Below are 131051 nucleotides of genomic sequence, written 5' to 3' on the forward strand. Positions count from 1 at the left end.
TTGTGTGTGTGTGTATTTGTACAGGTGTGTTGTTGCAGTGTGTCACTGCAGTAATAAAAATGTTGGTGAAGGAGAAACTTCATGCTATGGTGACATTTGAGCAAAGTCATGAAAAGAAGGCGAGGGAGTTAACCAAGCTGGAAATCACATCCAGGAGTGGAGAACAGATAAATCATAGTGGCTAAACTGGAGCCTGCTTGGTCCATGTTCCAGGAGTAGGAAGGGACCAGTGTGGCTGGAGTTGAGTGATTAAGGGAAAGACTAGTTGGAGATGAGGTCAGAGAGATGAGTGAGGTGGTATTGTCAGCCTGTAAGGTCTTGCAAGCCATTGTCTTTTACTCTGTGTGAGTGGGGTAGAAAGTAGGGGATTTTGAGCAGAAGAGTGATACACATGTTTTAAAAGGATCATTCTGGATGCTTTGTTCAGACTAATTTGTAAAGGGGCAAGGTGGAAATGGGAGAACTGTTCAGAGACTATTCCAGTAGCCAGGTGGGAGATGCTGGCTTAGACCACATGGCAGCAGAGAGGTGGTGAAAAGCACTCAGATTCTGCATAGATTTGAAAGAACAGCCAGCAAGGTTTGCGGTTGAATTACATGTGGCTGTGAAAGAAAGAGCAAAGTCAAAGAGGACTCTAGGGTTTTTCATCTGATAAATGTGGAGTTGCCATCCACTGAAATAGAGAAGGCTGAGGGTAGAGCAGGTTTTGGCAGTAAGATTAAGTATTCAGATTTGGGCATGCTGTGTTTGAGATGCTTATTTTACATCCAAGGACATACAAATCAGCAACTTCTAGTTGGATTTGTAAATTTAGAGGTCAGTAGCATATCACTGGTTCTGAAAGCCCCAATACTGCTATGATACCAAAAGAGTAATTGTAGTTACAGAAAAGAACAGGATCAAAGACTGAGCCCTGGGACACTGCAACATAAAAGAGTTAAAGGAAGAACCAGCAACGAAGATTAAAAAGGAGCAGCTGGTGATATAGGAGAGAAACAGGATAATGTGGAAGCCAAGGGAAGAAAGTGTATCAAGGAGGAGAAAGTGATCAACTGTGCCAAATGCTGCTGATAGGACAAGCAAGGGAAGGACTGGGCTATTGGATTTGGCAGCATGGTGGATATTATTCATATTGTTCACAGTGGTTTCAGTGGAGTAGTGAATCAAAAATATGATTGAACTGGTTTTAGTGGGGAAAGGCAGAAAAGAAAATACAAAAAGCAGCTGTAGATAGCTTTCTGGAGAAGTTTTTGTGCAAAAGGGAGGAGAGAAATGAAACAGCAGTTAGTGGGGCAAGTAGAATATGTAGAAATTATTCTTTGTTTGTCTTTTTTTTGAAAGATGGGAGTAATATCAACATGTTGTTTGTATTTGAATGAAAATGATCCAATAGCGAAAAATTGGTATGAGAGAAAGAGGTGAGAAATGTTGGAATAGGTGATGTCCTTGAGTAGACTATAGGGGAAGGGATTTAGTGTGATTTAGTGTACAAGAGGAGGAGTTGGCTTTGGGTAGCATCATGAATAGTAACAAATATGGAGACAGAGTATGTGGATGAAGATGCTGGTAGGTGAGTAAATATGGTGGTGGAAGTCTATGGAAGTTCTCTTCTGATTGCTTTAATTTTTTCAGTAAAGTAGGAATATGAAGACAAGAAAAAAGTTTAGGGTGTTTTAGAAGATTGAAAGTGTAAAAAAATTGTCCAGGAGAGTGGGAAAGTGAATGGTCTTGGGAAACTAAGTATGATAACCTGGTAGCATTAAGAGCACATTTTAAGATCTGTTCATAAATTGGAAGTGAGCTCATTATGCATAATTGCATATTTTTCTCCGGTAATATTCAGTTGTTTAGTGGAGGTTTGACATAGGCACAGAGTTGGATTTTAACCAGAATTTCGGTTTTCCAAGTAAGTACAATAAATCCAAAGAAGACAAATGAGGCAAAGGTATATGTATGGGAATAATCATAAAGATTGGCCATGGAATTTAAGCTTGATAAGTAGGGGAATGATAACATCAAGAAGTGAGGGACAGTGGAATGATGGTAGATCAATGGATTGGGGATCCTAGGGATTTGAAAGATAACTGGGGATAGGATAGCAGAAAGAGTAGAAAGAAAAGACTGGAAATCGTGGCCAGAGGGTACAATGCATGAAATTAACATTAATAAATGTTGCCTTTATTGCTAATGCATTTTTGCGTTTATTGCTGGGCTATGACCGTGGGATTTGAGGCTGTGGTAGAATGGTTCACATGATCAATGAAGAACAGAAATTCATGGATTTGAGAGGCCTGGGTGTGGGCATGACAGTTTACCTGTGTGTCCGTAGCCCTAGGAATTAAGACAGAATAGTATTGGTGAGTATGACCATTAACCAGAAGCCATAATCTAGAGAAATGAGGAGAATGGCAGAGTCATCACTGGTTCATGATATAATCTGATGATGTGAGATTCAAAGCTGGTATTTTGGGGCATGAGGGAGAAGGAAGGGAAGCAATGAAATGCAAGAATGACACCTAGCTATCTTCAGGCTCAAAGATCTGAGGGCTACAAAAGGAAAGGCACTCTCCAGTTTGGGAGGCTGATAATGTGTTCTTAGGGAAAAGTCAAGTTTTGATGAGAGCAAAAAGGTGAAGGGAATGTTCAGAGCACGGTTTGTGAAAATAGAGGTGTGGCAGCCAGCCACTGAGATGATACCCAATGACCCTCCTCTCCTGGTACTTAAGCCTCTTTTGGTTCCCTCCCTTATGGAATCAGAGCTGACCTGTGTGACCAATAGAATACTACAGAAGTGATGGCATGTAATTTCTGAGACAAGGTCATATTAAACTCTATAGCTTCCATCTTACTGTCTTAGATCACAGGCTCTTGGGGGAATCCAGCTAGCAGGTCATGAAAACACTCCCTCAGCCCTGTAGAGAGGTCCCAGTGGAGAGGGAGAGTTGCCTCCCCCAAAGCAATCAGCACCAATTTCCAGCATGGGAGTGAACTATGTTGGATGTGGATCCTTCATTCCCAGTCAAGCCCTCAGATGAATCCAGCTCCCTCAGACATCTGACTGCTGTCTCATGAGGGACTCCATGCCCAAATTGTCTAGCCAAGGTTTACCTAATTTTCAGTTGTGAAAACTATGTTATATAATACATGATTGTTTTTGTTTTAGGCCACTAATCTTTGGAGTAAATTTCTATGCAGCAAATCTATTGATGATACAAGGGGGCTTTGAAAATAATGGTTATGGATTTCAGAAGGCCCAATGGGTCAGCTCCAGAACCAGTGGAAGGAGGGTGGAGCTGACAGAACAGGGTATGTATAGAGATTTAAGGGGACAGAGTGTGTGAGAAGAAAGAAAGTCAGGGGTTTTTGTGGTGCCTGACATAAATAGGGATACATAAAAACATGAGGCAGTTATCAAGACAGATAATGGTGGTGAAGGAGTGTGTTTGTTGGTGAAGAGGAGGAGGTTTCTTCACTTTTGATGCTGGTAGTAGAAAACCTAGAAAGTGTGGTCTTAGTCACAGGGTCAGTTCAATCTTGGCTACTGGTCTTACGTGTGAGCTCTATGTGGATCCCTGTTGATTGTATATATTGTTTATTTCTCATTTAAACCTTTGATTTTCGTATTATTATCCTCATTTTACAAATGGGAAGACTAAGACCTAAAGAGGAGATTAAGTAACTGGTTTGAGGTCACACAGTTAGTAAAACAGGGTCAGAATTTGAATTCAGGTCCCTTGACTTAAGATTCCACCCTAACTCCACATTTTGCCTGTAACAGAGATATTTGAAACCAAAGTTCTTCAATTTTTTAAGGGTGGAATGGAAATTAGTCATCTCAGGCATATATCCATGGAATGCAATTATAGATACTCTTTTAAAAAACCTCAGCATGATACATATGCATGAAGACATGGAAAAAACCCAATATGAGAGACATTGACATCTGATCAGAGTAATACCAAGTACCTAGGAGTTGGCAGCAAACAGAAGAAAAGAAATAATCAGCAGAGGCACAATGCCGATGCAAAATTTATTGTGAATTTATTGTCTTTCTCTCCAGTTAGAATGTAAATTCTTTGAGAGGAGAACTTTGCCTAATGTTTGATACTCAATATCAGGTATCCAACACATGTAAGTATTTATTGAATGAATGAGGAAATGACATTCAACCAAAGGAAAAGTGTTTGGATGAAAATATCCTAAGCGAAATATTCAGTTTAGGGAGGGGCCACAAGTTGAGGGTGGAGCTATGAGATTGAAGAAATTTGCCTTCACGATTTCCTCCTCTACCCTGCTCTACTGATCCAAGTTCCAGGGCCTGTTCATATTTACAGGCTTTCCCCACATTCTCCTTGTTACCTTTCTCCTCCTTTAAGTCCTTTAGAGACTTTGAGAAACAAGACGTTCTCACCTGGAAACCCATTAGATCATATGGAAACTTAAAGACAAAAGGAAACAATACAAAAAAACAGTGTGTGGGTTCCCATTTTCCATAGAAACTAATTTAATTGGCTTGGGTTGGGACTCAGACACTGCTAGTCTTTTCAAAGTTTCCCAGGTAATTTTATTGTGTAGCTAGAATTGAGAAACAACTAACAACTTACTATTACCTTTGTCAGGGAAATTGGGACGTTGATAAATCTAAATTTTATAGCAAAGGAATGTGGTTCTGACTAGTGCAATTTCAGATATTACTAGGTATAGAAGTCCCCAGAAATCACCTCCACCTAGTCATAGCTTGGCACTTCAAGGTGCTTGAAGTGTTTGCTAAAGAGATGAATGAAAGCTCCTCAAACTATTCCATCTGCCCAGGCGATGCCCTTCGCTCTGTGTGTCCTAAAGTTTGGCCTCTATACCTAGAGAAGGGCTGTGAAGACTGCTCAGAAAATGGAATAGTCTGAGAAGCAAAATATCTAGATCAGTTATTTCCAACTTGTGAGTCAAGGGAGGAAGGAGATAAGGGTGGGAGGATGGTTGTGAATCCATATGTAGACGAAACATAAATATGTCTTGCATAATATACTACCTACTTTTTTTCTCAAAAGTGTGTTGATAATATCATGGTGAATAAGACACAAAATTGTCTTTTTAAACACCATATTGAATTCACAGAAGTCTTTTGTTATTCAGTATTTTCTTGTTGAACAGATATAAAAATTCCAAAAATTACAATTATTTTCATGTGAAAGGCTAGCCCCCCCTCCTTTTCTTGATTGGAAAGAAGTCTTTATATTAAAAAACATACCCTGTCATCTAGTCTGGAGGAAAGATGTTTTGGAGGAATGAGGTCATGCATGAAAGTGAGGGGGTTAATAGAGAACTGTTCAGTGTTTAGTCAATATATTTCATTTCATTTTGTACTGGAAGAAGCTGGAGTTAATATGTGCCCTGAGTGCCCAAGTCTGATGTAAAATGAAGTATCCTCATCCTAGCCTTCTCAAAGGGTGGCCCCAGATCAGTTTTAAATACACATAAAAGGAGATAGTCTTAGGGACCTGTTCGGACTTTCTGGAGTAGGTAGTTTATTCACAGCCCTTGTGACATACAGCTCTGATTCCTATAAAGAGGGACAATATCTCCCTCTTTGATGATAATTAAGCCCAAGGAGTCATCTCTTTATCAGCTCCAAAGAAGAGGAGTAAATGATAAACTACCATCCTTGCCTAAAATGAATGAATATAATGGCTAAATGCTCATCTTTATAGTGACTTGCTGCTTCAAGCTGACCTCTGAAGCGAGTATACACAGGCCACTTGTACATTCTTCATCAAATCATTAAGAAGTCAAATGAAAATGGCCAACCACTGTCTCTGACATCTATTATATATATGAAAGGCATTTAGGAGATGTAAAGACCAGGCAATTGTGAAACAACTATAAAGACGCAAGACTGAAAGCATCAAGAGTGACATTCAGCTGCTCAGTTATGCCAGCAAAATGGTGAGTGCCCTTTAGCTTGAGACTTCAATTCTAATGTAGGCTCAAGACAGGAAAAGGCCACGGTGATACATGGTGGAATGAATATTAGACTTGGAGTCATATGTCCTGGTTCTGAATCCCTGCTCTGACATTTAAAAATTGTTGATCCTGAGCAAGTCATCTAACCTTGTAGGGCCTCAATTTCTCCCACCTGTAAATAGAAATTAATACAAATTTGTGCTCCACTACCTTAGTAAGTTGTGTAGCTCAAGAGACACAAGTATTGTAAAAGTATTTCATAAGATATAAAACGTCATGCAGATATTATTATTATAATTGCACTAATCATCAATGACCTTATTCAGTTCAAAATAGTGCTGTCCAGATCATGACTTTACAACCTCTGAGTTCTGGGCTTGGAGCATCCCATATCCTAATCAACAGTAAATATTTACTGTAGGGCCCAGTAGTAGTCATGAGATTTTAGGTTAAAGGTGATTGTAAACACAGCTCTATAGATGTCCATAAAAACGAACAGCTGGGAGGAAAATAGGTGAAAACTTACCTAGAGAGAGTCAAGTCTACTACTGATGTGAAAATATTAACTATTTGGTAAGGCTGATAATAAAGAGTTTTGAAAAATTACATTAAAAAATGAGAGCTATTGGAACACCAGGAAGGTTGTCGCTGGGAGAGACAAACTGTTGAAATAGTACATGAGCAAGGACTAGCAGGGGCTCAATGTGTCAGGGCCACTAGGAGCTGCCAGGTGCTGCAAGTTGCCAACTTCATGCACAGAAGTTGTCAACAGTGTGGATGAAAGTTCCCTTTGCTTCCTGGTACAGCACGGCATAGATGATAAAAAAAAAAAAAAAAAATCCCATGAAAGGTAGCAGAAAATTAGCAAGTGTCTCAAAATGGAGGACTTTCCACCTTAGCATCATTAATTTCTTCCAGCATGCTCACAGTAGAAGTTGCATTCTTGAGGATTCACATCTCTTGTACCAGCTTTGCACTGCTCCATACATAAAGTCTTTTTGGTTCCATATTTATTAGCATTTGCATTTTGGTTTCTTGATACTTAGATCACAAACCCCATACAATACTTCCTTTGCCCTTTGGCTTCCTGAATTGCAATCATGAGCATGAAGTTTCATATCCCTGTGCTCAGTGCCAATCCACGTGCCAATCCCATGGCAATTTTCTCCAACCACCGCTGTCATGCATCTTGTATACCTGGGAAGAGAGATCACACCAGAGATATTTATGGTAATAAACGATAAACATATAAATATTCAGCTTCCTAACAACCAAAGCAAGAGAAAATTTAATGGGTTATATCATACTCGCCTGGCTTTGGAGCATTGCATGGTCACTGTGCACCTAAAACTTGTTTGTCTTTAAACTCCTTTTCATCTTTAACATCTTCCTCTTGCCCCCAATATACCTGGTCTGGGGCTGTTCCCTTGGTGAGGCTCTAGTTTTGTCTTTTCTTGTTTCCTGCACTAACTCCAATCTCTTACCCCATACAATTGTTTTCATGATGAAGGATCCTGGAAAGTAAGTGGCTGAGTAGGTAAAACTTGCAGGAAGCTCAGATTTTATCTTTGTTTTCCAAGGCTTAACAGGGCACATAAAAAGAAAAAAAATACAATCATGGTTTCTGCCACCTGTGCAGAATAGAATGAAAATAGAATTACTTCATCAAAATTTTTTTCCAGTAAAGAAACATATGGCATGACCATATTTCTCTATTTCCTAGGATTAGTAGAAGATTCTAAGTTATGGTGAATGAGTGAAGGAGATGATTGCTGGAAGAATTAAAGCTGGCTGTCTGGAAGGAATTTAGGAAGACGTAGTGGTTATATAATACTGAAATCCTAGGAAACTGGAGAGTATGTATTCTTGGCTTATCATTTATTTCTGTTTGGAAATGACGGGGCATTATGAAGCTTTCCTAGAAGTTCCTAAAGGAGAAGTCAAGCAGCAGACACATCTTCATAATGATTCAGAAGACCTTCAGCTTACAGAATGAAGCTTTACTGTGAACGGAGAGTATTATGCAGACATAGCCTGCAGAGGAACTGCTGGGCAGATTGGTGTCCATATGAATTCCTTTGGCAAGAGGTACTAAAAGTTCTGGACTTGTGAAGTTAAAATCTGGTAACAAATGAGCTTAATGAATCAGAGAGATGCAAACTTCAGCTGCATGTGTATGGGACGTGTCCTGTTAACATTGAGAATTACTCTTGGTTTATGATACTGCAAAAGTGCAGCTAAGCCAGACCATAACTCTAGTGCCTCTGATCAGGGCAAAATTAGGGTTAAATAGAACAAGGTTCTATGGTGAGTAAGATGAACCAAAAGACTCATGGTATGAGTTTTTAAAATGATTTCTCTGTTTTTTTTTTTGTTCTTGGGCTTATTTGCATTTCCATAATTCCTTAATCCCAGAATAAATTTATTTTTTAAAATATAATATTTTTAATGTAAAACATTAATTTTTAGAATTTAGATTTATGGCCTATTAACAGATTTACTTTTTCCAAACAGATGATACAGAGAAATATAATGAACTTGATTATATAGGAGTTTACTTAGGATAGAATGTGTCATTCTCATCAGTGAAACAGTTCCTGATGCCCTTTTAGTCTCTATTGAAATAAAAAAAGAATTTGTGCTAATATTTATTCAGTCATTTAATATTTTATAATGAACCTTGACAGCTTTTAAAGGACCTAGATATAGCAGCATGCGCATTTCTGTTTGTTTCGTCATGGGCTTGGGATTTTTGTGCAGATTTTTCACGGTTCTCTGCTTCTCTGGTTTTTAAATAGATTAGTGTGACACTGTAGAACATTTCTTGTTAGTGGGGAAAAATTGGAAGCCATAAGCGTCTAGCAAAAATAGGGGTATATCTCCCAAATAAAGAGTATTTTTAAAGCTTTGGCAACTGAAAGACTAGATTCTGTTTGGCCATACTGGTGCCATGAGTTTGCTGTTTTTCCTCCTTTTTTGCCTACTCTCACTTGTCACATTCCTCACTAACCCTGACATCTCACACGTACTGAAACCTAAATAGATCTCGATCTTCTTGCTTCTGTCAAATTTAAAAGAAACACAACTACATTATAAAGTGTCTTTAAAATTTCTTTATGTTTTTACTGCAGTCTTTAAGAGAAGGCAAAGGGAATTTTGTTGCAGGGAGACATGACGTTCCCTTTATTCACATGGCTACAATACTGCCCCTCCTCTCAACTTTCTATTCTCTTTCCAAGGCAGTCCATCCAAACCACACCTTCTCCCAGATTTGCCTGCCCTCCCCTGCTCCTCCTCCAGCCTTCCTGTTCTATTCCATTCCTTGGTCTGCAGCTCTCTGCCCTCTTGGCTCTTTTCTCTTTACCAAGTGCCCTGCGTGAGCATAAGGAAGGGCCTAGAAGTGAGCAGCCATCAAGCCATCTCTTGAAATTGGCAGAGAAGAAAGATGATGAATATACAATATTTTTAGCTCTGTCAAATAGACTCAAACCCAATCTAATACACATTTAGAACTCGGACTCTGCCTACAAAGAATTCGTTGCTATCAACCTTTACTCCTTTCTTACCACCTTTCCCTCAACACTTCTTGTTCTATGTGCATTGTTGTATGCAATTTCCTTGGGGAAAGTAATCGGAAGAGCTGGAGGCTACTGCAGGAGATGGGGTCCTGAATGGCTCTTCAGAAGGAGGAGGCTTAGCCTGATTCTGGAGTGGTGCGTTGGCACAGAGAGAAACTGTTTGCTGTTCCACTAAGTAGACACCTAAATTTGGGAGGGCAGTTCCCAGCCAGGTGGGGGAGGAGTAAAACAATGGAGCAGTGAAGATGTATATTGAGTTTGAGAGCAGACACAGATAAATTTGTCAATATGAAAGAAGGAAGAGAGCAAAACATAACTAGAGCGGGTGTCACAATTGAGGTCATGAGTCAGCAAAGACTAGACTGAAGGTACAAGAGATGAGGAAGACATTCAAGGGGGGAAGGGTGGGGCAATGGAATCAAACACACAGGAAGAAGGCCTTCAAATTTTATACCACCATGGTTTAGTCCTTTTAAGAAACTTTCTTATGTTGTGTTTATGGTGGATTGTGAACATGGCTTCTCTTTTCTAAGCTCCTTGAGTGTGTGTTCTGAGTTTGGTTTGACCTTGTGGAAAATGTGGTGAGTCTCACACACTCCCAGCTGTCTGCTTGTTGTCACGCAGCATACATCCAGAAGGGCATTGGGTAGTATTGAGTGAGTAGGAGGAGACAAGGAGGCCTGGCTGTTGGGTGAGCAGAGGGTGAAATACTTAATCAGGTCTTGAAAATTTTTACGAAAAGTCTAACTCCAGTATTTTTTGGAAATTTCGATGATATTGGTATCATCCAATTGGTACAATCCGAGTCTAACAAGCCTTGCTGCTGTCTGCTTGTTTAAGAATAATGTATTTAAATACGATCAAGTGTGATAATCTTAACTATCACCTTCTTTATCTCTTATCACCATGACTAAGGCTATGGTATATCACATAAGTCATATACCATAAATTAAATGAGTAAAAAATAAAGAAATACTATAATAGGAAGCTGTGTTTACTGTGGAAAAATTAGATAACACAGATGAGCAAAAAGGAAAGAAAATGTGAATAAACTATAATTCCTTTAAGACATATTGATAGCTATAGCTATAGGTATGTATTTACACATTTTAGCACCATGTAGCTTTTTGATAAATTGTTATTTTATTTAATAGCATAACACAAATATCTTTCCACATCATTAGATTTCAGTGAGATGTCAGCAAATGTGGTTTGAGAACAAGTTATGTTGGAATAAATCCATACTGTGAATCATTTATTCTGTAACTTGGAAATCAGATGTTTGGAACAAATGGTATAATTAGTGAGAAAAAGACAAAATTCTTCCTAGGAACTTGATTGAAAATAAATTATAAAGCTCTTTGCTGTAGGTGAAGCCTACAGTAGGAATGTAGGAAAAGCCATTTGGAAGGCAGGACAAGGGTATGGCTTCTTTTAAAAGCATTTTTGCTATTTTTCACAGTGGAATTTAGTAATGATTAATAAATTAATATTTGTAAAGCAATAAAAAATTCAGGTTTAAAATTATATACTATATTATACAAAAGTATCAGTTTAGGGCATGATTTTGCCTTTTATTTTTTCAACAAAGAAGAAAAATGTCTTTCAGGGTAGAAAAATATCGAATGTATTTTCTAGTTCTTAGTTTTGAACTCATATTCTACTAAAAATCTAAGATATTCTAGAAAATGATTTAAATGTCAGAATTACAATATCTGATTTATTATTCACAGCATAATTTTTTATTAAATAAACTTTCAATCCTATTATCATTTTTAAACTACTTAGCTCCAATCAAAATGAAAAGGCCCATTTCTTCATCTTTATTCATGTCTTTCTCATCTCAGTGCCCTGGAAAGAGACTTTGTCTACTTTCAAATGAAAAATTCTAGGTTGCTCATTATATCTGAAAGATAGAAGGGTATAATGGAAATGAGTGATGGAACAGCTCTACAACAGCACCTCTGTGCTTCACTGTGGTTTGCTGCCCTGGAATAATATCTGCTACTTTTGTCTTCACCAAAATCATGTGGTTCCCTCACCAGTGTCATTTACTCTCCCAAACTTTATCTTAGTGGTGGAGGTGGATTAGTCCCCTGAACGTTGAGAACATATGTTTTTTTCTTATGGATCATAATTGGGAAGTTTTTCTTCAAAATACCACTAGGCTGAAAATGAAGTTCTTTAAAAGACTTATAGAAAGGTAGCAAAAAGATGTTTTCTTTTTAATGGATGTCAATGGAAATGCAGTATATATAGTAGGTCCTGAGAAGACTTAACAGATATGTGACATGAAAATATGTTTCCTCTCAAATCCATGCTTGCCAGAACTTTATTTTTAAATAGCAGAAGCCTTGCAAGGAAATGTGGAAGGCTGGTACTATTAAAAAGGTCTGGGTTATTAAAAAAAATACATATGCATTCCTACATGAGACATATACCTTAAAGAAGGACTGCCTTCTAACACAGAATTTGTTTTTTTTTTTTACTTGGCATAACAGAGAAGTCAACACGCTGATCAATAGGTGCCATCTATTTTTGGTTGACCTTAATTTTCTGAATGGCTGCTTTCCTTCAAATATTTTAAGGCATGACTAAATTTCATTTAATAAGAAATGTTTAGGTAAGTTTGTAAACAAGAAATCAGATATTCTGAATCCAAACCTGGAATTACATTTCAATAATGCTTAATTTATTTCTCATTTTAGCAAACTGATTTATAATTGCATTAAGGCTCCCAGGATAAACTCCATGGTTAATTTGGCCCTTTAAAGGTCAACAACATATAAGGCCATACTTACTTTAATTCTACTTTATTCTGATATTTCATTAAACAATAATATATTAGTCTGTTCTCATGCTGCTGATAAAGATATACCCAAGACTGAGTAATTTATAAAAGAAAGAGATTAATTGACTCACAGTTCCACATGGCTGGGGAGGCCTCACAATCATGGAGGAAGGCAAGGAGGAGCAAAGCGACGTCTTACATGTAGGCAGGCAAGAGAGCTCACGTGCTGGGGAACTCCCTTTATAAAGCCATCAGAAATTGTGAGACTTATTCACTATTATGAGAACAGCACCAAAACGACCCACACCCGTGATTCAGTTACCTCCCACTGGGTACCTCCAACGACGTGTGGGAATTATGGAAGATACAATTCAAGATTTGGGTGAGGACACAGCCAAATCATATCAAATGGCATGAGATTTATTGTAAAGGTAAGTTCTGCCTCATTAATAATGAAAAATTGATTACACATTTAAAAAATATAACTTAAAAAAACCAGAATTTATGGTAGATTTGCATTTCAATTGATAGAGTTTACTTCATTTGTGACAAAATTAGTATATTCCAGAATTGGTCTGATAATAAACATTACTGGAATACTTGTTAAAAATATGGATTCTCAGCCCTTCTATTCTAATATAGTGGCTCTAGAGCTCAGGTTTAATAATATCCTCACGTGATTCCTAGTAGGGATAGGAAACACTAGACCAGAGCTGGTTCTCAACTCCTGGGACACATTCAATTAGTTATCTGGGGAAGTTTTCAGGTAATGTGAATGCCAAGTCCTCCTCAAAGACCAATTAACAAGGGCTCTCTGGGACCTGGGCATTGAAACATTAAAGTAAAAATTCCAGGCCGGGTGTGGTGGCTCACGCCTGTAATCCCAACACTTTGGGAGGCCGAGGCAGGCGGATCACCTGAGGTCAGGAGTTCGAGACCAGCCTGGCTAACATGGTGAAACCCCATCTCTGCTAAAAATACAAAAATTAGCTGGGTGTAGTGGCAGGTGTCTGTAATCTCAGCTACTCGGGAGGCTGAGACAGGAGAATTGCTTGAACCTGGGAGGCGGAGGTTGCAGTGAGCTGAGATCATGCCTCTGTACTCCAGCCTGGGCAACAAAGAGCGAAGTTCTGTCTCAAAGAAAAAAAAATTCCACCTCTGTAGACTATGTTATTTCACATTACACACTGATGAGAAATAGATTAAATCATTATGTGAAAGATCCTGTGAATGATAGCTGGAATTCCAGGATAGCTAGAATTCTGGCTCCCTGAGAGCAGGAAACATCTGTGTCTGGTCACCTCTGTTCCCTTAGCCCTGGGCACAGTGCCTTCCACACATATTATGGATGTGCAGTTACTATGTATTGAGAAACTGGTTTCTGTTGGCTAAAATTTTAATTGGCTTCAAATGTTGAGCTCTTGCACAAACGAACTTTAACAACTGTACGTGAAATACAGTCCAACAATGGTTAAAATTAATACATATGTGATGATAGAGATGAACGATAGCTGGTGAAGCCAGGGGGGACTTATTCCAAGTTAGTTCAGGTGAGTCAGAGGGGGCTTTCCTCAAGAAGCCCAGAATAAGTGTCCATCTGAACAACCACTACTGAGTACCTTTGATCAGCAGCACATGTAGTAATCACCTTGAGGAGCGACCATCTCCACTCCCCAGGAATTGTATGGGATTGCAGCCAGGCTTAGAGGAATAGGACAGCAGAATCCTCTACCTCCACCTCCCACGCATCCATTCTGCACCTGGTCCTTGTCAAAGCTCACACTTATTTGAGTTAATTTTGGCTCAACTCCTCCTGCCCACATGTAATTCCTCTCCTATTTGTCAGCCGTAGCCAGTATGAGTTTGGCACTCTGAGACTGTCCTTTTATTGTGTGACCACAGTAGCACCTCATACGGTGCCAACCACACAGTCATGCCCAACTAATACTTGGCAATGATGAATATAATAGACAAAGAAGATGACCGGAAAAATATCATCTTTTGATAAATAGCAAAGGAAAAGGTAGTGATAGAGGACAGAGAAATGGCAGAAAGTTTTTATGTAGTTTTCATTTCTCCCTTTTATAGAAATGGTCAGATGTGAACACTTGGCTAGAACAAGTCTCAGCTGTGAGAGGAGATTGGCAGGCCAACTAGGACAGGCAAAGAGGTAATTAAAGAGTACCTGGAACGTCTGTGTACGGTGGAACTAGCAGAGCCAGATGACTAGCCGTGTAATGCAGTGGAAAGAGAATTGGATGAATCTTCAGAACACTCAGCCTCCATCTCAACTCACCTTACTTACTAATTGAGTGACCTTGGGACAGAAAGGCCTCTGAACCTTGCCCTCAATTCTTGCAGAACAGGGATAATATTACCTCCTTCATGGGGCTGTTCTACAGAGAAAATGAAATAAATCATGAAATACTATTTGGACCTAGGGAATATTTAACAGTTGCAGATGTCACTGCACAGCTGCCAGTCTTCGGTTTTGAGAAATCATGAAGGACAATTCTCTGCAAGATAGCAAGTGGAGTATCAGCTTACACTGATACCTGGGAAGCTACCGGAAAAAATCATTAAGCAATTAATTAGCAACAATTTAAAAGGACCAAGAAGTTGGAAAGCAACCCATATGGCTTTAAGATCAAATGGTACCTTTCCAATTTTGTTGCCCTCTCTAATTGAGGAACAGCCCAAAAGATAAGGTGGAATCCTGCATGATTGTCAAACTATCAGTGCAAGTTAAGTTGTTCAAAACTCTTAAGTATCATCTATTTATTTTTGGCATGATATATGTGATTATATTCATTAACAGGTAATATACTGTATTGTGTGCCCTGTGTTAGAGAATGGTAATGGGATGAGCAATGAGTTCAGGGATTTCATAAAATGTTGATCAATTTGCCAAGATTTCATAAGAGTTGATATGACTACACCACAGACTCTGAAATGGTGTTTTTTAATAACATTATCAAGAGCAAAGGAAATCAAGCTATTCGTAATTAGTTTTCTATGACAAAGTTGGAATGGCTGTGTCATTGTTTTACAAAATGTCAAAGTGCAGCAGAAGGAGAAGAAATCTTTCCTGTCTGGTGATTATTCATAGATCTGGGTGCCCTGAGAGCAGTATTTCTCCAAAGAGTTGCCTGCTAATCACCAATAGCTGACTCATCTGTGGAACTTGTTCAAAACGCAAGCCCCTAAGCCCCTTGGCAGGCTTACTGAATGAAAGCTCTGAATGTGAATTTTATCAAACACCATGGAGACTCTAACACTCATGGAAATTTGAGATCTGCAGAGAAAAATGGCATTATTCGATATGTAATAAGCATTCTTAATATGAATATGGCACAAATGATTGAGAATATCAATACTCAGATGAGTCTAAATATGAGTGGATTAGTCTAGAAAACTTTAGTCCAGAAAACTGAAATACATATCAGTGATTCTGAAACATTTGGAAGTGAGCCATTCAAAAGCAGAATAAATTTCAGTGGTGAAAGCAAGAGATATGTGGTCTGTGTGTCATAATTAGCTATTCCCTTGGATGGGTACTTTCCAGGTTACCTCCTCAGAGGATCTTCACTGCTTCTAGTTTTGTTTTGTTTTGTTTTAGTTTGTTTGCTCCTCCAGGTAAAGAATGCCATTTTAAAAATACTGATTCCAAGGCCCATCCCAGACTAGTTTAATCAGAATTTCTGCAGGTAGAGTTTAGGCAGTGGGAATTTTTAAGGATTGAGAACCGCCATGTAGATAAGCGGAGGTCAGCTATGGGAGGTGGCAAGGAGAGAGAGATAAACATGCTTTCTTGCTCAAGTATGCTTGGTTACAAAAATGGAACTTGAAAATAAGTTTAAACAAGTAAACCTGGGTTAGCAATGTTACTAACCACTTTCAGGGGGGCCAAACTGATTTTCTATTTGCTCTATGCTTGCATACATCTGAACCCTTCCTATTCAGCTTAATTAACCTTGCCAAGTTTAAGGTTTTCTTCTTGAATGGTTACAGTTTGAGAAGTCCTGACGCTGGCTTTCCTATTTTTATATTGATTATTTGATCTGCCTGAAGTCTAAGATGTGAGGATGTTTCCTGAGTGTCAACTCATTCTCTGTCGACCTGTCAGGAGGGTTCTATGCACAGTGCAATGCATGAGTCACTAAAGCCATCAGGTCTTTTTTATGACCAAGGTTGGGACGAGCTACCTGAAGGAGTTGGCAGGTCATGTTGGAAAGTTTTGTGATCCCCAGTTTGGTCATAACTATGTCTGCAGTAACGTTGATTTTGTTTTCTTATTATCGATTGATTGATTATTTCATCATTCAGCAAATTTACACTAAACATCTGAAATATTCCAGGCATTTTACTTCATACTGAATACAGTATATCAAGATATCATATCTAGCCCTTTGTTACTTCTTTTTTTTTTCTCCCTCATTCTTCTTCCTACCTCTTTTATCCCTCCTTCTACACAAACCTGCTTCTAACATTTGTGGGGCCTCGGGCAAGAATACAATGGAGCCCTGTCTAGTTTATGTCTAAGTATTTATAAGTCATAAGACAAGCTTGCAAACTGTTAAATAAAATATGTTCCATCTCCTACATTGACAAATATACCCTTATAATAAGTCAGAGCTAGGTTCAAATTTAGCGTTCTCAGATTCCTCAGAATTTTGAACTAGAATATGGTGGTTCTGGGGGAGTCCACATCCCGTACCCCAGATTCAGTTCCTTCCTTCTTCTTTCCTTACTACTGGCTCCTCCAATTCTTAGAGGGGCCTCACACACACTCAGGGGAGGTTCCAGTCCCGGGATCTGTGTCCATGGTCATTCCTGGGCTCCTGCTAAACAGCTGCTGCCTGGCAACCCCTGGAAGAGTGTGTACCAGTTTGGCTAGACTTTGGGAAGAGAAACCCTGGGAGAAGGACTACATAGGGCCTGGAAGTGGCTCGGGTCATTCAGGCAGGGAATTTATTTTATTTTATTTTTTGAGACTGAGTCTTGCTCTATCGCCCAGGCTGGAATGCAGTGGCACGATCTCAGCTCACTGCAACCTCCACCTCCTGAGTTCAAGTGATTCTCCTGTCTCATCCTCTGAGTAGCTGGGATTACAGGTGCATGCCACCACGCCCAGCACATTTTTGTATTTTTAGTAGAGACAGGGTTTCACCATGTTGGCCAGGCTGGTCTTGAACTCCTGACCTCAAGTGATTCACCCACCTCGGCTTCCCAAAATGCTGGAGTTACAGGCATGAGCCACCGTGCCTGGCCTGGGCAAGGAATTCTAAGGTCCTGTACTCCCAGAGCATGGACAGAGTGTGTGATGGATATAGGTTCCTGGTAGACATGTCCCCTTGGCTCTAAGGGGAGGGGTGCAGCTATAGCAGAGGGGGACCCATCTTAAACATGGCATCCTATAAAGCTAGGGTTCCTCTTACCTAGGTCTAGAGGTGGTTCTTCTTTTACTTGCTAATTTTACTAATTCAACATTTATTGAGTGTCTGTTAAGTACAAGGCATAATGGATACTATGTGAGTTCGTGCGGGAAAATGTAGAACGAGGGGAAGAGGAGGAAAATTCTTCTCTCCCTCTTCTAGCCTCATTTGTTTCTCCATTGGTATCCTCGGAGACTCGGCGCATCTCTTGGGCCATGCCCCTTTGAAGGTGTGTATCTATGTCCAATCTTTGTCATGAAGATGACAGGAAAGTGGGGACAACTGCATTTCCTGTCTAGGACTTTGTGGTGCTTGAGGACATTATTGGCCAGATCCTGTCCGTGTTAGGGTGAGGGCAGAACAGGCTGAGTGAGAGTTAAGCTGTGGCACATTGCATATATTACCTGTAAATAGGAGTTAGGCTTTATGCTTAATTTTGGGATTCTTTTGCATCCGTTCACATTATTCTGTAATAAATATGAATAAATTCATCTGTGTCAAAATCCAATTTTATTTCACTTTTTCCTTGATGGTGAGTAAATGGGGTTCAGAGGCAGTTAAAACTATTGACTTCTAGGCCCGATAATAAATATGTAAATTTATGCTAAGATGAAATCCAATTTAAAATAATTCCAGTGAAATTACATAGAGAAGTTAGCTTAAATGGGCATACTTTCTACCTGTCTCTTTGTATTTGGTGCTGTGTGGAAAGTGGAGCATCAAAGCCAAGGATTGTAACTCAAATTACACTGAACACACACAGGCACCTTCCAAACAACTTGGGCTTTTGCTAGGCTCTTAGGGGAGCTGTTAAGATTATGTTGTGCTTGTCGAAGAAGAAGGATACGTGGTAGTAAACCCCTCTAGGTCAACCTGAAACAGGGAAAGATAACTAAGGAAAAATACTGGTAAGTACTCCATGAAGAAGTGTACTTTAAGAATAAGGAAAGAAGGTTGGCAGTGAAAATCCTTGAAAAATTTGCTATGGGCTTTTGAGAGAGAAAAAGCATGAAGGAAGTGGCCTTTCAGAGAGCAAATCTTGGTGTAAATTGGATAGGAGATCTCTGGGGCTCTGTGCCTTGATTGCTTAACCTGGGTAATTGTACAGAAGGAAAACTTCCTGGGTATTTGTTGTTGAATAATGTAGTTTATCCTGCCGATTGAAAAATATCCAAACCAACACAAAATTGAATTTAAATTGTTTCCATATTAAGATCAATGGGACCATTTTTTAAGTTTACTGTGGTTTCTTTTAAATACATTTCAGCTCTTTCCATAAAAATGGCTCATTTGGCAATTGAAGGTAGGTAATTTGATTAAAATGACTAACATTCAAATGATCAAGATAGTAAAAAAAATTCATGTATTTCATAAAAAGCCTCATGGTACAGTCCAATTCTTGGAAATCATTAGCTAATGTTTTGGTGATCAAATAATAAATACATAAGTGGATTAAAGAAACATAAATGCAAACTCATCTAAATTTAATTTACTTTAGCTAAAATCTACATACACGTTTGAATATTGAATATTAATGATGTAAATATTTTAGGGAGAAAGCAGGAGTTTGAGAATAAACATAATACATTAATTATAAGTTTCTAAGAAGTTGTCCCCAAGTATCTTTTATTCTTCACTCATGGCTTTTGGTGGTACATTGCATACAAAATGACACTGTAAAACTCTCTCTCTCTCTCCCTCACTTTGTTTCCCCTAAACATTTTTTTTTCCTCTGAGCAGATAAAATCAGTTTAGAATGTGTACTCATAATTGCTGAACCCTCTTCTCCTGGGTCTTGGGGAGAGAGTGTTTTGAAGGATACCCATGGATGGTTCTAGAAGCACAAATTATGAAGAAGGAAGAGAACTTTCCATGTTCCCTTTTATTCTCCATCTAGAAGACTCAGCCTTTCTAATTATATTTCAGTTTACAATTTATACCATATCTACTATAAAGTATAATTTAATAGAGGGCATATATACCCTAAGACCATGAACATAGAACTAGAAAATCAATGTGTGAAGGAGAGAAAAGGCCTACTAATAACTTGGGTTAATACCATTGCAGTGCTAATATTGAAGCATGAACTCTAGATGTTATTTTCCAATTAGGTGAATTTGTGGATCTAGGCCTGCATCTAGATTAGGTCAACAAAATGAATGTTTTATTAAAGTTTTTTGGGGGGATACAAGTAAATGAAAATAACATTTAAGGGCAAATGAATTGTTTTGTGTTTTATTTTCATTGCCTGTATTCACACAAAATTATATTGTACCTGGAAGAAAATTTATGTTTTTAATGAAAGGGCTACACTTGGCCTGGGAATGGGAATAGTTATCTTCACAGGGTACTTTCTGTCTGGTGGTAAGATTCACTTAAAAATTCAATTGACTTGAGAAGTTCCTTGATATTTAATTAGATCAGCAAGGAGTAGCTATAATGCAGTCCTTCTCAAATTCACCTAGTGAAGTGCTAGAATAGCTAATGAAAGTGAATACCCATCTCCTGCTCTCCTCACCTCTGATCTCTACATCCTGTACCAGGTGTAGGGGCAGAGATCAAACGGGCTTACTTTATGTACAGTTAAATTTTTATCATTAACATTCACTCAAAACTTACATTCTATCTCATAAGATATCTGCCATTCTCTTGATGTTGATAATATCTTTTAATTTGACATCTAGTAATATTTTAAAAGTGTACCATGTTTACTCTGGTGCTTCTCATATCTTCAGAATCACCTTCAGTTCCCCCGAGGATACTCATACCACAATTGGAGGATCATTGTCTTGAAGGATAGTTCCATCAAGCTGTGATGATTTTGTAAAATGCTCTTTTTAACCCCAGGGATGGTGCTATCCTGGGAAATAATTTTCTGGAAGTACTTCGCTATGTTGGAGACACAAGGAACCATTTATCTCCGGAATCATCCTTTTCAACACTTGTCACTGCAGTTCTTCTGATTACATCATTTTTTTCTGTTCTAGTCTCAAAACTTTACAATTACTCTACTACAGGTTTATGATTGCTTCAGGGATACAGAACTCTAGAAATTGACCTTGCTTTACTGTCTTAATCATTTTTTTCCCTTCAACAACAATAACAAAAAATTATTGAGTTTCTTGTATTTCTAGGGCACACTCCTAGGGAAACAAAGAAGTACAAGGCATAATTCCTGCTCTTAACCTGCTATAGTAGAGAAGATAGATTATATGCCTGGAAAAATAAATAATTATAATAGGTAGCAAAGCATAAATGTTATATCATTTAATTTATTGTTTAATTCAACAAATGTATTCTAAATGCCTACTCTTGGGCAGGCATTGGGCAAAGCCATGGGGGAGATCCAAAGGAGAATAAGATATTCTTACATATGAACATAATCAAGTGTGACATAATTAACATAGTAATTAATGTAGTATGACCTACTAGGGAAGCACAAGAAGGAGTGGCTAGCTCCTTTGGAGAATCTGTGGAAGTGAGAAGGTTGTCACTGTTTCTCTGGGTGCATCCATTGTATTTTGGCACCACTTTCTTTCTTTTCCACAGTCCATCACAGGAATAATTCTCTCCCCACTTTCTTGGGACTTTGCCCTCTTTGGACAGGTTCGCCTCTTTGCTTTCTTAGCTATTAGGCTTGGGCTACTGAATGGGAATTTCGCCAGTGCAAATACATGAAACCGGAACTCTGTTCTCCAATTGTCAATGCTGCCAGAAGTCCTTGAGACATCTCATATATATTCCCTCTTCTATGCTCAACAGCAGCTAGTACAAAGTTTCACAGTTTCCCTCAATTCAGCCTCAGCTCCTCCATCAGCAGATAATGTCTCCTTTTGCTTCACAAAGAAAATTTTGGAGCCATTAACATGCAATACCATCAATTTCTTGTCTTCTTTCTAAATGTTCATGCTCCCAGCTCAAAGCCTTTGAACCAGTTGTTCTCTTTACCTGGATCTCTCTTTTCCCTGATATCTGCATGGCTAACTCACCTTTCTTTTTATGTCTTTGGTTACTTGTCATCTTTTCAATGAGGCCCACCCTATTTAAAATCCCATTCCACTCTCTCCACACACACAGTCTAGCTGCCTTATCCTGTGGCAAACACCACTTTCTAATGTACTCTATAATTTGCTTATATCCTATGTCTGTTCTTTGCTGGAAAATAAATGTCATTGGGGTAGAGAACTTTGCTTCATTTGCCATTGTAACCTAAGAACATAGATAAGTATTAGGCTTATTGTATACGTTCAATAAATATTTGTTAAATGAAAGTTGCATCTCTACACATTTTAACATTCTTTTCTCCTATCTAATAAAAGAGAGATCCCTTTTTCTGTTAAGAATAATTTCTCTTACCTCTGTTCCACTTCCTATTCTCTCTAGATTTTTAGGGATGTAGGCCCACCAATTACCCAACCTCTTCACCTTTCTTGCTCCTCTCCAACAATACATACATATTTTTTCAGTCTCTCATTAAAAAAATCATCCTCTCCAGTCTACATCTTTTCTCTAGCACCCTACAATTAAACCTCTTAAAAGGAGAATCCTCACTTATTGTGGCCACAGCTTCACTTCCTGTTTACCCTTTGGCCAATTTCAATCTGACTTTACCATCTGATGGTCAGAAGAATTGTTTCTATGAGAGATATCAGTGGCCTTCTGTTAAATCAGGTCCCCTCGTGGGGGTCCTACATCACACACAGCTTCCTCCATAGTGCATTCTATTGGAATCAAGGGCTTTGTTGTCTTACCAACTGGACTTTTATTTTTTCACACATTCTTTTTTTATGTATTCCGTAAGTAACTCTTTTGAATGTTAACATGTACAGACACGAAAAGAGATCCTGAGGACCTACTGGCAAACTCATACAAAGGTTTTGCTGCATGTACTTTATAGTCTTGTGGAAGAAGCAGGCATTAAACAAATAAGCTAATAAACACTTGGAAAAATCAGAACTTTCATCACTGTTTTGAAGAAAACTTACATGGGTGCTGTAAGAGTGCTTAATCAGAGAATTGGACTTTGACAAAAGACTTGAAAGAGATTTCCCTGGGAATGGAGTGTGAGGGCTGAGAAGTAAGGCAGATCAGGAGTCTGTTAATCAAAGATTCATGCATGATGGGAGGAAAAGCACAGTAAAGAAGTCCTGAAGTTGGAGGGAGCATGGAAGGCTTGAGAACAAGGGAAAGCTAGTGTGGCTGGAGCCCAGAAGAGTAGGGGAGCAATGGCACAGGTGAGGCTAGTGACGTAGCTGGGAGGCCACATGACACCATGATTTTTAGAACAGATTGAAGATTTGGGTCTTTAATACTAAGAATATATGGATGTCTTTATGATGGTGGCTGTATCTTTCCATATCTTTACCCCAAGCCATTAGTTCAGGGCAAGAATCAGCATAGTATCTCACTATATATTTATCAAATGGAGGACATTTGAATTTTCTTTCTTTCTTTCTCTTTCTTTCTTTCTTTCTTTCTTTCTTTCTTTCTTTCTTTCTTTCTTTCTTTCTTTCTTTCTTTCTTTCTTTCCTTCTTTCTTTCATCCTCTGTCTCTCTTTATTTCTTTCTCTCTCTTTCTATCTCTTTCTTTTTCTGGAGACAAGGTCTCACTCTGTCACCCAGGCTGGAGTGAGGTGGCACGATCATAACTCACTGCAGTTATCTCCTGGGATCAGAGGATCTTCCTGCCTCAGCCTGCGGAGTAGCTGAGACTACAGGCACATGACACCAAACTCTGCTAGACACACACACATATACACACACGCACACACAAACAGAGAGAGAGAGTGAGAGAGAGAGTGAGAATGAGAGAGAGAGATTGAGAGAGAGATTGGGGTCTTTTTATGTTGCCCAGGTTGGTCTGGAACTCCTGGCTTCAAGTGATCATCCTGCTAAAGCTTTGGAATTATGGGTGTAAGCCACTGATCCCTGGCCCTGAAGTAAGTCTTAAATTGTGAATATGATTGGCCATGAAGAAGAGGTGAAGGAGATTTCTTTGCCAAGGAATCAGTGGTTAAAGAAACACAGAGGTATGAAAAATATATTTTGCATTGGACATAGAGCAAGGGGTTCAACATGATTAAATTGGTGGTGGGAGCCATGCAGAAAGAGATTAGACATGAGGGGACACAAGGGGAAAGAGAGCAAGGGTACTGAAAGAAATGTTACAGAATTCAAGGGAGGCTGAGATCACTGGGGGCCAGAGCAGTCAGGAAAATCATTTCAGAATTGTAGCATTTTCGAGGTTTGATGACGATCTAAATTTGTTTGAAAGGATAGCTAGACCTTAGACAGGCAGAGAGATATGGGAAAGCATTCTCAACATGGGAAATGAAATGAATTATGGCTCGGAGGCCAGAATATACTGGAATTCTTCCTTTTCTAGTAAAAGCTGTGTCCCTCTTTAACCTTTATGCATATTTCATCATTTTTTTCCTCCCTCTGGTCCATTTCCCATAATGAATTGTGTGGGGAAAAAAGTCTTTACCAAAAATTTGCCTAAATCTTAAAAAAAAGAAAGAAAAAACCTAAAGAGAGCATTTTACTTTTGCTAGGTATTTAGTTTGACTGAAAGTGACTTAGAAAAAAAATGGGAGAAGTGACCATTTTTGTTCATAAATGTAGACTAGCTAATATATTTCGAGCTGCATGGTATTTTGTTTATTAAGCTCACTGTCAGCCTTTTGTGTTGCCAGCTGAAGTACAGTAATATGATTTTGTTCCAAATTTTACACTTTGCCAAAGGTCTGTTTCTCAGCTGCATTTTGGGAACAGCTGTCAGCCCCAAGCAATCTGATTGCTTTTCATGAATGATAAATCACTTCCCTGTACGCTGATTTGTTTAGGTACAATAGGAGGAGACATCTTTCTGCCTAGTTTGTTAACAGAGGAAATGGTAGGATGAGGATGGAGGGGGAGAAGTGAGAAAGAATTAGTGGGCATTTCCTTAGTACTTAATGTCCAATTAATGTTCATTTCATTTTGATTGAACACTGGGAAGAAATAGTCTTTATTAGCTGTTCTGAAGGCAGCAGAAAAAACCAATGATCCTTTCTTTATTAGGAGCTGTTATTAATTTACCACTGGACTTTCTGTTTGAAAAAAAAATAGATTTTCTTGGATCAAACAGTCTTCTGTTTAAAAAATTGCCCATACAAATTGTAAGGGTTAAAAGCATGTTAGAAGTTAGGAAGAGATACCTCAAGTTTCATTAAAGTATCCAATTAGTGAGATTCAGCAGTCCATGAAAATATTTATCACATTCCCAGCTCAGCTAAGACCTTATCTGCTCCAATTTTCCTTGCACAAAAATCACAGAAATCTACATTTGCTGCTTCACATTCTAGAGAAACAGGTGAAAATGGAGGGGGAGGGAGCATCTCATTTTTCAAATGTTATGTTTGCTGCTTGAATTTTAGTTTTGGAAAAGGATTTTGAGGTGAGAAGAAAGGGAATTCAAGTCTTTCCTTTGCCTTGAAGTTCGTTCATAATGGTGTTGTCTCTGTTTCTGGTGAGCTACTGTCAACTCCTGTCTGGGAGATCCTGCCAGGTCTTTTCCTTGAATACAAGAAAATATATTATATTTCTTATATTCCTTGAATATAAGAAATACATTATATTTTCTTATATTCCTTGAATGTAAGAAAGGAAATTTGCAAATTAAAGATTTTTGCTAAGAACAGAAAGTGGCCCACAATGGCGTCATAGTATGTTTTTGGCCCTCAAATTGTAAAAGTGTTCCTCTTCTTTGGAAGCAGGCCTTACTGTGTACCCTGTTCTCTCAATTTCTGTGTGTCCCTGGCCTCTGTAGGGCTGCTTGGGGGCTGGCAGCCAGGCTGGCTCGATGCGATCAGATGACACTGAAAACCGATTGGAATCATTTCTCAGCTCGATGTCAGCAGGCCGGGCACTTAATGCAGGATGCACTTTTATTTTAATAAGTAATTTATTTAATGAGCCGACAATGGCAAAATGTCAAATGTAGAGACTTCGAGGATGAATAACACAATTACAAGGAGCAGGAAGTCTACTAGGCTTGCAATATTCGGTGACTTCAGAAAGGACACTCCTTGAGCTGGTTTCAAAATCAGTTGGCAACTGATCTGAAAAAGGATCTTTGCCGTTAGTCTTGAGAAAAGTAATGCTGCCCACATCAAGTTTTAGAGTTAGTAATATGAGAATGGCAGGTGCCAGGTGTAGACTGTGGGGTAACATGGGGGGTGGTCCTATTTTGTGAGGAGAGTGAGGCAGGAGCCATACAGCTGGCCCCACGGAACATGCTTCCACCTGCCCATCTAGTCAGTGTGCGGAAGGGAGAGAGGAGCAGAGCCCTCCACTAGGTGGCAGTGACTCGTTTCCGCTATCAATTAGGGAAGTGTCCTGGGGTGACTCATTTTAGACTCAGATATTAGTTGTCTCATGTTATACAGACAGACCTGAATTGGAAGAGATTTACCTTCCTTTTCAGATACTGAGATAGGATTTTTCCTAACATAATATCCTCTCCAGTGTACAAGTTGTGTTCATTAATTCCTCACTGCTGGCTCTGATTGGCTATGAGTTCAAATCCTACGGAAGTGATGTCAATTAACCTAAAGATAGACTATCAAGTTTTATAGTAATTCTATTGATCCAACCTTAATTTGATAATTATCTATTGAGTACCCACTAGGCAACAGGCACTATTTAAGTCAACGGACATATAGCAATGACACCACAGGGTTTTAAAAAAGTCCCTGTTATCCTAAAGCTAACTTTCTATTAGCTTATTGAAAATGATATTTTTCAATGTGAAGGCGCTAACTCACATTTGGAATGGGTGTTCCTTCTAGGAATCTGTATCAAAATTATCATTTGTACTTTTTACCTGATGGAAAGTTGTATTGTGAACTGTGCTATGGCTGATGTGTTTATCTGGTGTATTCTTCAGTTATTCCAAGTAGTTTCTATGTCCTATTTTAGAATTTAATTAAAATTCATATGGTTTTATTCTTCCCTTCTGACTCTGGAGGGCTCTGCAATATGCTTGTAATCCTTTCTAGGCCCACAGCAAGGAGGAAAACCTGTTTCTACTTGAAGCTGGGGTTCTGTGCTGAACTTGTTCTGTGTTGTCTCCCTCCTGGCAATGGTATGTAACTGTGAGATACTGATTTGCACACAGTGCTGTCTGGCTTTGCTTCTAAAAGGAACAATGTGCATGGCTGGTCTCTGATTGATGTGTGGGGGCTGCCATTTGGGGGCATAAAACACTTTAGTTTCCATCCTGCTTAGAATTCTAAGGCTCAGTGGCCAACATCTGCCATCCTTCACTTTGAAATTTTTAAATTACCTTTTAAAAAATGATTATAATGGTAATATTATTTGTTATTAAAAATTTAGCAAATATAAAAAGTATAATAAAGAAAATAAAAGTAACTCATAATCCAATGGCTGAGTTAACCATCATTAGCCTTCTATTTGCATATATTTTATAATACATGCACTTTTAGATCCTGCTTCTATTTTGTCCTCAGCAGCCTATTGTGAGAATAGTCTCAATATTATTAAAAATCTTTAAAGATCAAATTTTAATGGCTGCATAGTATTCAATCATATAGTTTTATCACAGTTTATTTAGCCAATACCTTGTTGTTGGATGTAATTTCTAATTTATTTCTCCTTAAAAATACTGTGGGTAATAGTCATATGATAGATTTCGAATCTCTCTCTAAGGAATTCCTTAAGAAAAATTTCGAGTAATAAAATTATGGGATTAAATGACATGAACTTTCTAAGGCTTTTGACACATATCACCTAATGGTTTGGAAACTGTACTCTTGCATTCACATTTCAGAAAATGCATTAACATTTTAGAAAAATCTTCGTCAATTTGTCAGGCAAAAGAAGTATCTCACTCTTGTTTTCTTTTCTAGTTGTTAGAATTCTAGTGAGATTGAACATGTATTTCATGGGTTTATTGGGCATTTATTTGTCTTTTATTCTATGTATTGTCTCTTCTTTATTTTTCTACTGATGTGTGCCAGAAAGAATATGGGCTCTCAAAGATGTCCATAATCTTGTCCCTGAACATGTGAATATATTTGCTTACATGGCAAAAGGGACTTTGCAGATGTGATTAAATTAAAGACCTTTAGATGAGGAGATTATTCTGAATTATTTAGATGGAGTCATTATTGCTGGGAGACAGGACAGTTGGAGTGAGAGCAGGAGAGTTGACAAAGGAAGCTGAGGTCACAGGAGGGTGATTTGAAATATTACGTTGCTGGCTTTGAAGATGGAAGAAGAGGCTGTAAGGCAGGAAAGGCAGGCGGCCCGCGGAAACTGGGAAAGGGAGAGAAAGGATTTTCTCCTAGAGCATGGAACAAGCTAGCCGTGTTGAAATCTTGACTTTAGCTCAGTGAGAATGCTTTCAGACTTCTGACAGCCAGGAATGTAAGAGGATAAATTTGTGTGGTGTAAGCCACTAAATTGGTGATAATTTGTTACAGCAGCAGTAGGAAAGAAAACACAGAATGTTCTTTTTTTTAAATAATATGTGAATATTTTTATATGCAGTAAAGTCATTAACTTGTCATATATATTGCAAAATTTTTTTGAAGGTTGCCATTTGCTTTTAAATAATTTTACGGTGTTTTCTGATACAGAGTTTTGTTGTTAACTTTTAAAATATCCTTGATGGTACATTAGATAAGCTTTATTTCAGTGATATACAAATTTTAAATATTATGCAGTTAAATCTATGTATCTTTTCCTTGGTGACATATTCTATTGCTTTTAAATCAGTTTTATAATCACCAGTGTTACTTCCAACATTTTTATGGTATGTGATTTTTCATTTATCATTCTTCATTAAGTTTTTATATATTTTTAGTCCTATTTTAGGACTATCTAGTCTTTCCTATTAATCTGTCAAGGCCTGTGCTATTACTACATCATCTAAATTATTGTAGTTTCATAAAAGTTTTTATGTCTAGTAGCTAAACCCTTATTCATTACTCTTTTCTTTAATTTTTTAAAAGCTGGTCTCAATGTTTTATTTTTCTAGATGAATCTTAGAATCATTAAGACAAGTTGAAAAATTTTATTGGTATTTGAATTTTAAATTTGCAATAAATCTATAAATTAATTTGGAAAGAATGGCATCTTTTTAATATCAGCTCTTACCAGGGAAGAACATGGTGTTTTTCCATTTATAAAAATTAAAGAAATATATTTCTATAAAGTTTGGTCATTTCATTGATGTAATCTCAGATGTTATTCAATAAGATCAGTTCTGGGCATTTTAGATGTTGTGTTGCTATTGGGATTAGAATGTTTTCTTCATAGAACTTGTTAACTAATTTTGGCTAATATATTGGAAGGCTTTCCACTTTTGTAAACATGTCTTGTGCTTTACTGAACTTTTGCTATTTATGTTTTCAGTATTTTTTTGATATATAAGTATATCACATGCAAGTGGTGGTGGTTTTATTTTCTACATCCTAAAGTTTACCCTTTCTTTTGATTTCAAAATTTTAAAGTACTGACTAGACCTTCCAGAACCATGTTGAACATTAACAGTAAAACAATGTGTCTTCATCGTATTTATCAGTATAGTGCTGGCTATTGTAAGATTGGCCTTATTTTTCATTTTAAGGAATTATTCTCTTCCTAGTTTAAAGCATGGATTGAAATTATTTGAGTTTTCATTTTTTTTCCAATTGGATCTGTGGAACTAATATATGAATTATTTTCTGAATGATAAACTCAATTTATATTTCTATGATAAACTTTACTTTGATTATTGGACATTCTTTGCAATACAGTATAGAATCTAGTTGGTTTGTTTTTTTAAAAAAATTAGGATTATTGAATCAATAGTTACAAATAAAACAAAACTATAGTTTTAATATTTTTTTCCATCAGATTTTATTATGGGAGAGTGTTTAGCTACCTAAAATATATTGGGTGCTTTACAGTTTTTTTGTGTTTCCTGGAGCTTACATTGGATGAGGACTTGAAAGAACTCACCCATAAAACTAGCTGCTTTGGGCCATTTTCAGAAGTTACTTTTTTTTGAAGTTATTCAATTTTTTAATGATTTCTTCTAAATATATTTCCTTTAAGTCATTTATTTATTTATTTGTTTTACAGTATTATCATTTCATTGAGATCTAGTTAAATGAGACTTCCAAAGAAAGATTATAGTGGCTATGTTTTCAATTTTCCTAAGATGGAACATAACTGCTACAATTCTAGAGGCAGAGGAGAGAAGTTGAACTGGTTGAAAAGGGCTGGTATTGAGGTGAACGTAACACTTTCTTTTCTTTTCTTTTTTTTAAGTTCAGGGGTACATGTGCAGGATGTGCAGATTTGTTACATAGGTAAACATGTGTCATGAGGGTTTGTTGTACAGATTATTTTATCACCCAGGTATTAAGCTTAGTATTTATTAGTTGCTTTTCCTAATCCTCTGCATCTTCCCACCCTCCACCCTCTGGTAGGCCCCAGTACATGTTGTTCCCCTCTATGTGTCCCTGTGTTCTCGTTATTTAGCTTCCACTTATAAGTGAGAATATGCGGTATTTGGCTTTCTGTTCTCGCATTGGTTTGCTAAGAATAATGGCCTCTAGCTCCATCCATGTTCCTACAAAGGACATGAGCTCATTCTTTTTTATGGCTGCATAGTATTCCATGGTGTATATGTACCACACTTTCTTTATCCAGTCTACAATTAATAGGCATTTAGGTTGCCTAAATGGCATGCCTAATAGGCATGCATATGTCTTTATGATAGAATGATGTATATTCCTTTGGGTATATACCCAGCAATGGGACTGCTGGGTCAAATGGTAATTTTGTCCTTAGGCCTTTGAGGAATTGTCACACTAATTTATGCTCCCACCAACAGTGTATAAGCTTTCCTTTTTCTCTGCAATCTCACAAGCCTCTGTTAGTTTTTGACTTTTTAATAATAGCTATTCTGACTGGTGTGGGATGATATCTCATTGTGGTTTTGATTTGCATTTCTGTAATGATCAGTGACGTTGAACTTTTTTTTTTATATGGTTTTTGGCCACATAAATGTAATACTTTCAAATAATTGTAAAACTCACCTTATCAATTTTTATATTCTCTATGCTTTTTACATTTACTTACATGCGGTCTAAATTTCTAAAATTGTGTTTGTTACAATTTTTTCCCAATGAATCAGCTCTTGGATTTAATTTATAATTTTAATATGATTCTGTTTACTAATTTTGTTATATTTGCTTTTATTATTTCCTTTATACTAGATGAGTTTTTTGTTGCATACTTTCTAATGGCTTGATTTTAGTATTTAACTAATTTCAAACAATAATAGGAGCACTCTGAGTTGAGTTGAATGCTTAAGGTAAAGGATGGGGGCAGGGGTAGCTAAAGATATCAGCTTGGAAGGCTAGTATATACAGGATCAAGGAGGGCCATGCATGCAAAAACAGAAGCTTTATTTTGAAAAGCCTCTGTTTTTGTAGGAATCGCTGGATGTTAGTGGTTGTACAGCTAGAATAAGTTATATACTGTATGAACAATTTTACCCTAGAGGGTGCCCAGAGTCCACTTGCCTGTAAAGACAATCTGTGCTGATGAACCCAGTCTTTGATCATAAAGTATTTGCAGAAGAGTTGCTTAAAGTGTTATGAATGGGGCATCATCCTAGGGGCAACCCAGAACATGCAAGAGGAGCTGAGAAACTTTGAGCATTTGGTGACAAAAGCCAACTAAGTATGTAGTAGCCATTCAAAGAATAAATATAGTAGAATTTGGGATAAGCAGAAAAAGCTTTCTGGAGGCAGAATTTGAGATGAGTCTGAAAGGAGGTAGAAGTTAAGAGCTCAGTAATACACGCAAAAGATTTGGAGGGCAGTGTGGAGACAGTCTAAGAGATGGGATTGTACATTGTGGATGATTAGAGAATGAGTTGAGCATAGCCGGAGCATATTAAGTTTATGGAGAACCTGAAAGTCAGTAGAGTTGGCACTGTAGTGGTAGTGCAGTCAATGGTAGGGAACCATTGAAGGTTCTTGAATGGGGAGTGATCCAATGAAAGATTCTTTTCACATGCATGTATTCAGGCTGGATTGGAGTGGGGAGACCTGACCTTGAAAATCAGATCATGCGTAAAGTGGTAAGGGTATGACCTTAGTGACCATTGGAATACAAATGAAAGGGTGATTCTGAGAGGTTCCAGATGGAAAATCAGAGAACCATGGGGGAAGATTAGACATCTCTCAGTTTTGATTCTTAAATACTTAAAATCAAATGGTTGTAAAAGGGTTCTATTTAAGATGAAATACAGTGTATTGAATTTTTAGCCTCATGAGTTTGAGGTTGTGGCTGGACATCCACTTGGGATGCCTGGAGTTGGTTGGAAACGTGAAACTAATGTGCATAGGAATAGGGGCGAAAGAGTTGGGTTTGACCAGAACCAGGACTTGGATGAGTCCATCAAAAGGATAAATGCAAATGAAGAAGATCAGAGGACACGGTCTTATGGAGATAAAACACACTTTTCGAGATGCTGGAGATTAAATTCAATATGTATAAGCTTCAATGAGGGTGGGAGTTATTACGTGGGAATTGAGGCCAGTAGATATAAAATAACATGTTGGGTTAGTTGTGCAGCAAAAGGAGAGATGTGCTGCTTGAAAGAAAGTAAAAAGGATTAAGTGAACAATAAAAACATTAATGATAACAATAATAATGATAGAAAAGGTTTTATTTAGTACAAACATCAGGTTGTATTTGAAGATATGCAAGGAAAGGCAGAAAGAAGTTATACAGAGAAAGAGATTTAAGTGCAGGAGTAAATTTTAGTCTTTCTCTGAAATATATTATCCATACTAAACTGAATACATTAATCAAATTGAACAAACTGAACTTGGTAGAAGTTAGGATAAAAAACTGGAATTAGTCTCATCTCAGAATAGTATGTTCAAGGTGGTATTAAAGGCCTATTCAATATTAGTTAGCATGTAATATCCAAAAGCAAAGGAGTTGGCTACTGATGACAAATATGGACCAAGATCACTTTAAGAAGTTGTAGGATGGTTAAAATCCAGGGTTAATCTCTTCTAAAGAATAAGGATAGTTTTATCAATATTACTGACTGGTTGGCCCTTCAGTAAATGAAATCTGTGTGTCTTTGAAGTTTTTAAATCAAAGTGACTTTGATATAAGGTTCTTTGGAATAATTGAAAAAATAATGGCTTTTTTCATTTTTTTTTCTCTTGAGTTGTTACTTGGAATTTGCATACTTCTTTCAGAGCAATAAAATTTAATCTAAAGTTCAAGGTAGCTATTTATATTTTATTAAATCCTTAAGTTTAAGATAATATTTCTTGGAGTGGTGATTTATATATAGCTGAAAATTTTACAGGGAAGAATCAGTTACATAGGACGTTTTTTCTTTTTTAATGTGGTGGTGGGGGTGGGGGGAGGTTAGAAAGCCCTGGGAGAAACAAAGTAGAAAGCCATTTTTGTTTCTAATCAGAGAAAAGAAGAATAAAAATATAGATGTCAAGGTGTGATTTCAAAAACCTTGCCCTTGCTTATGCTAAGGAGGAGGGTGAGGAGCTGGAGGACTGAAGTTAGACATAGGGTGAGGGTGCTTGGAAATCAGGTTACTTAGGAGGACACCAGTGTGAAGATCAGAGTGTGGAGATGCCTAAATGAGAACAAAGAGAGACTGACAAGGAAGAAAGAGAAGGACCCAGGAAGAGTCTGTAGGAGTCCCCTGAACTGGTCTAATAGGGCTCTTTTGTGCAGAGCCATCTCTGAAAGCCCAAGGCCTTCACAGTTACTCTCTACATCAGGGGTCACCAACCCCCAGGTCACAGACTGGTACTGGTCTGTGGCCTGTTAAGAACCAGGCCACACAGCAGGAGGTGAGCAGCCTGCAAGCAAGAGCATTACCACCTGAGCTCCACCCCTGTCAGATCAGCAGCTACATAGGAGTGTAAACTCTATTGTGAATAGTGCATGTGAAGGATCTAAGTTGCCCACTTTTTATGAGAATCTAATGCCTGATGATCTGAGGTGGAGCAGTTTCATCTGGAAACCATCCTCCCCAATACCCGCTTCCTCCATGTCCCCCACTCCTCTGTGGAAAAATTGTCTTCCACAAAACCGGTCCCTGGTGCCAAAAAGGTTGGGGACCATTACTCTACAGTGTTAAAGACCTACCATATGGAAGCCATCATCTGAGTAGCATAATATAGTCCCTATAGCTGCCAAAGAAACAGTCTTTCTTCAAGTAGAAATGTATTTTCTCTTAAACACAGCATAATATTCTTTCTCTAGAAATCTTTCTTATTAGGCTCAATTTTGCTCTCTGATATGCTTTGGCTGTGTCCCCACCCAAATCTCATCTTGAATTTCCACGTGCTGTGGGAGGGACCTGGTGGGTTGTAATTGAATCATGGGGCAGGTCTTTCCTGTGCTGTTCTTGTGATAGCGAGTAAATCTCACAAGATTGGTGGTTATTATAAGGGGAAGTTTTCCTGCACAAGCTCTCTTTGCCTGTTGAAATCCATGTAAGATGTGATTTGTTCCTCCTTGCCTTCTGCCATGATTGTGAGGCCTCTTCAGCCATATGGAACTGTAAGTCCAATTAAACCTTTTTCTTTTGTAAATTGCACAGTCTTGGGTATGTCTTTATCAGGAGCATGAAAAAGGACTAATACAGTATATTGGCACTAGTAGAGTGGTGCGCTGCTGAAAAGATACCTGAAAATGTGGAAGCAATTTTGGAACTGTGTAACAGGCAGAGGTTGGAACAGTTTGGAAGGCTCAGAAGAAGAGAGAAAAATGTGGGAAAGTTTGGAACTTCCTAGAGACTTGTTAAATGTCTTTGACCAAAAGCCTCATAGCAATATGGACAATAAAGTCCAGGCTGAGGTCGTCTCAGATGGAGATGAGGAACTTGTTGGGAACTGGAACAAAGGTGACTCTTGTTATGTTTTAGCAAAGACACTGGCAGCATTTTGCCCCTGCCCTAGAGATTTGCGGAACTTTGAACTTGAGAGAGATGATTTAGGGTATCTGGCAGAGGAAATTTCTAAGCAGCAAAGCATTCAAGAAGTGACTTGGGTGCTGTTAAAGGCATTCAGTTTTATAACGGAATCAGAGCATAAACGTTCAGAAAATTTGTAGCCTGACAATGTGATAGAAAAGAAAAACCCATTTTCTCAGGAGAAATTCAAGCTGGCTGCAGAAATTTGCATAAGTAACAAGAAGCCAAATGTTAATTGCCAAGACAATGTAGAAAATGTTTCCAGGGCATGTCAGAGGTCTTCATGGCAGCCCCTCCCATCACAGGTCCAGGGACCTAGGAGAAAATGGTTTCATGGGCCCTGCCTAGGGTCCCCATGCTGTGTGCAGTCTAAGGACTTGGTACTTTGTGTCCCAGCCACTCCAGCCATGACTAAAAGGGGCCAAGGTGCAGCTTGGGCTGTTACTTCAGAGGTAGAAGCCCTAAACCTTGGCAGCTTCCACGTGGTGTTGAGCCTGCTGGTGCACAGAAGCCAAGAGTGGAGGTTTGGGAACCTCCGCCTAGATTTCAGAAGATGTATGGAAATGCCTGGATGCCCAGGCAAAAGTTTGCTGCAGGGGTGGGGCCATCATGGAGAACCTCTGCTAGGGCAGTGCAGAAGGGAAATGTGGGGTTGGAGCCCCCATACAGGGTTCCTACTAAGGTGCTGCCTAATGGAGCTGTGAGAAGAGGGCCACTGTCCTCCAGACCCCAGAATGGTAGATCCACTGACAGGTTGCACCACGTGCCTGGAAAAGCTGCAGACACTCAATGCCAGCCCATGAAAGCAGCTGGGAGGGAGGATGTGCCCTGCAAACCCCCAGGGATGGAGCTGCTCAAGACCATGGGAACCAACCTCTAGCATCAGTGTGACCTGGATGTGAGACATGGAGTCAAAGATCATTTTGGAGCTTTAAGATTTGATGCCCCAGTGGATTTTGGACTTTCATGGGGCCTGTAACCTCTTTGTTTTGGCCAGTGTCTCCGTTTGGAATGGCTGTATTTTATCCAATGCCTGTACCCCCATTATATCTAGAAAGTAACTAACTTGCTTTTGATGTTACAGACTTATAGGCAGAAGGTACTTGCCTTGTCTCAGATGAGACTTTGGACTGTGGACTTCCAAGTTAATGCTGAAATGAGTTAAGACTTTGGGGGATTGTTGGGAAGGCATGACTGGTCTTGAAATGTGAGGACATGAGATTTGGGAGGGGCCAGGTGTGGAACGATATGGTTTGGCTCTGTCCCCACCCAAATCTCATCCTGAATTCCCATGTCTTGTGGGAAAGGCCTGGCGGGAGGTAATTGAATCAGGGGGGGCAGGTCTTTCCCATGATATTCTCATGATAGTGAGTAAGTTACATGAGATCTGATGGTTATTATATGGAGAAGTTTTCCTGCACAAGCTCTCTTTGCCTGCTGCCATCCACAGAAGATGTGACTTGCTCCTCCTTGCCTTCTGCCATGATTGTAAGGCTTCTCCAGCCACGTGGAACTGTGAGTTCTCCATTAAACCTTTTTCTTTTGTAAATTGCCCAGTCTCAGTATGTCTTTATCGTAGTGAGAAAATGGACTGATACACTCTCCAATCTGGAAATAGTCCTTACAGAAAAGAGTGATTTCATTGGGCCTGTCCAGATTCATTTTTTTTTTCTTTTTCTCAAAGGAGCCCAAATGAAAACACAAGAACCTGTCTCAATGCAGACTGATTCTTCCTATGCTGCTGGAAGTTGTTTAGAATAAGACTATGAGGAAACGTTGGGCATATATGCTATGCTGCTCCTCCGTTTGTGGGATGTTCTCAAGTGAACCAAGGTTCCTGGTTCACTGCCAGTGTAGTTCCCTAGGGTCATGTAGCAGAATAGAAAGATATTTTCTGTCATCTTTGAAATTTTGCAGTGAACTTTCTTCTATGGGTTTAGCAAATCCATTGTCTTGACTGTGAAAATACCTAGGCTTGCTTTAGGTAAATTAGATATTTTGGAAAAATTATAGAACAAACTGGAGAGGAAGGACAGTGAAATGGTTAGGGTGTGGAATCTAGAGTCAGACTAACTGGATTCACCTCCCAGAGCTACCACTAACCAGCTGGGTGACCTTGGACAAGGGCTGAACCTTTCTGTACCTCATTTCCTCATCCATTAAATGGAGATGATGATAATGTGATAATATCTATCCCATAATGTAATATATGATATTACTAAAATAATAATAAAATAGTAATAATATTTATAATTTTTTGGCTGATTAAATGAATTGGTATATGTACAAAAATCAACTCAAGATGGATCAAAGACTTAAAGGTAAAACCTAAAACTATAAAAACTCTGGAAGACAACCTAGGCAATACCATCCTGGACATAGGAATGGGCAAAGATTTCATGTCAAAGACACTAAAAGAAATTGTAACTAAAGCAAAAATTGACAAATGAGATCTAATTAAAGGACTTCTTCACAGTAAAATAAACTATCAATAGAGTAAACAGACAACCTACAGAATGGGAGAAAATTTTTGCAAACTATGCATCTGACAAAGGTTTAATATCCAGCATCTACAAGGAACTTAAATCTACAAGAAAATCCCAAACAACCCCATTGAAAAATGGGCAAAGGAAATGCACAGACAATTTTCAAAATAAGAGATAAAAAAAGAGATATGTGGCCAACAAGTGTATAAAAAAAAGCTCAACATAGTTGATCATTAGAGAAATGAAAATCAAAACCACAATGAGATACCATCTCACACTGGTCAGAATGGCTGTTATTAAAAAGTCAAAAAACAACAGATGCTGGCAAGGTTGCAGAGAAAAAGGAATGCTTATACACTGTTGGTGGAGTGTAAATTGGTTCAATCATTGTGGAAGACAGTGTGGCAATTCCTCAAAGTCCTAAAGACAGAATTACTCAAAGGAATATAGATCATTCTATTATAAAGACACATGCATATGCATGTTCATTGCAGCACTATTCACAATAGCAAAGGCATGGAATCAACATAAATGCCCATTAAAGGTAGACTGGATAAAGAAAGTGTGATACATATACACCATGGAATACTATGCAGCCATAAAAAAGTTGAACTCATGTCCTTTGCAGGGACATTGATGGAGTTAGAGGCCATTATCCCTAGCAAACTAATGCAGTAAACAGAAAACCAAATACTGCATGTTCTCACTTATAAGTGGGAGCTAAACAATGAGAATACATGAACACAGAAGATGGAGGATGGGAGGAGGGAGAGGATCAGAAGAATGAATAATGGGTACTAGTCTTAATACCTGGGTGACAACAAACTCCCATGACATGAATTTACCTATAAAACAAACCTGCTCATGCTGAACTTAAAATAAAAGTTAAAAAATAAATGAATTGGTTTATATAAAGAAGAACTTTGAACTGTGCCTGATGCATACAAAGCACTTTATAATTTAGTTGTTGTTATTATTAAATATTGAATTCAAAAGTGTCAGAGACTGATTCCATACTTGCTGTTTTCTGTAACATGTGGTTTACATGAGGTCAACATTGTCTTATAAAGTATTCCTCATTCCCCTAATATTTGCCATGTTTCTGTAGAAACCTAATTTTACTTTTTCTATTTGAAAATGACAACAATGTTGTTTACTTGCCATCTGGATATTGTGTTCCACATTTTTGTTCTTGTGCCAAGATAGAAATGAAGATCTTTGACTAACTACTTCAATATAGCTCAATTGATTTAGTCAGTAAGTTGCTCCTGGCAACATTCACGCAGGCGGCTCTGCAAGTTGTTGTTGTTGTTTATTGGCATTTCTGAGAGTCACTTGCTAATTTTTTTTTAAAAAGAATTTCTTTATTGGAGTTGGGACACAAAATTCGTTGGCTTCTAAGGCAATAAAATTATGAATAAGGTTACTAAAGTCAGTGATAGAAAAATCTGAAGGAAATCGTTTATTTTCTCTGTCTTTCAAAAAACTGGTGATGATTGAACATCTTCAATGACAATAAAGTTTAGGTACCTTTTTCATTTCTCATAGGGTTATGTCTCTAGGAGTAGAATTTATCCATCTGTTCAACTTATTTATTATGAAACCTTTACTGAATGTCTACTCTGAGTAAGGCAAACCACTGTCATACGTGCTAGGGATACAAAGATAAATGAGACAAATGGTTAAACATTTTGAGGTGGGAATAAAATGCTATATGCATAATTAAAATATATGACATAATTTACTAAATGGTACATCAAAAAGATAAGAGGAGTGCCATAAAAGCCTAGAGGAGGGAGGCAGCGAAACTAGTTTAAAGAGTTGGCAAAATTTTCATGAATTAAATGATATTTAAGTTAAGTCTTGAAGGACTGGAAGAATTTAGATAATGAGAGAAATTGGCAAAGGGAAGTTTTGGCTAACAGAGTAGCATGAGTAAATAAATGTAGAAAGATGGGAAATAGTAGGGAAATTTTTAGGGAAAAATCATATTATTCAGTTTGGTGAACAAGGTGTAGGGTGCAAACTTTAAACAATGAGCATCTATTATATGCCTGGGGCTGCTCTAGGCTCTGGAGATACAGAGCCGAACAAGCAGACTAGGCACCCAAGCCTAGCATGCATTTTAGAGAGTGGACACAGGAAATACGTAAGTACACAAATAAGATAACGGTGAGAGGTGCTATAAAATAAAAATGAAATAATGAATGAAATAAGAAGTGACAGGATTAGGAGAAGTTACCTTAGAATGGGTAGGTCAGGGACGACTTCTCTGGAGTGAAATTTGATGTGAAACCAGAAGAAGGAGAAGGATCTAGCTGTGAGATGGCCTAGGGAGAGGGAGCTGCAAGGCCATTGATAAAACAGGCTTGCTGGATGGACAGGAAGGCCAGTGTGGCAGAATAGTCACAGCCAGTGGTGAGAATGATAATAGTTGAGGGCAGAGACAGATGGAAGTAAGATCACATGGGTTCTTGAAGATTATGGCTACATTTTGGATTTTATTCTAAATGCAATGGGACACCACTGGGGGGTTTTATGCAGAGGAATGATGTTATCTACATTACATTTCAGGAAGAATACCTAGGCTGCTGTGTGGAGAAGGAACTGTTGAGTGTGGAGGGAAAATACACAAATTAGGGAGATCTCTTGGAATTTACTGCAGCTAATCAGGACTAGGGTGGTAGCAACAGAGATGGAAGTTAATTCTCGAGCGACAGCAAGTCACAGGTGAAGGGCTTTGCATTCCCTCAGTCTGAGGATTTGAAATTTATTCTGGAGGCTGAAAAGAAAGTAAAAAGTATTTACTGATTTAGATTTTTCCAGCATTCGCACTTTTTTTTCCCCTGTGAAAGATGCATTTGTTTCAACATATATTAGTAAATGATTGCTACATCACACAATAATTACTTCTGTGGTAATCCAGTGATTTGACGAAATAAGTGTGTGTTATTCAATCATTGTGGAAGACCTTGGGAAGGTCTTCAGAAAGGCAGAGTAGAGACAGGGATTTTTAAAAAAACATAATGAGTCCATATTATACTAGGAGAGGGGGTCACTAACAGTAAAGTTTTATTTGTCTCACAGATGCTCTAGTCTGAGGAATCAAAAAAGCATATATCCATCTAAAGGTGAGCTGTCGATTTTCTTGTTGAAATGTGGATGTTCTAATAAAAAAAGAAGCTGAATATTTCCTGATTTTTAAAGATGGCAACTAATTTAAAACAGTAACACACTGTGTAGGCCAATACGAAATGTATTAGTGGGCTGGTTTCAACCCTGGGGCCACCACCTTGCAACGTCTGAAATGAAGTATTCACCAGCAACCCACAGGAAGGCTTGCTTTGGCTAATCTATGGTCAAGACAGAAACAAAGTTCAATAGCGTGAAAACCGGGACTCATTGGAGATGGCATAGAGGCAGAAAAGACAGAGTTGTGGAAAAGGCTGAGCAGGAAGAGGAAGCAGAAGAATGGAAGAAGGATGTTCAGTGAGGTATGCGGTATAGGCTGATGATGATGGGCTGAAAAAAGTAGAGAAACATTCTACACACTTATCGGGACCCCATGAGTGTTTGTGGTGATCTGACAGTAAGGCCATTTTCTTTGTGGTAACAAATTGTACCTGCATCTTTCCAAACACTACAGGTAAATCTAAGGGGTTGTACAATCTGGAAGTGATATAGATATAAGTTAACTTTGAAACTTAAAAAAAAAATTTAGTTTTCCAATTGAAATCTCTTCCTCATTTAAACTGGACTTCCCATTGGTCTGCTAGCCCATGCTGCTGGATACATCAATTTATAGTGGTGCTCCCATCAGCCGAATATACAGTTTTGATTATGGATAATATTTAGAAATCAATCTGTTAGGTGCTCTTTTGTGACATGTTTGCATTATAATATTTGACAATGATGAATTAACTTCAGTTTTTTGTATATTTATTTTGTCTTCCTAAATACTGAGTAATCTTGAAGGATGAAGGCCTTAGCATATTCTTCTTGTACCTAGCAGAGTTTAGCATGAAACCCTGTAGATACCCCTAAAATGTTTCCTATTTACAAGATAACAAAACACGAAGTTGAAAAGGAAAAAGTCAAAGGTAGCCAACTCCATTGTCGAGTCCAAAAACCTATTTGATTTTTTTCCCCTACTGGATTGAGAATTGATTTTTTTTTTCAAAAACTTAATTGATGGCTATTTCGTCATTGCACAGACACAGCTTCTGTGTTATGGAGACCAAAAATACTTCTATCCAAAACAGAAGATGGTAGTAATTCGCAATCCTGAAATTAAGCCATGCCACTTGATTAGCAAGTATTTAATGAAAACTTTTTTTTTTTCCGCCAACCAATCTCTATAATTGTGGCTGTTTCGTGGCTCTGTGTCTACTATAGATAAGCATCACCATTTGGATCAAGGATCATCAGAGAGAGACATAGCCAAGGAAATATGCAGTTGCAGAGCACAGAGAAAAGAGACATCGTCTTTCTTTTTCTTCCCCACAGTACGTTACTGGCTAAAAGAGAACTGCCTTGTAATCTGGTCAGAGAAATGATTAAAAAAACCTCTAGCAGGTATTTGAAACTAAATCTTAATATGACATAGAAAACAATGATGTAGAGTTTTAAAATCTTTTAATCTTTATTAATTTAACCTAAATTAAATAAGTATAAATTAATCTATTATAGTTTAAGTTCTAGGGTACATGTGCACCACGTGCAGGTTTGTTACATATGTTAACATCTGCCATGTTGGTTTGCTGCACCCATCAACTTGACATTTACATTAGGTATTTCTCCTAATGCTATCCCTCTCCCATACCCCCACCCCCCAACAGGCCCCGGTGTGTGATGTTTCCTGCCCTGTGTCCATGTGTTCTCATTGTTCAACTCCCACCTATGAGTGAGAACATGCGGTGTTTGGTTTTTCTGTCCTTGTGATAGTTTGCTGAGAATGATGGTTTCCAGCTTCATCCATGTCCCTGCAAAGGACATGAATTCATCCTTTTTTATGGCTGCATAGTATTCCATGGTGTATATGTGCCACATTTTCTTTATCCAGTCTACCATTGATGGACATTTGGGTTGGTTCCAAGTCTTTGCTATTGTGAATAGTGCCGCAATAAACATACGTGTGCATGTGTCTTCATAGTAGAATGATTTATAATCCTTTGGGTATATACCCAGTAATGGGATTGCTGGGTCAAGTGGTGTTTCTAGTTCTAGATCCTTGAGGAATTGCCACAGTGTTTTTCCACAATGGTGGAACTAATTGACACTCCCACCAACAGTGTAAAGGCATTCCTATTTCTCTACAACAATGATGTAGAGTTTCAACAAGAATAGGCGACATACCAGGTACTACTTTGTCAAGGTCCTATTGGAAAGCATCCACTGTATATCATAAATATGTCTTGGGAATTATTTAGTCATAAGCCTCTTGGAACCATGGGAAACATAAGGAAAAAACCATGTAATCCCTACTCTTAAGGTCTTCAAAGTTTAGTAGGGGAAAAAGACTCCGCAAGTAATATAAGTAATAGTAATATAAGATGTTATGTAATATAAGTAATATAAGTAATAGTAATATAAGATGTTATGATTTCAATGACACTAAATGCACAGTGAAGAAATGAGGGGGAGGATTAATCTAGTTGGGAAAATCTAAGAATTTAAATAGAAAATTTGAGAATTTAAATAGAGAATTTAGGATTTGATCAGAGCTGGAAGAGTGAGTGCTCACAGGAAGGAGGTGGAGGGCAAAACTTCCAGATGAAGAGGACTAGATGAACAAAGGCGCAGAATAGGAAAGTGCTGTGTACCTTTAAGGAGTGCAGATTGGCCCAGATGGCTTGAGGGGAGCATTTCTGTCTGTGGTGTGCTGGGGACAAGAGGGTGGAATATAAGTGGACATTAAGGCCAAGAGTAGAAGCAGCCTCTTCTTCGTGCCACTCCATGGTGCTCTACAGAGTTTGTTATGTGTCTTCACTGAATTGTAGCATGGTGTTTGTTGATGTGTCTGCCTCCCAACTAGATGAGAACTTTTTCTGGGACAATCATATTTTATTCTTTTTCCCCCTTAATACCAATAAATGCTTAATATTCTTGGTACTTTTCGTAACCTTGGTGTTTACATGAATGCCTAGAAAATGAGGCCCTTTATAAATGTTAAATCTGATAAGCAGGGAACCCAGCTATGTACGGTTTTGTAAGCCAGGCAAGGGAGTTTGGGTTTGGTCCTGTATGCAGTGAGGAGCCTCTGAAACTTTTTAAGACGGGAAATTCTATGATCAGAGCCGTGCTTTGTGAAGATAACATAAGCAACAGCATGGAGGAGAACAAATTAGAGAGAAGAAAAGCCCAAGGCAAGGACACCTGTCAGCAGTTGTCAAGAGCATCTCAGTGAGGGGTGCAGAGCCTGGACAAAGGGGGCAGAGGCTGTGGGAGTAGAAAGAGGTATAAACTCACTTAGATCTGGCAACATTTGGATGCAGACAATATAGAAAATGAAAGCGAGGGCTTGGAGTTACAGCCTTTCAGCCAATTTGCCACTTCTATGTAATGAAATAGGCTGACTTGATTCTCTAATATCTTTCTCATTAATGAAGTCTGGCATGAAATGTGAGCCTTCAGAAAAAAAAGGTAGACAAAACCAACAGCTTGATATTATCCTCAAATTATTGTGATTAATAAAAACTTTTTTTAAACAGAGACAGGGCCTCTCTACATTGCCCAGTTTGAGGCTAGATTAAAACTCCTGGCTGAAGCAATCCTCTACCTCAGCCTTCCTTCCAGGTATCTGGGAATGCAGGCACGCGCCGCCACACCCAGCTGATGAAAACTTATGAGGAGTCTTGAATACTGGAGCCATTCGTATGAACAATGAAGGTCCCCGAAGAGAGGATTAGGGGTTAGTAAACACAGTGGCTCCTGTCAAATTTTTCAGATAAGAAATTAAAGTATCAATTATGTCTAGAAATTCTGCTTACTGGTTTGGGGTTTGTCTTCAAAATAACAAGTTCACACACCTAGATTCAATAATGTCTTTAAAGTATTTGCCTATTTGAGGTTTGTGATGATGAGGAGTCATATGCTGACTGTTTTAAAGGCATTCTATTTTTTTCTCAACTTGAAAAGTTTTGTATGAAATCAGTGAACTGTACTTCACGATAAATTGTTTTCCTTTAGTGAGGAAATATTTTGGCTGCTGTCATCAGCATCGTGCTTACGTGAACTGAAAGGGAGCATTCATAGCACGTGTATACTGTAACTTGTCAAATTGGGAATGACTTCCAAAATAATAAATATAAAGAAACTCAGGACTTTACCACGGATTTCACAGCTGTTCATAAAATGGTAAAATTTCAAGAAAGCAAATCTGGCAGCCTTTGAAGACTATCTATGTAGGATTATTCAGTACCCACAGGTGAGCTATTATTTAAAGAAATTGCCACAAATGTCAACATCCAAGGGATCAAAACAACAATATCAATTACTTATGGAGTGTCAGAATTCAGTGATGTCAGCAAAAGGGAATTATGCAATTTACCACTTACAAAGTGGTTAAAAAGGAAAATAAAAAGGATGAATTAAAATACACGTATGAGATGCATCATTGTGGACCCCTAAAATGAAATATACTGTAGCAAAGTAGCAGGCACTTTCTAACAAGTAGAGAAAAATATCTATTCCAAGTTCTAAGTGTTTGTAGCAATAAGCCTGAAACAAGGATGAGACCACTCTCTAGGACTGAATATAAAGAAGACTGTGGAGGAGGAACTGGCATAAAAATGGTAAGAATCAATATTCATTAGATAAAAGATGTTTTATTATCAGATAAGCAACAGGAATTAATTTATTCAAATGACATCTACTGAACATTTACTTTGTAAAGTATTACAATAATACACAAAAGGAATAAAACTTTCCGAGAGTCACCAGTAATAATTAAATAATTGATCGGAGGTGGGGCCCTCCTTTGGCAAAATTGGGATGAGATGGCTTTCAATGCCCTTTGTTTCCTGCTGTTTTTCTCTGCTTATTCTTCTCTTTTGGATTTCCTCTTTTTCTTGGTCTGCACCTGTCTTCTTTCTCAGACCCTTTCTGTGCTGGGGGAATGTGAGAGGAGACACTGAACCACCCTATGGCAGTGGTTCTTAACCCTGGCTGCCTGTTAATTTCAGGAGGGTGAGCAGGATGGGGGAGGATGTTGCTTCTGGAGAGTCTCACTTCATTTTTCATGAAGTCTGGGGTCTGGCCATTCATGGTTTTGATTCAGGCAAGGCTGAGAACCAAGTGGTCTTCAAACTTTCTCCCTCGCATACACTCTAATGTAATTTAGAAAAATTCTGTTTCACTTTGCACATTTTTAAGTTGACATCTAAAATGTTCCAACGTAAGTTTGAGTGGTTTCAAATAATGTAATTTTCTACATATTATATATATTGACATCTTAAAATAAAGCTAGTAAATTATTAAATAAGTGCAATGAAACCAGAGACGATGGGACTTGATACCTACCTACCATTACCTACTGAAGAAATAAACAAACTCTCTTCTAGCAGTTGGACATTTTACATTATTCCTTCTTCTTCTTGAACTCTTACTTTCATTTTATTTATTTCACATAATTTTAGATTTCTTCATTACCTTTTTATGTTTTTCTGCAACAAAAGCATGTTTATTAATTAAAATTTAACATTTTGAAAAATTTCCATAAGGCTCCAAATTAAAATGACCCTCCCCTCCGGTGGAACTACCGTTGAAAGTGTTATTGTTATTGTCATGGACTTGACATAAATATATTACAAATTTTGGTAACCATTAAACATAAACATTATAATTTTATTTGAAATGCATTTTAAAAGGAGATGTATGGGACTTTAGTTTCTTTTAATGTATAGCACTTAATGGAAAAATGGCACAGGGTTTAGCATCAATAATACTCAATTTTTCACTTTATAGATGGAAACGCTGACAAACCTTGTTCACATAAACAAAGAGACTGGCATTGGAAAGAATATTGTTATGACAATGTCACTGAATTTTTTGAACAACTTTTGAATTATATGCAAAAAATTACTCAGTGATTTTTCCTTAAAAACATTTAAAAATAAATCCTCAGTGAGAAACAAGTTTTTCCTTCAATTTTGTTGGAAGCAAAAAAACCACCTGAATGATTTGCTAAGAAATTTCTTATCCATATATTGAATGAACCATTATCTTTCTCAACACCAGCACCAAATAGATCCATTATTAGATATCACCCTAATGCTACCACAGGAATGTATCATTGTAATATCTGTGAAGGGTGAGAAATACCTCTTTTTAAAAAAGTGGCTGGAGAAATATCACAAAAGGAGAAGTGAGAACCTGACACTGGGTCAACATGTTGACTGTACTTGGTCTTGGCCAGATGAATTTTTTTTCCTTTTTTTATTTTTTATTTTTATTTTAGGAAAGGGAACAAATAAAAAACTGAGATCTTGGAAAGTCTTTTCTCGTTCCTAGTTTATGTATACTTAATATATTAGTCTTCTCATGAGTACATTTACATGTTAGGTGAAGATAGTTAGGGAAATGTGGTTAATTTAAATACGTTAACTCTTGAAGGTAATAACTTGTGGATGGAGTGTTTTCCCACCAGAATCTCTCAGATCCTACGTCATGGACACATAGACAACTGCAAATTTCACCTATATTTTTAAAAACTTGCCTGATTGGTATTTGAAAAAGGTTTCATGAATTAATTAAAGTAAATTTATAAATCAAAGATATAAACTATGGGTGCTACTTAATAGAAATGTAGTGCAAATTACACATGTAATTTAAAATGTTCTAGTAGCCACACTGAAAAGGTAAAAAGATAAAAGGTGAAATAAATTTTAATGATATAGTTTATTTAACTCAATAAATCACAATATTGTCATTTCAACATGTTATCAATATAGAAATAATTAATGATGTCTTTTATAGTCTTATTTTTGTATTATGCCTTTGAAACCCAGTATGTATTTTATACTTATAGCAAGTCTCAATTCATATTAGTTAGATTTCAAGTACTCAGTAGCCATCTGTGCCTAGTGGCTACTGTGTTGGGCAGCATAGCTATGGATGATTGGAAATTTAACTTTGTGCATTCTCTAATAATGTGTGGTAGAAGTAAAACTAATTCTTCGTCAGTAGAGTGAGACACACGATCATTAATTTGCATTTGACTAAATGACATTCTTTAGCCCATCTCATACTCACACTCTGTATGAAATCTGACACTTTACTGAAGTTCTAACTAGCTACTGATTTTTGCAATGTTCATCACTTTTTGGTAAATGTGTCATGGTATAGTATTTATCATACTCTTAAATTACATTTGAAGTAGAATAATCAAGTCTATTTTTCATTAACACTGATTTTCTCCGTACTTTATTAGTTCTATTAGCTCCCTATAATCTGCAAAACTCAGTAATTTTTTAGATGTTCCTCAAGCAACAGGCTCAGATAGAGTTAAGATCTGCTTCTAGTTCCCATTACCATGATAATTTTGGCTCCCTTGCTCCTATTTCTCTTTCTACTCTTGCTGCTCTTCTTTTTGTTTCATGGCCAGTCCTCACTGCTGCTCTCCTCTTCTCCCTTTATGGCCATCGAAAGCCCAATTTTAACTTAGGCAATAATGTGCCCAGTTCCACTGGGATGAATAATGATTGGTCCAAGCCAGTTATTATGATATGTTTCTACTTTGTCAGAGATTGGGACAGAGGCTTTCAAAACTTAGTGTGCATCAGAATCACCTGGAGAACTTGTTGCAATCCAGAATTCTAGGCCCTAACTCTGGAGTCTCTAATTCAGTATGTTTGGGTCAGATCTGATAATTTACATTTTAATCAAATTTCCAGGTGAGGATGATGCTGGTCTGGGAACTGCACTTTAACAACCATTGGTGTAGGGTATAGACATGTGATTCATTTTGGTCAATGAGTTGTGAGAGATACTTGGCAAAGTTTGTCCTTCCTGATAAGAAGGCAACTAGGTAATAAAGACATTATTTCCTTCTCTTTCTCTCCTTGCTTCCTGCTTTAGATGTTGCCATGCAAGGGCAAGGTTATTAGAGCTGCTGCAGCCATCTTGTGACAATAAAAGAGAACCAAGAGGATTTCAGAGATACCATCCCACATCCTGACATTATGTAGCTCCTGAAGCATCTATCTCCATGGATCTTGCTATGTGAGGTAATTTGAAAAATCTTTTTTTTTAATTATTATACTTTAGTTCTGGGGTACATGTGCAGAACGTGAGGTTTGTTACATAGGTATACACGTGCCATGGTGGTTTGCTGCACCCATCAACCGTCATTTACATTAGGTATTTCTCCTAATGCTATCCCTCCCCTAGCTCCTCACTCCCTGACAGGCCCTCATGTGTGATGTTCCCCTCCCTGTGTCCACGGGTTCTCATGGTTCAACTCCCACTTATGAGTGAGAACATAGTGTGTTTGGTTTTCTGTTCTTGTGTTAGTTTGCTGAGAATGATGGTTTCCAGCTTTATCCATGTCCCTGCAAAGGGCATGAACTTGTCCTTTTTTATGCATAGTATTCCATGGTGTATATGTGCCACATTTTCTTTATCCAGTCTTTCATTGGTGGGCATTTGGGTTGGTTCCAAGTGTTTGCTATTGTGAATAGTGCCGCAGTAAACATACATGTGCATGTGTCTTTATAGTAGAATGATTTGTAATCCTTTGGGTAGCCACCATATCTTACTATTTTCTGTTGTTTGCAGCCAAAGTGTTCACTACAGATACAGTGACCAACTGTCTGAAACCACCATGCCACCCTCTTGCATGATTGAAATGGTGACATAGACTTAATGTCTTCACAGAATTGTGGTACTCACATCATAATGCCTTTCCTTAAAATAATGTGAAGTATTTTTCTGATATACATGCCATATCTGTGTATGGTATACCAAGGCTAAGAAGTTACAGAAATCTGTGTAAACAGAATGCTTCTGTGGTAGGCTGAATCTCAGCAAGCTGACATAGTGTACCTAGATTGCTGTTTCATGGGCTAGAGTTAAAATATGGAGGACATGCTAATCATGTGTGCTGATGACACATAACTGGAAAGACTAGAGAATGTGTGAGGTATCCAGGATTCTCTAGTGGGAAGGAAATATTGCTTATTCCAGGTACTTCAGAGAAAAGAACTGGTACTAATGGGCAGAATTTATAAAGAGACACATTTTTGCTTTCTATAAGGAGACACATTTTCCAGCAACTAGAGCATGTGCATAAGCTTTCACCATGAAATGGTGAGCTCTGCATTACTTTACTGTTCATCGGGAAATTGAGAGCACACTTGCAGCTCTTCTGGTTTTATCTTTCAGCAAAAAGCATCACAACAAACTAAAAATTTCCCATAACATATATTAGGTTTAACCACATGAAAATGCTGCTACTCAATCATTTTTGACTTACAAAAATGGCAATTTCATGTGATTCAATCTAATGGAAATAGAATAATACCCTGGAGTAGAATATGAAATCTATTTTAGATCACTGATTGGAAGGGCAACACTTAAGCTGTTGCCATCCATCTTTATGTAGGCAGTGTGGGTTGTATAAACCACAAAGTTGTATTTTGTTCCTGGAAACTGCTAAGAAGACTTGATAAGAGAAGAGCTGCTATTCTAGGAATGAGCTTTTCTTCAAACTCGATCAGTTTATTTTTTTTTCTTTTTGGGGTTGGGGGAGGTGGCACCTCCTTCAAAAGTAAGGATATATCTCCAGAATATCTTAGTTTTTTTTTGTTTTTGTTTCTGTGTTGTTGTTTTTTGTTTGTTTGTTTTCCAGGAAGCCGCTGTTTATTTTGAATCTGTGTTACTTCATTGGGAAATTAGCTTCCTACTTTTACAATCAGGGAAGTGGCTGCACTTTCTTCTATTGGCTCTATTTACTCTTTCAAGTATCTTGGGAATCTTCTAAATTTTAGCATTTTGGGATATTTTTCTGTTTTATCCATGATGTTTATAGTTTTCTACACTATTAATATGTATATTCTTGACCTCTAGCTTTCTGGAATTTGAAAGTCCCAATCTTTTTAATTTGGTCTCTACTGTTGTCCTGATATTTTTAGTTGTCTTTCATGAGCATTTTAAGTTCTAGTTATATAGACACCACTCTATTCTCTTTACTTTCACTCTGTAGTGGCTACCCTTGCTCCTTCAGATCTAAAGAGCATCCTTGACTGCTCCTACACTAGGTTAGGCACACTTGCAATGAACTCCCAGAGCAAAATATAATTCCTAGATCATAATGCTTTCCTACTATCTGTTTTTTTTAATTTTACAAATACTTGATAGCACTTTTTTTATGTGCTGGACACTGCTTTAAGGGCATTACAGAATTAAGTTACTTGACCTTCACAACAAATATTTGAGGTAGAACCATTACTGTCTTGATGTTATCAATGAGGCTAATGAGGTACAGTGAGGTTAATCAATTTTCCTAAGGTTTCAGCTAATCAATGAGGGGGCAGGATGTGAACCAGGGTATCTGGCCCCTGATGTCCTCTTTCCCAGCCTGTTCGCCACCACATCCAGCTGGCTCTTACTTTATGCTGATTGCCTGTTTAATGGTAATGTCATAGGCCCCCTTTCTGTCTAGCCATCATGTCTGTCTCAACAACTGTATGCCTCCATGAGATGGAGGCTTTGTTCCTTGTTGAATTCTAGTACCTTCTAAGACAATGTTTAACACATAGTTGGTGGTCAAAAACCATTTTTTTGAATAAATGAACACACATATGTTTCTGTAACCAGTCAGGGATGGTAATATTTCTAAGAAGAATGAAATAACTGCAATATCTTTTAAGTGCAAGTCAAATGTGAACCAGCTCTACTGGAGGAAAAGGGAACTTACCTTGACAAGCAGTATTTTGAAAATTTCAAATGTCTGAAAAAGATTAAAGCTAAAGGGGATTTCGTGGTTGGTATCAGACAGTTCAGTATGAAGCAAAGCTGTTGCTATTCAAACTCTCACCACTTCCAGCCACAGGAAAAAGCAGACAGTTGTGAAAGCTTGCAGGCTAGAAGGAAATTCTAATTTTTTGGAATGCCCTGAAGAAGGAGGTAGAGTTGTAGACTCTGACTACTTTACTATAAGACTGATAACCCTGAAAAAATATAAAAAACACATAAAAGAGGGCATGAGCCTGATTAGAGGACCAAGTTGGAGCTGTGTTATCACAGGTCCTCAAGAAATCAGCAGGGCCAGAAATGAGGCAGGCTGCAGGCAATTACAGATTGTCATTAAAGTTAAAAACATGACCCACAGCACTGTTGCTGTATTGCTTTAGGCTACTAAAGCTCCATGCTGTCAGTTATGACACAAAGCACGGGAAAGGACAGTCAAAATTCTATGCTATTTCTGCATTTTTTAACAAAAGTAAAAATTTGTACAATTCTCTACAATTAAAAGAAGTAAGCATAGACTGATTTTTAGAGAAAGACAGGAAACAGAGAAGAGGTATTATATCTACTTGAAAAATCACATTCAAAGGCTACTTCCTCATTGTTTGGGTTTGGGTAGTAATATAATCAGCAACAAGGATGATTTTGTCCAACTGGTTCTTCTTTGACAGTTTTCTAAGTCAAGAATTCCAGAAAATAGACGATGTCGGTATTGTGTCTGATGAATTAAAAAAATGAGTGAGCATTATAACCAAGTAAATAACACTTCAAGTAGGTGTTTAAAGTAATGTGTGGAAAAAAATCACAACAATAGAAAGGCTTAGATGAAAGAAGACTGAATTCTGAATGAGGGCAGAAGGATTAAGTGAATGTCAAGAAGAACATCCCAGTATGGATCCATTCCTTGTACAACAATTGAACCCCTTACTTCACAATGTGGTAGAGCATAATTTAACTTAAGAGGGGTAAACGTGCTAAATGGAAATGATTTGATAAAGAAGGAAGGATTTTTAATGCCAAGGACAAAGCAATTTGTAATTTGATTTTTAATCTGCGGACAGTAGGTAGTATCAAGTCATCAAACAGTGCAAAGAATAGGCCACTAATTGAAACAGAACGTGGAGACATTAATGAAATTGATTAGAAGTGACAAAGCAGCTGGATTTGTCAGCATTTCAGCAGATGGAATAGCTCTGATTGATGAAATGACAAGGCTCCGAAATAAAACTGAAAATTAAATGTACAGCCAGATAGTCCTGGCACCAAAAATGTACAATTGCATAAAATTTCAGGAACAAACTATAAAGAGATCTTGAGAAATGCTCCCAAATGGTTTATGGAATACAATTACTTATCACTTGGCTCAAATCTGCAACTTCAGATGACTGGTAGAAGTTTGAGAGTTGGTGTAGCAAAATACTTGATGCCATTGCTTGGGTTAGATGGCAATATCACATGTAACAGGACTGCTTTAGAATGACTGTCACTTCATTCTAATTTTGCAACCACTACTCCATAGTCTTTGTTATATTACACGAATGCCACGTTTTCCAAACTGTGTTCCTTAAAGCACTAGGGACCCCATGAGATGCTAAAAGACTCATGGAAAGATTTTTTGGTCAAATAAGTATGTTGTAAGTATTATTCACTCTTAGAGAGTCTCAACACACATTAGCATAGCAAAGGCAAAGTCTGTGGTAAAGTGGGAATTTCCTAAGCTCCCATGCCTACTTAAATGAATTTTTAAGAAGTATCTATAGTATTTTGGAAGGACTATTGCTCTTTGGAGTGAAGTTTGGAAAATATTACCTTGGTAGCTCAAAAGCACTTACTGGCCAAGCACTTTACTTACTGCATTCTGGAAGAATGACTTCAGCCCTGAAAAGAATCCACCTTTCCATGAAACAGTTTGCATTACAGCTGAGACTTCAAATACGTTTGAATGTATTTGGAAAGATGTTGCCTTGCTCTTTCTGCTTATGTTTGTGCAGATCACAGACTCATTTTCTGTCGATGATCATAGACAGGCTGCAGTTCTGTTATGCTGAGAGTATTTGTCTAGTGCCTAGTTTCTATTTCAGGTGGAAATTCTGGGTAAGGAAAATGACTCTAGTCACAAGCGCAAGTTGTGTGGTACACAGGAGCATCTCTTTAAGTTCTCTTTTAAAAAAACGAGACATCTGATTACATCGAATGTTATTTCCTTCTTCTCTTTACACTATTATTTTTAAAGTTAAAGTACTGGTCTGAAAGGAAGCTGGGAATATTTCCCTATATTCATAGAATAAAGCCAATTTTGAATTACTTTAATTTAGAAAGTAACAACTTATGTGCCACAGGACATTTTTGGAGGGTGGGTCTTGAGGGATGAAATTAAGCAATGATTGTTTCAGACATATTTTTAAACGTTGGGAATTCAGTGAGCACTGAAACAGTTCTCAAGAGAACCATTTCAGAATTTAAAGGAATGTTCTACAACTCAGTTAAAACCACTGCATTTTCTGTCTCCTTAACTCTCTGTGATCCATTTACACGAGGCAACCCTGAAAGTCATGTTTTTGTGAAATATTTAGCTAAGGGTACATCTTTTACAACTCTTTATTTGGGCATTTTAACAATGACTGTTTACAGACCTGTGACAGTCTCATAGAAGACCGCACTGTTTGGATTCCTAGGATCTCTGTATTCTGTCTGCATCAGCCTGATTGCAGCATATCTTCTCCTATTTCATCGCAAACTCATTCACTGTCCTAGTTTTAGACATTTTATCTATAAGCAAACACTCTGTTATTGAAGTGATTACTTCTGCTGTCCTGATTTTTCCCAAGGCTTTAATCTCAACAATTAAAGTTGAGATTGAGAGTAAAGCAATCAGAAGTATACTTTTAAGAAAGAATATCTCATGAATGGGATTTAGTTAATGAAATATTTTCTTTGGTTTCAATTTTCTTATAAAAGAGAGTTTTTCCTGTAATTCTTATAATTGGGGTAAATCTTATCTTTCCGATATGACTGGATATAGTTTATAGAATGTCAGCAGTATCTTTCATTGGTGGTTTTATTTATTGATGAAGTTTTACTGGCAGAACCAGGAAGAATGCTTCACCTTGGGCTTGTTGGGACTAATTCATGGATAGCCATTTGGAGGGAATAAGAACACTGAAATTTTGGATACTTATACTACTTAAATTTGTGCTCATTTCAACTCTGTCTTCTGGGCAGGAGTGAGACAAGCACAGTTTGATCAAGTTGTTCATTTGTTTCATATTCCTTTTTTGTATAAGAGAGCAAGAAGGAAAGTGGGAGGGAGACGAAAGGCAGACATTTGAACACTAATTTACATGCATTTCCAAGATCTTTAAATTTCTAAAGTTGAGCTATGGTTTACGTATAAATCAAAGTTCAAGACATTGCTTGGCTTTAAGAAGTACAGATTGCCATTGGCTAAAATGGCAAGAAAAGCAGACCCAATTTAGGATGGAATCTGGGTTATACTCCGGTGGGCAAGTCTTCACCAGACTCTCCCCTGAGGCTTGGGGAGCAGAATTGTAGCACACTATTGGTTACTGCCTCCAGAGACTGTGAGATCCTCATTGAGACTCCAGTAACTGTAGCATGTCATTGGTTACTGCCGCCAGGAAATGTCAGATGTCCATCGTAGTGATCCTGTTGGGGACTGACCCTTTGGGGATGGTCAGTTGTTTTCATTTGCCTTGGGAAATTACACACTCTGGATGGCTTAATAAAAAAAAACCCCAAATATAAAGATCACAATAGAATATATGTCTCTACAAATACAGTTTTCCAAAACCCAGAACTGAATGACTTTAGAGTTGTAGGGCATGTCAGGACAGAGTCAGTGTCTGGTGTCCTGAGACTGCCTAAGTAGGGACATTTCTCTTGGTATGTGACAAGCTGTCACTAGAAAGTGAACCGTTCCCCTTTATTGGTTTCTAAGAGTTTGGTCCTTTAGAGAGTTTCCTTATCTAATTGAGCTTTTGGTGACATATTTTATTCTCTCAACAACTTTCACAGGATGAAATATTATCTTAACTAGGTCAGCCAGACCTTCCATGAACTAACTCTTTCTTGCTGGATACTTTTATCTTAGGGAATGACTGGAATCCTGAAACCTGATTCTGCTCTGCTGTGGAAAGAATGAGCACCTCATCTATACCATCATCACATCCTGGGCAGCGGGTTGCTAAAAACCATAGTTGTGTGCCATGTAAAAACTTGAGGCATGGTGAAGTAGAACTAGCAGTTTTGGAGTATTTTGGAAAGACTGGTTCACTTGATTTCTGTACAAGTCTTCCTCACTTTCTTTAACCATAGGAACTGCATATTTTCAGATTTGAAAGATCCTTAAATCAGCTTATATGATGAAGACTCACTGCCTGTTGGAAAATCCCTTCCCTCTTTCCTGAAGATGTACTTAAGGGTTTCTCCCCCATTCTCTTTTCTTTCAGCATTTCTTTGTTCATTATTTTTTCCCCATGCCAGCCACCTTAAATTCCTTTAGAATTAATTCTTTATAGAATTAGAATTCTTTTCTGGATTTTGACAATTGGAGTAGAAAACAGTGTTATTCAGTGGACCTTTATCCAGAGAACAGGCAAGAGAGGAGATAGATTGGGGAGCAGGGAGAAGGATATGGAAGAATCACAGGCATCTAGCCTCGACCTGGAAGAAAGGCAGGGTAACAGACCATGTAGGATAGTCTGGGAGAGGAATCATAGTTGGGAAGAGGATGATGAGCTTAGTATTGGATGTGTTGCATTGGGATTGTCAGGGGTAAACTGAAATAGAGACACAAACAGCCTAATGTCAGAAGCTCAGGTTCACAAGGCAAAATTTGTGAGTGTATTAGTTTCCTACAGCTGCTGTAAAAAAAATTATGAAAAATGTAGTGGCTTGAAACAATACACATTATCCTCTTATAGCTTTGGAGATCAGAAATCTCAAATGAGTCTCACTGAAATTAAGTTGTCAGCTGGGCTGCATTCCTTCTGGAGCCTCCAGGGAAATAATTTGTCTCTGTGTCTTTTCCAGCTTCTCCATGCCACCTGAATTCCTTGGCTTGCAGCCCCTTCGTCCACCTTCAAAACAAGTAGTTGAGTGTTTTCAAATATTTCTGATTGTTACTCTCCTGCCTCCTTCTTTCACTTATAAGGATCTTTGTGATTACATTGGTCCCACCAGGAAAATCTACACATCTGCAAAGTTCCTTTTGCCATGTAAGACAACTTATTCTCAGGTTCCAGGGGTTAGGGCATACACACCTTTGTGGGGGTGGGGAGCAGTATTCTGTCTACCACAGGAAGCATTTATATAGAGGTAATAATTAAATTTAACTTTTTATTATTCTCTATGCCCAAGAGAAAGTGGGTAAAAAGAGAAGTCCAGAGTGCTAAAGAACAGGACTTTCTCATCGTGTTTTCCTGTATCCTCTTCCTGTTTCTCTTTTCAGTATCAGGGTTAATTCTTGTCACCCACTGTATTTCACTCCCCACTCTTTTAACTGCTCTCCGGTGTCTTATCAACAAAGGCTTCAACTCTGGTGCTAAAAGAGAGTGATTTTATTTTTTTAAGTTAATTTTTACCTGTAGACTTGCAAAGCACTAGAATTTTATTTTAAATGCAAAGGGAGTCCTTATTTTTATTTTTCTAGTCTTAGTGTTATCTTTAGTCATATCCGCTTAGGTTGAGTTTCACACAATGACATTGTAGTTGCACTACTGCTAAGTCACTCACATATAGTTCATCCTTTTCCTCCACTTAAATAATGAGAAACTAATTATGTTTTCAATAGTAGGACTAAACTGCTGTGCTATTGACAAAGTCTTGATTGATTTGAAATATGAGAAAGCTGATGCCCTTCACTGAAATAATTGGCTTAGACTCTGGGGAGTCTACCTGAATTTAACTGTTGAAAATGCTTATTGAGTGCTGGCTTCCCAGTGGGTCCTGTGACCGGTGCTGCTACACACTTGATCTAAGAGGCGGTGTGCTGTAGGCTGAGATACCACTTAACCTGTGGCAGCAGGGTGTGTGAGCTTTGGAGTCTGCATCCACTCATTTGACCATTGATTTTTTTCTTCAGTAAACATTGGATTCCCTCTGATGTGCTAGGCATCATATTAAACCTGAGGGAATAGAATATTGGATAGACCATAGTCCCTAGCAATCAAGACACTTCAGTGATTGGGGTGAGTGGAAGAGACCCACAAGGAAATAGGCAACCATATTATACCATGATAAGTGCAGTGCTGTGACAGAGAGTGGTATACCTAGAGTATCATGGGGACAGATACAAGAAGAATCCAATCCAGATGTGGGGTTCCAGGGAAGGCTTCCTATAGAAGGTAATATCTAAATTAGTCCTCCAAGGCCAGTAAGAGTTATTCAAGCAAATACAAAGATGTGGAGAGGGCATTATGATCCTTCATGAGAGAAGTGCTTTCAGGTGGAAAAGATGAGGCAAGATAGCAGGTTTGAAATTCTTACTCAACTATTCTGGATCTCCTTAAGAAATTACTTAAGCTGTCCAAGATTGAGTTCCTTCATTCTGTAAAATTTAAAATGTAAAATGAGCCTAATAGTGTCTCAAGGAATTGTCAAGGACATAGTGGAGTTGGGATTTAAAATATTATCTAAGGATAATGTGTTTCTTTTTTTCTTTAATTTTTTTGTCTTTATAAAACATTTGTTATATAGTAATATACCAGTGATCCTTACTGTGTTAGCCCATTCTCATACTACTGTAAAGAACTGCCGGAGACTGAATAATTTATAAAAGACAGAGATTTAACTGACAGACAGTTCCGCATGGCTGGGAGGCCTCAGGAAACTTACAATCATGGCGGAAGCGGAAGCAAACACATCCTTCTTCACATGGCGGCAAGAAGGAGAATTGCCAAGCAAAGCTGGAAAAGCCCCTTATAAAATCATCAGATCTCATGAGACCTCACCCACTAGCATGAGAACAGCAGTACGGGGGTAACTGCCCCCATGATTCAATTACCTCCCACTGGGTCCCTCCCTCGACACATGGGGATTATGGGACCTACAAGTCAAGATGAGATTTGGATGGGGACACAGCAAAACCATATCACTTATCACTTCACAAAAGAACTAAAACACAAAATAACAAAATCCCAACCTGAATACATGCTTAACCTAGCATGAATCAGGGTTACCTGTTCTGATAGCATCAATGTAATTTAGATTATTAAATAATTAACAATAATTTTATTTCGCCAATCACAGTTGAAGAGCTTTTATCCTTAGTCCAATATATATGTATATACACACACACATATTACACACGTATATATACACATATATATGTGTGTGTGCTAAATAAAGCCTGTTGATAAAGGCTTATCATTTATTTTTCAAGACGTTTTGACAAATCAGATGAATACACACCCACATGGCTTAAAATAGACCAATCATGGGCCTAAAATATAGCATGTATTTTCTTTGATTTTTGTAATGTATTTTCATGGGAAATTTTCTTCCAGGGAAACTGTGAGTTTATTAAACTGGAGGTTCTCTTTCTGTTGTTGGTAGCATCTGGGGACAGTGGTCATGACTAAGAGGGAATGAGAAGCATTATTTTAAGTGAGGACAGTTTAATCATGCTGACTGATGAACGCATCCTGCAATTTAGAACAATTTGCCCTTTCTATGCAAGTCTGCATCATCATTTGCTGTTGCTCTTGTTATAAATGTATTAAGGACATAAGGATGCTGGGAACTACTTATTTTGGGGGAGCAGTCTTATAAAAATTATTTATTGTTTGGCATCATGGATTCATAGAAAATTGAAAAGTGGACATGGCATAGTGAGTCATAGAGTGTCAATGATAAGGTTAAGAATAAGAGCTTTAATGTCAGAGAGACCTTGCTTTGAATTTAGGCCACACTAGATAGGCCTGAAAAATTATCGTTACCTTCACGCCTCAGTTTTCTCATCTGTAAAATAGAGATATGAAGAGTACTTTCCTCAAAGGATGCTTAAAGAAATTAAATGAAATAATCCACTAGAAGTAATTATGTTTGATATAGTATTCCATGGCAGATCAATACTATTAGATATCATTATCAAAGAACGTTTTTTGTTTTTTAAGAGATGAGCTCGTTTCATGATTGAATGCCTTTTTAAAGTATAAGAGGAAGCAAAAAAAAAAATACCTATTAAGTATGTGGAAGTAATCTCTGTACTGAATGTAGAGTCAAGAGATGGGAGGGAATACATAATTCTAGAAATCTTTTCCAATGAGACCATCAAAGGAAAGCAGTCATATATGGGCCAGAGTGGGAAAGGACATGAAACCTGAGATCTCAGGTGTGAATTTTTGTAGGCTGGCTTCGTACCATGCATGCATAAGTTGTTTGAATAATTATAAAGGTAATGAGATGTCAGTAAAACGAGTCAAGAAAGGTTCAAGTTAAAGTGATATGATCTTGAAAGCAGGCCCCTAAAGATTTTTTAAATTGTTGCCTTCTGAATATGATTTTATTCTAATAAGCTAATTAAATCTAAAAGTGTAAAAACGAGCCTGAACATAGACTTATGTTTGACTCTTGTCTTTTTTTAAAAAAATAAGTGCAGTGCTTTCTATTCCTCCCTCTTAAGATATAATTCCCAGCTAGGACACTTCAGGATAGATTGGTTAGGCTACCTCCATTAGCATGGTGATTCTTCCCATTGCAGGTGTGGGCCTGATCTATACACCTCTGAATTAATGGAGCCTCTCTCCCTGTCACACAGGCAACTTGCCAAGTGGACTTCTTCTCTCCCTCAGCTCTGCAGAGGGCACTGCTGAATGCCTGTGAGTAGGCATGCTTAATTAAGTAGGGGTCCTTACTTTTAATAATATTCTATTTTTAATTCTGAAATATTCTTAATTCTAAGGACAAGTCCACTCTTAAAAGGACCTGGACTGCAGGCTAAAAATGGTTTTTGGTGAATTTATTAGCCATTATTTAGGCTGAAAATAATCTGTTTTGTAAATCAGGAGAACTTGAAAAATTACCCAGAGGTACCCTGAGCAAGTATCACATTGGGTCTGAACAGACTGCTGCTTTTTCTTTTTCTCCCCAGTGCTTCATATTACCTTTATGCCTCTAAGAGTGTGCTTAACTATAAAAGAGGCAATATAAACACGAATCTATGCGACAATATGCCGCATGACCCAGATCAAAGGCACTCTGGCTTTCCCTGAATAAAGGCTTCATGACAAGCCATTGCAAGAAATACTTCAGGGCTTTATAAGCCTAATTAGAATTTCATTAACTTAATCATAAATTATCCCTGGCTCAGGTCGGCTTGTTACCTTTTCCCTCTCAGTTCAAATTTTGACCCATGGGTTTCCTGTTTAATGTGGCAGCTGCTGAGATTCTATGTGAAGGATAGGCTTGAAATGCACGCAGTCAAGGGGCTATCTTTCTCAGTCTGTTTGAAGTGCACCTGGAAATTGCAGGCTTAGCAGGAAGAGAAAAAGCTCAAATGCCCACAGATACTGCAGCTTGAAGTGGTAAATGGACCGCACTCTAAGGGAACATGGAGATATGCTGCCGCTGCACCAAGGCTGCTTTGGTCTTAGACAAATTCAGATCTCATTTAAAAAGACTTCATGTTCCTGATTTAAGTTTTAAGATTCACTTAGAATTTAAATCAGGCAACAGATAAAAATCAAAAGTTTGAAATGTCACACATAAACTTATCAGCTTATGGAAATGGAAGAATACTGAGGAAGCTACAGCTGGACTGTTGTCCAGTAGCTGTGAGAGTTATGTGCTGCTCAAAGGCATGAATCCTGTATCACTTAAGACAATCTGCTGGCTGCTATAAGTTTGACAGTTCATGGCACATTGTAAATTCACCTGAATCTGATTTATGTGCGTGCAAACACTATAATGAGAAAAATTACTACAACTGTTAGTGGGAGATGCTATCTGAATGGGTGCCAAGATGTTGGCTAATTGTTGGTGCAATGCCAAGCTTTATATATATGTATTCTTTCAAATCACAAAATTGCTTTGCCTGAGGGGCAATTTATAAATGCCTATGGAGTATATTTTATTTAATGTAGATAGATCACTCTGCATTTTAAATTGTTCACGGTTTTAATTGGCAGTATGTGTGACATCTTATCTTGTTTGGTTTGATCTGGTTTTCTTTGCAGCCAAGGGCACAAGAGTTGACTGTCTCTGATAACAGTTATAAAAATGCCTTGATACTTATCTATACATTGCCTTAAAAAATACAATAGTATTTTTTTAAGTTGTTGGTGCAAGTAACTGAAATTCTTGAAAGATTTTTATTTCCTTTAGTGTTCATATCTTGATGACTTCAGTTGGAATTCTAATTGCACTTAATTTCTGCCTCTTCACCCATCTGGAACATATCATGGCCCTAGACCAAGAGTTCTTAAACTATTTAATTTCTCTAGCTCTTGAAGGAAAAGCCCATTTACTTTTACAATTCTCTTATGAGGTTATGGGAATGGGTTCTTTAAAAATAAAGATTTTCGAGAAAATCTTTAAACTTTTTTGAAAAAAAAATAGTTTATTTTAACTTTGGAAAACCTGAGGGAAATCTTGTTGAAATCTAGATGCATAACTCAATCCAGGATGGTGAGAACTACCTGGCCATCTCCGGAGTGTTTTCTTTTCAGAGCCAAATAAGTGCTTGCTCAAGGTAGGGGAGAGAGTCTATCACTTCTGGTCTTATGAGTCCTGAGATTACTTTTTGTAATTATCTCAAACTAGCATTATAGTTCAGCATCAGGCCATTTCTCTCTGTCCTACAATATCACCCTGATAGGTCCAGCTAAACTCAGAAGCCCGAAATGTTCCTCTTCTTCTAAGGTAAGCATGGCTGGGAAGAAGGGCAAACAATTGGGGCCTCAAACAAAGAAAAATAATAATAAGGTAACTGGCATTCCAAACCCGTTTAATGTAATCAGGCCAGAATTGATCTTTCAATCCAACATTCAAACCCCAAATTTATACTGAGTGCATACTACATTCAAGATACTATATGAGGTATTGTGTTGTTAGGAAAAATTCTGAGAGACTGAATGGGCCCAAAAAGTGGGGGAGGGTTGGGTGGGAGAGGGAGAAAGAGAATTTGCTGTGTCTAGCATGACCTTCTGGGATATCTGCTCTAAGTTGTATAAAAAAAAGGATAATAATGCAAATGATTCTTGTCCATGGAAATGTAAATTAATTGTGTCTGGTGGGAAGAAATTGATTATAGCTCAGTGAATAGATCTGTTAGGCATCTACTTGTAAATTTATTTCAGAATTCCTTAACTGATTATATGGTTGGTACTTTAAATTATCCTCTGAATGGGTTATAACATCTTACTAGTCCCCTCACTCATTATTGTACTAAATAAAATATTTGACATGTGTTCATTTTGCATTTGTATAAAGGTCATGATTATCCCTCTTTTAAACATTGTCTTTGACAATTAAAAAAATGACTCATACTTGCTCTTAAATTATTTGGTTTTTAATTGGGAAAATAAGATATATAACTACAAACAGATACACAGTTCTGAGCTCTATCAGTCAATGAGTTTGGTGTTACTATATTTTTTCAGAGGGAGGGGAGATCATCCTAATCAATAACTATTGTACTTATTATTCTTTCATTTCCTTTAACTAGTTGATTACTATTTGCAAGCAAGAAAATTCATGTGAAAAGATAAAAGAATAAAATTATAGGCTACCGTAGCCCAGAGAATGTTTTAAAAACACATTTTTGACAAGATTTTTTTATTATCAAAATAATAATATTATTTGGGAAATAATAAATCATAGAAAATAATAAAATTTGGAAACCATGGAAAAGTAGAGAAAATAAAAACAGTAACCCACAGTTTTACTAAGCAATGTGACCAACGTGGTATCTTTTCATCCAGATTTTCTATGCTTAGTTTTGTTGTTACTTGTTTTTGTTTCAGCTCAGTTTGGTTGGTTGGTTTGTTTCTCTTGCACAGTACATGTAGGCTGAATAATCCCCCTTCCCCTGCTTAGATATCCACATCCTAATCCCCAATTCATGGAATTTGTGAATATATACAATTACATGGCAAAGTAGAATTAAGGCTGCAGATGAAATAAAGGTTGCTGATCAGCTAACTTTAAAACAGGGAGAGTATACTGGATTATTCAGGTGGGCCCAATGTAGTCATAAGAAAATATGGCACATATACACTATGGAATACTCTGCAGCCATAAAAAAGGATGAGTTCGTGTCCTTTGCAGGGACACGGATGAAGCTGGAAACAATTATTCTCAGCAAACTATCACAAGGACAGAAAACCAAACACCACATGTTCTCATTCATAGGTGGGAATTGAACAATGAGATCACTTGGACACAGGGCAGGGAACATCACACACTGGGGCCTGTTGTGGGGTGGGAGCTGGGGGAGGGATAGCATTAGGAGAAATACCTAATGTAAATGATCAGTTGATGGGTGCAACAAGCCAACATGGCACATGTATACCTATGTATCAAACCTGCACGTTGTGCACATGTACCCTAGAACTTAAAGTATAATTAAAAAAAAAAAAGTGGAAGAGAGAGGCAGAAAAGGGAGAACCAGACAGATGGCAGCACAAGAAGGACTCCATCTGTTGCTAGAGAAGAGAGCCACAAGCCAAGGAATGTAGACAGCTTCTAAAAGCTGGAAGAAGCAAGGAATTTGGGTTTTCCCTAGAGCATGCAGGAGGAATGTAGTTTTGCTACATCTTGATTTTAGCTCACTGAGATGCATTTCAGACTTCTGACCTCCAGGACTGTGCAATAATAGTTCATATTGTTCAAGCCTCTGAGTTTGTGGTAGTTTTTTTACAGCAGCAGTAGGAAACTAATGCAGTGCACGTATGTAGATTTTTTATCTATAAAATTATATGCACCTACGTGTTACTTAAAACATTTTTCAAACATAATTTGTAATGATACCTAATCATTTACTTAATTGTTCTTTTATTATTCCCATTATTAAAATGATACTCCAATTCGTATCTTTGGGCATAAAGCTTTTTCTATATTTTACATTATTTTCCTAGGATAGAATTACTGTGTCAAAAGGTAGAAGTATGTTTAGAACAAAAGGGTTGTGAAGAAAAGGCAGATTAAAGGTTATAGAATTCATATTTCTGACCCATGAAGGATGTATTTTCAACTTTTACCAAACTCATTCAAAAGAATTGAGTAAATAATCCTTCCTGCCGCCTTTTCTACCCCCCTTAGTTGTCTAGTGTGTTACAATCCAAAAAGAAGATGAGGCAAATTCCAGAGATCTGGAATGATCTGGGTGAACATCCTGTAGACTCAGGTATAGAAAGCTGCAGAGTGGTGTCATTAATCTTAGAAATAAGTTAAGTGGCTAAGGTCCAGAATTTAGCAGAGCGCAATGAAGAAAAAAACATTTCCTTCAAATACATTAAGAGTGACAGTTTTATGCAATCAGGATTCATACATGACAGTGACCATCTTGGGATAGGGCCTCAGAGGCCAATGAGTACAACCTTCAGAATGCAAGGAGGTATTTTGAGAATAAACAAGTGATGCTGTATTTGGTACCATGGTTCAAGTGTTTGCTAATTTCTTACAATGAATAATTTAAGCTAAATGTTAGAACCAACTGCATTATTTTAAATATGTTATTATAATCAGCTGCAGTGTAACCCATCTGTAATTCTTACTCCATAGGGCAGGCTCAGTGATTCCCAATAAATTCTTTTATTGTCTTCCAAGGGTTATAATAATGAACCTCTACAGGTATTTTTATAGCTAGAATCTGACAGTGTTGACACGCTTGACAACTGCAGTCATAATGCCTGTATCTGGAGCGTGCAAACCAAGTAAATAATGCCTTCTGCCTCTTTCTTCTCCCATGTTCATATTAAATATTGCCTTTGTCTGGATGTGCTACACAACACCCTATCACATCTTAAGCTTTGTACTTTCAGAGGCTAATTCTTGAACAAAGACAAAACGATGCAATCAGTTTGGGGGGAAAAAGGTGAAGCACTGTGTCAATTAGCTCTTTTCTGGATTCCCTAGATAACTAGCGGAAGGGAGGTTTTGAACTTTTAAGCCAAACAGTGAAATGAAGAAGCCCTGATTTTTAGATATGCAGGAAAAAAGTGAAACTGGGGAATAGAAATGAACTCAAAGGTCCAAGCATAGTGTTAATTATTATATTTTAGTTTTTCAATTTATGTAAAATTTCTCAGCTATCACTTTATTATCTCTTTAACTTATTTTACAGGTTCTTTAATGTAATATGCTATGAGAAGGTAGATCAGGACAAGTTGGACGGTTTATTAGTGGGGTTTATGGGCTGGGAGATGATCTCATGTGAGACATTCCCCCAGGAATGATGCTTATCATTAAACAGCAAGAGGGTAGCTGGATGGAAAATGTGTCATTCCAGGATGGAGTTGAACCTTAACTCTGCTGTGAAATGGTATAAAATTAGAAAAGGAGAGCATTAAGTGTTGACCTAGAAAGACTGAAGAAAGGTTAGAACTTCATTAGAATACATTTTTTTTGAATGGGGTAAGTTCTATATGGGATTACAAGGAGGGTGGGGACTATTATAGATATTTATTTAAACTATCGGGAGTAATAAGGAAGAACAGTGAATAAAATGGCAACAATCGCCAGAAGTAGCTCTATTTATTTTCCCATGGTAAAGACATTTGCTTAGAATAAAATGGATTTCTGAATAATCACTTTCAATCTAAATGAGTCTACCTGGGAAGAAAAAGCTATTGAGTTATCAATGTACCCCCTCCTCCTTCCTCACCTAGGTATTAGAACAAAATGTTTGCAAACTAATGACCTCATTTTCAGGTAAGGATTGTAAGTTAACAACCTTGCTTATGGAACCTCAATTTGCAAACATATTTCAAATATTTACCTAAATACTTAAGTTCCTAAAATGTCAATTGTTTGAAGATGAGATTTTGAGGACCATGATGCTATATAAAGAAGTACATTATAAGGCTACTTTGGAGATGTGAATTTGCAAAAAAAAAAAAAAAAGAAGTGTCTGAATTTGCAGTTGTTTCAACATTCAATTGTGTGAATAAATTAAGTATTCTAATTTCTTGTTCTTGCTTTGCATATGTAAATATGGTATTTTGTACTTGTGGAATTATTTAGATAATTGGAGAGTTGGATGCTGAGCTCAAATATCAAATCTTTCAAAGGCACATTTGGTTGAAAAAAAGAGGCGGACAATTTTTTCTTCTTTAGTTTTTTGAGTTTTGAGAAAAAGAAAGTCCTTTTGGTCAACTTATTTTGCTACCAACCTTTCAGAGAGAGATGGCAGTTTATGTGTGGAAATTAATGAGTCAAGGAGAAAACATAATTAGTGACTTAGAAAGGGAAAGTGAGATTAATGTGGAAAAACTCAAATGCATATGTGCCACACACTCTGCCACTGGGCAGCATCAGGGAACTGTGTGCTAAGGGGAAGTCTTAGGTCAGGTGTTGATTGACCATTGATTTATTCAATAAATATTTATTGAGCACCTAATATGTAGCGGGCAGTCTGTTAAGTGCTGGTGATTCAGGAGTGAGTGAGACAGATGAAACTAGGGCCCAATGGAGAAGACCCAGAAAAATGATCATTGAAGGGTGTGGGCCCAGTATAGTGCATTGTAGTGTTGACCACGAGGTGAGCACACTTTTCATTTCTACCTCATTGGCTCCCTGTTAACTAGGGAAGTTTCTGAAAAGGTCTTATGGAACATTACATACCTCACAGTTTCCCTGGACCTTGCAAGGCAAGCGTTGGGTTGCAGACTATACTCAGAGAATGGCCCTTCTGAATACACAGCCACGTGCTGCATGATGACGTTTCTGTCAATGATAAACCACATATATGATGGTGGTTCCATAAGGTTATGATGGGGCTAAGAAATTCCTGTCATCTAGTAATGTGGTCATAGTAATGTCATAGCACAATTGCTTAATTTTAAAAATAAATCTAATGTATCCTAAGTGTACAATGTTTATAAAATCTACAGTAGTGTACAGCAGTGTCTTAGGCCTTCACATTCACTTATCACTCACTGATTGACTCACCCAGAGGGACTTCCAGTCCTGCATACTTCATTCATGCTAAATGCTGTAGACGGGCATATCATTTTTTTATCTTTTACACTGTATTTTTACTGTCTCTTTTCTATGTTTAGATATGTCTAAATACATAAATAGTTACGATGTTATAATTACCTACATTTTTCAGCACAGTAATAGGCTATACAGGTTTGTAGCCTAGGAGGAATAGGCTATGCCACCATAGAGCCTAGGTGTATAGTAGCTATCCCATCTAGGTTTCTGTAAGTACACTATATGATGTTCTCACAACAATGAAATTACTAATAATGCATTCCTCAGAATGTATCCCTGTCATTAACTGATGCATGATTACTTTGGTGAGCTAGGTTTTGTGTTTCTCAAGCAGGGTCAGACCATTCATGTTGTTAACAAAGAGTTATTTAGCTTCTTCTGGGTTCCAGGAATGGTAAGGATGCGATGGTGATGAATCATTCATAGACCCTGCTCTCATGGGTCTTCCAGGCTAGTGGGAGGGATAGATATTAATCAAATAGTCAAAGAAACAAAGATGTGATTACAAACTGAGATTTGAAGTACGAAGCTCTGCAAAAGCACAGAACGGAGTCTTTTATACCGTGCTGTGATCTGAAGGGATGGAGAGAGTTTAGTAGGGGAGCAGGAGGGAGATGCACATTCCAGAAAAAGGCCAGTTTATGACAATTCCTGGGATTGGGGAGGAATAAGGCCATTACGGCTGGACTGCAGAGAGTTTAACAAAAGAGATAAGATTATGGTCAGGGAACATAGATACAAACAGATGGAATCCTGCTGATGCTAGCTGGGTGGCTGCAGATTTCTAGCAAGCGCAGAGAAGCTCTCTGCTTCTAGTCAAGAATGGGGCTATGCGGGAACATTAGATAACTTGTTTTTTCAAAGTTAGGTTAACATTAGACAGATTTACTGAATGGGAGTATTTTGTTGTAACACTTTAAATCCAAATAGAGTATGATACTATTATGAAATACCAACATGCCATTTAGGAGTTCATCTACATCTAGTCATTTTCTCTATGTCATGGGCATTAAGTTGTGATCTGATAACATATTTCTTACAATCTAGCACAGTGCCTGCCTGGAGTATGCACTAAAACATTTTTCTGGTGGATTAAGTTTAATTTAATCACAATAACGATTACCCTGTAGTCTAAAACCTAATGAAAGCCTTTATGTAAGGGGGACAGAATAAGGAAGAAAAAAAGAGGCCATAACTAAATAATTTACATATGCATCCCAAAGGCTGAGTTGCACAAGTCCTGGAGAAAGAATTTTTTTTTTAATTACTGAAATTTTTGGACAATTCGGAGGCATTTTCTTATGTTAAATCTTGAGACTTTATGATTGTGAGAATTTTATCTGCATAATCTACCTGCAAAAAGTGCATCTTATCTGACAAAAAACTTCAAACTCATTAGAAGAGGGAGTCCTATATGTTTTCATGAGAGTTTTGTACTCTAAGCTCTGGTATCAAGACTTGTATTCTGATTTAATAAATCCACTTCTAGTTTTGGTTGGATAGAATATTTCTGCTTATCTTGTTTGCATTTATAAGGGCAATTTTTCAAACAAGAGTTCATATAAACCTGGAGGTACACAGACTTTCTAGGAGCTACAAGGTCATGGATACCTTTAAGGGAACCAATGGCCAAATCCCCAGCTTGTATGTGTGCTATGGTTTAAATGTGTCCCCTCCAAAATTCAGGTGTTGCCAATGCAACAGTGTGGAGGGTTGAGACCACTAAAAGGTGATGAGGTCATGAGGGCTTTTCCTTCATTAATGGGATAAAGGCCCTTGTGAAAGAGGCTTCAGGAAGTCCTCAGCTTGCTCTTCAGCTCTTCTGCCAGGTGAGCCCAAAGCATTCTGCCCCTCTGGAGGATGCAGCCTTGATCTTGGACCTCCCAGATTACAGAAGTGTGAGAAATACATGTCTGTTCTTGTTAAATGACCCAATCTACAATATTTTGTTGTGGTAGCACAGACTAAGACAATGTGTATGTTTTCCTAACACTAATCTTCTGGAGAGGATGGCTGTGGTGGGCCAGTTTTCCTACCCCACTTCCCCTTTTATAATCACTCTCCTCTATTCTCTATAAGAAAATTACATCTCTCACCCATCTCTAATCTTACCATGGTGTACAGTGCTGGTATTTGAGATTGCATTACTCCCATAAAAGTGAAAGCTTTGATGAGAATTACTGAAACATGATACATCTTATTTTCCTATCATTCTGGTAGCAAACTCACGTCTTTCTGTCTCAGTCTATCTAAAAATGAATTTGAATTCATAGGTAAGGAAGTACAAGATGCAATTTAGTGATGTTTCTTAAAAATAGATAAGGAAGTTAGACATTTTCTGTTAGTAAGTCTGACTTGGTGGTTATTGGTTTGACAGTGAAGACAAGGTTTGCCAATTCTATTGACATTTTCTATAAACTTAATGAATGAAATTTTCAGCCCCAAGGTTTTTGAAAAATATATATTTGATGTGTATGTTAATACGTAAATAATTGTAATCATTTAAACTTACAGTAAAAGTTTCGGAAGTCAAACTTAATGATATGAGAAGGGATACATAGTTTTTCAAAAAGTCATGGATTTGAAATATTAGCTGATAGGTAGAAGAAAAAATATGGTGGCCCAGTGAATGAAAAGGAGTATCCCAAATATCTCACCAGGAAAATGACTTTGTGTTAATTAAATAATTTACACATTAAGAAAACAGGTTTCCTGGAGAATAATTGTGTATACATTTATAAATAAGTAAATACACACACACACACACACACACATACACACACACTCTTCCCCCAGTTGTTCTGAGGGCAAGTGTTGGATTTGTAGAGTTTTTTCATTGACACTGCTCTTCTTATAGGGGAGCATAGGTTACGTTGATCAGCAAAGTTGTCTTCTAGATGTTGAGAAACAAATCTGTCATTCCAATTTTTAAACACTCTGAAGTCAGGGCCAAGATAAAATAATGTTTTGACCCTAGATTTATTACTCAAAAATCTATTTTCTCATTAGAAAAGTAATACTTGTTTCAGAAAATTTTGAAAATAGCAAAAATTGTAAGGAAAACAAAATAAAAACCAGCAATATATTATTGTTTAGTGGTATACAGATACTCGTCAATTTATGATAGGGTTATTTCTGTAAGTTGAAGAGCATTTGTTCTTGGGAAATAACCTCATTGTAAGTCGAGAATATCATATATTGAAAATGTATTTAACGTACCGAAGCTACTGAACGTTATAGCTTATCCAAAACTACCTTAAATGTGCGCAGAACACATACACTAGCCTACAGTTGGACAAAAAATCATCTAATGCAAACCCTATTTTACAATAAAGTGTTGCATATCTCATGTAAGAGTATTGTATTGCATACCATTAGCCTGAGAAAAGGTCAAAATTCCAATTTCAAGGTATGGTTTCTACTGAACACACATTGATTTTGTACCAATATAATGTCAAAAAATCGTAAGTCAAACTATTATAAATTGGGGACCATCTGTATCTTTCTGTTCATTTTTCTATGTATAGAAATTTATTTCTTTTTCATTAGAAATAAATAAAACTGTCACATTAGAACCTTACCGTAACAGTTTGTAACTACTTTTAAATTTTATCAACATATTCTGATCATTTCACCATTTCATTAAATGTTTTTTATGACATCATTCCTAATGATTGAATAGTATTCCATCAGGAGGAGCAACATAATTCATTAACTCTACATTTTTCATACTTGAGCAAATGTATGGATCCTTTTCAAAAGAAAGATAAATTGTCATTCTCCCTCCAGGCTTGATTTATGTTATTTTCATTATGTTTTTCCCCCGCTATGTAGAAATATAAAATTAGAATAAATTTTTTATGATGCTAACAACTACAAAACCAATACAAATTTATGTTTAAATTTTGATATGAAATTAATATAAGTGAAATGTCAACCGTTACTTAAAGGGATAGCTGATATTTAATAGCAGGATGATAAGTGTTTTATATTTTCTTGGCGTGCTTCATTTGATTTTGAGCCTGATGGACTATCATTTCAGTCATCTTGAATATAATCATATTTTTCTTCTATAATAAACTTATTTTAAGACAATGATTCATTGTTTTTATGGATCAATCAGTTTAACAGTGCACCTCAAAGTATAGTACCATCAAAAGTTTAAACAAAAATTCTTAACTACTAAACTTAATCTTGTTAGATTCAAAGATAGCTCCTCACAGTGTAAATATGACATTAACAGCTATTTTCTAAGTGATAATTCAGCTCTCCCACAACTGCTATGGCCTCCTTGTTCTCTAGGAGGTTTGCCTTTCCTTGGCACTATTGTGACTATAAGCACAAACACAAACTTGGCATCAAAATCATAGCAGAGCTGAGGTAGTCTACCAGATCATCCAGAATATCTTTACACTGACATTCTTTAGATTATTTTCAACACAAAGACACTAGATTAAAAAAGGAAACCTAGGCAATACCATTCAGGACATAGGCATCGGCAAAAACTTCATGAATAAAAGACCAAAAGCAATGGAAACAAAAGCCAAAATAGGCAAATGGGATCTGATTAAACTAAAGAGCTTCTGCACAGCAAGAGAAACTATTGTCAGAGTGAACAGGCAACCTACAGAATGGGAGAAAATTTTTGCAATCTATCCATCTGACAAAGGGCTAATATCCAGAATCTACAAAGAACTTAAACAAATTTACAAGAAAAAAAGAACCCCATCAAAAAGTGGGCAAAGGATATGAACAGAGACTTCTGAAAAGAAGACATTTGTGCAGCCAACAAACATGAAAAAAAGCTCATCATCACTGATCATTAGAGAAATGCAAATCAAAACCACAATGAGATACCATCTCACGCCAGTTAGAATGGCGATCATTAAAAAGTCAGGAAACAACAGATGCTGGAGAGGATGTGGAGAAATAGGAATGCTTTTACACTGTTGGTGGGACTGTAAACTGGTTCAACCATTGTGGAAGACAGTGTGGCAATTCCTCAGGGATCTAGAACTAGAAATGCCATTTGACCCAGCCATCCCATTACTGGGTATATACCCAAAGGATTATAAATCATGCTGCTATAAAGACACATGCACACATATGTTTATTGCAGCACTATTCACAATAGCAAACACTTGGAACCAACCCAAATGTCCAACAATGATAGACTGGATTGAGAAAATGTGGCACGTATACACCATGGAATACTATGCAGCCATAAAAAGGATGAATTCATGTCCTTTGTAGGGACATGGATGAAGCTGGAAACCATCATTCTCAGCAAACTAACACAACAAAAAACCAAACACCACATGTTCTCACTCATAAGTGGGAGTTGAACAATGAGAACACATGGACACAGGTAGGGGAACATCACACACCAGGGCCTGTCAGGGGTGCCGGGTTAGGGGAGGTATAGCATTAGGAGAAATACCTAAAATAGGTGATGAGTTGATGGGTGCAGCAAACCACCACATGTATACCTATGTAACAAACCTGCATGTTCTGCACGTGTACACCAGAACTTCAAGTACAAAAAAAAAAAGAATTAAAAAAATAAAAAAATTAAAAAGACCATCTTTTATGACTCAGACCCTTGAGAATAAGGCTTTTGGAGTCCTCCGTTGCTTAAAACAATACAAAATTTATTATCTTATAGTTCTAGAGGTCAGAAGTCCTAAAATCAGTGTGTCAGTATGGCCATGTTCCTTTTAGAGTCTCTAGGGGGAAAAGCCTGTTTCCTTTTCCAACTTCTAGAGCCTGCCTGCATTCCTTGGCACAGGGGCCCTTCTTCCATCTTCAAAGAGCATCACATCAAACTCTGCTTCTATAGTCCCATCATCTTCTATGACTTGGACTCATTTGCCTTCTGCTTATAAGGACTGTTGTGATTTCACTGGGCCCACCCAGGTAATTCAGCCTAATCCTTCCATCTCTAGATCCTTAGCTTAATCACATCTGCAAAGTACTTTCAACCAAGTAAGGTAACATATTCACAGGTTCCAGGGATAAGGACATGGACATCTTTGAGGAGGCCATTTTTCAGCCTACCACATCCGAATGCTAAAAACTTCTCATAAATAATGCTGTGATGTTGTATATAAATTATGTAAAAAAGCTGTGTTGTTGTATGTTGTATTCATTAGCCATGATTATTCTTTTAGGACAAAAGTCTAATGCTAGAACGTACAAACCACAAGATATATACATTAAAGGAAGACTTTTAATAAACAATGCCAAATTACCCTCTAGAAGGGTTACTTTGAATGACACTTTTGATAGTAGTGAATAGTTGCTTGACCGCATTGGTATTATTTATTAAAAATCCTTTGTTATTTGATAAGAAAAAATTCATTGTTATTTTACTTTAGAGTAATTTGCTGTTAGTTATTTTGATGATATTGAACATTTAAAAATATATTCACTGGTTATTACAAACAAAAATAATTTAGATGGAAATTTTATTCAAGGCTCTATTGCTTTATAGAGGTTTACTTTGTAATGTAGAAATCTCCTAACCTGTAAGTGGTCTGCTTCTAAAATTAAAGCATCAGGAGGAAAATGTAGAACCCCTTTGAACTAAAGTTCACATCTCAGAGTGTTTAGGAAAGTGAACTAATTGTTTAAACAGATGCAAGGATGATACTGTTCAGGATGAAATAACTGTTCAGTGTGTTTTGTGTATAGAGTTGTTATGCTCTTCAAACAGGGATAGCCTGTTCAATTACAGATGTGTGCCCAAGTTAGAGCACGTCACTTGTTTCTGCTACACTAGGCGTGGTCTTTCCAGGGAAAACATCTTATGATAAATTTACATTATTGCTAAATAAGAACTAAATATTTTATCTGAGGGCAATTATCATCTAATTCTTGTCATGAAAATATTAACAGCACGAAAATTTTCTTAATAGATAAAAATTGAAGGATTTTTATAAATTGTTTTATTACACAACCATTACATACTCATTCAATAAAGAATTTTCATTGCAGATAATCAGAAGAAACAAAAAGAAGCTGTGGTGAAGAAGGAACGTTTTCTAAAGCCTCTTTTACATCCAGGATGGTTGAGAAGTCAGAGGCCTGCAATGCTAGGAAGAGAGGGTCTAAAATGGTAAGACTGAACACAAATATAAAATGGGTAGGGATGTATAGGTGGCTATATTTTATTTGCTTATACTCGATCTTTTCTCCCTCCAAAGCATCACTTGTTGCTGAGTTAGGGAATCCAGAAACAATGCAAGGCAAGCCTTGATAAAAATCATGCAAAATATTGCTTTCAGAGTTTGGAGAGGCAACAATATCCTTTCTTTCTTTGCTCAGTCCCGCTGGGGCTTTGCTTTCCTTGAAGAAGATGCGTCAGTGGTTTTCTTTCTTTAAGATATCTAGGAGGAGGCTGTTTTTAGCTGAGAGCTGCTGCTTTGCCTATCACTGCAGTGTCGTGTAGGATGCCTGGTAGAGAAGGCAGCTGGAGAGGAGGAAGTCGGAAAGTGAATGCCTGTAAAGAAAGAGCTCAGGAATAAAAAGAGAATATGCTAGGCTGTGTGCACCCAGCAGGTGCAGCTTTCAGGCGTGGCAGAACAGGGTGGGTGCCTTTGGCAATCTCTAGTCTCTTGGGATCTTTTATTTGTTTGGTATTCTAAGAAGATAGATTTATTTGTACCATTTCAATGATATTGTGAGGTTAATGTGTTTCCTGGTGCATAGTAATTAACATCAGGCTCTGCAGAATGGAATATTCCAGGACTTAGAGAATGCTGGACATTTTATGGGCTGCAGCCAGCAGATGGTGATAGCGTACCACAAAAAAGCCAATGAAGCGGGCTTGGTGAAGCTGGGAGGTTCAGTTTTGTTTTGCTTTGTTATTTAAGCTTGACAATACCCATCTATATATCCTGTGGGCGCACATTGTTTGAGCCCAGTCTGATCTTAAACTTGTTTTATGATGATATCATTATTTTTTACTGCTACAAATTAACTGTCGGTTTCAATCTACCCCATGTTTCAGCTGCCTTCAGGGATCATCTTGTCAGTTATGCAGCTTTCCAATTTTATGGCTGAGATCAAGAATGATTCCTTAAAGGCACATGGGAAACAACAGTGAAATGTGGGAGAGTGGATGTGAGCTCTGCTACATGGCCGATATTATAGGTGCACAGGAAAGATAGATAAGGGCAAACCACTAAGGCCCCAATTCAGTTTGAAATTTGACTGTCTTGACATTTACTTAGGTGCAATCATTTATCTAGATATTGATGGTGACCTACTATCACTGGAATAAAATGGAGCTAGAGGAGTTCCAGCATTATTTTACAGAGTTATGTTCAAACATATGAGAATGTAAGGACTTGTGGGCACACCAATATTTTCAGGTCCACAGGAAATTCTTTCACTAGGACATGAAGTCATTCATTCATTCTTCCTTATATCCAATGCTTCTTGAGTGCTTATTGGGTGCTTATCCTTGTTCCACATGCTAGGAAGTCCTTGCAGACTTACCTCACAGGAACTCCTAGTTGCTGCCTATCTTTTCTTGAAGTGTAAAGGCAAAAGGAGGTTAGGATCCCCTTTATAGAAAGCTGGCAGAGCACCACTGATTGATGATAAACTTGAAGGAGAAAAGGGTCATATTCTAATTTGCTCCAGTCAAAGATTTCCACCAGCAATAGACTGTTGTAAATCTGCTGCTGAATTCTGCTACTGGCCAGCATACTGTCCAAAGATGTACTGAGAGACATTGGGAAATCCCAAAAGTCAGTTAAAAAGGTCAGGTTATTCTTCAAATGTTAGACGGACAAAGTAAGCATGGGTTCAAGCCCCCGTCAAATCATCTGCAGTCTACAAATAGCTTATTTTACCAGCTTCCTAACTAATGTGGTATCTTCTTCTAGAACTTGGCAAGTTTTATCAGTATTAAGTAACGATGGTTCCTCTATAGCCTGCCCATTATAAGCCAGGTCCTTTCCAGGTATTATTTTGATCTTGATGACACTCATTCAAGCTGGGCATTATTATACTGTTTTGATATATAAGATAACTGAAGCTTAAAGAAGTTGATTAATTTGCCAAGTATGTAGCCAAGTTGGGAATTAAACCAAGGTCTGTCCATGCCCCTCCAACTATGCCATACTCCCTCTCTTTTGAAGAACTGTTTGCTATAACATTGTTTCATTGGCCAGACTAAGTATGGAAGGGAAATAAAGGAAGAAGTCCCAGGATTTGTGCTGAGAGAGGCTGACATCTATAAGGGGATCAGGCTGACATCTATAAGGGGATCAGGCAGAAGACATGATATACAGGAACCCAGAAGCATCCCATCATTTGGTCTGCAGGGCTTTGGAATATTGGGAAACAAAATCATCAGAATTTTCTGGGAGATGGGTGGTTAGCCTGCAGAAATAGGGTGTCTTGTTCCAAACAGAGGCTTCAGAGCATCAGACAGACTGTGGAGTTAAAAGGCAAGAAGAAAAGTGCAATTAGAACTGCCATACCAGGAAAACCTTTGCTTGAATGCAGGCTATAAAAGATGGATAGCGATGCATTGGTCTTTTCAGCTCTACTCTCAGGCAGGGATAACAACATGACTGGCAGCAGCATTTTGAAACACAGACAGCCACTACCACTGATATTTATTTATAGAGAGAAAGTGCACGAGGTGGGATAAATGCACAGAAACACTTTGAACACTAAGCGCAGTGCAAATGGGCTCACTATTGATTCTTAGTGGAAATGTTCATGTCTGCCTCATAAACAAATATTACTCCTGAGACCATCTTCAACAAAATATTTAGTCTGACCTCTCCAGACTGCATTTACAAACTCATTTCTCTTTTCGTTATGTTTTAGTCCTTTTCACTGTGATGTAAGTAGGCTCTCCAGCAGTCCCAGAAGACTTTCACAAGAAGAGTTTCAGACAATAGAAAATAAGCCTAAGTGATTGTGTGGTAGGTTCCATCAAAAGGTATCGTGGAAGTACTATAGAAGAAGAATGAGAAATTATAGGAAGTTAACATAAAGGGACACAAGGGCACATCAGGGTGTAACATCAGCTGGTGTGGCAGATCTTGGAATGCCAGGAAGCAAAATTGTCAGACACTGTCTGTGGGGTTTTTCATCCCCATCGTTGCTCCATTTCCACATGGGTATCATTAAGTCCATTGTGACGGGACACAGCCAAGTGTGGAGAACTACTTAGGAAAGTTCAAGAATCCATTAGAATCATTAGATCTCTTCTGAGCTAGCCAGAATAATTAAATCTATGTCCAATTGGAGACTAGTGTAGCTGCCGATTTTACTTACCTTTCAAAAGAATTGAGAGGAAATTCTTATGCAAGAGTCACTCACAGATGCCTCCTAATGCATCTTTAAAACATTCTACTCATCTCCAATCAAAAATGGCTTCTTATTTATGTTGCTGAAGGGCATTTTTCAAAACGTACTATGACTTTATTTTAGTAGTCTGTGAACTAAGGTTACCCATAGAATGGTTGGAAATTAAGCAGTTTGTGACTATAAGTGATGTAAAAAAAATCAAACTGGATATTTATTTGATTGCTCAAAGTTCTGAGTGCATTATCTAGATAGCTTGTCCGTTTTTGTCTGGGTTAATGTCAGAAGTTTTCAATTTCAAATCCCTCCAGAGCAGGACTGATGCCATCTCCATCAGTTTAAGAGCCCCAGGTTCCTCATCCAATAAGCATGAGTTCCTCATCCAATAAGCATTGAGTGCCTATGATGAGACACAAGTTCTTGACCGGCACAGGGTGCTCGTGTCTGGAGATGGCAGTGAAGACATTTTTCTTCCTGCATAAATATGTGCAGGAAATCGAAGTTTTTTTTCTTGCAAACTTACCTTTCCCCTCTCCTGATCCTGTAGAAAGGGAAAATGAGGCCTTTTTTTTTAATTATTATTTTTTAATTTTGAGCATTCAATTCAAAGCTAAAGTTGAGGTACATATAAATGATAAATGGCTCTATGCTAAGGGGCTTGCCATTGTGTATATATGGCTGTGTAGCAGACATTTGGCGTGTTTGTTTTTTTTTCCCTTTTGCTTTAATCCCTTCATAGAAAACAAACATAGACTGGGCGCGGTGGCTCACGCCTATAATCCCAGCACTTTGGGAGGCCGAGGCTGGTGGATCACCTGAGGTCGAGAGTTCGAGACCAGCCTGACCAACATGGTGAAACCCTGTCTCTACTAAAAATACAAAATTATCCGGGCATGGTGGTGCATGTCTGTAGTCCCAGCTACTTGGGAGGCTGAGGCAGGAAAATTGTTTGAACCCAGGAGGCGGAAGTTGCAGTGAGCTGAGATCGCGCCATTGCACTCCAGCCTGGGCAACAAGAGCGAAACTCTGTCTCAAAACAAACAAACAAACAAAATCAAACAAACACCATAATGCAGTCTTCCAGTTACTACACTTTCTGTACCATTGCTTCCCTTTTAACCTTTTAATTCTCCCACCAACAGCTGAGAGGCACTTTTGGCCATCCAGCAGCCTGAAGCCTGCAAACCCCATAGTATTTGCAGTCTATCTAGGGCAACAGGGTAGAACCCAAGGCCATCTATCAGTCTTGGGAGCCTCATATGTTCACAGATTTTCTCCATGGAAATGTTGTGGTGTTTTTTTGTTTTTTTTTTTAGATGGAGTCTTGCTCTATCACCCAGGCTGGAGTGCAATGGTGCAATCTTGGCTCACTGCAACCTCTGCCTCCTTGGTTCAAGCGATTTTCCTGCCTCAGCCTCCCGAGTAGTTGGGACTACAGGCATGCGCCACCACGCTGGGCTAATTTTTGGATTTTTAGTAGAGACAGGGTTTCAGGAAATGTTCTTGGTTCACCTATATGGAATCTGAAGTATTCGCCTCTTGATACAAATTATTTATATTTATAGAAAATTCATAGTATTTCTATACCCTCTAATCACCTGTTCTGGAAAATGTTTCCAAAGATAGAGAATGAAGTGTAGGAAAAAGCCCAGGGGACTAGAGATAAGACGCTACTTCAAAACTTTAGGGCTGGAGCAAGTCACTTTTATAAGTCTCAGAATTCCCACCAGTTAAAGTGGGAGTAATAATACCTTTCTTAGCTTTGCTTAATAGAAGACAAGTACAAAGCATTTAAAATTCCAAAGTACATTGCAAGTGTATGGTTAGAAGGAAAAAAATAAAAACATTTATTAGGTTTCTTCTATATGTAACAAGCCATGCTAAGATCATACTATTTTATAAGGAGAGAGCCTTATCTAAATATTCCTTACTGTGATTTTTGTACATAAACAGATCACCACAACCACAAGCCACAAGGCAATATTGGTTTCACAGTTAAAACACTGGGTTTTAGGACGGGCAGACATGGGTCCAAATTCCAGCTCTGCCATTTTGTGACCTTGTTATTCAGCCTCTCTATTTTCTCATTCATAAAACAAAGCTAATAATTTCTACTTCATGGAGTTTCAATAGAGATGAAATGAGACATGGTATGACATAATATTGGGCACAACATGAGGATAAAATGATTAGTTAGGGACATGTGTACCCTTCTACCACTAAAGGTAATTTCTCTTTGCTTTAAGTGAAATATTATGCCCTCACAAAAGCTGTAAATTCATAAGTTTTTTTTAAATTTCATAATCATGCCTTAATTTCACATGAGAGAAATCTAGTTTTAGCCTAGAAACTTTCCCACATCGAGTCTTTTCATGGAGAAATGAGGGTCTTCCTTCCCACTGTCTTCAAATTTGTGGCACATCAGCCTTTGTGGTAGCTACTAATTCTTAGACTCACGGTCTGCCACAAGCTGTTGGCCAAAAGGAACCCATGGGCGTCTGATTGCTGTGCTGCTTCTGCCACATCAGGTAGGGCTGAGTCCAATCACACTGAGTCCTTGGGGATGTGCTTGCCAGGGAGGTGTTAAGGTTTACCACAAAAGCACATGGACTTTGAGCTAGACCACCTGCATTCAAATCTCAGCTTTGCCCATTTTTCCCTGCGTGACCTTGAACAAATTCCCCTTTTAAACCTCCACTTTTTCATTTAATAAGTGGATAATAGTAATAACCAACATTTATGTAAGCTCTTTCCCTGCGCCAGGTTCTGTGATGGTGTTTTACATGCACTAACTGATTTAACTTTATAGCATCTTGTGAAGTAGGGATTTAGTATTTTTCAGTTTTCAAAAAAAAATTATAGTAAAAAAATTTTAAATGAGATCTACCTCCTTAATACATTTTTAAGTGTACAACACATTATTGTTAACAATAGGCACAACAATGGAGGGCAGGTCTCTAGAATTGATTCATTTTGCGTAACTAAAACTCTACACCCATTGAACAATAATTCCTCATTTCTCCCTCCGTGAAGCTTTGGCAACCACTGTTCTTCTCTCTGTTTCTAGTCTGAATGTGACTATTCTAGATACTTTATGTAAGTCAAATAATATAATGTTTCTCTTTCTATGACTAGTTTATTTCACTTAGGATAATGTCCTCAAGATTCATCCATGTTATCAGAAGCAGCAGGATTTCCTGCTTTTTTTTTTTTTTAAAGGCTGAATACTGTTTTGATTGCATGTATATACCACATTTTAAAAAACCATTTATCCACCTATAGATGTTTAGGTTGTGTCTACATTTTGGCTTTGTGAATAATGCTGTAATGAAGTTGAGAATGTGGATATCTGTTCACGATCTTAAATTGAAATGAGGTGAGGATTATTTCTAACACCAATTTTACAGTTGAAAAAAAAACAACCAGAAGCATAGAGAGGTTAAATATATTTTTGCAGGGCACACAGCTAGCAATTGTTACAGCTGGGCTTCAGTCCCACTGACTAGTGTAGAGATTCTGTTCTGGAAGTGATAACACTTCACCCTAGCATTGGACTCTTAACAGTACCTGACACCTGCAAATACAAAATAAATGTCAGCTAATTTTATTAGCAAGGAGGATGTGCCTCTGGCTTTAGTGCTTTTGCCCACCTAGCTTGCATTTTTTAAAAATGATATTTCTGAAGAGCTGAAACTCTTTGTTATGAGACTGAACTTAGGCTCATTAAAGAGGTAAGTTTGTATTAATGTTAACTTAGAAAGTCAGTTCTAACCTTAGACTTCTATAAATTCTGGCAAAATTCTAGTGGGAAGTTTTCCCCCACTTTTCATTTTCTACACCTTCTCTCTCCTTCTAACTGCCATTTCATAAGTGTATTTACTGACCCCCACACCTAAATTCAAACATTAAAAGCAAAGCCTTACTCTCTTGTACCAAAAATAAAACCAAAAGCTACCATTCACTCTTTCAAACTAGAATTCTAATCCTAGAGATGATGTATTAACTCTATCCAAACATGAACGAAACTGTCCTGACCCTCAGTATCCTCTCTGGAGAAGGTCAGAACACAGTTGTGGCCACAAAAATCGCCACTGAGCCCCGATATAAATAGCAGTGAATTGGCCATGCAAAAACGGAGAGACTGAAGGGTCAATGAAGCTAATTATAACTTCAGGGTCTTGCCTGGATTGTGGGAGGGCAGGGTCAGAAGCCTTGCAAAGCTGACATTTTACTCCCAGATGAGTCTACTTTTGGGAAACTATTTCTTTATGGATGTGCATAGAGCCTAGGAATTAGAGGCGGATGCCAGAGGGAGCCTTGTAAGAGCTTACGGCTGTCCTGTAACCGGAAGTTAATCTGCCATTCTCCTCTTATCCTCTGGTTCCTGGTTTGTGATTTTTCACTGCAGCAAGTATTCTGCTTCTTCCCCGTCACAGAAAGTGTGGCTTTTCTTATCTGTAAGGTGTCTCAATTTAGTGGAAAATAGAATTGAGTCCACTGCCCACTCCCTGTTCCAGGACTGTTTTTTCTCAAAATAGGAAATATATAATGTGTAGGCTGGGTGGCTAGAATTAGGTTGAATCAGTACGAAACAGGGAGATTTGTTTGCTTCAGAAGAAAATCTCCCACTGCCTTGGCTGGCTGCAGAATCCAGGACAAATATCAAGACTTGGAGCTATAGAAATCAAATCATCCTGAGTGGATTATTATAATGATGAACCTCTCCATGGATTCCTACATGCCCTTTTAACAAAGCCTTTTGTGGCCAAACTGGCATTTCTAGTTAAGATTTTGAAACCATTATATTTAATGCCTTCTCATTGATTAAGTCAAAAAAGAAAGAAATCGACTTTCCTATGGAGATAGGCAAATCTTTTCTTTCTTTTTCTGTTTTTATAATGAACTGAAATATAAAGCCATCTTGTTCTAGATACCCGGAGGAAATTAATCACCTCAAAATAGAGAAGGAGAAAGTTGGAAGTACAAAATGACATGTCTGAGTTTTTTTGTGGCTTCAAAATACCCACCTGGGTAAAGATACCACCAGATTTATTGTTATCCAGCCTTGGGTTCTTATTTCTGATCTACCTATTGGGTAATAAAAGATTCAATTTATTTTGATTGTTTCAGAATATCACAGAGCAACAGAGAAAATGTGGATCACTCCAACTCTAGCACAAGGTCAGGGAGGAAAAAAAATCAGAGAGTTTGGAATTTCTAAGTGCTCGTGTTTGAGAAATGGGGAGCATCACAAACTAACAGCATAGGTGGACATTTTTTATAGGGTAAAGGATTCCCACGGAACAGCACTCGTCAAATGCAAATAAAAATTGTACAAAGAAGGTAACTTTTTTCTCTGTCCCCACATCTCTCCTTCTGAAACTTCATTCTTCCATTAAAAAGGAATTGTGCTTTGTGATGTATAAAGTCTGTTTCTTTCTCTTCAAGTTGAATGTTAACGTTCTGCTTTGTGCCCTTAACTTAATGGATATTCTCAAAACTGGCAGCTTTTTCTTCATGCGGGAAGAAGAAATAATTCTGAATTAAGAACACCAAAATAGGTTAAGGATACATTATGTCAGAGGCTGTAGATTGTTAACAAGCCAAGGAAGCACAAAGCATGGAGTATAATACAATTAAGGGCACCCGGGTAAGATTGCCAGCCATTTCATCCCAATGACTTCACCTGTTGATGCCAGAGGTGACCCTTTCCAGTCTGTCTAACATTTTACAGAGCCCAGGTGGTTTTCTAATTGCTGAGTGATCTGCAATTAGCAAGTGTAGTAGATGCTGTGGTGCCCTGCCTGGATCCCTTACCCGGCCCGTCACTCCCTTCTCCAATTGCTGTGAGTGTAGACTTCTAATGACCCACAGCTGCCCCTTTTTTTTAGAGAATTGCGAATGGCAGCAGCATCTCTCAGGAGGTCATGTTCCTCGCCCCAACTAAAGGCAGCCAATGACTGATGAATGTAGGGCTACAAATGGCCCCCTTACATCGAAGGAGAGGGCCATAATTAATTTTGTGGTGTGATCCCATGGATCAGGTCAAGACTGGCCTTTGTACAGGACCACATCCTTGCTGAGCTCTTTCGTCTCTCCTCTCCCGCTTTGCACCCCACTCTGCTGGCTTTCTCTGAAGAGCACGGCTTCACTAAACCTTATGCACCAGAACTACCGTCTGAGGCTCTGATTCTAGTGTGCCCAGAACTAAGAGAGTGAGTTTGCTCATATATCTTTCTTAATGGATTCAATAACATAATATCATTGTTAACTAGAATTCTCTTGAAAAATAATAGACTATTCTCTCTGAATTTCTGAAGTCTTTTCTTCAATAAGAAAAGTTCTTTCAGTTCAGCAATGTTCTCTGTGTAGCCTTTATCCATCAGCTTATGTGGAAAAATCATGGTTGGCAAAGGATCAAAGTCACAAAGGTTGAAAATTTGAACCCTATGACTGATTCCTACTTGCCTCTTTCTCATTTTGTTAGTTTGTCTAGTGTTCAACTCTATTTACAGAACTCCTCTTAAAAGCTTGGCTTTTCAAGTTAGAACAATGTTCTGCCACAATAGGAATAATTATGATGGCCTTAGTATATGGTAGTCATCTGGGTGACAAAATAAAAGATTTTTGCTTGGAATCAAATAGTCCATTCAAGTCTGAAATGATATGTATTTTCTGGGCCCTCTGTAATTAGAAATGTGATTGTATAAATGTCTGAAAATCTGTTCTGGTTTTAAAGAAATTGGCCTACAGCCTGTTCTAATCCGGACACAAAATTCGCAGAATTTGAAGGTCTCCTTGTATCACTACCAGCTAGTGGTATGAGGGTGGGCTGATTCAGCAATTGGAAGAACGGTGATTCCAGCTGACAGGTGCAGTCCTTCAGGAAATGCCAGGTTGACCCTGCTGCTTAGAAAAGCAGAACAGAGAGGTGATGGCAAAGGATACAGGGAATGGAAGTATTTGAAAGGCATTATTATTTCTGTTGGGTGGGGCAAGGATACATGATTGCACAGTGGAAGAGTTGGAATCCTTCACCCACTTCACAACTGTGCTTTGTATCAAACATAATGTCCAAACAAGTTGACTGATGCACTGAATTGGATGTTACTGATTCTCAATACTATATTTTGCTCTAAAAAAATTGGCTTTTTGTTTCTACCATGTTATTGCTTACTTATAATCAACATCTTCTATCCTAAAACATTCCTAAAGCAAGCAGGTTCTTGCTGTTTTCTATTTAGACATTTGATATTCATGTGGGTCCAATGTCTTCATGTTTACAAGTGATTTTTGCTGGATTTGTAGGATGTAAAGTTTTTGCCATTTGATCTGTGACTGGGATGCATCCATTAGAAGGTCAGTGCTGAAAAGCCAGGAAATTGCTTTTAATTTTATATAATTTATGGTTTATTTGTAAAATTCACAGAATTTCACAACCTAAGATTATTTTCCCGGGATTCTGTTTCAAAAAGTCCACTGGATCTTAAGGAAAGATGAACTCATTTTGTTATTGTTGTTGAATTTCCAAACAAAAAGGCTTAAGGCTTGGAATTTGCCATTTATTACTGAGAAAGTAGAGGTAACTATTCTAGTTGCTAATGTCCTTGTTCAATAAATATCCTTTCCCTGCCTGCCACAGGACTGTTATCCCACTTTAAAGGGTTAGATCACAGAAGAGGCGTCTCTCAAAGTTAGGTACTTCCTATCCCTCTTTGATAGGAGGAAAGCAATACTTGGTGAGTTAAAAGAAAAATACATCAGAAAATCTGAATTGTTCTATTCTCTTTCCCAGGACCATAATGCATTTTATAACTGTCTTTATCGAAATGGAAACATATGTCGAATTTTTAAAAACAAGAATGGTGGCACTGACAGTATGCTTTTCTTTAAGCTTTCTTACCAAGCAGTAACTGGAAATACAAAAATTAACTTCAGATTTTATATTTCAATATACTATGTTATTGGAATGTTTTGTTCTCTAACATGTATTTGTAAGACTTATTGAAAAGAAATTCAATGGTATTTGAAATTTTAAAATCCTGTGGGAGTTAAAATTTTGACCTTGATTAGCTTAAGCATCTCTAGTAGTAGTTTCTACAATTAGAATCTGGCAAGGAGAAAAAAAATCAGTGGATAAGAGGACGGACTCAGCCTTTGCGAGGCTGAGGCGGGCGGATCACGAGGTCAGGAGATCGAGACCATCCTGGCTAACACGGTGAAACCCCGTCTCCACTAAAAAATACAAAAAAAAATTAGCCGGGCTCGGTGGCGGGCGCCTGTAGTCCCAGCTACTCGGGAGACTGAGGCAGGAGAATGGCGTGAACCCGGGAGGTGGAGCTTGCAGTGAGCCAGGATGGCGCCACCGCAGTCCAGCCTGAGAGACAGAGCGAGACTCCGTCTCAAAAAAAACAAAACAAAAACAAAAACAAAAAAAAAGAGGAAGGACACAAGGATATTTTCATATGCTTATAAATTGGCTATGTCACCGCTTTAAGTTGGTTTAATATGTTGGTTTAAAATTCAGTCTTCTTCTCTTTCTAATTATTTCTTGCCTACCTCTAGAAATAAGCCAAGATTCCTTGAACTAGAACTGAAACTAGAAGTTCGTTATTAGCCTCTCTTAGTTGTTTGGCTAGTAATTGCATGATTAGACTAATAGTTTAAGTCATCAAGGCAGATTAATCACTTGTGAATAAGTAATTATTTTTGTAGATACGACTGTGGGAAAAACAGACCATTGGTAAAATGGAATCCTTAAAATATAGTTAATCCTTAATTATCCATGTTCATAAAAAAGGAAAAGATCCAAGAGATATTTCAGCAATAACCTGTATATGTTATTAACATGCATTTATATGTTTTTAGAGCAGGTTTTCTTCTATAATTAAAATATTTAAGGCTAACCTGAAAATTACTTTACATTCTCTGAGTTTTTACCAATTAATGACAGTGATGTCATCTAAAAATACTCTGGGTGTTGAAGGTCAATCTAGAAAGAACTCTTTTACTGGAGTTGATTGACTAAGTAAGTAAGCAAGCCGCATCTGAACACTTGAGAACCCTATTCAAGCAGGAAAAAATGCAACAGAACAACAGCTACCAAAAAAAAAAAAAAAAGTGCAAAAGTCCCGACTGTGTCAGAGGGTCTTTGTATCACAGAGTGGTAATTATTTCGTTGCATATGTAAAATATTTGTTGCATTAAGTCATAAAGATTCCCAGACCATGTAATATGAAATCTATATTGAGAAAGGATGAAACTGTATGTTGGAAGGTTAGCTGCTTCCTTTCCCCAAGAGTTTTCCTCAGGGTCATCCCAAAAATGTGTAGGGCCTCAGGTAAATATTTTTTGTGGGTCCTCTGTCTGTATAAACAATTTGATTTAAAAAGTGTTACAAAGTTTATTCTTCAGAAAATGGGTAAAGTGGAGCTACTTACACACTCGTTTATTGTCCAATCATTGCTTGTAATGATTCCTCATATCAGCCGGTAGATTGGCATTGTATCTTCTGGTTCTTTATTGTCAAATGTGTGGTTCCTGGCTAATTTCATATCTTCCACCATGTGAGAAACAGGTAGAAATGCTGTTATTATTCACAATGCAATGGCTCTTTAGGTTCTGTTTGTACTGAAACAGTATAGACCTTCTTGCCTCTGCAGTTCTCTAATACCATTTATTTAATGCTAGTTGCATCATTACTCATGAGGCTGCATCATTCATCATGTCACCCATGACAACTGGTTTCTCATGACTGTATCAAAGGCTATTACTGCGCTTTGTTGATGATGACCACAAATGCAAATCTTATCCAGCATATGCAGAAAAATGTGAATGATAAATTGTTTTCTGGCCATGTAAAATTTACTGTATAGAATTTTACAGCATGTAAACTTAGAATACTGTATTTTCCAGTATGTCTTCTCCTGAATGCTTTAGGCAGTGGCCACTGTATTCCTACAATGTGATCTCTTTTAGTGCTGGCTGTACGTTTGCCTTCCACCACTTCTACCAGTGGGGAAAATAAGTGAGGGACCTACAGAGGATAAGAAGAGTGGTCCCATTTGCATAAGAAATGTCCATCCCTTGTCTAGCATGGCTCAAGACCAGCCTGGCACAGTACAACATCAACACATGATGTAAGGCAAGAGAGAAAATGGATCTGAAGAGTCACAGGGTAAAGGAGAGCAAAGATCTTGAAAGCTCTTGGTGCAGATGGGCAAGGCCACCCCAAAGCCTGACCCATGGTGTAGAGCCTGTGGAGGAAGTAGAATGACAGCTCTAGGTAGAGGATAACTTGTGCCATCCTGGTTCCTCCATACACTGGAGCTGGCACAGCAGCCTAAAGAGCTATTATACCAGCTCACATGTGTGGCTCAAGCCCAGGGATCGGCAGAGTCCTGAATTGTTCTGTGTCCTTCCAAAGTCAGCGTCACTGTCACCCTAAGACAGCATGTCAGCACCATTCCAGAGGCCCAATTTTATCCAATCTTTCACGGTCTCATATAAAAACTATTATCCTGGACAGCAGTGCTTTCCTCCTAGAGGTTCTTTGGGGAATTTGGTTTACCTCATGCATGAGGCAGAGAATAATTTAATTTTTTTTTTAAGTGACAGGGTCTTTGTCATCCAGGCTGGAATGCAGTGGCATAAACATAGCTCACTATAGTCTCGAACTCTTGGGCTTAAACAATCGTCCTGACTCAGCCCTGAGAAGCTAGGACTACAGGCACATGCCACCATACCCAGCTAATTTTTTAATTTTTTGTAGAGAGGGGACCTTGCTATGTTTTCCAGTCTGGTCTCGAACTCCTGGCCTCAAGTGATCCTCCTGCTTTAGTCTCCTGAAGTGCTGGGATTATAGGCATGAACTACCACAGCTGGCCTGGGTAGAGGCTTAGTGAGTGCTCTGTAGAGGAGAAATGGAGACATAGGTCCTGATCTAGTCTGAGACTTCCTGACCAAATAGCAGAGGGGCTGGTCCCAGGCACCAGATGGGGACTTAGAACATTTCTTGGGAGGTGCTTTAAGGCATGGTGCTCCCTGAGGTGCAGGCCCAGGTCAGGGTTCCTGCTTACCTGGATCAAAGGATGGTACTGGATCTCCTCTCAGCTTCTTTGTTTTGCTTCATCACTAACAATTGCCTCATACAATCTTGAGGTTTGTTCTTAAATTGCTGCCCAGTTACTACTAAGTGCTCTCCTTGATGTCCCGGTAGGTAATCTTCAGAGATGTGCTTTTAGGGTCTCTCTGCAGCAGAAGTGAGGAAGTTTAAGATTTTGAGAGCAAATTACCACATTCTTCAAGAACTAACATAAATTCATATGCATTAGCATTATATATAACAGTTCATCTCCATTTCAGAACAGTGGACTGATCTCTGAAGAGAAACTTTCAGCTCATGGACTCTTCACACAGAGAAACAGCTCACGGAAATGGGGCCATTATTATTGCTTACTGTGTTTTCATTTAAATTGATGAAAGCAGAGTAACTTGTCACTTCAGTAGAAAAAAATAGAATATATGAGTTTTGTGGACGCTTCAGGAGTCACAAGTTATGACTAGCGATGTAAATCTATTTTTTAGTGTCTAGTCCCATTCAAAGAACAATGAAAGGTAGTGGAAGTCTATCTTTTTGTGCTTAGAAGAAATAGATACGAAAAATTGGTATTCTAAAGTCGTAGATCAAACATTGTAGTTTAAGAATATTAGAATGACAATAATTAGAAAGAAATACATCTTTTATGGAAAAAGTAATACTTCTTATTTCTTTGGTGTTGCTGGGGAGAAAAGATGTGGTAATGTTCAGAGGGTAGAACTTTCTTCCTGCTCTGAAGCATAGATGAACTCCAGACTTCAGTTTTAACTTTAATCTAATCCCTTCTGCTCTTCCATTTTCTTTTTCTTATTCTTTATCTTCTTCTTTATGGTGCCATTTCTTCACGGGTAAGGACATACTGTTAAAAGCCTTTTGTGTGTAAAGGATCACTTCCTTCAGAAGTTGTTATTTAAATTTGCCTTAGCAGAAAATTAGTTGACTCTATTCCAAAATAGAGACTCTTGGAGGACTCATCAGTTCCAAGAGAAGGAGGTGTTTCAGGTAGAACAATGGGTCTGATGCAAACTCTGTCCATAAATTAAAAAGGGAAATAATAAATAATGTGTCTCTGTTTTAGGGATGATTCATTGCTGATCTCTTTGCTTATTCTTATGTAACTATTAAAGAAATAAAAAGCTACTCTTATGTGTAATGAATAATGCTGATCCACATTTGTCACTAAGGAAGGAGCTCCAAGCAAGATTAAAAGAGAAAAGCAATTTGATTCCTTTTATTTAAATTCAAAGAGGAGATACAGAGACACATTTGCATTTTATATATATATATATATATATATATATTTTCCTGGAAAGATGTGTAAGAAAACTGTTGACCATGGTTATCACTGTGGTGTGGGGTTGGGAGAAGTGGGATAGGAGTAGCTTGTTTATATCCTGTTTAATACCTTTTTGCTGTATTTCAGTTTCCTTACTATGTTTCTTTATGTAGTAGGCAAAATTCTCAAATGGCTCCCAAGATTTCCTACCTCCTCAGTGGACATGCCCTGTGTAATCCCCAGGTCTGTGACTATGATGGGTTTTACTCTTGTGATTTAATGATGTTGTGTGGCACCATTTACTTTAAGAGGGATGATCCAAGTGGGCCTGACCCAATCACAGGAGCCCTTTAATGGCAGAGAGTTTTCTCTAGCTGGTAGAAGCAGATGATGAGGAAGTCAGACATTTGAAGCATGAGATGGACTGGACTTGCCATTGCTTGTTTGAAGATGGAGGGCACTACATGGTGGGGAATATGGGCAGCCTCTAGGAGTTGAGAGCAGTCTCCAGCTGACAGCCAGCGAGGCAATGGCGACCCATTCCTATTACTGCTGGGAACTGAATTCTGCCAACAAGAATGAGCTTGGAAGTGAATTTTCCCAGATCCTCCAGACAAGAACTCAGTCCAACTGACACCTTGATTTCAGCCTTTAGCTACTCTGAGCAGAGAACTCAGATTGGGAAATTTATTATTTTCCAGTTATTTCTTATTTCCCACACTGGATTTCTGTCCTGCCAAACTGTGGGCTAAAAAATGAGTGCTGTTTAATGTCACTACATTTGTGGTAATTTGTTACACAACAGTAGAAAACTACTATTACACTTTGGGAGGCTGAGGCAGGCAGATCACCTGAGGTAAGCAGTTCAAGACCAGCCTGACCAATATGGAGAAACCTGGTCTCTACTAAAAATACAAAATTAGCCGGGTGTGGTGGGCATGCCTGTAATCCCAGCTACCCAGGAGGCTGAGGCAGGAGAATCACTTGAACCCAGAGGTTGTGGAAGCTTCAGAAGTCACAAGTTACGACTAGTAATGTAAATCTATTTTTTTGGATGTTGCAGTGAGCTGAGATTGCGCCATTGCACTCCAGCCTGGGCAATAAGAGCAAAACTCTGTCTCAAAAAAAAAAAAAAAAAAAAAAAAGAAAAAGAAGAAAGAAAACTACTATTAGTTTTCCATAATATTTTAATGTAAGAAAATAAATACTTACAGTAGGAATTATCTGGACAGTGAGATTGTGGGTCATTTTTTCCCTACTTAATATTTTTTAAAATAAATAAAAAACCTTAATAAATATAATTAAAAAAACTAAGGATGAGTTGTTATTGTAAGGACAATATGCCCTCTTTCAAAGTTGGATATAAAGTTACTATACCTAAAGGGAGCCATATTTTCTTATTGATTTCCATTTTATGTTTTCATTTATACATTCCTACCTCGTCCTATAACATTATAAATTAGCAATGTGACTTCATGAGAGAAAATTTCCTTAAAACCAAAAAGCAAACCAATTTGAAAACTTTCATCAAGAGAGTGATTAAGCAAGCAGTTTATTGAGGGACATTAGGACTATAGGATGGAAAAGGCATGTCTGTTTGCTTTTCCCAGTAAACCCAGCCCCTCTCACAGGTCTTGGCATACTGTCTGCTTCAACACTTATTTGTCAATTAAAACGAATGAATGTGCTTGTTGTCAATGTTTCATTTTAAAGACTTTATCAGGTTCCTTCCACTCAGGGCTTCTCTTCCACCATTTTGTTTCCTGCTTTAGAGGCAGAAACTCCTATTCCTGTGTGACTGTATCATTAAATCCAAACAACTTAGCTTCCACAGCTAAGTCACAGCTTAGCTTCCTGGCAGCTCTATCCTGGACATTTATGGTATCTGCTATGGTCTGAACGTTTACGTCCTCCCCTACTCCCTGCCAAATCCATTTGTTGACAACAAATCCCCAGTATGATGGTATTAGGATGGGTGGTCTTTGAGAGGTGATTAGATCATGGGGGCTCAGTCCTCCTAAACAGGATTCGTGCCTTTATAAAAGATGCCCTAGAGAGCTGCCTTGTCCTTTCTACCATGTGAAGATGCAGTGAGAAAGTACCCTCTTTGATCCAGAAATTGGTGCTGTCACCAGACACTGAATCTGCTGGTGCCTTGATCTTGGAATTCCCAGTCTCCAGAATTGTGAGAAATACATTTCTGTTGTTTATAATCCATCCAGTTTATAGTATTTTTATTATAGCAGCTTGAAAGGACTAAGACAATAACTTACAAAGCTAAGCTACAGTATCTCCATTTAACCATCTTGGGTGACTGTTTTACAAATTAATTGTTTCCTATTGCTTTGCTACTATAAGTTTAAATTCTCTATATACAGGATTCTCAGCACTTTCACCTTCCTCAAAGATGGGGAATTTATAGATGGCAAACACTATTCTTATTCCTCTATTTTATCTACATACCCAGCACAGGGCCTGGCACATATAGCTGCCCAATAAATGTAATAAATGTTAATAAAACAAAATGGATATCTGTATTGGGAAAATGTTTTTTGAAGATAAAAATACCCTGCAGTTACTGGAAAATTTAGGCCAACTTCTTTTATTTAATCATTTAAAAGTCTAGCTATGAGATAGTTGGGAAGGACATTTTAGTCTCATAATAAAAAGAGTGATGGCAGAAAGAAAAAAGAAAACACTAAAGATTGTAGTGAAATTACAGCCAATGGGCATCAGTTTCCCTTTCTCTGGTTGATTTCAGGGGCAATTTCACAAGCTAAGAAACTGCTTTTCTCCATCCATCCTGGCAGGGAGGCCTTCCTTTTATTATGTAGGTATGTAAAATTATTGATTTAAAGTCCCCAGGAAATTTGACTTTTCAAATACGGGCACATTCACTGGAATATGCTGCCTTTCCCTGCATGCCGTTAGGGTCATAGACACAATTAACATGCAGTGGGCCTAAGAGAACACAGCTAATCCTCGTGCTTCCTTAGATCTTCGAGTGGTTGCCAACATAAAAAGTTTCTCCTTAACAGAGGACATCTTGACCCTTGTGCTAAATCTGTATCAGTTTTTTTTTTTTTTTCCCAACTCTGAGCTCTGAAGGCTCAATTTAGCATCCAAAGAAATTGAGCTGTGTCCTTTCTCTTTTGTACGTCATTACCAACAACAAAGAGTTGAAGAAGAACCAGAGTGTTGGCCGGCAATTTTGTGATGATATATGACAGAGCAGAATACAGCCTTGCTTTTTGTCATCTATAGGGCCTCAGGTTATTGACAAGAGTAGGTATTTTTCAACTGGAACACAGAAATGGGATGGTAACTTCATATGCTCAGCTTACCAAGAACATCAATCCCTTTGACACCCAGGGGCTGTGCAGGTGGCTAGCAATGTTCATAACAAGGGGTGGTGCTTTTCCGTTAGAGACCGTACAACCACCCTCCAATGTGATTGACTACTTCTCCTTACACAGCATTAACAGCAATCTTTTCATAAATTCGGGAAGTGGCAAGAGGGAAACTTCTTGTAAGTACCGGCAAGGGTGTTTTTGCATTTTATATCCCCCTAAGAAGGCTTCTGTGTTTTTCCCTAAGGAAAATCCAATCCTGTCACTAACTTTCTCTTATTGTGTTTATGCCTCCAGGAGGGGAAGAAGCATCCAAGAGCCTTCATCTCTGTAGACCAGGAGTCCGAAATGGATGGTCTATGCCTGGGCCACATCCAGCCAGCAGGCATTTACGTTTGGCTTGCATAACGTTTAAAATGATTTGAATCAGTTGCCAAAAACTAAAAGCCAGGAGATTTTCATGTAAAAAGAAATCTAAATTTTGGCTCTTCTTAAAAGAGGCCTATGTTTTGGACCGGGAAGTCATTGGACCCCATTTCTCACACAGCAAGTGGAACTGGGTAGTGATTGCCAGTTTACCATACGCAGGTGGCTCCTAGAACATACCTTCCCTGTGTGGGAATTAGAAAGAAGCACTGCCTCTGCACAGGTGGATTATAAGGGTGACCCGTTGGGCAGGACATGGCGCATGTGTAATAGCTTTGCCACAATTACCACCATCTCCTTGAGCCAGTTTACTCATGTCTGAGCTTTCAGGCATTTGATTTTGTGACCCCTGCCAAAGCCTTTGGAGGAAGTAGCTGCCTGCAGTATACATCTTGATGAAAGAGGGCTGGCCTAGAGGGCTTTCTTTGATTGCACACAGAGATGGAGACACCAGCATTTGTTTGACTTAGCTCCTGTGTTTTTCTGAGAACACAGCTGGATAATTTTGCAGGAATTATATTCATAGGCTAGGTCTCTGTATCCTCATGATTCACCCTACTTCCTGAACCTCCACAATCCCCCACCCCTGGCCGCATGCTGATTTGCCATTTGTTCCTTTTTTCAGCTTATGAGAGGAAGTGTCCAAGGAGAATATAGCAAGTTCTCTCCTATGACACAGGGATATAACTCCTTTAGCTTAAAGAGTTTGAGGCAGACTTCATGAACCATTTTTGAATGAGCTGATTCTAGTATCTCTCTCTGTTGACAGCTTGCTCTTATTATACCCTTCCCCAAAGTGAACCCCGCAGCTACTGACAATGGATGAGGCCAAGGAGCTAAGGAGCCCCTCTGTGGCCTCAGCATACCTGAATAATAGTCTCTCTGTGGCTCTCCAAGAACAGTGAGTTTTTTTTTAATTTTTTTTTTAGCACTGGAATGACAATCATCAAAATCATTTACAAAGTGCAGTGTAAGTGATGCTGTATAAGGAGTGGTAAAATGAAGTTAATATTATACCATTTGAGAGCTTATAAACTGACTTATAATTAAGCAGAGTTGTAGGATAATTAAGTGTCTGTTTTGGCAGTAGCATGGATATCAGATTGAAATTGAACACTGGCCTTGACACTAGTTATTTGAACTGGACTAATCATTCGATTCTGTGACCCTTAATAGAAAAGTAGTTAAATTATAACATGAAGGGTGAGACCTTAGAGTAGTTAAGAACTCAGGAGTCCTTTCTCCATTCCATCTTAGTAGTTGGATTCAGTAAACTTCAAAATTCTCTACTCTTAAAATAGAGGTAAAAATCATACCTTCCAAATAGGATTTTATATGATTAAATGAGATAATGTTTGTATCTAACATGTGATAGGTACACAGTATTGCTGGCATTGGAGCGCTCAGCTGGTATAAAGTAGGTTGTCAAAAATATTGGTTTCCTCCCTCTTTCTTGGGTCTCACTGCTTTGGTGCTAAAAATTTTAGCAAATAGGAGGAACTAAAGATTGCTTTGCTCAATAAATATTTAATAAATTGCTTTTTACAGTGAAAAGTGTATATATGTATGAAAATCAGGCTGCTTAGTTTAAAGGTGTGACTTCTTAACTAGGGCAGTTTATGTGGAGAGTTAAAAATAATCTTAGAGTTTCAAATACTGCAGGATAATGTAATGGTTAAAACAAAAATAAGAAAATATCTTTAATAATGCAAGTTACTGCCTGTTCCCTTTAGGAAAGAGTTCCTGGCTACAGAAGTCTTTATCTAGACACCCAGATCAAGCAGAATACAAAGGTCACAATGCCAATTTCATCTGAAACTTGTTTTGCAGTGCTTGAGTCTTGGTTTTTAGGAAAAGACTTGTGGTTGCTATGGAACTGTTAATAATGATTGCTGCCTGTACCTCAATTCTTCATACTCCCAATCTTCAATATAAAATCACTTAGATTTGGGCTCCAGGGCAGTAAACAAACTTTTGAGCAGGAATTAACTGGACTTGGGCATTAGTGTCTTAATGTAGGAAATGACTTTCATTATAACCTTTACTTATATTGGCAGTTGGGCTATGTTGAGGTTTCCTAACAGTGGGCTTAATCGCATGAGTGTCAAAGTTTGCTCTTCTGGGTGAGCACTGCTAAAAGCAGAAACAGACAATGAATATCAGAAGTCCTTGTTTTGTACAGAACTACTCTTAGTGAGGGTCTTTTGTTTTCACATATAAAAAGAACCAGTAATTCAGCCACATACTGGATTCCTAAGCAGAAAGAAGAAAATATTCCTGTTGAAATACATATCTATTTACTTTTAAAAGAAATCTTACAGAAAAATGACTTCTTTTTTGCTATATTTCTGTGAGATTTGTGACCCATGTAACAGATGCTTCTTACTCCTGAATTATATTTGTAAGATATGGATCTCAGTCCTTATTAATGTATAACCGATCTTTGGGGAAAACTAATCCAGTTCTTGAGCTCCAGGCATAGAAAGTTAGGAATGGGTTGTTGGATGGGTGGGGAGAAGACATATCTAATTTGGGGACATTGCTGCCTCACCAGTTTACAAATAACTCAAGAATAATACAGAATAAATTGCTTCAATTTCTACAACTGTTTTTCTCTCTAATCCCTACAGTGTGTGATTTTCAACAATTATCTGGCCTTATTCTCTGTTTTATTTCTTAGGATTTTAATGCTTCAAATGTGGAACATAGAATAAATGTGATTTCCAGTGAAACTTTAAAAAAATGCTCAAGTGCAGTTTTCAGCTGACATACAGCTAGTTTATAGGAACAAATGAAAAACACATTTTGAAAAGGAAATGTAAACATTACATTAGGTCTGGGTCCCCCAACTTCTCAGCTGCAAGAAGTAACAACAACTCCGTAAAGGTTAAACAGGCTTGCTTTGGGCCCAGAGTAAAATGAAGTCTTCTACCAACTCTATGGCACTGCAGAAGACAAAGGATTATCTCTGCGAATAAACTGAATTTACAGGTCAGTACATTCATGTTTGCAGGACTATTTAAGGTATTAGAAGTTCTGATACAATACAAGAAAAATGCAGATGTAACTATCAAACTCATCAAGCTGCTGCAATAAATTCAGATACTCTCCAGGGCTGGCAAGGTGATGTCAAAAACGTTAAACTTGAAGAGTTAGACTTAGATTTCTAAATGAGATTGGTTGAGGGAAGCAGAGTTAATAGGGGAAATCAAGACCGAAACAATCAACATTACTGCTACGTTTGGAGGAGAGTTTAAAAATCAATTCTTTCTGCTTGTTCTAAAACTGTTCTGCCAAAAAAACTGACATTGTTACATGCTTTTTATTTTTTGGTTTATTTAATCTTCTTTAACACAGCCATTGTTGGTTCAACAATCCAATATTTGAGGTTATATTATTGCAAAAATGAGGACATAGCTGAATAGGTTGTGCCATCAATACATTTGTTAATCCTTTCCCTTTTATTGAAGACAAAGCATAGTTTGTTAATATTGTCTTGGATTAACTCTATTTGTAAGGTTACTTATAGTGGTGCATACTAAAGGCAGGGGATTTGCTCCCTGGGCCAATTGTCTTTAAACTATAATTTAAGAAATCATTAGCATTTTGTAATTAAAAACAGATAAAGCAATATTTTAGTACAATGTTAGGCAGCAGTTAAAATTACCCTGTCTGAATATACGTGTACATATACATAAAACACTAGCATGCTTTAAGAAGTTAAAAAACATTAATATTCTGTGAAATTAATATATAAATGAAATACAATCTGGAATGAAATTCCCATTATGTACAAAAAAGAAAAAATAGAATCTTTCACTTCCAAAACCTATAGATTTTAGCATTTTATAAGCCTACATCACATCATATGGAATGTAAGGGTTAGTTTAAATTTGAAGAGCATTAAAGAACAGTATGAGCTAAGTTTCCACAAAACAGTATATATTAATTGTATTTTGAAGATTTATGTTCATTCCAATGTTAAGAAGACAACATCCTTTTGAACTTCCTTAAAGAAATATTTGTAATGTCTTTTATTTATTAAGAAAAATACAGCTTTAACACTATAAAATGTTTATTATTTAAAAACATTAGAAAATAAAAATATTTTGAAGATGACATGTTATTCCAGGATATATGAACTTCTTTAGTATTGTTATTTAAAGAGCGAAATAGTTAAGCTACTATTGTAAATATTTTACTTTCAAGCACATACATTTTTTCTCTGTTTTCATTCTTTTCGGCATTCTTTGTTTCCTGTTTCTCATTTTCCAAATTTTCTTTCTTACTTTTTGAATAGTCCTGACTTTACTACGTATCTTACTTCATTAGCTGACTTTTATAATCTCTTCATTTTTCTTTCATTTGAAATAAAACAATGGTTTCTATTAAGTAAACAACCGAGCATCTCTTTTTACCTTTCATAGATGTTTTCTTCTTAAAACATATAGTTACATGTTTAGCTTACATATTTATGTATATTACATAACAACACTTAAAGAATAATAATTAGATTCACAGAGTACGGTGGAAATACAATATATTACTGGTACACTATTCAGCAAGCTTATGGAATGACAAAAAAGAATGAATCATTTTTCATGACTAGTATCTTAATTGTCCTCTGTTTTTTTCTGACTAAGTCAAATAGATTAGCATTTTTCAACTGCTCAGTTTCTTCTTCAATCTTGGAGACATTCTACAGAGATAGAACCTAAGAGCAAATTAAAAGTGGAGTCCGTGACAGGTCGCTTTCATGGTAAAGCCTGGTCTCGTGTGTCTTACTATGACTATGTGGTCAATGATTACTGCCTGGACAGGAACGCAGGAGTGGGTGGGTCGTGCTGGAGATGTGCAGGAGTTTGTTCTTCAGCCCTGGCTGCCCGCTTGAGCACAGCACAGGATGGCACAGTGGCTCTAAGTTCAGGAGGTCTGGTGCACCTGGAGCACGGCGGGCTGCACAGGGTCCTCATCGGAGCGCTCCGCCTCCTCGGATGTTAGCGCATAGCCACCCTCATAGCGCACCTTCTGTGCCTGTTCTAGGGCCACTGACTCCTCCTCTTCATCTTCCACAATAGTCAAGTCGATGTTGCTGTCCATTCCCGAGTTACTCCCCCTGGAGGTCGCCTTCTCAGCAGCCTCCTCTGCAATTTCCCCCTCCACCAGGGCGCTGGCGAGGGACGCTTCGGAATGACCCTCTGCAAAGGACTCCTCTTCCTGGTCATTTGGCATCTGCTCACTGCTAGGCAGGTCTTCTGACTTGGTCTCATTTTCTGCATGGCTTTCTCCCTCTCGGACTTTCTTCCGCCCGAAAGTGAGGGGAGAAACCTTGAAGGGGGAGCTTTTTCCTGAGGATGTTTTCTGGTGATTTGACGTGAGAGATTTCTTAATCTTCTCTCTCCTCTCTACAGATACGATCTTTGTCCCCAGCTTGTTCATCTTTTTCTCGATGTTCTGGCGAGAAAATGCTTTCTTGAGGCTATCCACTTTCTTGAGGCTGGATCTTTTTATTTTCTCTGCCCTACTTTCTTCCACCTTTTCCTCGGCGCTGTCTTCCAGGGCCTCCTCATCGTGGGGCAAATCATCATCTGACGAGAGGTCCACGGTGTGCAGGGTTTCCTCCAGGGATTTGTTTTCATCCGGAAGCTCCTCCTTCCCTTCCACGGCGCCGGAAACGGGCTCTTTCACAAACACACTGGCAGGGATCTCATTTTCCTCCTGAAAAGACGGACAATGTAGGTTTCATGTTAATAACATATTTCACAAATAGTCCTGAGCTGCTGTAATATGTGTGTCTGTTTTGGGGACATGGTGATGATAAAAAACAAATGTTTGTGGCTTGAGTTTTCTAGAGTAGGAAGAGTTAATTCTAAACTCGTCAAGTCATTCTCTTTAGGCTGGATAAGGCCAAGGGCAGCCTGTTGGGAATATCAGGAGGACAACCGGCAGAAACTCTATCAGCGACAGGCAGAGGGAAGTGGGCAGTGACTGAGATAGACCAGGAAGCTGCCTAGATAACGGAGCTAAAGAACGTTACTGTGCTGTGAACCCAGAGGCCCTCTCTCTCCTATCGTCTTTTGAGGTCAGAGGGCTTGGGCCTGCCAAAATCCCACTGCAGAAGAGCCTGAAGATCAAGTTGGCAGATAAAAGACGGGCAAGGGTGAGAACGGAGAAGTCTTCAAGTACCAGACACACATAAAGCCTTGACTGGGTTCCCTCTCCAACTAGGAGTCAGAAGTAAAGGTAGGACCAGCCTTAGTATCTGTTCAAAGGTGCACACTAATTTTGCTGAGGACATCATTTTAGAGTGAGAGAAGCAAGGACTAGGCTTCCTGGGGGTGCACTCAGGAAGCCTTCTGGTTTAGAATATCCTTTAAGGAGTTAATAAGGGGAGGTGAGGTCTTAGTGTTATTTTTAGAGTAGTGAGGGGAAATTATGCTGCCAGCCATAGTTTATCAATTCTCTAGTGTTACGCAGAGCTTCTTTGGGAAAGAATACTTTGGCTCTCACTTCCAGCGAAGAGTGAGGAGAGAAGCACAGAAAGCTGCCCCCTTCACCGTTGCCAGCACTCTCCTCCAGCTGCCGGGCACACAGGCAAAGCTGGCTCCTCTTGGCTCTCAAGGAGCAGCACCTGAACACTCAACTCTAGAGTGGAAGGGGGATGGTGTCACAATATTGCTCACTGGGGAGTTTTGAATGCAGACAGACTCAGGTTACACAGCTAAAGAACTCTTGATTTTTAAATATTTTTCTTTGAATACTGGAAAAGGAGAGCCAGTCAGCAAGATGTCTTCACATCTTTTTTGAAAGAAATGGCACAGTAGTGAATGTGTGGCCAGAGGCCTGAGTCTCAGTCTTTGCTGTACTACTGAATAGCAGGACAGCTTTCAGCAAATAACTTAAATCTCCTTGGGTCTCAGTTTCTTCCAGATATGAACAAGAGATTTGACCTAGATTAGCAGCTTTCATACTGCACTCCCAGGGGCACCAGGGGTTCTGCTGGAATGCCAGAGTGGGGCAAGGCTCCAGACCCCCCTGCCACCTCTCCTGCAACCAGAGCCTCAGGATTGCCTGATTATATCTAAGGCTGTTCAGTAAACTTTCAGTTTGAAAAATAACTGGATTTAGTGGATTTTAAAGTCTACTTGGGACTTAAACGTCATGCAAAGTTTATGTTAATGGCAAGAACTTCCATTCTTGTTTTGTAATTTTGATTGAAAAGATGAAAACATGCTTTAAGAGTGTCACTTTATATTTGATACAAAGACTAAATAAAGTTTAGATATTATACAGAAACTTAAAAAAACCCTCTCCTTGTTAACAACTGAATGGTAGGATTATGATATTCCTTGAAAAATACAACCCCGTGTCTCCCCTTTTATACACTATACAGAGTCCTTTCCATAAATTGGTTAGAAACAAAGGATAATGTCTTGTGTCAAGGCAAAAAGCAGAAAAGTCCAATTAAATAGAATTCTTGTTAGAGTGACGATATCATATATTGTGTTTCCCAAAACTCTCTCCACACTCTGCCAGTTTGAATGTCATGGAAAGTGTCCAGGCCATAGTAAAAGACAGAGTAAAAAAATAAATAAAAGGAGCATGGGACTGCCACAAGTTATTTATAACATGGCCTTTTACAAGCACTGCTTTCCTGTGTTTCAAGTTGAGGTTGCCTCTAGTTCCCTGGAGTGTACTCCCCATGAGGGCAGGGATTTTTGTCTCTTGTCCATGCTGTGTCCCAGCACCTAGAGCTCAACAGCTGCTTGTTAAATGAGTGCATGCTGGGTGAGGTGGCTTTCTAAGAAAGCCTTGAGAGTGGCTGGAATGGAGATTGCCCCTCTTTTGGGCAGCCTTGAGGGCTATAAAAGAACAAGTTTAGCTCTGTGTCTAGAAGAAAGTTTGCTGACTGCTGGTGCCATTGGGAAATCAAGAGAACCTAAGTCCCAATGGGGGCAATGATCTCCATTTTTAAGGAAGGATTTTCTTCGCAGTGGATGGGTGTTACTAAAAGAGGGTTAGACAACTGAAATAGCTAAGGCTTGGATGCTTAGTCTAGAAGCAAAATTACTTCTGGGGTTTGACAAGAGGGTTGAGAAGTTTTGACAGGAGTTGCTTACAGGAAAGGAAGAAACCAAGAGATCAGTGAAATGTCATTAAAAGTCCTCAGTGAGGAAAGCAGAAATTCAGGCAGAAAACTGTAAAAATAATCCTTGGCTACCAGAGAAGAGGTACATTTTGTATAGTATAATCTCTCAGGGTAATCAAAGGTAGTAAGCTGTGTAACTTCCCTTTCTTTAATCCCAACAAAAGGTAGGCATATTAACTGAACTTCTAAAGGAATTAAACTAATAATATTATAGTTTTTCCTTAAATATACATTTTATTATTACAAAAGCATAGTTGCTGTTGAGTTTTAGACTCTTTTGATGCTTTTATCATGTATCTTTTGAGGACAGCTTTGAGGAAAGTTATTATAAGGTGAATCATATATGATCTGTGGTAGATACACACTGTGTATATGAATGGGTATTGAGGGAATGTAGGAAACCCAATTGAACTCTTTTGTAAAATGCCAGGGAAATTATATGAGACCTTTTTTGATGCCAGCTATAAAAATAAACCCAGCAGGAACAGAGATAATCCAGAATGAGTTGGATGTGTCTTTACGCAACTGGAAACAAGTGAGATATGTCTTCTTGGCTAACTGCTATGCTTCTGCTGTCATTTTAATTACACAAACAGGATTTAGTGTTCTGTATATTGAACAGTGTTTATTTTGTGGCTTCTGATGGCATCTACTCTGAAGGTAAGCCCTTTCTTTTCACACAAAAATCTGTGAATGTCCAAGCACATGTAGCTCTTACCTTTCCATAATGTTTGTTTGGAAGCAGAGAAATACTGATACTTTTCAAAATTTCTATTCTACAGTAAAACATGTGAGTGGTGTTTGACAGTGAAGTAACTCTTATGATGGTGGAAACTCAGTCTAAACTTCAGATAATGGATGCTGGATAACTGCCCTCTCCTGAGGTGCCTAATCTCACCTGCACATGTGCCCTGTGCTCAAGCTCCCCCACACACTTTGTGGAAACACTTGCTATTTCATATGCCCATAAGCAAGGTGACACTTCTGCCTTCAGCCTCCTGTTGTAATGTTTCTGATTTGCTTTCTCTTACAGGTTGCAAGACTGATGACGGTTTCCAGAGAGAAGATCAAGTACCTATCCTCAATTCTGTCACTGGTTCCCTGCCCTAGTTACTTATAGGTCTACTTAGGGTTTGTAGCTCCTGAAAATGGCACCAGGAATCCCTTGCGGGCTGCACTGCTTCCTTCGGTAGTTCTGCGCAGTAGAGGCCCCCAGGAGAGCTGATTATTTACCCTTTGTTTTCAAAAAGGTCCTCAGCTCCCCTGATGCAGGTGTTCCCAGTTCTGACCTTTCACAAGAACCCTTAGGAGTTTTTCAAAGGAAGGGGAATAAAACAGCACACTTCAAACATATATGACTGATACGCTCACAGCATAAAAATGAATGGAAATAACTGAAAAAGTAGCATTTCTCCTTGTACTTCAGCTTGTTTGCTGCTCATATCGATCCTGGTGAACTAATAGTCCTATTTGTATCAACACAGACAAACTTGCTAACATGCTGGACACTTCTTGGTTTGAAGCTCATGAAATCAAATCTTCTGTGTACATATCTAAATACCTAGATATGCACACCTTAACAGAAAAGAAGACTCTATGACTCTCCTTAGAAAGGAAATCATGGTAAGTCATTTAAAATCTTGAATAAGGAGAGAAAAAACAACAGTTTGCTTTCCTGTCACTAACTCATCATTCCTGTTGGTAGAAGAGAATAACAAAGGATGTCATATTCCCACTGGGATGCGGTAGCATCCTGGAGGGATATGAAGTCCATAAATTTGTGTCCATGGAATGTTTTATCCAATAATCTCTAAATACTAGTTATTAAAATGAAACTGTGCCCACCTGACATTCTGATTTATAGGTCTCTTTTACACATTGATGGTTTTCTCCGATTTGTGTTTCTGAGGTATGGATTGCCAAGTGGATACAGTCATTGATTAGAACTGCACCCCTAAGGCAGCTGTCGGTGGAATCAGCAAGTCATAAGAATAAAATGCATTAGTTATAATCCCTGAGCAGTCTTTCACATTCTGGAGGATTTAAAAGTTTCATTATTTTTCAGTGTTATCAAGGGTTCAATTCTTTAAGACACACTGGTTAGGTGTTCTTTGTTACAAATAAAAAACACAAAACAAAACCAAACAAAAAAACCAAATCACACTGAATTATTTAAAAGCTGATGTAGAAAACCCAGTAAACATGAACTTTACCAAGGTGGGATTATAGTGTTTGTTTTTACTCATTTTGCAATTCAATTCTATAATCTCTATTATTAATAATAAAATGAAACCTTGCTAGTCACTGTTTTTCAGGGCCTCTGTTTCTTTGACACAAAATGAAGTTAAACTGAACGATTATTAAGGTGCTTTCCAGCTCTAACACATTTGATTCTGTGATGTTAACATAAACCCCACAAAAAGAATTAACAAATTACAGAGTTGATTCCATAGTGTACTGATACCAAATGTGTTTTGTTTTATGTAAGAATCAAAACTATAGGACCTGAGTTGCATTGGAGAACATTTTTCATTCATTCAATTCAAACAGATATAGATTACAAAGCAGTGGAAGGGGCAGCATTTACTTGGAAGGGCTGCATCTGAAAGAGTCTAGTTTTTTTTACATGAGAGTATGCAATGATTCTTTCTAAAAAATACCAACAATAATCAGTTATTCACTTAAAGTGCCTGGGGCAGTGCTCACATTCAATAAGTGTAAATAATAACAATAAGAACTAATATTTTGTTTATCTCATAAAGTAAAAGGGCACTGGATAAGTTAACACATCAAAACTAATATCCCATATGGGAACATTGTAGCGTGATAGAAACGTGGCGAGTTGTCATATAAAGGCGTCTTTTATTACCTATATCCTCATTTCTTCCAGGTCTGTACTAATGTAACAGTCTTCAAAGCAGTGACTTTGGATAAAGTACAGGCTTTTTAAAAATCAATTTAAAAATGGTCTGAAGATGTTATACTTTTAGCGTCTTTCTAAAATTCTGACCTTATCAAAGGAACCCAAAGGATGAAGATTTGAACACATTTATAGGCCCCATTCTCTAGAAATGTATCCACTGCAAATAGCTAACCTTTCTACTTTTTTCACCCAATTTCCCAATTTTATGTGGATGAAAGTGTAAGCTGTCCAAGAGTACTCTCATTTTGTTCCCTGGATTTGAAATCATCTCCCAACTGCTTTTTCAAATAATCATTACTAGAACCTTAAGAGGACGTAAGAGGCTACTGCATCCTCAAAGCCAGTTACCTGTGAAATTCTAGTCTCTTAAATCAAAAGAGAAAATTTCCTCATAAGTGTAGAGTCACTGATTTTCTGTACAAATTCTATTTTTTCTTTTAGTAAATGATCGCTGTGCTTAGAAGCAAAGTCTCAGTCTTTCTTTAGCATTTGCTTTTTGATCAGCAATGCCTATAAGTCTTATTTTATTTATGCTGGGTCATGTCACAGTATTTTGAATTCAAATATTGATCTGAAGCTATTACAAAAAAGTTTAAAAGAGAAAACTGCTGAATTTAACTAGGATTTTAAAATTTATTTTATTGCTGAAAGAGAGATGTTTCTTCAGTTTTAGACACTACTGGTTATAATTTAAAGTAATTGCTAAGAAATTAGATGCTTAACAGCTACAACAATGTTGTAACACTCAGTACAGACTTAAATAAATAATGACATGTTTTAAGTAGGACAAATTAAGGACAAAGTTTGGAATGTAAAAAATACAATTATGACCAGGCATAGTGGCTCACGCCTGTAATCCCAGCACTTTGGGAGACTGAGGCGGATGGATCACCTGATGTCAGGAGTTCAAGACCAGCCTGACCAACATGGCGAAACCCCGTCTCTGTTAAAAATACAAAAATGAGCTGGGCGTGGTGGCGGGGGCCTGTAATCCCAGCTACTTGGGAGGCTGAGGCAGGAGAATCGCTTGAACCCAGGAGGTGGAGGTTGTAGTGAGCTGAGATTCCACCATTGCACTCCAGCCTGGGCAACAGAGCGAGACTCCGTCTCAAAAAAAAAAATGTGTAAGTATCTTCAACTACTAACCAAAACAGACCTGTAGATTTCGGTGGGCTCGACAGGACTCCACAAACTGAAAATGTACTCTTCTCAACAGTACCGTACCAAATATGCTCAGGTCATGGGATAGATTTTCCTTTCTCACTCTCTTATTTTTACATAATTTTTTGTCTTAAGCTAGAAACAGTAGATTTAATAAGGGGAAGTCTGGCACAGGGTTCGGATGGGCTAAAAATGATAAATTACCTAAAGACACTGAGTAACACCTGGTACATATTTGCCCTCCACATTCTCCACAGGTCTAGGAAACAGTCCCCTTATGCTCCACTGTGAAGATTATGCTGTGACTGGAGGGTTCGTTGAGTAGATCTTTTGGGAAGAGACCTTTGCTTTCATGGAGATGAGATATAATGTTGATTTCAACACGGCGATAGTTATACAATACATGGTTCTCTGTGTGTAGCGGAGCTGTTTTAAGATCCTGGGCAAGGTGAGGTCAGTTTTTACCCAAGGACCATATTTCTAACCAAGCAAAAGTGTAGCCTTCTTTCTGAGCAAATGAATTTCAGATCCACTCAGTAATCTATTCATTGAGCACTTATACCATGCCAGTCCCTGCTAACTATTTTAAATGTTATTTCTTTCATTCCTCACTCTATGAGAGAGATAGGAGGCAAGAAGCATTAGTGTTCAAGAGTACATGCTTTGAAATCAATTAAACATGAGTTTGAATCCCGGTTTCACCACTTGCTTACTAACTAGCTTCAGACAAGCCATAAACATTTTCGAATCTCAACATCCTCATCTGTAAATTTGGGATAAATCAGATAAGATGCTTACCAATGTATGCTGGGTGTATTACGTGCTTGATTTTTTTGCTCTTATTAATATCATCAGTGTATAGATAAGGAAACAGGTTTGGAGAAGCTACAAACTGTGTCCAATATCACATATTTAGCAAGTGGTAGAACTAGGATTTGAATTACTGTTTGTGTGACTCCAAAATTTATCTTCTGAACTACTATACTGGACTACTCTCTAATACAAATTATTATTTTATCCATTGGCATAATTACTACTCTGGGGAAACTGCTACTTTTAGAAGGAACGAGAGAGTCCACTGAGGGACTGTGCTTGCATCTGTTTTTTACAAAACAATCATCTTGCGATGCCTTGAGAGTTGAGAATTCTAATATCCTTTAGGCTAATAAAGGATCTTACACAGCTTAAGAAAGGTCCGGTCACTTGCCTCTAGTTTCCTTCCTCCTAAAATGCTCTTTAAAGGTGTCCTTGGGGATTGTTTTCTAAAGGGCCCAGAATGGAGTCCGAGCACATTGCTGTGGATATTCTTATCTTCCAGTTTGGTCTTCAGCACCCCTATTTCAGCTTTTACTCACTATATGGAGAATTTCTACCATTTCTGGCTGCAATTTCACACCTGTCAATTCAATGTGACAAAACAGGAGACCATGTCAGACCCTCACAACAGCATACGCCTTTAAGTTCCCAAGCAGTTTTTTTTTAATGTCAGATTTATAATTCTCCTGAATTTCTACTAGTATATCCTCTCCATCCCTCTCCCCAACATCTGCAGAACATCCGTGACAAAACAAAACAAAACCCAATCCTGACAAATTGTTGACTTTCCTCTACAAGATAAATACTTTTTTCCTCCTCCTTGACTGAGGGATGGGACAAGAGATAATTTGCCTGATTCATACTGGAAGCAGGAAAATTTCCTTTGGTGTCTCAGACTTAAACAGGTCTGTACATGTTTGGTTTTGTTTGGAGATCAGTATTTAATTTAGAAATGCCTTGAGAGCTGAGATTTCTAATATCTCTTAGGCTAATAAAGTAAGGATCTCATATGGCTTAAGAAAGGCCCAGTTACGGTATCTCTTTTCAATTCATCTGGTGCATGAAAAGCTACTGCATTTGCATTAAAAGCTGAAAAGTTTTCAGCTGCAAAAGCCTGCAAGGTAGAGGAGGACATAGGCTCCCTAAACCTTTACAATACTCAAATGCAATTTGAGGAGGACAAAAAAGCAGCGAGATGAGTCTTTCCTTTTATGGGGGTAGGAAGGCTTAGGTTCTAACTTGGCAGAGCAGATTCATTTTAAAAAAGAAGGCTCCCTCGGTTTAAATTCCAATTTCTAAATCTCTCTTGGGAGATGAAGGCTTTCCCTGTGTGCCTTTCACAATCAAACTGTTGGTTATAGCCTCTCCCCTCCATGGCTTTGAAATCCTCTCCTATTCATATGGTCACAACGAGACAGCCCTGGAGCGAGGATGGCAATCGCTTCCTGGGCTCTGTGCTGGCTGGATTCCACTGGGCGGAAGGGCTTCCAGCATTAGGCAGGGCTGCGCTGGGATTCACAAATGCCCACCACTTGGCGGAACAACAGCCCCACGCAATCTCCCTGTCCCCAGATAGCCTCTTGCTAACATTAATTGCATCATTGATGCATTAAAAAAATTAAGTGGCCTTTTTATTCTAAGGCAACCGTTTGAGGGAGAAACATTTAAGACTAGCCTTTGTGACTATAACTGATAACACTCCTTTTATTTTACTTAACAGTTGTGGTGTCTCTGAACAAGGAGAGGCATATTTAGTGTGTTTGTACTCTCTTTTTCTAGTGCATTTGCTAGAAAAGAACTCCACAAGATTGCTTTGCCCAAAAAATGTCTTAAAAGAACAAGGCTAACTCTAATGGAATCAATCCTCTATTTGATTGATCCCCAAAACGTTGGTAGCCTTTGTATAAAGGGATAGTTTGACTTTTTGGTTAAAAAAACAACAAAATACCTCACATGATCACTTCATTTCCACAAAGAGTTAATGAACAACCACTGAATTAATTGTCCAGCTAACAGCTGCAGCCAGAGCCCTAAGCTCCTAATGCAAAGAGACAAATGAATTTGACTAGGGTGCACGCACCTGCACATCTTCCCAACCTGTACAGAGTGCATCCAGGTGCTCTCTGACAAATGACCCAGGGCCTACTAAGCCCGCGGACATCTTCTTTGGATTAGTCTGCAGTAACCTGGGAAATTCCCACCCCTGTGTGCAGATTTCATATTTGCTTGCTGCAGGCAGACAGAGGACAGTGCCTTGTATGTGTGATCCTTGACAGGCAGGACAAATGTAAAAATGGCTGTGAGAGCCAGGATGAGTGAGATCAAGAATGATGAGGAGTTCCAGCCCGCCTGTAAGGAGGCATAGGGGACACTGACCTGGAAGATGAGCACTTTGAAATGGTTGCGTCGGAGGAGCTGGGCGTGGTTGTTCTCCAGCCGCTTCACCTGTGCGCACTGCCTGTCCATGCGCTCTTTGACCGCGCGCGTGTGGGCGCTGACCTTGCGGGACTTCTCCAGCAGCTTGCTCACCGTGTTGCTGGTGGAGGCCTGGTATTTGGAGAGCTTGGTGAGGTCATTCTGGATGCCCTTCACGGAGCCCTCCAAACTGATCTGTCGCTGCTCCATCTTGTGCTGGTTCTCCTGCACGGCGTCTAGCATGTTCACCAGCTTGTCCAGGAGCGTGAGCACCGTGACGGCGTTCACCTGTGAGTTGTCCCGGATGGCCTCCTCCGTGTTCCCCAGGTTCAGGCTGGGGCTTGGTGTGGAGGAAGGCATCGGGCTGGGGCTCGAGGGCTTTTCCTGCCGCATGTCAGACCCAGGGTGCTGGAACTTTTCGGCCTGTGCAGCGTCCTCTCCCATGGCTAGGCAGGTGGGAACGTTCTTTCTCTCTGGGAGCTGCTTCTTGCTCGGGTGAGAAGTTGCGGTGGTGAGGGTGTAGGATGAGGCCCGCTGGTTGGAGCTAAGAGCACCACTCTCTAGGACTGGCAGAGGTTCAGACAGGCAACAACTGGCTACGCTGATCAGGGGAACTGCATTCCAGCTGCTCTTAAAGGCCCTACTCCACCCAGTGGGAGGAGAAGTTTACAGAACTGAGAACCACTCAGGGTTCAGAAGTATGCACACACTTCCTAACCGCGTTCTGGGCACAGGACACTTTGTTGCAGGTTTAGCTTTCTTTCCTGTTCCCCTTCCCTTTCAATGTCATATTTCAATCATGACTTCATCTAGAGGCGGAGAAAAACATGCTAACTTGGCCCAGCTCCACAGCTTCCAATTGGCTAAAGCTGGTAAACTTTTCTCTGGCTGCTATGCTACAGATGCAACAGGGTGCCTGTTTCTTTTTCCTGGATACAAGTTATTGTAACGGAAAGTATTGTTTGCATTTGCCCTAGAATTGACTGATGGGTTGCAGAACACTGGGTGTCCTACTGGGAGGCATAGAGTTTAAAGGGTACTGTAGCCAAGTTTGTATTATTAGTTTCTCATTTGCAAAGGAATGGGACTAACTCTGATAATAGCTCAGTTCTTATTACTTTTGTAGTTGCGGATACAAAATAAGTTAAAAGAGATTGAACTTCAGGGATATTTAAAAAAAGTAATGCTGCTGTTATGACTGTTAGGTAATATATGGAAACTTTTTGAATGACCACATTTAAAAAAATGATTGTTTTTTTCAAGAAGTGAGATTGAGAGAGGAAAAATAAAATGTGGCCTTTTTAAGAACCTACCATGATGATTCGTTTTAACTAACTTCGAGTTGGTGAGGAGAGACTTTCTCAAATACCCATCTCTGCAAGGCATTTATTGGCATGTGCCCAGAAGTGTCTGTTGGCAGACTGAGTTGGAGTTTCTCAAGTGGTTCTAATGTTTGACATTTTAAAATTCCTGCTCAGTGAAGTGACACACCTGTTCTCAAATGTGACCCTCCTCAGCTGAACTCTTGGGATGTGGGGCTTATTTTCTAAAATGGCTTTACATGCTTGAGTTGATTTTAAACGTATCCAGCCTTTGAAAGTGCTTTCAGCAGGAAGTTTGTAATAGGCCTTCTATGAACAATTTTGAGAAGAACAAATGCCAGCTCATACCAGGTCAGGGATTGATAATGGAACAATGCCATTCTTCAATAGTAACACCTACATGTAAGCCAATCAATCAGCAGGCAATTGGTTATCACATTGGTTGAATCTCTGCCTTCTGCTATATGCATGAAGCACTATCCAGAAGACATTGGCAAAGCATGACCGAGACCCTGCTCTCAATGACTATAGCTGCCAGTTAGGAAGATGAACTAAAGATATTTACAGAGGCTTTCAATTTCTTCAGATAATTGGTACCACCAAAACCCACTTAAAGCAAATGCTTTAAAAATAGAGACCAAAAAAGGTGAAAAGAAGGTTTGGTTGAGATGTTATCTTTTAAAAAAGTAAGAACATTATTAAAATTAATTTACCTTATATTTAATAAAATTTAGTGGGTCAAAAATGTGTTAAATATTAGAATAAAGGATGAATCAAGTGTTGATTTTAAGAAGCATAATTTTCTAACAAAATTATATGGTATCATGACACGATGTCCTTTTACATTTGACTTTTGTGGGCAAATCATAGAGTGTCACTATTTCAAAAATATTTGAGGGCTTCATCAATTTTCCAAGAGCCTCTCTTAAATTTTGACATTCAAATCATTTCTTTTTGAAGCACTTATTGTGCCATCATCCATATAGATTTGTTCTTCTTCAAATGTTAATGTTAACTATTCCAGCTGCAGATTCTCATTTGTCAGAGGAGTTGCCCATGATTCAAGGGCTTCTCTAACATTACCTTCATCAACTTCATGATTTCCTGCATATTTTGCAAAATTTGCGATTTCACATTATAATCACTTCACCCTGATTTTGCATTGATTTGCGCTGATTTTGCATTGCATTGTTGGATATTGTATAATCAGCTAGATGAATAGAGACATTAAAGAGATGGGGTGTGAGGTGGGAAAAGGAAAGAGGCTAGTTGTTAAATAGAAAGAAAGGTTTGCATGTGGGCTTGTTTATTTTTAAAATATATATTTTGAATAACACAAGTAATATCAGTCATCTATTGCTGTGTAACATACCAGCATGAAACTCAGTGACTTAAAATAATATTTTATTTACTCTTGATTCTGTGGTTGGCTAGTCAGGGCTCAACTAGAATGGATTATTTCTGCTAGGCATATGCATTCATCTGTAGTTTGAGCTGAGGAATCTGAGATGGACTCATTCACGTGTCTGCCTCCTCAGCTGGGGCAACTAGGATATTGGGATTTCTCTCTTTTCCATTTTTCAGCCTCTGGGGCTTCTCCATCTGATCTCTCTAGTAGGGAAGTCAAACTTTTTTTACATGGTACTTCAGGGTTCTAAGAGAGTAGAAGCAAAGCTGCAGGGTGCCTTAAGGCTGCAGGGTATCTCTGGAACTCTCCCTTTGTCACTTCTACATGCTGTGGTCCAAGTAGGTCACAGACCACGATCAGATTCAAGGGGTGGAAGTAGACTCCACCTCTTTAAGAGAGAGAAGCAGTAATGTCCCATGACAAAAGGGTGAGCTGCTTGGGAGAGACTGTTGTAGTCATCTTTGAAAACAATCATCACGTGAATAGATTGTTCTTTTAAAAGGCTATCACAGATAAAGTGGAGCCCCTTTTGATCACCATTTCCATTTTATTCCCTTCCCTCTCCTGTCAGGTAATCATTTTAATGAATTTGGCATATATCCTTTAAAAATTATATTTAAAAGTGATCAATTCATTAGTGAATAGTTTCATGCTGTGATGCAATTTGTTTTGTTGGACAACCTTACAATCATGGGAGCTAGAAGGAGCTATGTAATGGGAACATACAAGATGGCCTGAAACTAAGTAATCGACTGATACAGACTGTAAGGGCAGCAACGGTTCGTATAAAGGAAAAGCAAAGACAACTAAAGAAAGCACTGTTGATGAGTTAGAAATGGAGGTAACCCTGAGCAGCCAAACTTACCATTTACTTGTCCTAAATTAAGTCTTCTTTCTTTCTGAGATAAATCAGTGAATTTCAGTAGTCAGTTCTTAAAAGAAATGCTTAAAAAAATTAATTCTACCTACTACATATTATGAAGTTTCTTGGAAATTACGTAGTGGAGTTTAGACTTGATACAGTGACAGATAGGCTCTGGAGGTTTTTGAACACATGAAGGTGATGTGTTTAAGAAGAATCTGTACAGCAATAAGATGTAGAGAGGGGTCACTTGGCTGGTGGAAAATAAGTGCTAGGCACTGCGGATGCAAAGATGAATGAGGCGTATTTGTTACCCTTTAAAATCTCCCACCTTAGGAGGATAGGTAGGTAGACAAATCCTAGGGATAGATGTACAGATGTGGGCATAGAGAGGGAATGATTAGCTCTGCTGGAGTCTAGGAGCATGAAGGCTTTAGTCATGACAGGGTATGGTTAGGACTCGGAATCCTCCAGCTGATCACCAGCTCCCCTGAACAACAGTTAACCTCAGAGGTTTAAGTCACAGAAGCACAGAAGTCATTCCAGGAAAATACCTACTTTATTATCAGTTAAGGAATTGGTCCCAATTTCTATGTGGTTTCCTATTCTGAACCACTAGCCCTTAATTCCTAGACCAGAGGCAGCTCAGTGGTCTCTTTTGTTGACCTTTTCCATGTAGGTCCATAAAGTAATCTGGGCACTCTTGGTCTGACAACAATAGGAGACTTGGAATGAGGATCCCACAGAAAAGAAAGCCCTTTTCCCCAGTGGCTACAGAAACAAAGAAAGCTAAGCAGGCTACTCCATATATCTTTTCCCCTGTCCTCTATGTTGGAGTTCAAAAGCCTTTCAAAGGCTGGGTTTCCTCTTGAACAGGAGGCAGTCCTAGGGTTGTATATTCACCATATGGAAAGAAAGAAAAACCACGCGATGACACATCCACGTGTTTTATGTCATCGAGTTTTGGGGTGATTTTTTAATGCAACAGTAGATAACTGGGAACTGTAGTTTGCAATGAAAATGTAATTTTAAAATAATTATTGTTAATAGTCTAGGTTTGTTCCTAGAACCCCTCTATCTAATATGTTTTATGCATACTACTGTTTCCAAAACTTAACTGCTAAGGTAGTGTTATAAAGCAAAATAAAGGACTTTGTGTGATTATTCTCACCTTAAGAAAAACTTAACACTGGGCTTAATACCAAAAGTGGTAGGAAAAAAGCATATTACCAGGATAAAATGAATTATGCAGAAAGGAAGGTGGAGTTGAAAGATCATCTGACCCTATCTGGGCGAACTCTATATCGAGTCATTGAATCCTGCAGCGGGTATGGATAGAAAGTGAGGGTGCAGTTTGCAGAATGCCTGAATGTCTTGCCTTATCTTTTTCTAAGGCAATGAAGAGGAATCAAGTGTTTACTTTCACTAGAAATATGAATGATGAAAAGCACATGATTATATGATTCGAATCTCTTCCAACCAAAGTCCTTGTGTATCAATGATGTCAGTAAGAAGTAGAGAAATGTATAAGGAAATCCTATATAAATCAGTGATGAAGCATAAATAATGTATGTGTTCACATATAAGGTAAATTTTACCCACTTCCCATGTACTGTCTTTTAGGAACTCCAAGATTTTAGGAAACTCTAGAGGAGCTTACATTCTCAAGGCCTTCTCTGGCTCTTGGGTTTAAATAAGTGTTTCTCTATGTGCCATATCTGTACTTCTTCGTAACTGCCCAGTTGTAAACTCCAACCCCTTCTTTATGTATCATACAATCCACTCACATAAAGTATTTATAAGTGTAGTAGATGTTAATGAAGTTTTAGGGTCACAGTTAGGAAGATTTCTGACATCTTGCTGGTTTTTCTCCTCCTAGTTTTCTTTCTTCTGTTTTCTCCTTACCTCCATCCACTCTCTATATCATGAAAAGAAATATTACTCAAACACTGGACATTAGGTTTTATCTTCTACCCCAAGAAGATATGTTATTATTATCATGAAAGAAAGTTTTATCCCTTTCTAAGAAGAATTCTGGTGCTCTGGTGCCAGTTAACTCTTTTTTCCTTTTTTTTTTTTGTTTTTGTCAAGAACACAGGCAGGAAGACACATTAGAACATTGTTCCTTCATAATTCATTCATTTAACAAATACTATTGAGTAACTATTAAGTGCTGGGAATACAGCAGTGAACAAAAGACAAAGCCCCTGTTCTTATGGAGCATATATTTTTGGCAGGGGGAGGGGTGTGAGATTGGAAACAGATAATAAATAAAAGACAATGTAATATCAGATAATGATAAACACTAGGAAGAAAACTAAAGCAGAGTAAGGGGCCTGAGAGTGATGAAGATGCTATCTTAGGGTGGTCAAGGAAGTCCTCTTTGAACCAGGACCATTTAAGCAGAGATATGTTGCAGGAATCTGGATGAGAGGAAAGGGCTTTCTTCTGTAGCAATTTGTCATTTTTAACATGGTGATATAGTTTTAGTTGGGCACATGGGCATCCAGCTAAAGACAACACTTCCCAACCTCTCTTTGAGCTGGGTGTGGACATTTTACTGAATTCCGTTCAATAGATGTTAAAAGTGATATGGGCCCCTTCCAAATGCTGCCCTTCAAATAATTAGTTTTGTGCCCTGTTGATTCTTACCTTCTTTCCCCTGTATTTCTTTTCTTTCTTTTTTTTTTTAAGGAGATGTCAAAAGCTGACTCTCGACACAGAAATAGAAACCATTGACTTAATGATTGAAGATGGCAGCTCTTCCTGCTCTCTCACTCTTGTCCCCTCACCTCTGTCTCCCGCCACCTTTTCTCATTGCTCTTGGTAAACAGAGTAACAGTTAAGAGCATGGACTCTCAAACCAGATTTCCCAGTTTCTGATTCCAGCAAGGTTGTATGACCTTGGGCAAATTGCTTTTCCTTTGTAGGCCCCAGGTTCTTATTATAAAATGAGGATAATAATAATTCTTACTATTATGGGTTGTTACAGAGATTAAATGAGTTAATATTTGTGAAATATTTGGACCAGTGCCTGGAACAGGTAAGCAGCACATGTGTTAAATACATAAATTAAATAAAAACCCTTACTAATATAACTATTTAGTTCAGCCTCATGGCTTTGAAGGTGTGACTTTATTTCTTTTCAAAAATATGTTGGTATCTTGTATTGCATATGCCATAGTAAAAATTAATGCCTCTTCTGCTGTCTCTGTCTGCCCTGTACATTCACACAGTACTGTGTGGCGTACCTTGGGGAAATATATGGGAGTGCCTTGGCCTTTCTTACACATAAGTTAATCAACTGCATTAAGTGAGTTGCTATATGCTTAGCACAGACTTAGACTTTCAGACAATATGAAATAAATATAAATCAACATCTTCATCCTGGAGAGGTTCAGAGTCTTACAGGAAGAGGAATATTTACGCACAAGAAACAATTAGAAGACAATACAAGGCAATACCTAATGAAGTGTTGAATTTGTCCTTTTTTAGTTTCAGGAAACACTTAATATCACAATAACCCTTAGTTTTTGTTTTTCATTGCAGACTCCTAAAGCAAACAGGAATTGAGGCAAAGAGCTTTAAATTAAAAGGATAATTTAGTAATAATGCTTTTCTTATAATACAGCATTTTTCATGTATGATGTCTTGAGATACTGTAAAACCTTGGAAAATAATGCTTGAAGGAAATGGGCCGGTATCTATTGTTTTTCCATGACCAAATTTATGCTTAGGGGAAGTCTAGGGCTCTGCAAAGAACAGCAAGATGAGCAGATAGATATAATATGCTCTTCCTTCCCCGGCTAGAGGCAGCATTTCCACCCTTTTTCTCAGTTTTCCTTTCCCTGTCTCGTGACACCTAACTGCTGTTTATTGAATCTTAAATCTCTCCTATGAAGGAGACTTTAGAGATTCCTTTGGTCACATGTTTCAGCATTTAATAAGCCTTATTTTGAAATTGTTAATTTTTAGGTCTATCTTGTGAATTTGTTCTTTGAAGTTTCATGATAGATGGATGTCAAGAAGTCATACAATTCTGTCCTCTATTAAAGCAAACAAACAAGCCCATAAAAGCCAAGGACAACAACGGAAATGTGTTACCCTGTCTGAAAAGAAAGTTATATTAATTTGAAAGCTTTAGAGAAGGAAATTCTAAAACCATTTTGCTAACCAAATCTGTTATATGTCAGGAAGTTCTTCATAGATAATTTAAATCCTTATCATAGCAATATAAAACCATTTCCTCTCATTCTGCTGTTTTTTGAGTTAATGAATAGTCATATAATGTATTTTTATGAATTACCTATTGTCATTTTTCTGTAATTACTACATATTCATATTAAAATTTAGGATTCCTGGTTAAATCAAGGCTATCTGGATAGAACCCACTGCTTATAAATAACTTTGTATCAAAAATATTTTGGCAATGCAACTTGATTCAGCAATAAAATATTTTTGTAGGTGAATAATGGTGGCAGCTAGAAGCATTTGCCTGGTGGTTTACACTTAGGAAGTACTTGAACTATCTTGAATTATCTCTGAATGCTAAAAATGTGTGATTCCAAATTCCTTTCCCTCTGGGCTCACATTTGTTGGCTTCAAAGAACTATTGTCTTAGTGGAAGCTATGGCTCTATTCCAATTGAAAAAATAAATAAATATTGAGTGAGCCAGAAATCCAGGTAACAAGCAGAGGTGACAAGAGCAGAGGGAATAAGGGTTTGGCTGACTGTCCTCATGTGTCTGACTGCTTTATTAAAACATATTTTCAGTATCTCCTCCTAAAACAATTATGGGCTGTTGCACAGGCACAGTCATCATATCAGGGCTGATTAACACAAAACATGATGGAATTTATTATAATGCGAAAGGAATTTCGTGTCTTTAGGGCTTACTTTCCTCATTTGTAAAACTGGCCTCTGATTTCGGAGGCCTTTTCCAGTGATATTATTTTATAATTTAATGAATACTTTAACACATTTTTTTGCAGAGTAATTTTGTTAGTATTGTCTCACATTCTCAACTTTAAAAACAGAAACAATACAGCATTTTTTGGTCACTAGATTTCACCTCTTCTCACAGTCGAGGTATTTTGGCAAAGTGTAGTGTTTCAGTGGACTCAGAAATCAAAAGACCTGAATTAGATTTTTGGCTCTGACACTAACTGGATGACATTGAACACTCAACCTTGTGGGCACTCGCTTTCCTTATTTGTAATATGAAAGGTTTCACTGCATGATCTAATTCAATTCAACAAACAGTTATTAATTGTTTCCTGTGTTTAAGACCCTTGAATAGGACACGAGGGTGAAGTTGGGGAAAATACAAATTAAAGGCATGGAGAAGCTGTTAATGAAATATACAGCCAGTGAGAGAAAAGGACAGAGTTAAGCATTACAATAGAAAAAAACCACAGTTCTAGGAGCACAAAGGAGGCAATGAATAAATTTCGAAGTTTTCAAGTACTATGAAAGATAATGTTAACCTATAATGGAAGAGCCCTTCAGAGAAAGATGTATTTGGCCTGCATTTGGGACACTGTAGCTAGCGGATATAGTTCATTGCAGCAGCTACTTAGAGCCACAATCTACTATGGTGATTAGGCATGTCCATCTCTCGCTGCTAATTTCACTCCTCTGCAGGGTGTAAGAGAAATGAAAATGTGGGAAGATCGAGTTTTTCCAGTTCAGGGATTGACCTTTAAAAGAATCAGGGCAGAGAGAGGGTAATGTCAGTAGAGTAAACGAGGGTAAATATCCCTGACATAAGATTGAATTAATTAAGTTTAAATGGGAGGGAGCCTGATCTAAATTAGAGAAAAATATTTTCTGAATTATAGGATCTTTGTTTCAAAAAATACAATGTAATTATATTATTTTCAAGTATATGTGGTAAGTTGAACTAATTGCTAGAAAAGCATTTCTAAGTTTAAGTGCTACTGGAATCTTCTTTTAATGAATAGATAAATTTGGATTCATGAGGACTATCCTTTGGAATGCATATAATTTATGTGTTAATATGTTTGAAACAAAATGGCTAATCAAGCTCTTTAAATTTTGTTCATGCTGCTAATTTGTTTAGTGACCCCCTTTATATAAATAGTTCAGAGGTAAACTCAAGTCCAATATGGTTCTAATTTTCAAAAGTTTGTTACAAATTAGTGGAGTCGGAATGAATGCTGTCTCACTCAGGTTCTTATGTGCTATAAATGGTGCAACTTGTTGACAATCAGATCTGGAACTGTTATCCCTAAAAAGTTGTTGATAAAATCAAATCATAAAGGGAGACCAGCTAACTGCTTTAGGCTGTCATATACCATGACATAGTAAGGGACATGACTGATGAGGTTCTGGAGGCTCTTTTTGGACACAAATATATTGATAGCAGTTGGAAGATGGAAGTAAAACAAAGTGGTCAGGAGAGTTCCTCACAGTGTCTGTTCAAGCTTAGCTATTGTTCAGGTAGGAAGGAGGTCAGATCCAGGCAAGAATTAAGGAGAAGCCGAGATGACAAAAGTTTAAAAGAAATCCTGAAAGAGGAAGCAGTCTGGATGCAGGAGCAGGCAGGAGAAAGGAGATACCAGGTGGTTTTCTTGAAGAGCATTCGAAACATAGGAAACACCATGTGAAATTCTGGGGTCAGCTTTTTGAGCTAATCACACTGGTATTCATAATGGCAGGAACTGTTGTGAGCTGATCTTTGACTCTGCCTCCCAGAGTCACATGGTCTAAAATACCCAAATCTCCAGTATGTAGGTCCAGAAATGTAATCTTATCCACTCACTCTTAGATAATATTTGGGGAAAATTAACTCACTCTACTGAAACTCACAGGAGAGAAATATATGAATCCAAGTATCTGTGTATTAATTAATAAAGAGAGAGTTACTTGATATAACAAACCACAGTGGCCATTTTGAAAGCCTAGTAAATGCTGAGATGGCATAAAAGAAGATTGATATTCCTGAGAAATGTTTTATTCAGGTACGGGTAACTATATGTACTGATCTTTCATATTTTGGGTACATTATGCCTTGCCATGGGAGGTTTCATGAATCTGTAGAGAAATGAAAAAAATAAGGGCAATACAGTGGACTTACCATAAAACTAAATGTATTTAATTTAGAAGAATGTGCTTTATTTTTGATTATGTCATTGTTATTATTGATGTCAAAATGTTGATTTTAAGACATTATAGTACAATTTTTTAAAATTACTTTTAACTTTACAGAATAAGAATACTGGCGACCCTATCAGGTCCCAATTTTTCCTTTTTTGTAGTGTGATTTATGGTTTCATGAAATGCCAAAGTCTGAGAACCCCTGGCTTAGAAAACTTAAATAAGATTTGTCTACCAATGGTTTTCCTTTATTCATCCACAGAGAGGAATGCATTATCATATCAAAAAGTACATGTACACCCAGACATACATGAATATGTAAATATTTATAATAGAAACAGAAGTTTCACAAAACAATACTTAATCTTACCTCATTCAGTGTACTCTGATCTATTTCATTTTACTTGTTAAAAATGTCAGTTGTTATCCAATAATTTGATTTCATGACCTACTAATGAGTCACAACCCACAATTTGAAAAACACTGGTGTAGACTCAGAGTCCTCTCTTCCCAGGACGTGGCTGAATAAACACTGACAGGTGTTTCCTTTTTGGATCTCCTTTTCTAGATTCCACACAGACCATATCCCTTCTGGTGCACATTTGTTGCCCTGGATAGGTTACAATACAATTGATTAAATACAAACTTTCTATATGTTAGCTGTAATTCCGTCCTTAGGATACACCCTTGTCACCTTGTTTAGTTTGAGAAATATTCTCTACTTTGTTTGGATTTAGAAGTCACTTTGGTCTTATTTTTACAAAGCAAGAAAGTCCCCTGGTCTTATTAGCCCCACTTTTACAAAATACTTATTACAATAGGTTATAATGTAGACAAGCAATTTGCACTCATTTTAATTAATTTTTTTTAGCCTCAATGGCAGAGCATAACATTTTAGTTACTAATCAAATTTGAGATTTGGGTAGGGACAGGAGAGAACATCTTACTCCAGCCCTGGCCACTGGCCAAGCAATGGAAGATAACTAGACAGTCCAGAGGAAAAGAAAAAAGGCAACTAAAATGAATTATATTAATGATGACATTAAAATGTCCAAATGTATGTTACATAGTTTAGCTATGTAAACTTGACACCAGAGTAATGAGGAACAGAATATATGCTATGTATGTTTTGGAGTAAGTATTATTTTATTTTGGATCATAGGTTTGATACCAGTGCAGCCGTGTCATGTGCTGGTTGAGTGTGGGCTGTGGTGCCAGACTGTCCGGGAAAAGGTCCATGTATTGAGGCCCCATTTTAGGATAAAGGTACTAAGCCTTACAAAGGTTAACTGACCTTGTGTAAGTCTCTTAACCTCTCTGAGATTTAGCTATAAAATGAGTTGTAAAATGAGAAACATTAAGAGTACCTACCTCCTGGGGTTGGTCTGAGGGTTAAACTAGTTCTACATGTAATGTGCTTGGTCTAATGCCTTCCATGTGGTTAAAAACTCAATGCATTTTAGTCGTCATTGCAATCGTCTTACAGCTAGTGGCTCACAGGCTGGGATTTAGAGTCAGTTACCTAGATTCAAGTTACAGCTTATTATTCTAGTTGTATAATATTGAGAAAATTACTTAATCTTTTGAAGCCTCACTTTTCTTATTAAATAAGACTGTGCTAATAATAATACTTATTGTGGTGTTAATGTTTTGTGGATTTAATGACACCATACAGTGCCTATTACCTACAGCTCAATAAATACTAGTCAGCTAGCCAAAATTACCTATGCTACCTCATTTTGCATGTATTCACTTCATATAGTCTTTCTACTGTATATTTCATCATTGAGATCTTGACTTATACATCAGAGGTCTTGGATAGAGTACAGTTTAATTGCTCTTCATCTTTATGTCTTCCTAACAGGAGACAACATTCTACCCTAAAAGAATCAAACAAACATGAAACTTTAAATAAAGTTGCAGCATTCATTTCAATTCAATAACTGTCTTTTTGAATTTCCATTATGTGCTAAGTGTGTGTCCTATAAGGCACATTTCCACCTGGCAAAGGTTGAAGAAAAGCCAAATTTAAAAGGCTACTATAATTAGAACTTTTGCTAACGGCACTTAAACTGATTAATGTCCAATGGGACCCACTCTACTGAAACATATTTTTAAGGCAGTTATACATTTATATTAAATTAAACATTCGGTGAATAAATGAGCTTATGTATCAGTGTCTCCATGTGGTTCTTGGAGTTAATTTTGTAATGATATAGCCAGTGCCGCTGAGGGCATCTCCCTTGCTGTTTTCTCTGCCTGGAGTTCTTCTTAATCACTCTCACATGGCTGACTTTTTTTTCCCTCTCATTATTCAGCTAGTCTTCCCTGACCATCCTACCTTGTAGGGGTGCCATCCTGTCTTTCTGTCCCTGAGCACCCTGTTGCATATTCTTCACATACCACTGTGTAATTGAAATAATACTGTTCGTGAGCTGCTCTTTGCCTGTGTCACTCACTAGATCTAAAGCTCCAGGAAGGCAGGGACTTTGTCTATATTTTTCATGGTTTGTATTATGTTTCTATTATTTGTAACAAATTACCATAAACTTAGCAGTTTAAAACAACACGCATTTATTGTCTCACACTTTCTGTGATCAGGAGTCCAGGGTTAGATTTGCTGGGTTTCACTAGGGTTAGCTCAAAATTTCACCAGGCAGATATCAAGGTATTGGCTAGGCTGCAGTCTCATCTAAGACCTGGAGTCCTCTTTTGAGGTCATTCAGGATGTTGGCACATTTCAACTTCTTGTGGCTGTAGAACTAATATCCTCTTTTTCTTGCTGGCTGTAAACCAGGGTGAGGGGGAGTGCTCTCAGTTCCTAGAGACTACCCAAGGGTCTAGACATGAGACATTCTTACAACATGGCAGTTTATTTCTTCAAGGCCAGCAGGAGAGTCTCCTATCTCTAGACCTTCTTTTAGGGGTTTGCCTAATTAGGCCAAACACACCCAGGATAATCTCCTTGTCATTAACTCAGAGTCAACTGATTAGAGACCTTAATTACATCTGCAAAATATCTTCACCTTTGCTACTTAATGTAACGTAATCAGAGGAGTGATGTCTCATCATATTCACAGGTGTCACCATACTCGAGGGGTGAGGATTGTACGGGGCAGGTAGACCAGCGGTGGGGATCCTGGAGGCCACCTTATAATTCTGCCTACCCACTGCTGTAGCCCATTTAAATGACAGTAGGTATTTAAACACATATTTGTGAATGAATGAGTGAATGAATGAGTAAATGTCAATTAAATAAATAAGAACTGAGGAATCAGTGAGAAATGTAAATAAACTATTGGTTGTGTTCAGATATATGTTTAGTATCCTATATTGAGTTCAAAACAATCTTGTGATTGGATTGTCCACTTAATTCACTTTTCTTATTGAGGGACTTGTGACTATTACACAGTGTAAAGAGGAATCAAGTAGTATTTTTTGTATTACATTAGCAAAGTTTCAGTTGTATAGTCTTGATTAATATTTCTAACCAACAGTCTTATGCAGATGAAGTTGTTAAACCTGAGGATACTAGAATGGCTTGCACATGAAAGCCTAGTTTATCATTAGCAAATCAGGATTAATTGATATTAGAACTTGGACTTTTGCTGTCTGTCATTGGAAATTTAATATTCCACTGTTTCCTCAAAACCAGAGAGAAGGAAGGCATTTTAATTTCTAGGAGAAATAATACAAAGTTAGGTTCAGAAAAATGTTTTCCTGACTGTAGCTAAGATACTACTTTGTGGGATGACCCTGTAAAGGAAATGTAGGCACTCCTATTATTTGAGATATAGGAAACTACAGGGATGGGGCAGGCATAGGATAGTGTATTAGGCTACTCTAGCTGCCATAACAAAATACTACACGCTGGGTGGCTTAAAAACAGATATTTATTTTCTCACAGTTCTGGAGGCTAGAAGTCCATGATCAAGGCGCCAGCAAATCCTGTTTCCAGTGAAGGTCTCTTCCTGACTTTTAGATGGCTTCCTTCTCACTCTGTCCTCTTGCGGCCTTTCCTTGGTGCACACACAGGGAGAAAGCTATGCTCTTTCTTCCTCTTCTTATAAGGACATCAATCCTATTAGAATAGGACTCCACTTAAGGTTAAATGATTAGGACCTTGTTCAGCCTTATTATCATTGTAGGCCCAGTCTCCAAATACAGTCACATTGGGGGTTAAGGCTTCAACGTGTGAAGTTAGAGAGGACATAGTTGAGTCCACAATAGATAGCTTAGAGAGCTATGAGGAACAAAGGAAACTTTGAAAGGGAGCAAGTTCAGTAGAGGGAGTAGGATTTCAGGCTTTCGCATTGGATCACTTGCATTTGAATTCCAGCTTCATCTCTTGCTTGCATTAGGGGCAAATCCAATTTTTATGGGGCCTAGGACTTAGACAATTTTAGAAACCCTCTTTAAGATAGAGAATATAAAGTTAGGTACAGAGTCTTGGAAGGGGGCTTATGCAAATAACAGCCTCAGAAGCTTAAACTTTATTAATTTCTCAGTAAGTTCTCCTCTATTTGCCATTGAGCTAAGGAAATTACTATATCTGAGCCTGTTTTCTCAACTATACAATGGAGAAAATTATTTTAAATCACAGGGATGTTGAAAGGATTAAATGATCACTACCAAGCTCTCCTACCTGTCTATTATTATTGCTACATTTATTATTATTGTCACCATCGTTATTATTCAGCCCTTTCATTTTACAGATAATGAAACAGGCAAAAAACTGTTATATGACTTGCCCTACATCATACAACCAGTGAGCTGGGAGGTTGGGCCAGAGTCACCCCTCCTGCCTCCTGGTCTACACTCTTTCCATGGCCACAGAGATAGCTTTTTGTACCCCCTTTCCCAGTGTTCACATCCCTGAAGAAGATGTTGGCATAGTGTCATAATCTTCACCTGTAATATTTACTCTGTAGCTACTAAAAAATGAAAGAGGTCTAAAAAGCAGAATTAATTTGGTGGAATTCAAGCTTCTTTTTTATTTTTATATACATTGAATGGGGATAAGCTCAATGAAATATAAGGCCATAATCATTAAATACACATTCTCATCATTTGTGGAAATTTCCAACTGGAAAGCTTAGCTTCCATCTTCATTTGGAAGAAGTGATGACTTGGAAACAAAGATGTTTCTATGTTATCTCATTGCGAGTGATTCCCAAGGTCCCATTTGTGAATTCTGTTAGGGACATTAGAAGACTTTCCTGGGAAAGGTCTGAGGAGTCAGTCCCAGGAGCTCTAGTCGGCCCCTTGGAAATATGCACCAGATGACAGAACTTGGCTCTTCGCTTCTCTCGTGGCTCCAAGTACATGAAAATCTTTTCATGTTATCTTGGCTCTGGGAAAACCTGTGTCTCAGAGCTGGTTTTTAACACTTTTAAAGTACAGTTAATGTTGATTCCAATGTACCTAAACATTTTTTTCCCTATGACCCACCACATATATTTTGGCTTGCTCATCAGGGCTTGGCAATCCAAATATGACTGGTATTAGACCCAAAGATGCTAGTCCTTGAAATTAGTACAGTGGAGAATAAATAATATTTGACTCAGGCTTTAAATCTTTGGCCTGAGTCTGAAGGAAAAAAATACAACCCTGTAATAAACATTTTTCTAATTTCTTTCATTTTCAAATATGGCACCACTATAGAATTTTTGTGAAACCATTAAAACAAACCATGTAGCTATCTAATAGAATCTATACGTGTGTATGGCATAGACCAGCATGGGGTTTTCTGACTCTGCTATTGACAACAATAAGCATGGGTAAATTATTTAACTTGTAATTCTTACTTATGTACAAATAATAACATGAAGTTTTTGAAGTTTCTAGAGGAAAAAATGTCACTTATCAACAAGATGGTTAGGAATACTTTATGGTTATTGTTATTATTGTTATTAATATACCTATCAGAAATAATGTTGTGTGGCTAGAAAACCAGTACTAATGTTTGCCTGCAGGATCTTCATGCAGACACTCCTGGTTCATACATCTACCAGATCTGCTAATTGTTAAACAGGCATGAACATATAATAAAACAGAACAATTAGTAGAACTAAGGGGACAGCCAAGCACATTTGTCAAGGAGCCTGTCCAATCTCTTTTTCATCCTTCAAGGTGGGCAATGGAGAGGCTGGTGGGTTGTTCCTCTGAGCTCTGCCCCTTTGCCTGGCCTCCTGACTGCAGGCCCTCTGCTCTGCTGGTTTCTGGCAACCACACTTTTACCCTGCAGTTTCAGTCTCACATCTCTATTGGCACTGAGTCCTCCACATTCCAGTTTTTCAATCTTACTAGAGATGTCTATTGGCATCAGGGCTCAACTCATCTGTCCTATTGTTTTAATACCTTGCAATAGCTTGAGTTAAGAGAGTTATAAAAGTTATAAAAGTTTAAATTCCTAGTAGACATGAAGATGAAAACACCCGATTGTGAGGAACTACCAGTCTTTTCTTCATAAACTTGTTCGTATAACATCAAAAGACATGAAAAACGATTTCTTGGTCAGTAAAACATCAATGCAACTTTTTATATGTACATGGATCCAAATATTATCTTCTACGGAGGCTCCTCATTTAACGTCCATCACCATGTTAGTCTGTATGCTGATATTTGCTAGCAAATGATTGTTTACTTCTTAATGTTTCTAAGCAGAATAGTGGGTCCAGGAGCAGTATTTTCTCAGAACTGGATTTGGGACAGTGATTCTCAGCCACACCATTCATTCAACAAATGTGAGCTAGGCACTGTTCTGGGTGCTTGGGATAAATCAGTTAACAAGACAGACCCTTCCCCCACCAAAAAAATTCCTGCCCTTATGGTACTTATTTTCCATTTAACATACATATATAAAAATACAGGTGGATTTCTACACTGCAAATATTTCAGTGTTTTGCTTTTGGGATGCAGCAGTTTGTGTTGCATAGGAAGTAGAGTTCCTCCCAAGAAAGTGAACATTATGTTGCAGGCTAGCTTTTCAAACAGGATTGGTTTTGGCAGGCTTCTCTTGAAATATGAGTGTGAGATAACTTCCATGCTTCTACAGAATACCAGTGTGACACGCCTTTCATCTCTAGCAGGGTTGTGCTACTGGTGGAGAAATGCTACAGTCCCAGTGCAGGTTTGCATAAGCAAGATGTAGTCAGTGTTAGCTAGAGTCACCATGCAGGGCTTTCATTTATTTTTCTTTTGACAAGACAGAGTTCAAAAACAGCTTAAAAAAGTTCACTGTCACATTTCTACAAGTACTAACCACTGTGTCACTATTTTCAGTGGTAAGTATGAAAAGTTCAGGAGTAGACTTTAGACAAAACATAGAGAATTGATTGTCATTGTTTAGGAGAATTGGAAAGTAAATAATTACGCTTGAATTAAAAGAAAACTATTATCAAACACACACACACACACACACCCCATGCTGATCCATGTCCTTTGTGTGTGCATATTTTAGGAACAGAGGAAATGTGAGTTGTGAGTGGGGGAAAATGTAAGGTATCCCCTAGCTTCAGAACCAGTAATCTTTTAGATGCCTCATAAATACACAAGATGGTCCCTGGGCTGGATTTTTAAATCTCCGAATTAGCTGAAACAGTTGTAAAATCACAGGGAGCCAGACAGTTTACAATCAACTGCAAATCAAAGGAGGCTCCTATATGTTGTTTGTTCTAGCAGGCACAGGGAATGTATTGAACTTGCGAAATGTGCTTTTCATATCCCTGTGATTACAACCTCCTACCTTCCCAACCTTCATTTTTCTTTTCTTACCCCAGAATCAGACAGTTAAAATCTTCAGCACCAGGAGCATCTAGGAGGCGGCTTTCAAGACAGGCTGTGATGGCTCATTGAGCGCACCTGGTCTGTGTTCCTAGTTAGAGCCTACACATACCCAGTCCTGACATCAGAACTGATTTCTGTCAGCTCTAATGTGCCTGAAAAATTTCTTTCAAGGCAGTTTCCTCTTCTAACACATCCCCGGGGAATTTCCCCTAGGGGGTGTGAGGCAACATTAGATTGTGACTATGATAAGATATTCCTGTGTTGGAAGAGTTTTGTATGAAAAGCAGCACATTACATCTGTTGTTTTCTTTATATAGGGTGTATTTCACACTGAATGATACTGGAACACAACCCAGGACTCTGTCTTGACTCCCCTGCAGTCTTGTACTTCCTCCTCCTCAATGACGGCAGATCCCGAAACACTTAGTGACATATGGTAGCCTATCTGTGAAGTATGCTGAATAGTACATTTGCTTTCTGACTCTGGAGTATTGTGTTTCATTTTGGGCATCATATTTTTTAAAGGAGTATTGACAAACTGGAACTCAGCCACCAGAAATCTTTTTGGAACAAGGTAGGAGAAAAATACAACTACATTCATGTCTGCATAACTAGTACCTGCATAGAAAAGAGCTATACAAAATGGTGAAGAGTCCGCAAAGTGCCATAACAAACCATTGAAAGAAACTGGAGATGTTCAGCCTAGAGGGATCAGTTATTATTATTATCGTTATTATTTTTTGGAGGAGGGTAGTGACCATGATTCAAACTTTGGAAAGGCTGTCGTGTGAAAATACAAATGATTATTTTTCTTTTTCCATGCAGTTCCAGTCAGCAGAACTAGAATCAATATGTAGGATTCATGGGTAAACAGATTTTTATTCTATATAAGGAAGGTCATTCTGCTTATTAGTTGTGCAATGATGGAATGTATGTCTGCAAGCAAAAGCTACAAGACCTTATAGAGGAAATTCGTGCACTGAGTAAGTAGTTGAGCCAGACCTGTATAGATTCCTTGCAATTCAAATATTCTACAATTTTCTGAATCAGGAGTTTCTTATTCTATTTTCATTTTAACAGAGGATGGACAAAGGCTTGAAAGTCTCTTTCTTTCTTCCTACATTCCTTAATAAGATAATTGAACCAAATTACATGGCTGTAATGGTCTTATGTCCTTTATTTTTATTTTTTAGTTATTTTCTCTGTTGGAGTACATAATCCTATATGAAGGAAAACTTACAACATCAACCAATTATCCATGGCTCCTCATTGTTGACTGACCAACGTCCTAAAAATCCGAACTGAGCTTGGGCATCTTGTTACCTTCTTGTTTGCAGAGCTAACCTGTGGATTTTCCTACCTAGTATACATTCCCATAACCTCTGGTAACAGCACCCTCAGTTTTCTTTGGGAGACCACTGCAGGCTGTTTTGATGCTTCCTCGGGTAAAGAATCTTGGCCTCTCCCAGGCTAAGGGATGAGAACTGACTGACACTTGGCCAAGTGTCTCTCTCTTTGAATTTGAATGTTGAGTGCTATGACACAGGACAAAGAAAAGTTGGAGCTAATTGTTTCACTACAGCTCCAAGAAGGGAATGACCTTCAGTTCTTGTTTCCTAGGTTCACATACAGATGGCAAATAGATCTCACAAGTTGTGTATGTTTGTTATGTAGCCATATTGCTCGATTGTTAGATGAGGAACTTGTGTCAAGATTTGGAATGTGTGACCTTGTATGTTTTCAGTGAGAAGGGAAAATGATATATATGTGGTGTGTACAATTAAGCATCTTTTGGAAAGAGATTTCCATGGTTCATTTAACTCGAGGCCTAAGGGTGTGAGAATGCCTGCTTCCTGAAGTGTTGGAAAGTTAAGGTCAAATGCTGGGTGCGTTTCAAGTTCTGAGACAATACCAGCCGATTTCAAAGCTGGTGTTTGTGTGTGCGTGCATATGTGTGTGTACAGAACTGGGGAGGAAAAGCAGCCTCTAAAACTTTGCTTTGAAAGATGCCAAAACACTGAGCCACATATTTGTGCGAGAAAGATCTGTGTGTTTGGATGAAACCTGCCTCTTTTGTAAACACAAGGCACAGAGAGGCCTGCCTCCTCTTGCCCTGCTTTTGAACTTTTGTTCACATTAGCAATTTCCCTCACCTTGGCTCTTGAACTTCCCTTTGTAGTGAAATTCACAAGTACTGTGAACTGGCAAGAAACTGTTGGAAAGAAAGGGTGTGCTGGACTAGATTGAATTTTTCCTGAACACTCTGAAATATCAGGAAGTATGGAACATGAGTCATCACTTTCTGTTGGAAACTTTATGACCTTTACAGAGTAGGTCACATTCCTCCCAAGCTGTGCTTCTTCACACCCCAGAGCATGACAGTAAAAGGGCAAATCCGAGGGAGGCAGAAGCATATTCATATTTTTTCTTGCAATCTGTTACACATTATCGTTTTTTGACATACTTTGCTTCACATGACAGTACTAATGGTGGAGACTGAGGTCAGGTGTGAGAGAAACTTGCCTGGTCTACCTGGTGTGACTGTTTAAAAACTCAGTTTGGATAAACCCAGAGCCTGCTAGGATTAGGACAGTGTTGAAGGGGAGAGCATTCCACTGAGGACTTGGGGAAATAACTGAGTAAAAGGGGAAATCCCTGAGGGAAGAAGGCCACATTCCAAACTGTGAATCCCAGCCACCTTGCAAACTTGCATTTGATATTATGTACCAGGACAAAATAGGCAAAAGTACTGCAACAGTGTTCTGGCCAGGTGCCCCTTTGTAGAGGGTTATACAGTTCTACAACTCTGCCCTCAGGCATCACCGTTTTGACCAAGGATATCAATAGAGAAGAACCTGAATTATGAAGAAAAGTTTATGCTGCATACATTATACACTTAAGAATCCAGGAATTGAGAGTGTGGTGTAAGGGAGCAGGCTGGGAAAGGTCACTGGAAAATCAACAACTTTTTGAGTTGAAGTACTCGGCCATTTGAAGACCTTGGTCATGGAAGAACCTAGCTGTGTCAACACCTTTTTTAATTCTATTGGAATATTTCATCTTCCTAAAATCATTCAGAAACAAGAAAATCTACACAGTAAAATTTTCTTTTATTTATTTATTTATTTTGAGACAGAGACTTGCTCTGTTGCCCAGGCTAGAGTGCAGTGGTGTGATCTCA

The 131051-nt window shown here is 38.1% G+C and overlaps 1 protein-coding gene and 1 long non-coding RNA gene across 2 annotated transcripts; one reads left to right on the forward strand and one right to left on the reverse strand.

Annotated features, from left to right (window-relative positions):
- Positions 1–55862: 55862 nt before the first annotated feature.
- LOC129031056 (uncharacterized) lies at positions 55863–83175 on the forward strand. Its single transcript, XR_008500929.1, has 5 exons — positions 55863–55944; positions 56298–56482; positions 74421–74541; positions 77274–77371; positions 82887–83175. It is a non-coding gene; the product is annotated as an uncharacterized LOC129031056 (long non-coding RNA).
- A 14050-nt stretch (positions 83176–97225) lies between these two features.
- On the reverse strand, positions 97226–110171 carry CAVIN2 (caveolae associated protein 2). The gene is made up of 2 exons (XM_054478815.2): positions 109332–110171; positions 97226–99624 (listed from the first exon to the last, which is right to left on the reverse strand). Exons 1-2 carry the CDS (start codon positions 109812–109814, stop codon positions 98830–98832), a joined length of 1278 nt encoding a protein of 425 aa, XP_054334790.1. The 5' UTR covers positions 109815–110171; the 3' UTR covers positions 97226–98829.
- Positions 110172–131051: the final 20880 nt, after the last annotated feature.

Source organism: Pongo pygmaeus, chromosome 11, assembly GCF_028885625.2.
Source record: "Pongo pygmaeus isolate AG05252 chromosome 11, NHGRI_mPonPyg2-v2.0_pri, whole genome shotgun sequence".
In the NCBI taxonomy this organism is placed as follows: domain Eukaryota; kingdom Metazoa; phylum Chordata; class Mammalia; order Primates; family Hominidae; genus Pongo; species Pongo pygmaeus.

What these genes read in the sequence shown, in the direction of transcription:
- CAVIN2 (XM_054478815.2), bottom strand. Translation starts at nt 109,814, where the DNA reads ATGGGAGAGGACGCTGCACAGGCCGAAAAGTTCCAGCACCCTGGGTCT. An exon ending in TCAAAGTGCTCATCTTCCAG is followed by an intron (nt 99,625 to 109,331) that starts GTCAGTGTCCCC and finishes CCGTCTTTTCAG; the next exon opens with GAGGAAAATGAGATCCCTGC.